We start from the raw sequence: 144179 nt of genomic DNA, 5'->3' as shown, positions 1-144179 counted from the left end.
ACCACCAGGGTTTCATTACGGATTGCCTTTCTTTTTTCCCCCATCGAAAAGCTGCCGCTGAGGGCGGAATTATATCGCGCCTCCTGGAACATAGAAGTCGAGGGCCCTAACCGCTGCTGCAACGCGGCGGGCGATTAACTTTAAGCTGTTTAAGCAAAGTTACAGGAAACTGAACACAACTGACAGATCACTTCAGCGACTTGGAGAAATTGAGAAACACACAAGCAAAAAAGAACCAGCAATTTTTGTACCATGGCGTACTGGAAAGAAAAGTGATACATTTTTAATTATCAAGGTTTCACACATGACCAAATAAAGAAGGCTTTGTTTCGAAGAAATAAAATATAGTTCGAAACTTTTGATATTCGTCATATACTCATTTTTTCACAATTCATGGAGAGGCTTAACTTTAAATTGCACATTCAAATTCAATGAAACAATTGTTACAGGTAAGCGTAGGTAAATAAACGGGTAGACAATACAGCAATATTTACAGTACATCTGGTAACATATGTTTGATGCAAGAAAAAAATGTGGTAGAACTCCAGCGCTACAGGGGAACTCACTGGAATATAAAACCTTTATTTGAACGTAAATATAAATTGACTAAAACAAGCAGTATGGCAAGAAGAAAACAAAAGAACACGGGAAGACCCGTATTGGCACACTCTCGACAGCAAAAAAATGAAATTGGTTGAAGTGCACCTTGTAAATCCTTAGAAGAAAGTTATCACAGCTGAAAAAAAAAAAATTATCAGGTAAAATAAAGGGAACGAGAAAAATAGACCCAAAGACAAGAAGAGAACTTTGTTTACTTGCACAGCTTCGAATGTCGGCTACTGTATTTCTGTCGCTTCTCATCACACTGAAGACTTCAAGCTATACGAGCATACGAACACTAGCTTCTCTATGCACCTTGAACCTATTGCTGCTGTTGGTAGGGACACATATAACAATTTCGTCAGTTTATCTTACACACGGGAGTAGAGACCACAACACATATTGCAGCAACCGTCTGGAAGCATGAAATCGTCGCTCATATCTTTTTCTAATCAAGTAAAAATGGCGCACTCAACGCACGAGCCGCCAGAAGAGAAAACAAGAGTGCGGTTTTAATGAAGCTGCACATATTTATTGAAATAAATAGCTAACGTTTTAAAATTTCAGTTTTTTTCCTGGTTTTTTCCATCTGAAATTTTGCGGAAGTGTTACATCCCTCTACTCTTGAAGGGGCAACATTGGCAGCTTGAGCCTGCCTGATGTTCGCTTGAGTCGTTCCTCCAGGAGAGACTTGTCCTTCCTTGACAGCTGACCGATATACTTGAATACGCATTCGTCCTCGCGGAAGTAGGCCTGCACCACACAGTTCAGTGCCGCATTCCTGACTGTACTGTCCCGATCAGAAATGTGCCTGGCGACCTCCTTGAGAAGGACCGCTGGCGTGGGTTCCGACACTGGGACACCGATATCTTCGAAGAGGAAGCGCAGTTCTTCCAAGCACTCTGCACGCTGGCCGGCATTCTTAGATGACAAACCCTGCATGAGGTAGCTAAACACCTTGTATCCTGGGAAGGTCTTGTATATATTTCGGAAGATGTCATGCACTCTCTTTCGCACGGTGACCTTGGGATCGCCGGCCTTGAGGATGAGGTACGGCAAGAAGGAAGACGCCTCGATGTCGTGCACCGTGTAGCCTGCGTCAGATAGTGCTGGGAAGAGCGCTTGCGAATACTCCAGCGCTCTCAGCAGCAAACTCGTACTTGTGTCGAAGAAGCGTAGTGTGAGCCACTTCAGCACGAGATCAACGTTGGCAACGGTAGCTTCCACGCCTCCGGGTTTGCTGAGAAACGCGAGAAGCGTGTTGATAGCCTTGATGTGCATTTTTAAGTCCCCGCTGAAGCAGTTGGCCACAAGTGACGGGGTCCATTTGGCAGCCACCTTCTGCTCCTTCAGCTGCTGGTAAAATTCCTCGCGTGGGGAACTAAAGTTCCACTTGAGCAGCTTCAGAGCCTTCTCGTAGGCTATTCGCTGTTCCTTCAGGTTATTGGCAGACAGCAGGGGTGTTGTATCTACTTGCCTCTTTCGGAACGACTTGCTGAAGCTCCCAGGTTTGAGAGACATCTTGCTCCTTGAACTGCTCTTTAGCAGACACCTTCCGCCGCTGCCATCGACGGCTGCCTCATTTCCACCGGGCGGTGTTGCATCCGAATGGTTGCTTGGAAGCGGTGGAGACGCCGTGGGTTTTTGCGCCTGTGCAGAAACATTTGAGGCTGCTTCTGTTGCTGCTGAAGACTTGCATGTGGCCTTTTCAGGTAGGGCAGCAATCACTTCGGCCTTTTGACAGCACTCTCTAACCTTTTCCAATTTTCGATTGTCCAGGTCACCTAAGAATAGCATGATCGCTCGCTCCCCAACTACTTTCATCGCAGTCCCCAGGGCCATGCTCGCAGCTTCTTTTACAGCTGGGTCAGCGTCATTCAGTGTCTTCAGTAGTGATGTCACCTAGGCCTTCAGGAGCTTTTTGTTAAGAACAGTAGGAGTCGACTTTGAAAAAACGCTTACCAGAAATTGTGTTGTTTATCCTTTTATTTTGGGGTTCTTGTTGGCAAGAGCTGCTGTGACATCTTCCAAGATAGCTTCCAGGTTAGTAGCCTGAAAAGCAGAGTCCAGTGCTTCCCTGAGCGCGGTGACGACGTTCTCATTCATCTCCTTAAACTTCTCAAAGTATGTACGTATACAAGAATTGGCATAAGGGCGAAACTTCTGCCTTAAGCCAGCTGCTAGCACAGCCAGACACTTTGTAGCCAGTGCGATGACTATGACATTATTGTCTTTGGCCACCATCCTCTTCAGCACTTTGACGAGATCGGCATAATCGCGAGCTTCAATCTTGTAGTTGCTCACCAGTTCATGCAATTTTTCAAGCACATCTTTTTTATCCCGCCACTTTTTAGCCTCACATTGCTCGTAGGAGTTGTCGGGAAGCTTGGAGAGGATGTCAGCTTCCTCCAGCAACTCGTGTGTATCCACAGAGTCTCCGGCATCGCCGTCACGCCGTTTACCCCCTTCACCGACGTCCTTTTCATCTGAGTGAGCCTCATCTTTCTGAACTCTTTTCAGCTGGCGCTCAGAACGAATGTAGCGCTCTGGGGTCGCCGTTCCCTTCTCCACTTTGGCGAATTCGTATCAAGCTCTGACCTTTGAACCGGCTTCAGTGACTGCAGAAGGGGTTTCAGTGAATCACCTATCCAGTGGTATAGTTCAACGGTGGCGAGTTTACTTTCTTCCCGCACATACTTGTCCCTGTCCTGAAGTAGCTTGCGAAGAACCTTCAAGAGTGTCTTAACCGCAATGACACGAGTGCCAAAAAGACGCAAGCACTCTCTTATTGTGGCCATGCTTCTGGACACTATCTTGGGGTTTTTTTCGTCGAGGCCTTTCAGAAGCTCTGCCAAAACTATTTTCTGTTTTTCGATTTCGACAAACAGTACAATTATCTCTTCTGCCAGCTCCCGTGTCTTTTGTTTTGGTGCTGCAATGCACTTGGAGACAAGCCCAGCAATGACATCTCCGCAGACACAATCAGCAAGGTAGGCATTATCTACAAATGACCGGACAGCCTCCAGGCCCTTCACCTGGCACACTGCATTACCGTCGGTGACAAAGTTATTGATGAGAAGCAGAAACTTCTTCAACTCCGGGCTTTTGGGATCAGTGACTGACGCAAACAGCTTCTTAGCATCTTCGTATCCGCTTAAACGCGCCTTCCACAACTTGTTTTGGCAACGACCTTCTATAGATAACTTCAAGTACTCCTCATCAGCCATTCTCTTTCATCAGAAGCCAAACAAAAACCATAAAATAGGTCTCTTTGCAAACTCACCGAGGCAATCAATTACCGGGCACAAGGAATCGTTCTTTATCTTTCATAGCTCAAGGCACATACCCATGAGCGGCGATCAGGATTCCTGCCTTCTTCTTCTCGCCTCTGTATGCATGGTGCACACCCACAGTGGGGGCTTGGTGAGTGGTCAGTGCAGCCCAGGAATTAAATACATGATACCCACTTAAGCTGTGTAAGGATATCTTGTGAATTTAAGATATACAGTTGGTTAAAAAATCCTTGAAATCATTTTGAGGCCAAAGGGATAGTAATCAATAAATGAAGAGAGAGATAAACTTCTAATGAGAACATACATGGTATATGCTCCTCGGGTAGGCAGCCTATACTCAGTCCTGGAATAATGGTCCCGAGCCATCTCCCTAGCCCGGTGACGAGATCCAGGCTGGGGCTTGACAGCTGGGTCTCCCACAGCTCCTCCGTTAGGTTCCTCGTGGTTAAGGTAGCGGAAATCAAGAGGAAATAATAAAATAATAAATAGATCTTGTAAGCAAAGTCAAGACTCGGAAGAACTAACAAATCTTCCTGTTCCAATATTGTATCTATGACGTGAATCACATACCGGTTTTACGACGCCCACATGACAATGAAGAGCTCTGCTTACCATTACTCGCGGACAAAATTTCGCCTCGGTTGAGATGAGAGCAGGGGTTGATTATGGGATCAAAGGTAAGCGCACACCACCTATAGACGGAAAAGGAAGCGTGATGATCATGGAAATGATGGTGTAAATTTCAGGTCTAGTCTTCTCAGTTCAGTTCAGTTCAGTCGTTCAATCGTGTCCGACTCTTCGTGACCCTATGGACCATATCACGCCATGCTTTCCGATCTCTCACTATCTTCCTAACATCACATAACTTCATCTGCAGCGCCTCGAGGATGCCATCTAACCATCGCGTTCACTGCCTACCCCTTCTCTGGTGACACTCAACCTTTCCCAACGTCAAATCTTTCTCCAGCGACGTCCTCTCTTCTCATCAGATGACCAAAGTAGCTGAGCTTTAACTTTAGAATTTGACCCTCCAATGAGCAGTCAAGGTTTATGGTCGACAATATCGACTGATTTGATCTTCTCGCCCTCCATGGAACTCTCAAGAGTCTCCGCCAGCACTACAATTCAAACGCGTCAATTCTTCGGCGGTCAGCTTTCTTCACAGTCCAACTCTCGCATCCATACATCACAACTGGAAAGACCATAGCACGAGTTATACGGATCTTGGTTGGCAGACTAATGTCTCTGCTCTTTACTAGGCGGTCAAGGCTAGCCATAGCCACCTAATTACGCTACTGGAAAATTGAAATGTACATCGTCGATAAACACGCCTCTAGTCGAGCTGGGCATCTCACATACCCCGCATGCTTTGCATTCACCCGCCGTCGACGTGGAGTTGCTCGTACGACTCCACTGACATTTGTGCAGTGCTGTAAGGCTTTCGACTTTACTAGAACCAATAACTCTCTCCTGAGAAACACATGCAAACCAATAGAGCAACAAAACAGCCAAAACATTCAAATGGCAATGACCGGAGCGATGATATGGCCTGCCAAATCCCAGTATCAGCCCCACTACTTTGACCTGTACACGTGCCCCTCTTACAGAACGAGATCAACAACAACCAACCCCAGACCCTTTCAATGTTGCCTTTTGCAACAGCTCGTCTCCTACGCGTTCACACCGCGCTCCTCATCACTTAACCGCAACGGTTGATTATGCTAAATTGGCGTTGTCGTTTCGACGCATCCTTCCCATACTTCTTCGCGCCCTGCACCGCGATAAATGACCGCCAGTGACCTTCGCCGTCACCAGTACGTTATTGTTACCGTAACGACAAGCCACGGACCCCTGCCAAACAGGTGCATCTCTCTTTTGCCATACATGGGCTTTGTTGCCGTTGCAACCTCGGCTCACCAGTCGTTAAACAATATCAGCTATGCTTTTCTCCGGGCTCCGTAGATGCTGTTCAACTCAGTTCAGTTCTGGCGTTCAGTCGTGTCCGACTCTTCGTGACCGTATGGACCATGTCACGACCCGTTTTCCGGTCTCTCACTATCTTCATGACATCACATAACTTCATCTGCAGCGCCTAAAGGATGCCATCTAACCATCGCGTTTGCTGCCTACCCCTTCCCCTCAACCTTTCCCAACATCAAGTCTTTCTCCAGCGACTCCTCTCTTCTCATCAGATGACCAAAGTAGCTGAGCTTTAACTTTCGAATTAGACCCGCCAATGGGGGTTTATGGTTGACAATATCGACTGATTTGATCTTCTAGCAGTCCAAGGAACTTGCTGTTCAACTAGCACCACGCAAATACCGCGCTGTCGACAAGCCCCTTTGTATATATACGCGCAAGGAATGATATTGCTAGCGCTGGCTGATGTTTTGACAGTGTCCGCCATGTTGCCGTGTATCTACAGCGACCCTTACACGCCATCTTAAGGAGGGAAGGGTTACAAATCCAGGCATGAATAAATCTAATCCAAGGAAGGTGTATACGCTAAGGAGCCAGATGCCAACGCTCCAAACATAAGCTCCTTTACCTCAGCTGGTTGTTGGCGGCTTGGTTACATCCCCCTCCAAGACTGTGCAAGGCGCCCAAATGGCGCTTTGTGCCACAGGAACAAACGATCGATGCTCGTTGGGAGTTCTTGTAAAGGATGGTGGGTCCAGTCCTCTTAACCACTTTTGCAACATCACGCATGTACTCAAACAAAACATTGCTGCGAAAAAAAGAACATACAAAAACCTACCATGCTGAAGTACAAATATATTGTGAATGCACGATGGGCGTCTTGACCGGAGTCCAAGTTCGTAGTTGTTATCAGTTCGCACTTCCACGGATATAGACGTATTGCTCGCGAACAAACACACATACACACAAAACTATGACGTCCATTTGTACTCGCTTGAGCGTCCAGATGAGCCACATCAGTCGCACTCTGCGCCCTGCCCGTGTTCGAGCAACACGTTCTGAATGGACACAACTAGCGCCCTAATGGTGGATAATGCCATTAGGCCGCTCCCACTACATGGCTAAAACTCGGTATCTTTTGAAATCCAAGATCAAGGACGTCCTGAGTACCGAAAGTGCGGAACACCTGACCATAGAGCTCTCCATATTGAGGGTAGACAAGGAGCCCTCTTTTGTGCTCGTGGCAATAAGCATGCAGTATATAAACCAGCCGGTGCGGCCGCGTTTGTTGCACCTCGTTTGGCGTACCGGGCAGCAGGTGGCACAGTTGCCTGTGTGGGGCCCTGCGCCACTTATCTGTAGGGCCCGTGGAGCGCCGCGCATTCGAAGGCCGCGCCACTTCCCAATGCTCCCTGCGCGCTGCCTGTTTCCCTCTCCCCGCTCGTTCGGGGATAACCGGTCCCGCGCGAGGCGGCTATAAAGGAAGGCACGCGCCGCCGTCTCGTCCTCTCCGTTCCTGCTCTTCGCGCCTGCTCTTCGCTCCTGGACGCGCTGGCTGTTCGCTGCCTGCCCTCCCGGACGACGACCCTGCACGACCCCTGCTGACGTGCGATTAAAGATGTTTGTTTCACGGCCAGCTGTGTAATTGTCACGCGCATCCCTCGGGCAGAGGAATCGCCCACAACTGGCGCCCAACGTGGGGTCCGAACCCACGACCCTGAGATTAAGAGTCTCATTCTCCTCCGACTGGGTGATGCGCGCCCTTTGAGATGTAACCCGCGGCCGTTAAGCGCGCATAAGAGACAGCTTCTCGACAGCGCCCTTGACGAGATGATTGACACTGGCGCGGTGAGACCTTCACAAAGTCCCTGGGCGTCCCCAGTGGTTCTAGCGCCAAAGAAAGATGGTTCGGTCAGGCTGTGTGTTGATTATCGAAAGCTCAACTCACTGACGCCTACGGTTGCGTACCCTTTCCAGTCGATCGAGGCTGTGATGCATGCGTTAGGGAACGCAAGGTTCTTCACAGTCCCGGATGCAAGCAGAGGGTACTTGGAGATTGAGGTGGCGGAAGGTGACATTCAGAAAATCGCATTCACCTGTCACCGCGCGCTTTTCGAAAGTACTCGACTCCCGTTTGGTTTGTCTAATGCACCGAGCACGTTCATGCGATTCATGGACATCGTGTTGGGCGATGCAAGGTTCATCTACGCGATGGCGTACCTCGACGACGTCGTGATATTCTCACAGTCATTCGAAGAGCATCTCATTTGCCTGAATTCTGTTCTTGAAAGAATGAGACGAGTGGGTATAACGATCAACCCAAAGAAAGTGCAATTGGCATCAAAGAGAGTGAACCTCTTGGGATTTGTGGTTGATGATGGCACTTTGAGACCGAACGATGACAAAGTGCAGGCAATTCTGAACTACCCCTGCCCGACGGGCGTGAAAAGCTCGCAGAGGTTTTGGGAATGGTTGCTTTCTACAGATAATTCATCCCTTGTTGTTCAAAGCTCTCTAGGCCGTTGAACCAGCTGTTGCGTAAAGACTCGAAGTGGATCTGGGGCAAGGAACAGAACCTCGCTTTTGCTGCCTTGGCTCGCGCGATAGCGAATACCGCTAGTTTGCGCCTCCCCGACCTGAACAAGCAGTTTGTCTTGCAGACAGGTGCTAGTGATGCCGCGGTAGGAGCTGTTTTGTTGAAGGAACACGAGGGCAAGCTGCGCCCTGTCACGTTCGCTAGCCGCACACTCACATCGGCGGAGCGGAATTACTCCGTGACCGAAATGGAATGCCTGGCGATAATGTTCGCATTGTCAAGTTCGACATGTACCTAGACAGAGCGGTTTTCACCGTGCAGACAGATCACCAGGCACTTTCGTGGTTAAAAAGGCTGAAAAACCCCGCAGGCAGACTCGCGAGGTGGGCGCTGACGTTGCAACGTTACGGGTACGCCATTGAGTACCGCCGCGGAAGCATGAATAAGGTGGCCAATGCTTTATCGCGCGCACCGTGGAAGGCTGGCAGAAGCGTATTAGAGGCGCGAACCAGCATTGCTGAAAGCGGCGTCGCCGCTACTAAAGATGAGGAGAGGGCGGACACGAGAGTCGCGCCCTGCGTAGTTAGAGAAAGGGGGCGGACAGAGTTGTCGCGCTGTGCTGCGAGAGAGAGAAGGCGCAGCAGCTGGTGGTGGCGACTACTACTCGCCAGCCAAGAAACGAGGCAGAGAGAAATCTGTCTTGGGGAGTAGCGGTCAGTAGGGAAGAGCTAATTGAGGCCCAGAAAGCAGATGGTCTATGCCAGCGGGTGCTGACAGAGCTTGCGAGTAGTGCAGCTTGCACCGGGAACGCTGAGGGCAAGTACGACGCGTATCTGCTGGGCGATGACGGCTTACTGCTCCGCTACATCCCCCAGCTTGACAAGGAAGAGGCGATTGCATCCCCTTTCCGTGTCGTGGTCCCGAGGAAGTTGCGGAAACTATTCCTCCAGTACTTCCATGACTCAGCGCTGGCAGGCCATGGCAGCGGCAGTAAGACTTATGACAAGTTATGCCGTGTCGCGACCTGGCCAGGTATGAGAAAGGATATGCTGGGTTACGCCCGTACATGTCCTGTTTGCCAGGTAGCCAAGCCTCGGGCGGGGAAACCCGCTGATGAAGCCGGTAGTTAGCAACTATCCGTGGCAAGTGGTCGCGTGCGATATCATGGGACCCTTCCCTCGCTCCGCGCGCGGACACCAATATATCCTGGTAATAACGAACCACTATTCCAAGTGGGTTGAGGCTTTCCCCCCTTGGAATTTGGGAGATTTGGGAGAAACTGTTGGAGACATTCACTCGTTTCGGTTTCCCTTCCGACCTGATTACAGACAATGCTTCGTATTTCACAAGCAAAGTCTTTGTTGATTCCTGTCGGGCGCTTCAAATCCGCCACAGGAAAACGAGTCCCTACCACGCTCAGAGCAACATAACCGAAAGAGTGAATCGGAATGTTAAGAGTATGCTGGTCGCGACGACCGAGCAGCACAGAGATTGGGACGCACGGCTGTCCGAACTGGCTTTCGCCACTAGAACGAAAATGAACAGGTCGGTGGGTATGACACCTGCTTACTTGAATTTTGGGAAAGAGATCGCTTTTCCGCTAGAGAACGCCCTACTTGACGCGGCGGGGCCCGCGCCCCCTCCGCTTACACTGTACGCGGCAAAGCTCCGCGAGCGCCGAGGCAGCGCAGCGCGCGGCTCGTGAAAACCTCGATGTCGCGCGCATGGAGCAAGCGGATCAGTACAACAAAGGTCATCGTCACGTCGTTTTCAACACGGGTGACTTGGTACTGAAAAGAACGCACCCGCTTAGTAACGCAGAACTTGGTTTCGCCGCCTCGCTAGCGCACAAGTGGGTTGGACCGTTCGAAGTTACGGCACGGACTACGCCACTCACCTACCAGCTGCGGTTGTTGGCGAGCGGTGAAACCGCTGGTCCGGTGCACGTCGCAGACTTGAAAGCTTAGCACCTTCGCAAGGACGATAACTGCGAAGCGGGGGAAGCTCAAAGCGAAAAGTGATCTCCCCCAAAGTAAGGCGTACAGGTAGCAACCCCGTTCGCAACCGGCGCTATAACCTAAGGCCAAGGTAGTGCACTACTTTGTCTAACGTCTTTGCTTCTTTGAGAATGCATTCTGATAAGATTTTGCAGCAGCCAGATGAACACCGTCGCTGGGGCGGGAAACCGCACCCAGCGCATGGTTCAAGGAGGGGCCACTTAAACAAGGGGTACCCCCCTAGTTTGTAGTGGTTTGTGGCCCATCATTGTGACCAGCGCGGCCATGCTGGCAGTCTTCAACGAGTCTGGATTGGAGCTCGCTGCCCAGGCCTGGAGTACGGGCCTCAGGCAGCCAGGTGTGTCCGGGGTGGAAACGCCTGCTTCAAAGGGGTCCCGGTGCATCCAGCACGGCACCACGTGGAATGGGGTTGACAGCGATGTAGACTAGCAGTTCAGGGCCGCTGCCAGCAGAGTAGCAGTTCAGGGCCACATCCTCGGGGTCACAGGTGTGCTGTGACCCCGAGGATGTGGCCGCTGCCGGAGAGGGACCAGCCGGAACAGTCCCGCCATGCCTGCTGCTTCTCCCATCACATGGACCAGCTGAGATGGCATCCCGCCAGAGCCAGGCGACAAGCCTTCATATTTTACGCCGACCCGGGCTCGGACATGGCCCGGCTGTTTGCGGAGCCCGGGTCGGACGCTGAGGGGGGGGGGGGGGGAGATGTGGGGCTCTGCGCCACATATCTGTAGGGCCCGTGACGCGCCGCGCATTCGAAGGCCGCGCCACTTCCCAATGCTACCTGCGCGCTGCCTGTTTCCCTCTCCCCGCTCGTTCGGGGATAACCGGTCCCGCGCGAGGGGGCTATAAAGGAAGGCACGCGCCGCCGTATCGCCCTCTCTTCGTTCCTGCTCTTCGCGCCTGCTCTTCGCTCCCGGACGCGCTGGCCGTTCGCTGCCTGCCCTTCCGGACGACGACCCTGCACGAACCCCTGCTGACGTGAGATTAAAGATGTTTGTTACACGGCCCGCTGTGTATTTGTCGTGCGCATCCCTCGGGCAGAGGAATCGCCCACACCTGTACCAAGCTTCCAGGCGTGACCCGCACAACGGTCTTGTCAGTTCTCTCGCTTGGAGTGATTTGCCCCTTTCGGGACCATGCAAACCATTGGATTTCTGCGCATTGCTCGATACAGGCTTGTGAGCTCTATCGCATCATCTAAACCTGAGCCTACATTGCAGCAGTTTTAGTCGGATTTGTCTATGGGCATAGTCCTGCCCTCGAACATCGCAGTCGGACTCCCCTTCGAACATTTGGCGGCACTCTCCGCTTTCGGTGTGACGGGACAATATTCGTTATTCACCGCCTCAGCTGAGGAGCTCTGGCTGTTGTGGGCACTACAAGAAACTTCAGTCTCTCTACAGGCTTTTTCAGTCCACTCTCGCAAAAACAGTAAATATTCGCTTTCTGAATTGCCTCGATCATCTGATGATTTTTCAAGCAGTTACGAGACCCGTTGGTCTCATTTCACTTCAGATCCTCAGTACTGGGCGATTCGTTTGTACTACCACCATAAGAGTGTGCGCGCTTCGCACACTGCTTTAATTTTTCCTTCACTACCTATCACTTCCGCCACGTCCACTTTATGAGTTCGTGCTAATTCCACGCCTGCAACGCCTGAATTATTCACTGTGTCTCTGCTCAAACTATGTCCTTAGTAGCTTCTCATGATAGATAAGGGATATACCGTCGCCTCACGAGACGCTTACAGTCATCTGAGGTCTAAGCTGTTGAGCATTGCTAGGTCTGAGTAAGCTGTTGTTTGCTAGTGCTGGCGCTCTGTCTTCAGGGCAGTTTGCCTGCATTAACTCGCCGACCGTTCAGAATTTTTCAGGCGTAGCATCCTCCTGCTCTAACTTCTGGGTTCCCCCTACCGCCATCTTGTCTTTACGATGCCTTTCATCATAAAATCCAAATAACGAGATCTTTCCTTGCCGAGAAGAACTTCATTATTAATTTTGAACTGTTTCGCCAGAAGCTGCTTCTACCATGCCGTCACTGCTTCGAGTTCGAGCTACATATCTTCTATTGATCGGCAACGCCAGCCTTCCATTTCGCTTCGTGCACGAAATACAACTCTCCTATCTACTCGAACACACTCACGCAAAGAGGCGCGAACAATGCGCCTGAGGAAACACGGTTTCGCTGAGTCGCTCCACAATATCGTCCGTGCGGTTGCATTCTCCAGCTTCGTCATAGGTGTTGATCAGGATCTCGATGCCGGCAACCGGTCGTTCTGAGGCGCCGCTGCGCGCTCCGACTCGGGATCATATTTCAGCTGCCGGTCCTTTAGACACGCAGCTTCTGCTCCAATTTCAGATCTGTCTGCAGATGGCCCTTATGACACTCGGCTGCAAACTCCACCCAAGGATCTTGGTTTCAGCAGGACGTCCTTTTGACATGCTGCTGCTCACCCCTGCGGTACTTTTCTAGCTGGCGCTTTCCTTGTTGCTTCTTTCCTTGCTTTATCTCTGGAACAGCTGCTTTCCTCCTGCGTCTTCGCTGTAAGAACGCCATCCCTCCTCTGCTTTCCGTCTTCTTCATGTGCTGTCCTCCTCCAGCGGAAGCATCCTGTCTACTGCGCCAGTAAATTTATATCTCGTGCTTCCGTGACGGTGAGGGGGAGCGACGATGAGTGACGAAATACGGATAGCGACACTTGAAGACAGCAGAGTCTAACTAGAGTTTATACTAAAAACTACAATATATAAAACTAAGTGAGGTAATATATGGATCAGGCTAACTCGGCGTAGCCGAAGATAAAGAGAAGATATAGCACAGACCAGTCGAGACGGCTCTCGGGTTAAATTTTAATGCCTCAAAGCCTAGCTCACACTCGATTCGTAGTCAACTGCAGCAAGCATCACCATGATTATTTGCTTGCTGCTTACCACACCACTTCCGACTTTACTAGAACTAATAACCCTCTCCCGAGACACATATTCAAGCTAAAGAGCAGCAGGAAAGTACAAACATACAAATGGCAGCAATCCGAGCGACAATTTTGGCCTGCCTAATCCCAGTCTCTGCCCTAAAACCTTAACCTGCGCACAGTCCCCTCTCTTACAGAGAGAGAGAACAACAAACAACGAAACACCGGACGCTGTCAGCGTTTACTTTCGTAGCCCTGTGTCGCCTACTCGTTCACACCGCGCACCTGGTCATTTCAACGCCATGGTTGACAATGCTAATTTGACAATGTCGATTTGACGCACCCTTCCCGTACTTCGCGTCCTGCACCGCGATAAATGATTGTCACTGACCTTCGCCCTCGCGAGCATGTTATTATTACCGACATGACTCGCCGGGAACCCCTCCCAAGCAGATGCATCTCCCTTTTGTCATACGGGGGCTACGTCATCGTTGAAACCTCTACTCACCAGTCGTTAGACGCAGTTACGCCTGGTTGTGCCGGTGGGGTTATCACACAGTAGCCCACCGTCAACAGGGTTGTGCCAAGGAGTTGTTGCGTAGCGCTCGTCACCCATTTCGTGAACGAGGGCTCTCAGCTCCCTGAGCTGTAGCGATGAATCCGAGTCGGCGCTGGTGAGATGAAGAAAAAGTTTTATACACTATTTACAGGCATTTACACAACGAGATAGGCTCTGGGGCCGAAAGCTAACATAGCCATACGCGATTGTTCTCGCGCAGCGACGGCCGGGGAGATTACGACGCGTCCGCTCTCTCACGGGGCGAACTGCTCCCGATGGACGCTAGTGACGAACTCACACTCGGAGTCTCGAACGGAAGCACTTGAGTCTTCGTAAACCAAGAAACCGTTGACGGTCAAATGGTCCAATCCGATGGCAGCACTTTCGCAGGGCCAATGGGAGAGCTTGCTGCGCTCTTGCTTCAAATATGCCGCGGGGCGAGGTGTCCACTGCCAGGGCCACGGCGCGGAGCTGTCTGGATGCTCAGCTCATGTACAAACACGCCGCTTCTCTCCCCTTGGCACGGCTCGCCTCCAGTGCACCGGTGCTTTGTCGAGAAGTATCCGGATTTTGTGAAGGAGGCATTTGCCGGAAAAGTTTGGCGTCCGGCTAAATTTCTGGGCGGCTTTGGCCGGGCACAACAGCCTGTGATACCAACGGCCTCCATAAATGCTGTTCACCTAGCACCACGCGAATATATTGCTGTCGACAAGCTCCTCTGTGCTATGTACGCACAAACAACCACTGCTACCGAGGGCTGACGCTTGACAGTGTCCGCCACATTGCCGCGTATCTACTCAGATCCTTACAGGCTTTTCGACACAGTAATGCGGTAAACAGCTCCTCCCTTGCTAACGGTGCAGAAGTCGTGAAGAGATTGACACCACACTTGGACAATACATAATTCGAACGGGCAGAGGGCCAGTCACGTGGACATTTTGCGCTCCATTCCTATAGTTTATCATACCGTAAAACACTGGGTCTGCATCACACTGCCAACAAGACCAGCACTTTTAAAAGCGATTACACATGTTTGAGAAGGCCAAATGAGACATATATTGCACTACTTGAGCGGATATACATTATGGAGGTTTACTGGGGAGACGAGAACTGAGAGTATGGTTCGTTGTCAATAAAGATACCTATAGCTATATTCGAATTTTATAAAATTAATTAGAGGGTGGCAGTTATCGTAATTAACCTGAATAAGCAGTATAAACTGAAGGGGTGGCAGGTCTACGCGCCTACATTTAGAGATGATGACTAGGCAGTCGAAAGCTTCTACGAAGAAGTAGAATTGCAATGGGGAAAGTAAAGAGATAGTGTACTGTAGTAATAACGAGTGACGTAAATGCCGAGGTAGAAAAAACATGCTGGAGACCTGGCAGTGGGTTATATGGCATTGGTCCTAGAAATACCAAGGAGGACGTACTAGTTCAGTTTAAAGAGCCAAATAAATTACGAATCATGAATATATTCTTCAGCAAACGGAAGCAATGCAGGTGGACATGGAAAAGCCTCAACGGGGAGACCAAAAATGAATTCGATTTCATACTTTGTACGCACCTCGTCATTGCGCAGGATGTAGAGGTAATGGGAAAAGTGCGATGCAGTGACCATAGAATGGTAAGGTCATGAATTAGTCTAGATCTGAAGTGGGAGCGAAACAGATTAGTGATAAAGAAGTCCATCAAAGAATTAGCTTTTGAGGGGGAGGGTAGAATTCAAGATCTCGCTACAGAATAGGTTCTTAGCTATAACGGAGGATGACGACCCTTGCGTAGAAGAGATGAACAATAAATTCAGATATATCATTACTGATTGCGCGGTAGAAGTAGATGGTAGGAAAGTTAGAGAGGATACCACAAACTATCTAAAGAGACGAAAGATTTGATTATGAAACGACAAAGTATCAAGAATTACCAGCTAACAGACAAGATAGAACTTGCAGAGATATCAAAGCGAATCAATAAACGTAAAATGGACGATATAAGTAAGCATAACACGGAGAAAATTGTGAATGCTTAAAGAACGGAGGCAGCTTTAAAGCAGCGAAGCGGAAATTGGGCATAGGCAAACAAGCAGATATATGCGCTAAGGGACAGGGCGGGCAATGCCATCACGAATATGGCCAAGATATTCAAAGTACCGTAGGAGTTATATAGTGATCTATACAGTCGTGAAGTCGTCATGACAATAATGCGATTAGCAGTAGTGAAAAGTGTCAGACATTCTGAAAGTGACGAAGGACGAGGTTAAGAAAGTGTTAGAAACTGTGACAAGGGGTAAGCAGTTGTGGAGGAGCAGGTAAGTACAGATTTTTTGAAGGACGGGGGATGTCGTGCTAGGAAATCTGGCCATGCTGTATACGCAACGCCTGGTCTCATCAACGGTATCGGAAACATGAAAGAACGCTAACACTGTATTATTTTGTAAGAAAGGGGACGCTAAGGACTTGAAAAGTTACAAACCATTATTAGGTCCTGGTCGAGCGCCTGTGGTATCGCACCGCTGCCAGCAGTTATTACGTTTGAGGCTCGCGTGCTCAGCCCACCGCTGACGCCAGTTATTACATGCGGCGCGCGGCCCCTCGGTAGCGTTGGCCTGGCGGCTCCGTGGCTCGGCGGACGGCAGCAACGGTCCCGGCAAAGACGAGGCGTTTTCAAACGAAACAACCTGTACTACATCATGAAGAAACGGGCAGAGAAGCTGACCCGGAGAGAATACAGACACTCTCACACAGCTGGTGTCTAGCGTCGTGTCAACGGCGCGTCAAAGTAGCCTCTGTCTCAGCGGAGTCTGCCGCTGCTTTTTATATGCATGCTAGTTCACAGGGAAAGGGGGAAGCCCTCACAGGGAAGGGAGAGCCGAACACGTTTGGACAAGACGGGATGATTCAATCGCAGGTGGTCCGACCTAAAACCCCTCAATAAACTAAAAGTAGCGCCATCTCCTCTCTCCTCCTCCGGTGGCGCCGCTGCTCCTCTCGCATTTCGACCGTGGCTCCACCTACGGGGTGCGCGACTAACGCGCGCTCTCCGGAGCAGGCGCAGGTAAAAGCGCTGGCGCCGGGTCTCACTAGAGCATTTCAGCTTGCATTTTGTCGCAATGTGTACAGGTTAAAATATTATTCACTGCTGAAACATATTTACCGAATGTTGACAGGGATTTCCCGCCAAAATAGTTTCAGCTGTGAGTGTCTTACACCACATGTACGCGATTTCGGCGTTGGTTCAACTTGCCGTCATCTCCGTGTGTCTGTATTTCGTCACCCTTGGCCAAACTCAGCGACATGCTTTAAAAAAATTGTAACTAGGTGGCGGAGAGGAAAAATTTAGCAACAGTACGTGTATGGTTACTTTGCAGCGTTGACTATTTTGCGAGCTGCCGGTAAACTTGAGAACTGTGGCAGCAGTTGTCTTCCATGTATTTTCAACATCAGCTGCAGATCAGAATTAACTAGGCGGCGGAAGCTCCAGTCTGTGTGGTGTCTTTGCAGCTTTAACCGACTTGTGAGCTACCGGTAAACTTGGGAAGGGTGGTAGCAGTTATTTTTTTATATATTTTGCGCTGAGACGGTGCCGTTTTCAGCTGTCATGGTGTGTCACCATACGTACACGATTTCGGCGTCGGTTTAACTCGCCTTCACCTCCTTGAGTCCGTCAGCCGTTGATAAATGCGCAACATGTTTGAAAAAAATTTAAGTAGGCGGCGGAAGCTGCAATCTGTGTGGTTTCTTTGCAGGTTTGACTGAATTGTAAACTACCGTTAAACTTGAGAAGCGTGGTAGCAGTTTTTTTTTTATATTTTGCGCTAAAACGATTCCGTTTTGAACTGTCAGTGTGTGACACCATTCGTACGCGATGTCTGCGTTGGTTGAACTCGCCTTCACCTCCGTGCTTCTATCAGCCGCCGGCTAAAGAGCGCAACATGCTTGAAAAAAAAAAAATTAACTAGCCGGCGGAGGAGAACAATTTAGCAGCAGTCCGCGTGGTTTCTTTGCAACTTTGACTGACTTGTGAGCTACCAGTAAACTTGAGAAGCGTGATAGTTTAATAACGTTGTTTATTGCCTCAGTGCATAAAAGAATATGTAAAAAATAAAATAAAAGAGGTATGAAACATCAATTAAGAGCAAAAACCATATTGCTTTACTTTGTGTAAATATATGGTGGAAAACAAAAAGCAGGACCCATAAAATACTATAAGTATACATTTATACAGACTTGTTCAAGATGAAACAAACTAGACACGGCATAAATAAGATTAAAACATGCTCTGTACAGCATGAAATAATACGGAAGAGGCATACCTGTAGAACATAGGATAAAAAATATTGCCAACACATATACAGTAGGATACAACTTAATAAAACAACTTAATGAAGCCAGACCTTCCTCCGAGCAGCATTTCGATTCCCGGACGGTATTCTAAATAACCTCTTGCGATCACGCTCAGTTGTGCAGCACCCGAATGCGCAGCAAGCCGGCATTTGAAACAAAGGACTTCAAAGAGCAGCGACAAAGAGGTGCGAACCGCAGCAAAACATATGGCGATATGTGCCGCGCGCGCGCCGCCAGCACCGCTGGAAAGGAGGAAACGTGCAAAAAAAAAAAAGCGCGCGCAAGCACGTGACGGCGCTCGGCCAATGAGAGGGTCGAACGACGAAGGAGAGCGCCGGAGAGGAGGCGGGCGGCAAACTTCACATGTTGGCGCTACTTTTAGTATATTGAGGGGTTTTAGGTCCGACCGCATCTCCTCCACCTCCTGCAGACGGGCGAGGGCGACGCACTCTCCTTCGAGCTCCAGGCTTGGCCGGCGTTTGCACACACACGCACACACACATATTTGGCGCGTGGCAGGATCACGTGGAGACTTGCCCGCGGGAGGAAGCGTTGAGCGGCCGATGAACGGCGCGGTTCTGCCTGTTGCTATGCGGTTGCCGCGTCAGCTGGCCCGCTTGTCGGTGGAGAAACGTAACACCACAAAGGTTACTATCTGTTACGTATAAGCAGTTTACTTAGGTAATCGGTAACACAGTCAGGACAACCTTAGTTTTTTATCAAGCAAAAGATCAAGCAAGTTTCGGAAAGGCTACTCTGCTATCGATCATATCCATACCATTACCCACGTGGTTGAAAAATGCTGGGAATATAACCAGCCCTTGTATATAGCATTTATTTTTTGCCAAAAAACGTTTGACTCAGTAGAATTCTCGTCACTCAATGCAGGCACTGCGAAATCAGGGTGGAGAGGAGCCGAATGGAAAAGTATTGGAATATATCTGTAGTGGCTTCACAGCAATTATAATTACGCATAAGAACGTAACCAAATTCATATAAAGAAAGCTGTTAGGCAAGAAGGCACGATCTCCTCAGTACTATTCACAGCTTGCTTTGAGGAAGTATTCAGAGACTTGGAATGGGAGCAGTTATTGATGGATAAAACATCACTAATCTGCGATTCTCTGATGACATTGCCTTGCTAAGTAACTCAGAGCATGAACTGCAAAGAATTTTTGATGAGTTAGACAGGAAAAAGTAGAAAGGTAGGCTTGAAAACCAATACTTGCTGCAAATTTCCTTAGGTCAGATAGGGTTGCACTGATAACATTTGAATAATTACAAAATGAACCAAAAGTAGAAAAAGAAAATCGATATGAACAGGTCCGAAAAATCTAGGAAAAAGCGAACGCAAAAACATCGCCGATACTACTTGCCGTCTCATTTATTCAATAAAATATTCTATTTTTGGGCTGCAGTTTATAGATTTCAGCGTCCCAAACTTACTCAGGCTATGAGAGACATCGCAGTGCAGGGCTCCAGAAATTTCGACCACCAGGGTTTCATTACGGAGTGGCTTTCTTTTTTTCCCTCATCGAAAAGCTGCTGCTGCGGGCGGAATTAGATTGCGCCTCCTGGAACATAGAAGTCGAGGGCCCTAACCACTGCAGCAACGCGGCGGGCGATTAACTTTAAGCTGTTTAAGCAAAGTTACAGGAAACTGAACACAACTGACAGTTCACTGCGAAACTGAGAAACACACAAGCAAAAAAGAACCAGCAATTTTTGTACCATGGCGTACTGGAAACAAAAGATATACATTTTTAATTATCAAGCTTTCACACATGACCAAATAAAGAAGGCTTGGTATCGAAGAAATAAAATATAGTTCGAAAATCTTGACATTCGTCATATACTGAATTTTTTCACAATTGATTTAGAGGCTTAACTCTAAATTACACATTCAAATACAATGAAAAAAATTGTTGCAAGTAAGCGTAGGTAAATAAACAGGTAGACAATACAGCAATACTTCAGTACATTTGGTAACACATGTTTGATGCAAGAAAAAAATGTGGTAGAACTTCAGCGCTACAGGAGAACTCACTGGAATATAAAAACAGTTTTTGAACATAAATATAAATTGACTAAAACAAGCAATATGACAAGAAGAAAACAAGAAAACACGGGAAGACCCGTATTGGCACACTCTCGACTGCAAAAAAATGAAATTGATTGAAGTGCGCCTAGCAATTCCTTAGAAGAAACTTATCACAGCTGAAAAAAAAAATTATCAGGTAAAATAAAGGGAACGAGAAAAATAGACACCAAGACAAGAACAGAACTTTGTTCACTTGCACTGCTTCGAATATCTGCTGCTGTATTTCTGTCGCTGCTCATCAAACTGGAGACTTCATGCTCTAAGAGCTTACAAACACCAGCTTCTCTAGTCTATGCACCTTGAACCTATTGCTGCTGTTGGTAGGGACACATACAACAATTTCGCGAGTTTATCTTACACACGGGAATAGAGACCGCAACACATATTACAGCAAACTTCTGGAAGCATGAAATTGTCACTTATATCTTTTTATAATCAATTAAAAATGGCGCAACCAGCGAACGCGCCGCTAGAAGAGAAAACAAGAGTGCGGTTTGAACGAAGCTACACATATTTATTAATATAAATAACTGATGTTTTCAAATTTTCGTTTTTTCTCTGGTTTTTTTCATTGAAAATTTTCGAAAATGTTACTTATGTCCGGCGCCGGAGAGGAAGGCTTGTTTATCCACCACCTCAAGCTCAATTAGCTACTGCAACGCCTCCTGTATCAGCCAGCGTGTCACGAAGCGTTTTCTATCAACCAGGCAAAAGCGCCAGCGAACACTGTAGGGGCTTTATTTCGGATAATTGGCAACTTCACGGTTGGGCTGTGTGAAGGGAAGCACCAGCCTCTTTCGGGGGCTTTCTAAGAAGGGCATCCAAAAAACGAATTCCAGTCATTTTTTTTTTCTCAAATGTACGCAACTCACAAGTGTTACAGCCGTATATCGGTCCGACTTGTATAATGCAAAATGGTTCAGATTGCTTCGATTTCAATCATCCATGAGCGAGGATATACACACCTTCTTTTTACAACCTTGTTTCCTTCACGGAGCCAACAGGTGCCAACCCCCGTCCTCATAACAGCCTGAAAAAAAAAAAAAAAAAAGAAAAATAAAAGTAGTTGCCAAATGTGGTTTCACCGCACTTCCCCTTCGGCCCCATGTGATTTTCATCGTTGCGCTTTACCGATTAAGGTTTCTTAACGACGAAAACGTCACTCACATCACGAGAGAGAGAGAGAGAAAACATTTATTGCTCTAAAAAGTTTCTGGTTTTAGCGGCGGGCCGATGTTTTCATATCTTCGGCCTCTTCACAAGGTCGGCGCCCCTATTCCAGGGCACCGCTGAGTCTTGCTGCTTCGCAGGCGTGCCCCACCAGTGCCCTTTGGGCCGTGAGCTCGCTGCTGGTCAGCAGACCCTCCCATTGTTCCGCACTCGGGTTATTTAGTTTGTGGAAGGCTCTGTTTCGTTCGCATTCCCATGTGATGTGGTATAGTGTGGGGGTTGCCCCGCACCACGGACATGTGTTCCTGTATTGTGTAGGGAACATCTTGTGTAGTATGTATAGATTGTGGAATGTCCCTGCTTGCAGTCTCCGCCAGCAGACCGCCTCGTGCTGTGTTAATGATCTGTGGGGTGGTGGGTATTTGAACCTCCGCCCTCTGTGGCAGTTTAGTATTTCTGTATACGTTGGTTCCACCGTTATGGGGTCCTCCAGGGCTTCTGACTGCCCTGCTCGGTTCGTGATCTCGCGAACTAGGCTGTCTACCCTCGAGTTACCCTCTATCCCGGTGTGTGCCGGTATCCAGAAAATCCTGTGTCTTAAGGTCTTATTTGGAAGCCTTGCTTCGAGGAGGATGCTCAGCGCTTCCTTGCTTATTTTGCCCCGTGTGTAGTTCCTGCATGCTGCTTTGGAGTCTGTTAGGATTATGAGAGACTTGTTCCTACGGTAACCTTCGGCCGCCGCTAGAGCTACGGCAGCCTCCTCCCCCTCCGTTACCGTACAGTTTCTTAACGTCGCACTGCTGATTGGTTCCCCCATGTGGTCTACCACTGCTGCCGCGACTCTGAACTTTCTGGTCCTGCGGTCCCATGGGTATAGGGCCGCGTCTGTGTATACTGTATTTTCCATTGTGGCTAGGTTCCGCTGCACATAGTCTGCCCTGGCCTGCCTTCTAGCGGCGTGGACGTTGGGATCCATGTTTCTCGGCAGGGGGCTGACATCCAGTGTTTGACGGACCTCGTCTGGAATGGTGGCTGTTCTATCTACGATCCCTTCTATGTCGTGTCCTAATCTCTCTAGGAGCTTGCGGCCGGTGACTGTCTGTTGGAGCCTGACTATTTGCGCACTTAGCTGGGCGTCCGTTAGTTCTTTGAATGTGTTGTTTAGGCCCATTTGTAGCAGCTTTTCATTTTATGTGTTTTTTGGTAGGTGGAGTGCCGTCTTGTACGCTATTCTTAGCAGCGCCTCCGTCTGTTCTTTGTCTTTCTTGGTCATGCGGTGGTATGGCAACGAGTACGTGACTTTTCTGACTATCAGGCTTTTGACGAGCTTGATCGTGTCGCTTTCCTTCATCCCGCTTCTATTCTGCGATACCCTCTTTATCATGCGGCTTACTTGTTCTGTTGACGTCTTGAGTAGACTGATTGTGTGGGTACATCTTCTGCTTCCTTGGATCCACATGCCTAGGATGCGTATCATGTCCCTTTCCGGTATATTTTGGCCTTCTAACCTTACTGTCAGGTCCACCTTGGTGGGGTTGGACCCTACCCTAAGAAGTTCCGACTTCTCCGTGGCACAGGTTAGGCCCCTTTCTCTCACGTGCTCTTCTACACATGTTGCTGCTTCCTGCAGTCTCTCTTGCTTTTGTCCTAGCGAGCCTCGATTCGTCCAGACGGTAATGTCGTCGGCGTACATTGCGTGTTGAATGCCATCGATCTTGCTGAGTTTTCTGGCCAGTCCGATCATCGCAATGTTGAAGAGCACTGGTGAGATTACGGATCCTTGCGGCGTGCCCTTTCGTGGGGTGGTGAAGGTGTCGCTTCGCAGGCCTCCCAACCCCCCTGTCGCTGTGCGTTCTGATAGGAAGGATCTTACGTAGTCGTGAGTCCTCCTTCCGCAATTGGCGTTGTTTAGGCCTTCCATGACGGGCTTCGTGGCTAACATTGTCGAAGGCCCCTTTGATCTCCAGGGCCATGATAATGTTTTCGCCAGTTCTGGGTGCCGTGTCTATGATTTCTTCCTTGATCTGCAGTAGGACGTCTTGCGTTGACAGGTTCGCCCGGAAGCCGAACATGCTGTGCGGGTACTGCTCCTCGGCCTCTAGATATTGTTGGATTCGCCTGGTGACGATTCTCTCGTACAATTTGCCAAGGCACGACGTGAGGCGAATGGGTCTCAGGTTCTCTATCTGAAGTTTCTTGCCGGGCTTGGGTATCATAACCACGACAGCGTGCTTCCACTCCTTCGGGACCATCCCTTCTGCCCACGAAAACACGGCTGTACCAGAAGGAAAAATTATGCTACAAAGGAGGCATGCCCTTGTTCCCCATAAAGCCGCAAAGAAGAACGACTTGACCGCGATCGCTTTGAAAATTATTACAGGTCCGGCAGATGTGCAGCTGTACCCTTATTGAAAATCAAAACAATGAATAAACAATGCACAAAACACAACAACGAAGGACATAACTTTCTGGATAACCCTCGTAGTTATTTCCTTGAATTTCAGTCCATTTTCTGTTCGGTCATTCATATTTCATGGTTCAAAGTTCTTTAAGAGGACATGTTAGTGGAATACTTCCTTTTTGTTTTAAATGTTATTGCTAGGTGAAAGAAAACTGTGCCACTTATCTTTGCAAATGTGTTTTAGTGCTGCGAAGTTTTCCTGTCCTAAATGCCACGCATTAGCGAAAAAGAGTGCATGCTTCTGCAGCTGTTGAATATGGCAGTACGCATGATAGAACAGTGCCAAATTGTATTTTTTAACTCTAACATTCCACTGTGTACAATTAGGCAAATTAATGTTGTTGCCTTCGCAATGCATTATCTTGATACAATTTTATATCTGGTGCGTCGTTTTCAGTGGCTGGTGTTTGGATATTGAAAACATTTTTGAGTAAAAAATATTATTGATTGCATTAAAACACGGACCGTTGCGATTATTAATGGAGAATAAAGATTATGCGTGCTAAATTTGGCTTTCATATTGTCACGACTGAAGTCAGAGGGAGCCGTGAAAGTACACGTAGCCGAGGACCCGAGAATAAGGTCGGCTTGTAGTTCCGAACACAGAGTCACAGAGTCCAGCACCAGCGCGCCGCTCGTGCCAACCACCGCTTCGTCGTCGTCGGCACCAAACACGGCTGTCGCGCGGCGCTAGGCACGTGGCAATATGACTAAATAAGTACATGTGTTATGCACCGGTCGCATTTGGCCAGAAATAGGAAGTTGAGAAAGTTGAGAGTGAAAGAGCACGGTTCTGGTGATGAAAGTCTTGTTATTACTATTGATTCCTGGGAGTGTGGTACGGCTAAGTCTGCCTTTTGAAGAATATGCATAGGCCTACCGGCTTGCGCAAGTGTTATCGCGGGGAACGCCGTAATTTCAAGCATCGTGCGCTTGGAAAAGGGTCTGATCTGCCCGTTGCAATAGCAGCCGGGAGTGCTTCAAGTGAGCTTTTTTTTTTCTTTTATCAATACCCGATCATTTCTGGGTCTGGTTTTTATTTTATATAGAATTGAAGAGGAATGAACAAGTGAAAGATCTCAAGCCTCAAATGTTAAAAAAAAAAAAATGTCGTTTTTCGGCGTGCGTGTCCCCTTGAACTTCGACATGGACAGTTTTTCTCTTGTGTGTGTGTGTGTGTGTGTGTGTGTGTGTGTGTGTGTGTGTGTGTGTGTGTGTGTGTGTGTGTGTGTGTGTGTGTGTGTGTGTGTGTGTGTGTGTGTGTGTGTGCGCGCGCGTGTGCGTGCGTGCGTGCGTGCGTGCGTGTGTGTGTGTGTGTGTGTGTGTGTGTGTGTGTGTGTGTGTGTGTGTGTTTTGATTATTAGCAACTGGTATTTTAATCATTTTTACGCCTGAAAGATTGATTAAAATAGCAGACAACCTGTATCGTCAATGGGATGACGTCCGGTCCCCTGCCAACTGAGCTAAGGCGACAGGTCCACCCTTCTATCTGCCGAGGAATTTGTGTCGTGTACATCGTGAGTGTTCACCAAAGCCACCCTCTTCCATAGTGGTGGTCAGCGAACCTCCTGCAACACCATGAGCTCCACGTGAAGCGTACTCAAACGGTGAAAGGAAACCGTGCGAGAATCCTTTTAGCTGCCTGCGGAATTAAGACTGCCGTGGCCTAGTGGTTAGAGCGCCCGTCTCGGCTGCGGGAGGTGGTCAGTTCGAAACCCACCGCCGGACACCCACCGGTAAAAATGGGTACAAGCGTCCCCCGGCCTGGTGCTCGGCTTTTACAGGGGTGTGCGTTTGGGAGAAGCTCCGTAAACCCCGCTGCGCGCCCCTCCTCCGCAGTGGGCCCAAACCCAGTTTCGAACCTCGCAGCCTCGCAGCCCGTCTCGGCTGCGGGAGGTGGTCAGTTCGAAACCCGCCGCCGGACACCCACCGGTAAAATTGGGTACAAGCGTCCCCCGGCCCGGCGCCCGGCTCCTTTAGGGGTGTGCGTTTGGAAGAGGCTCTGCTAACCCTGCTGTGCCCCTTCGGGGGCTTAGTTTCGAACAACCATGGCCTGCAAAGGCCGTGCCGAATAACAAAACCCCGGGCTGCGTGACAAAAAAAAAAAAACCAGAAAATCCTCGCAGTCCAGAGCAGGTCGGCTCCGGCTGCAACAAAAAAAAAAAAAAGGGCCACATAATGGGCTGTTGCCGCGCAAGGCGGACTTATTGTTGTCCGATGGCGGAACGAATCACTGCCACATCGGCGCAACTACCCATTTTTACCGGTGGGTGTCCGGCGGTGGGTTTCGAACTGACCACCTCCCGCAGCCGAGACGGGCGCTCTAACCACTAGGCAGCGGGGTTTACGGAGCTTCTCCCAAACGCACACCCCTGTAAAAGCCGAGCACCAGGCCGGGGGACGCTTGTACCCATTTTTACCGGTGGGTGTCCGGCGGTGGGTTTCGAACTGACCACCTCCCGCAGCCGAGACGGGCGCTCTAACCACTTTGCAAGTACCTTTGCAAGACAAACAGAACCACCTTTGCAGGCTGCGAGGTTCGAAACTGGGTTTGGGCCCACTGCGGAGGAGGGGCGCGCAGCGGGGTTTACGGAGCTTCTCCCAAACGCACACCCCTGTAAAAGCCGAGCACCAGGCCGGGGGACGCTTGTACCCATTTTTACCGGTGGGTGTCCGGCGGTGGGTTTCGAACTGACCACCTCGTAAAGCTATTAACTGTACAATGGAGGGAATATGAGGGGCCCGTTATGACGAAGACATAACTATATTACGCAGTGAATATCATTACCCTAATCTTTTCTTGGTTTCGGCGACTGACTTATTTCATATGCGCGTACGTCAAAACAAGTCCGTCAATTCCCTGCATTTCTGTGCTCAAATAGCTTTACCTGGGAGGAGCTGCTCCCTCTTTCGCACGGCGATGGAAGTGGGGACTCATGGGACTCCTTTGGAACCCGGTGGGTCGGCAGCGGCCGCCTAGAGGAAGCGCCTCTACCACGCGAGTGACGCAAGCAGCGAGGCAACAGTGCTGTACTCGGATGCTATTGATGACTTTTCAACCGACAACGATGGGTTCGTGCTGGTACTTAGCAAGAAAGCCAAGCGAAGAGAATACTCGTCATCGTTAAGCTCGTCCACGGCCATCACGACGCAATGTGCCCCGACACGCATCGTCTCGTTTGTGCCAGAGATGCAGCAGACAATTTCAACCTATTCAATAAGTAAGCCACGTATGTGTTCCTCGAAGGCCTCGGCCCTAGAATGATTGAAGATGTCAGAGTGAACACTGACGAAAATATAATCACCATTGATGTCATGGAGCGGAACGCATATTGGCGAGATTGACCGCCATCAACATACTCGGCGACATCAGTATGCACTCCCATATTCTCTAGGACAGCGGCACTACAGCCGGTGTCATTCACACTGTCGATGTGGCCATCTCTGATGCCGATTTACCTGTAATAATCAAGCCAGCGCCAAAGAGCATCTCCGCAAGTTCAGCGCCCCAGGAGATGTAAATGAACCAAGCTCACTTTCAAGGGCGTCTACATATCCTCGCATGTGAAGGTTGGGCATTTTCGACACCCGATACGACCTTTCGTGCCCAAGTCATTTCAATGCCGGAAGTGCATAAAGGTCGGGCAGGTGAGTGGTGGATTCAAAAATTTCATCGTGTGCCCTAGATGCTCTGAAGTATATAGCGGCAACATTTGTCGCGCGACTGTCCTGAAGTGCGCCAACTGTCGTGGCCCTCATAATTCCTCCTGTAAGGACTGCCCCCGCCTAAAGACCTAATGGGCAGTGCTGAAGCAAATAATGCGTGATCACTCTACAGAGGCCGCTGCTAAGGTGCGACGACGTCGTTCGCGTCGCCAAAGACCGTCTAAGAAAGCAGTTACTTTTGATAGCGAGGCCTCGAACACTCTTGCCTCATGTCCTAATCCGACACCTGCTGTACTAAATCAAGGGACCTCGACTGGCGCCGGGCGTGCTGTCTCAGACGTTAATTTGCCACCGCTACCAACACCTTCCCAATTCACTGAGCCAGGAAACTTGCCGCGAACCCATTGTTTTGCACGTACTACCGAACCAAACAAAGCTCAGGATGTAGGACATGGCTGATACCTATAGGTCATTGCCATTCTCACGTTCATGTATAATGCCATGCGCGGTCTGCTATCCAGCTGGCGCACGCCAGCAGCACAGAATGCGCTACAGGTACTGAACGCGCTAACACCAGTTCTCGCGGTTCTACAGTAGCAGGCGCAATGGCTACCCAAGAATTACCATTTGGAGAAAAACTCAAGGACACTTCTATTTTTCAATGGAATGCCCGTGGGCTCCAGTCCTGAATTGCAGATATTCGGCAATATGTTAATGTGAATCATATCGCCATCCTTGTTATTTGTGAATCGAATGTACCAAAACTCTTGCGACTGTCAGGCTACGAGGTATTTACATCTCCCACGCACCAGGAAAATAGCAAAGTCATCGTCTACACTCAACGTGAACTCACGTATGTACTCCCTCCGGTTTCTCGCAATAGCGATAACCAGTACGCTTACCTGACAGTAAAGAGGCGCAATCTCACGTTTACGCTTTGCATGTATTTCGCCATCAATTCGTTTTGACGCCACACGATTGAACGACTTGATGGCGATTACACCTGGCCCTTGGATCATCATAGGAGACTTTAACGCTCACCACATCATGTGGGGAGGCGTTCGAATCAACCTTAAGGGTAGAAAGCTTACGTCCTTCGCCTCTGACCATGACCCTCAGCGTCTTATGACGGTCATCATCATCATCATCATCAGCCTGATTATACCCACTGCAGGGCGAAGGCCTCTCCCATATTTCTCCACTTAACCCGGTTCTGTGCTAGCTGCATCCACTTGACCCCTGCGAACTTCTTAATCTCATCCGCCCACCTAACTTTCTGCCGCCCCCTGCTACGCCTTCCTTCCCTTGGAATCCAGTTTGTTACCCTCAGCGACCATCGGTTATCCTCTCTTCGCCCTACATGTCCTGCCCATGTCCATTTCTTCTTCTTAGTTTCTACTAGAATGTCGGTAACTTGAGTTATTTCTCTGACCCACTCTGCACGCTTTCTATCTCTTAATGTTACCCCTACCATTTTTCGTTCCATAGCCCTAATGACGGTATCCAGGCCTATCTTTATGGTGTCTACAAGGGGGCAGTGTGACGGGCGACGTATCCGCGCCTTGTGAGAGGGAGGCGCGATCCGCGATGAAATTTCCCGGCGCCGCAAGGGGCGCTGCCACTCTCCTCCACGCCGCGCTTTCCTCCTCGATTCTCCTCGCGCGGCGGCGGCGAGCGCTGCGCACGACACGCTTTTTCCCCCTGACGCCCGCCGGCCGGCCGCAGCAGTGAGTGAAGCGCAAGCTTTTGGGCCAGGTCTGCGCTCCAGGAGTGCACAAAATTTTTGAAAAATTGCGAGAAAAGCATTGAGAATGCCTATAGTAAAGTTCATGAATTGATTGCTTTCTTCTTAGAACTGTTTGAATGGGGAATACTGATAAACAAAGCTTTCAGGCGAGTTCTGTGCTACAGACACTTTTTAAGTCTCATGATAAGGTTTTACTTTGTGCACTTAATCTAGTACTGCCTCTGACTTTGTGTTTGTTTTTTTTTAGAGCTTGAAATCTGTCACCGCGGTAAAACTTCAGAAAACGATCCAGGCTGGTGCTTTGAGCTTCAAGATTAGAGAAGGTTAAAGCAGGACTTAGTCTATTTCGCTACTGTCAAGCTATCTCTCTAAGCATAGTATATGTCACGTGATCAACCATGAGATTGCATTATTGGTTAATTGTACATGTATTTCAATCAATTATTGGGCCAAATTAATGGATAGTTAGTAAATTGCAATTAAAATCTAAATTTTAGCTGCAACACCGAACCGTATACCGTTGGAAAGCTTAGGCCAAGTGTAATGGCACTGTGCTAGTTAGCGATCCGCGATAATCTGCGTTCATTAGTTAATTTTGTATAAAATCAAATTTTGAGCTGTTCCTTGCTGCTTCGAGGCAAGGAACAGGTTTGCCACGGCAGTCTTGATATGATGCTGATGGCGGAATTATATAATTTTATAAGTACGTGGCCCCTCACTGACTTCGCGGGTGGTTAAAAGACAGCAGGGTACACTGGGAGAAGTGGTGGGCCCTATTGCCGATACACTGAAGTTCTGGGGCAAGCATGCTGTGGTCTCATGCGCTGTGTAAAAGAGCTTGATTTCATTGAACGCAACAATCAAATAAAAAAATTACAAGGTGCACATAGGTCTTCAACGTGCGGAAATGAGAAAGCATATAACTGCCAATTCATTAACTATCGCTATCCTATCTATCACTATATCTACTAATGCCAGAGACCTATCGTAACTGTCACTATCCGCAACGAACACTATCACCTCACTATCCGGGCCTATTACTATAATTTACTATTATTATCCGTAACAGTCACCATCATTACCTATCACTATTCATAACCATCACTATTTAATCTGATGCCGTCCCATGACCCATTGATATACTTCAATTTTCATTGACTTACGTTGTCAGTCATATCTCTATTATCTCATAATATCTGACGAGACAACTATACATTGACTTTTAATTCTTATACTTTCTTGTTTTCTCATAAATGGAGGTGGGAAAAGAGCAAGCCACAGAAATAACTGACTACTATCAGCGCGAGGTTCATGTCTCTGTCGAGGAGGCTTCCTTTACTTCAGGACAGGTCGGTGAGAGAAAATTGATGGAACTGCGTTTGGTCTGTTTTTTTTTTTCGAGTTCGTGTAATATTGGCGGCTCAAACTGGTCTTCAGTGAAATGTAGCTAGAACATAGAGCGATGAGATAATTACTCAGGCTAGGTGAAAAAAAAAATCTTGCATACAATTGAAATGAGTAATATGTTACAGTGTTAAGAATTGTTGCTCGCAAAATGTTCCCCTATTTTTACATAATAACTATGATCATCATTGATTGTTTAAGTTTCGTAAATACAGAAAATTGATGCAATGATTCCGGCTGATTTGACATCGATGGGATAACTTTTCTCGCAATAAATGAATACGCGGAATCGCGCTTTTAGAGCTCCAGCTTTCAAAGCGAAGGTAACCTGCCAACGCCTTGTAGTCATGGTCAAAGTGAAGCGTGTGTGATCATATGAACACCTCCTGCACATTGGCCGTATCCCTGATAAAACGAACGCATATTTTTTAACCCACGCGTGCGTCGAAGCATGACAAGACACATTCAAGAATTGAAAAAAAAAAAAAAAAATGCCATACGACCTAACTAGTGAAGATTACCCGCAATACCTCGGGTTTACTTGCCAAAGAGTTTTTCAGGGCCAGCATTCAATGCTCCCGAGTAACCGACGCACACTACAAGTAAAAGCTGGAAAGGCTAGCTCCTCTACAAGCCCGAATTTTGATTTTTAGTGAAGGAGGCCAGGGATCCTAGCATAATCGCGACAAATGCAATCGAGAGACTGTAATTTTCCAGTTATTTCTGACAGCAAAAAACAGATTATAGCGCCCTGTTTCTCACTGTACAGAAGTCGAAGCGTGTTAAATGATGGAGCCTTGGAGCCTCGCAGAATATTCAGCATGCTGCAGAGGACAACCTTATTTTTATACAATGAACATGCTGCCGCCGCAAAAATATTGAGCAGCAAGCAGGAATAAAAAACGCAGCGTCAGGTGACGCGTTATTACGGGGAGTGAGAAAGGCACTCGACGTCGCAAACAACTCTGTTGTTTCTAGGAATAAACGTCTTTCGACTAATCTTGTGAATCCATTGACTTGTGCGCAAGCCGTCACGCTTGCCTTGAGATATCATGAATACCGCATAACCATCTTCAGGTCGCTTGCTGCAGTTGTACGCGCAACAGCACGGCATAGAGCTTGCACGCTGCAATAAAAGCACAGCGCGCAATATTCGCTCGCCGAGACTAGGGGAAAAATGGCGCGAAGTAAAAAGAAAACACAAGGAAAACGCTGGACGCGCGTCGGTTTCCAATGGCAACGGCAGGGAGACCAATCGTCGCTCAGGAAATCGGGCGGAGAGCCGGCCTTCAGCGAAGGGGCGCGCAAGGGGCGAGGAGGAGGCGAGGAGGTAGCGCGGCGGCGGCAAAGTTCAATCGTTGGCGTAACTTTCAAAGTATCAAGGGGTTTTAGTGGAGTCGAGTCACGAGGGGACATGCAGGCTGGCACGCTCCATTCAGAGGAAAAAAAATTATCAGAAGACAAACTAGCGAGGCAACGAAGAAATAAATTTTTCCCACAAATCCTCGCCCCCAAACGTTTGTTCCTGGCTGTAGCATATATAAAACTATGCTGGCCGGCGTTAGTAGGGGACGCATTCACATTGTTTGTTAAAAAAAGAAAACGTTTTATGCTTTCAGTGTGCATGATTTCGCGCAGTTTCTCAGTAGTCTAACAAACTCCACCAAGTGGGATTCGCGATGTTCATCGTAAAGAGGTTACTGCAAAATATTTCCAGTTTGTGGTGCTAACTATAGATTCATTTTTTTTTTTACTCTTTGAATAAAGGACAAGGCTCTTCAAAATGAGCGCCATAAACATTTGAAGTTATTAACAGAGTGATTTCGAAGCAGAGCCATTAATTTGTTGTTCGGTTGCTCTGACGTCTGCATTTGTATATAACAAGCATCATTTATGCTTTTGTGGACATTTTGTGCAAATGATTTCTTTGCCTTAATTGTAATGAAGTGTTTCCTTTGGTCTTGTGGATTTGTCCAGCAAAAGCAGTGATTGAAAATATTTAGTGCATGATATGAGATGCGCCAGAACATCCACAAACGCACCTATTATTTATGAGCTACAGCTTCCAAGTAACGTAGCCATAAACGGCATGTTGCTGGCGCATGCAGCCCGACGAACAGACAGCGCTCTGTTCGTCGTCCTGTCTTTTTTACGTTTGTCTACTTGTTAGCGTGTCGTAGCGCGCTGAGAACTAATTTGCTAGTGCGTCCTTTTTTTTTTTTTCTGTGGCCACTCATTATATTTGCCGCGGCTGCAGCCGAACTCCAAAGCTCCCAGTCAGAGTTCCGAATTGTCCATGTTCACTTGTGCTACCAAGCTTTTAGTGAAAACTTAACGCGTACAGAGCTAATATGAGTGGACACGGCGACAGTGGACACGGCGACAGTACTTGCAATCTGGCACTGAATCGCTCCCACTTTGCTATGCAGGCCCTGCTTGCATTCCTTCTGCCGTGGTTATCGGCCACTTCGTGGAACCCGATATGCCAGTCTCCGACGCCGACACTGGGTTGCTACCACGCCTGCTTTGAACAGAAGCGTTTTGAACAAGTATAACTATCTAACATCAGCTATCGACACTTGTTCTTCTAAAATAATCGCCTTAACAGAAACATTGTTCACTGCGCATATTCACGACAGTGAAATCTTTTTAAACGCTGAACATTTTTCATTTTTCCGGTGTGATCGTGGCACGCAGCGAGGCGGCGGAGTGCTCCTAGCTATTTCCATTGACATTCCTTCATCATGCATACACATCCAGACTAACCTGGAAATAGTTTGGTCCGCGATCCCCCTTAATCACCAGCGAGTAGTGATAGGGGTTTGCTACCGTCCACCTTCCTCGTTGCCTACGTTTAGTGAAGAACTTTATGATGCTATTAATATGGTCACTACACGTTTTCCTTCATGTCCGCTTTTCTTATTTGGTGATTTTAATTTTCCGAACATAACATGGATCTCGGACCCCCCTTCAATGTCCCCGTTCTCTTCTCAAGGTCGCGAGTTCATAGATGTATGCACAACATTCTCTTTAGTACAATTGTGCACACAAGCAACTAGAATAACAGCAAACGCAGCGAATATACTAGATTTAGTCTTAACAAATCGATCTGACATAGTATCACTTATAACATACCTTCCGGGCATCAGCGACCACTTGCTGCTGCACCTTGACATTAACCTATCTCCTACGAATAACCTTAAAAAGAAAAACGTTATACGTGGCTACAACAGAGCAAACTTTGAGGCGATAAATTACGAGCTATCTTCTTTTATCAGTGTTTTCCTTGATAACTTTGACAACCGTAGTGTGCAAACTAACTGGAGCGTGTTCACAGCTATAGTGACCCAACTAACTGAACAGTTCATTCCCCTTCGCACGGTAACCGATCACTCAAACGCTCCCTGGTATAATAATCACAACAAGCGTCTAACAAAAAGAAACGCCTCTACCGTATTGCGAAGCTTTCCCCAACTAGCGAGCGATGGGCTTCATATACAGTTGCGTCCCATACGTACCGTCTTTGCCAAAAGTAACCAGGCTGCTGCGAAGGCTGGCGGAGCAAGTGCGCGGCCGTGTGGCGGCATTGCGCTCCCTGTTGCTTATCGGTGCTCGTCAGCTCCGAGGGTACAACAGCTGGCGTAACTTCGCACCCTCATTCTCGCTCGTTGGATGATAAAAACTAGGCGCGTATGATGTGCGGGCTGCGGTTTCAGGTGTGCGAAGCTTGGTTATGCCAGCGAGGGCGCTCAGTATAGCGACGGGGCTATTCGCTCTCCTCGGCAACTGCCCTGAAGCAGATGTCGCGTTTCTCGCTATATAATTATACGTGCTTGTATTCTGCAACCCGCTACTGAAACACACCAGCAGAATTGCGCTCTCCTGCCTGTTTGATGCGCCTGTACATAAAGAATGATAACGCACCTTGAAATTTCAACATGCTTTCTCCGAGGTGCCTTGCGTACTGCAATTTTACGGACCGTAACTCCGGTACAAAGTTATGGGAAAGCTTGTGAACCCTTCCAAGCCACCTTATTTCTCTTTTAGGCTTGAAAATTGTGCTAGTCCCTTGGGGAGGCTGTGTATAAATAAGATCAATGTTTGATTCTAACAAATTCTTGCATTTGCTTGTAGGCAAGTTTTGGTATAGGTAACAAACGATAAGGAATGCTTCCTCACATTTAGCTATTATATGCACATGACTGCTTTCTCGTTCGCGGAACCCTTGTTCCAGAGCAGCATTGTCTGGCAAATCTAGCACATATTCGTCCTAGAAACGAACAACAGCTCACCGTGTCTACTATCACCTGCTGTTTTGTTTTCCGCAGTTGCCGAGAAGAGATAATAGCCCCGTCGCTATACTGAGCGCCCTCGCTGGGCACAACCAGGCTTCGCACGCGTGAAACCGCAGCCCACACATCATACGCGCCTAGTTTTTATCATCCAACGGGCGAGAGTGAGGGTGCGAAGTTACGTCAGCTGTTGTACCCTCGAGCTGACGAGCACCGATAAGCCACAGCGAGCGCAACGCCGCCACACGGCAACGCGCTTGCTCCCGCAGCCTTCGGAGCAGCGTTACTTTTGGCAAAGACGGTACGTACGTGCATGCGCTCAAAGAAGATAAAATGAAAATTTACTCTCGTGTACTGCCCTCTATGCTAACCACAAGTGTGAAAAAATTCTGGCGTGTCATTAATCCTTCCACTGATGATAGCATCGCCCTAACTTACCCATCAGGTGACCCCGTTCCCTTCCGACGTTTGTGCTACGATTCTGAACCGCGCATTTACTGACAACTTTACAACCATATCTGATGTACGTATGCCAACAATACACTATTCAAACTATTTTATCATGCCCCCAATAACCATTGATATGCCAGGTGTCAACAAGCTTATTGATGGTCTCAGTTTTCACTCTGCTCCGGGATATGACTGTATTAATTCAAAGTTCTTAAAAAACACTTCGGCTTATTCTTCTATAATGTTATCAAAACTTTTCCAGCAATCACTTGATCATTCAACACTTCCTAATGAGTGGAAAATCGGAAAAGTGGTTCCAGTCTACAAATCCGGCAGTAAAGCATCCCCTAGTAATTATCGTCCAATATCCCTTACTATAGTACCTGTTGCAAAATGCTCGAACATATAATATTCACTAACCTTGTTAATTTCCTCGAATCGAACTCGTTTTTTACATCAGCGCAACATGGTTTTCAGAAATCTTACTCGTGTGAAACACAGTTAATATCATTTACACATGCTCTGCATCACATTCTAGACATCTCATCACTAGCTGACTGCATATTCTTAGATTTTTCTAAAGCGTTCGACAAGGTCTGTCACAAACTACTACTTCACAAACTATCAAATTTGAACATTGACTGTAACTTATTGAAATGGATTGAATGTTTTTTACTTAATCGCTCACAATTTGTCTCTGCTAATGGTTATAACTCTAGCCTTACAGAGGTGTGTTCTGGAGTTCCACAAGGTTACGTTCTTGGTCCTCTTTTGTTTCTGATTTACATTAGCGATCTTGCCTCTCTTGTCAATTCTCATATTCACCTCTTCGCCGATGATTGTGTCATTTATAGAGAAATAACCAATGCTAACGACATTACCTTACTTCAGTCAGACCTTTCTGCTATTGGTAAATGGTGCAAGGATTGGCTAATTAAGCTAAATATTAACAAATGCAAAGTCATGCGCGTATCTAGAAAAACTTCTTCTCCACCCCACTACTACCTCGATAACATTTCCTTGGAATCAGTTCCGTCATACAAATACCTCGGCATCCACATTACTAGTAACCTCGACTGGTCCCTCCATACCGAGAACATAATTAAAAATGCTAATCGCATGCTAGGCTACTTACGTCGCAACTTTTATAATGTTCCTTCTCACTTGAAACTGTTACTATACAAAACATTAATAAGATCCAAACTCGAGTATGCTTCACCGGTATGGGACCCTACTCATGTGAACTTAATTACTGATCCCGAGATGGTCCAAAATACCTCTGTACGTTTTATTCTTGCTAACTACGACCGAACAGCCAGTATAACAGCCATGAAGACTAATTTGTGCCTCCCTCTACTGACATCGCGCAGAAAAGTTTTCCGAATAACCCTGTTCCACAAGTTGTACCATCATCCCGGTATTCGTGATCGCCTCATTCCCTGTCCAATTTATGTATCCCATCGCATTGACCATCAACACAAAGTTGGAATTTTATGATGTAACACGAAATGCTTCTCGCAATCTTTCTTGCCGCGAACCTCACGAGACTGGAACCACCTTCCCGCAGAAATTGTTGGCATTACTATGAGCAGTTCCGCGTAGCTCTAGCTAACATTGTATACTCAGGTGCTATTTGACATTCATGTACATACTGTACTCTCTTCATTTTTGTGTATTTACCACTCCCCCTCTGTAATGCCTCTGGCCCTGAGGGGTAATGTAAATAAATAAATAAATAAATAAATAAATAAATAAATAAATAAATAAATAAATAAATAAATAAATAAATAAATATTCTGATATGCGTTCTATTAAAGCTTGCTTTTCCTGAACTGCGTCGCTAAACTCCATTTGCGCGCACTGATGAAGAAAACAATGCATCTTTTCATCTCTGATCTGCAAACATTTCGTCATGTTGGCATCGCACCAGAATAAAAATTCAAACGCGACGCAAAATTCACGCGACACGCGTGCCTGGTGCCCTGTGCAGGCCCCTCCAACCGCCGCGACGGCTGCACACCAGCTGCAAGTAACGCCATCTATAGCTTTCATCGCTCCCCTGTGCGCCTCGCCGCTCCCGCCCGTCACACTGCCCCCTTCTAGACACCATTCTATCTTCGTGGGGCGACCTACAGCAGCTGTCTTGACTTGGCTTTCGTGTCTCGATGCGCCTTACCAGCAGCGTCTGATGGTTCGCGGATATAAAAACGCACGGAAGCGACCACATCCCTACATATCTGATCATTAATGGCCTTTCCACATTCACCTCTACCACACATATGCGCCGCATCCATCGGTCAGCGTTTCAAGCACTTATGGAAGATGCTCGCAGAGCAGGCCCGTCCGCAGATTTTGAGGACAAAATTAATGATGCCATGGTAAACTCGACGTCTTTATTCACCCCAATGCCTAACTATACAGAGTTTGATATTGACCTACAGCGTCTGCGATCACTGTGGCGGAGGGCAGAGCGTAGATATATACTGACGCACAAAGTCGCGCCTCGACCTCACAGATGTGAGGCGTATGCAAAAGAAAAGAAAATTCAACGCAGAATTCAAGCCCTCCAGGTTACACTTGGAGGTCATTCTGTGAAACGCTTGACCCACGGAAGCCTTTATCACGCATCTGGAATGTCGTTCGTGGCCTTCGAACATTCCCTCAGCACCTCTACCTATTCAAATCTCTCGCACTCTACCAAAGACGTGGTAAGGTCGAGATAGCTGAAGATTTCTGCGCTAGGGTAGCAGGCCAACGGACCCCAATGGCAACGCTACATTTCAACGATGTTCCCGCTTCTCGGGATTCACGAATGGACGCTCCCTTCTCCATTAAGGAACTTCACACTGCGCTGACTTGCTCCAGGTCATTATCGCCGGTTCCCGACGGTGTGACATATTCCGTGCTTGGATACATCGGACAAGAAATTAGACGCGTTCTTTTGGAATATTACAACAAATCATGGAGTGAGGGTACAGTTCCAGACGAGTGCAAGTGCATTCGTTTAGTTCCGTTTCTGAAACCAGGTAAATCGCCTCTGGACTTGACATCATACCGTCCAATTCCACTGGCTAGCCGCGTCGGCAAAGTACTGTAAAATACCTGGAGTGCTACCGTATATATCCGGATATAATTTCCGGGTTTCGACGGGGACTCTCTTCATTTGACAACGTGGTGGACCTGGCATCACCTGTACAGCGTCAAAATGTTTGAAACGCTTGCCCGGAGCGGTGTTCCTGGCTATAAAGGGTGCATATGGCAACGTCACTCACCGGGCCATTTTGGACACTCTGGCAGCTGCCAAACTTGGCAGTCGCGTATTCTGCTGGATACGGAGTTATCTATCCAATAGGTCTCTATTTGTGCGTACTGAGGTTGGCCCAACATCCCATTTCACATCCCGTGGACTCCCACGGGGTGGAGTACTAAGCCTAACGCTTTTCAATCTTACACTTGTCGGGCTTGTCGACTTAATACAACAGTCGGCGCAACTCTCAGTCTATGCAGATGACATCTGTATCTGGCAATCAGGAGTTACGCGCCCCACATGTTCGAGCGAGGCTTCAAAAGACGGCAAGTATAGTTGAGTCCTGCCACCACCTTCAAGGTCTGCAGATTTCAACCGAAAAGTGTCCGCTCGTTGCGTTTACACGGAAGAACATGTCTCCTTACACCATAAGCATAAATGGTAGAACAATGCCCTACGAAAGCAGCCATCGCATTCTAGTAGTGATCATCAACCAAAATCTTTCTTGGATTCCCCATATTTAATTCATGAAAAAGAGGCTGTAAGCGATTGTTCACGTCATCGCCTTTCTTGAGGGAAAGTCGTGGGGAGCGTCAGTACAGTCGATGCTCCAGCTGTACAATGCAGTATTCATGGGATTCCTTCGGTACAGCCTACCTGCACTTGGAAACATCAGAAAAGCAACATACGAAGTCTACAGAGCGTTCAAGTTCGAGCTTTGCGAACCTGACTAGGATTGCCGAAATGTGTCTCTACGGCCGCTATCGTATTATTGCCCAGAAGCATCCCATCCCTGCCTTACCTAAGAGTTGATGAACTGAGGTCACATTTCCGATACATTTCCCGGGTTCCGTCTCACCGCTTGGGCAGTCTTACTATTACCAGGCCGCGTACATCATTTGCAGAGACCATTGATGCACATTACGCTATTCTTCCGTCCCAGTTTAGACCAGTCTCTACACCGTGCTCTCCACTATGGAGCCTTAATCAACCCTTCATCAACCCTATTCATATGCGCGTCTACATAGACGGGTCAGTGAACACTGTGCTTTCTTTAGGCTCCATGATTATCCCCGCAAGGACTACAGAGATCAAATTAGGACAACTCACCAGTCTTCTTTGATGGGTGCAGAGCTAACCGCCCTTTGTGTCGCAGTTCGGCACATCAGTCAGCATAGCCCCCAGCAGTGGCCTATTTTCACAGACTCCAAAGGAGCCCTGCAAGCTTTACAAGCTGCTCTTCACCATGGAGCCCATGAGCACCTCGTTCCGAAAATACGAGAATTTCATCACTATGTCATCAATAAAGGACATGACATCATCTTCCAATGGCTTCCAGGACACAATGGTACAGCGAGCAATCTTCGCGAGGACGAGGTAGCACGAACCGCCCACCAAGACGGCGATTGTGTGTCGATTCCTTTTTCCTGAGCTGACGCAGTGGGCAGGCTTCGTGCCCTTGCGTGGGAGCTCACGCTCGCCTTTGTTAGGATCGGGCCCCTACACGCGTTTCGCGCGGCTTCTGCAGCGACCGACTGCTGGAATCGAGCGGGTGCGGGTGAGCGCCTGACGCCCATTTACAAGCCCCGGTGCTGTTCCGCATGATATCTTCGCATTGAGGAGAAGCCCCGGCATCGCGCATGCCTGGGCACGTTGGCCAACTCCATGGCGCCTCAACGACCACTGACGCTATTGAGGCGCGCCCTCCTCTCCCCCCTCGCGCCGCGACAGATACGCGACAGGAGACCAGTGCGCTCGCTGTTGGGTCTCTTCGCCCGTCGCCAACTGCTACATTCGTATTACAGTTCAAATGCCAACGGCTTTCTGGTCCATAAAAGAACGCACTCGGCCGGTTCCCGAAAGAGACCGCCGTGAGCGTCCATTGTGTGTTGTGCTCCTCGCCGGAAGGGACATGGCGGATTCTCCCTGGCTGGCGTTGTGCGATAACAATCGCGTGCAGCCAGTAGCTTTCGACCCCCGTGCCGATGTTGCTTTTTCCTGTACCCAGGGCCGGATTAACGGTGATGAGAGCCCGGTTCAAAAAGATTAAGAGGGCCCTTATAACCCTTTTTATGCTACCCCGCTCTCTGTTGTCATGTTTCAGACTTGATGCGTTTTAGAATTTTCTACGGAGAACGCAGGAAGCTACAAGGGGGTCGCGCAATCCACCGGCAGCCATAACTGACCATCTACTGCACAGGTGGTCCCACCATTCCCCTTCGCCAGTGCAGAGTAGCCAACCGGAATTCATTCTTTGTGGTTAACATCCCTGCCTTCCGCCTTCTTTTTAGAGCGCAGCGCTTTGGCGCCAGTTCCTGAGTTTCGCGGCGGTGTCGGCGTCGTCGACCAGTTCCACCCCCCTTTCAGCTCCCCAGTTCGAGCCGGCGCTTCAGTAACCGGAGCCTTGCAGGAAGAAGGTGGGGGGGGGGGGGGGGGGGGGAGACGGAGGCAGCGCTAGCAGCGACCTGATGCTAGCGAGTTAAGACGACGTGCTGCGTAGAACACCGTAGCCATTGTGCAGAAACAGGAGGAGGGGCTCCCTCCCTCCCCATCTTCATGCGTGGCGGCAAGGGTGCTCTGCGGCACGGCCGGTCTCAAGGGAGAGCGCGCTTCTCTTCTGTTACGGCCTCTCCAATGGGGTCTGTCTCCACCGCCCGCCGCGCCTCGGTGGGGTCGCCACCGCCCCACTGCTGCTGCTGCGCCTCTGCTACCGCCGTTTCCCGCGCAAGGGAAACACGCGCTCGCTCTTCGCTCCGCCCCCGTCAGTTGCAACCGGCAGGTCCTGAAATTTCACCCCTTATGGTTTATACAAGGACGCCGTAATCAGCGTCTAAGATTTATCGTGTACGAGGAATAAAATATAGTCAACACCGCATCACGCGCGCGCGCGCCTTCGTCAGTGCGGCCGAGCACGGTCGAATGAAGCTGGTACACTTCAATACTTTTTGCCTCTAAATTTTGTACAGAAATAAATTTATCAGGCCATGCAGTGTTCCTTCGAAAGCTGTAAGCAGGTGCAGCGCGACTTGACGTGAGTGTATGGCAAACTGTTGGCTGGAGATTCTGTCAACCGCTTCTGTTTTCGTTTAGAGCAAAAGAGGCACCGGCGAAAATTCATGGCGCGTCTCAGATTCAGAGTAAGGAACAAAATTTACGCATATAGTTAAAATTGCAGTTGTCTAGTGAAGTGAGCTGTTCTATCTTCGTTCAAAACAAATCAGTCAGTTGAAAGACAGAATATGTATATGTAGTCTCGCGACTGATGCACGTACGTGTATAACAGACGTAGTCGGTTTAATACGTATATAAACAACAACTTTCAATCAACAAAATGGGCATGGACAGTTATGCATAATTGAAAAGAGCGGCAAACAATAAAAAAATTGTCCTTCAAAGTTATACATTGTGCTACATATTTATCAATTCATCGAAACGTGACCTGCGGCTAGAAAATTCAGTCTCAATGGCCGGTTTGTTTATATAGGGAGCTGACCTGTAATTCCTGTCTGTCACTTTCTTGGCATAATTGACAAGAAGGATTCTGATAAACTTTTCAGATATCAAAGAAGCGGACCTTATAGGCTGTTGTTAATTCCTTCAGGGCAACTCAGCAATGGTGAATTCTCAATTGTGCTGCTTGAATCAACATTTGAAGTACTTCGAGAGCATTTGTGTGTGGTAGATGCACGAGTTTTCTTTTTTTTTTTTTGTTAAGAAAACCTTGTTCAATAGGGCAATGAACTCTGTTTTCGGATAATGCAGTCCCCTAGAATTCTTGTCCTCGTAGAAGAGTGTAGATGGGGCTGCTTCTTTCGCTAGTTACAAGAAAGATAGCGCAGCGTCACACCCGAGGTTATTGATTAACTTATCAAAGTATCCATCGATGTAAGCTAAACCGGAATATGTGACAGTAATGGGATGACAGGAGATGCCACCGCAATTCCTTCATTTCCTCGGTTACTGATTGTGGTCGAGCAGAAATGATTTCTCCGGCATCGACGAAAACTGCCTTGATTTTGCTCCAAGATGAAACGTTCGTCTTGACAACGTGGTCAAGTGCCGCTGTTACGGCCCTCGCATCTAGCACGTCGTTCTCTCCGCACATTAGCCTTACTTTCCCTAAGAGAGCCCCAATGGGGCCACTAGTTTCCTGGTGAGGACGGAGCCGACACCTTACCCCAGGAGGTATACCACCACTTGCACAATAGACTCGTGATGAACAGCTAGCATTTCTCGAAATGTATTTCAGTGACAGTTTCCTTCTTTAATGCTTTAGAATTTTCTTGATGCTTTCGATGTAGCAAGTAAACTCGTTGTCAGCCATTGCAATCGAGTATCACCAGCTGCGTCACTTATTAGCCTTTTTTTACCGCTTCCAGCACAAGTGGTGTCATGAATATCAAAAACCATTTCTTTATTGTTTTCATAATAAGCATAATATCATGTAAAAATTTCATTAAAGCAACGTTTATTTGCAAAATAAAATAATGTTTAAATACAACACATTTGCTAATATATAAATTATAATAACTTTGAAAACTCAACCTTACAGTCTTTACTTTGACTGTTATACTAATACTTTATATCATGCAAGCAATGCAACTTACGCCCTCGTATGCCATATCAACAGGGTCCTTCCGGATGCTTAATCCTTTTTTTTAAATCATTTTCGTGGCTCTGGACTAAGGGCCCACCTACTTTACCTTTGTTTTTGTCTTAATTCAATAAAGTTTTTTCACTCACTCACTCACATAACATTTTTCTGAAATTATTTTCATCTTCGGTGCTATATATGGATGGTTTCGCATCTAGCGCTGAAAGACGATTTTGCTGCTGCAGACGAGTTGCTGTAATGTTAGCATTGCAGAAGCTTCGAAGTGCTCATTCCGTTTTTTTTTTTTTTTTGGTTATTCTTGTACAGGCTTCGGAAAAATTAGGGTTAAAACGGACAAATGTAGCTATCATGCTGCAATGCATGTCCTATGCTTGTCGAACGTTTGCTGAGCGACAGTGTTTTTATATAAAGACTCAGTTCATGTGTGTAGTATGCTACGACATGCTGCTGCATTATCTACCTTCCGTGTTCTTTCATTTCGGGGCTGCACTCACCACGAAACAAGCGAGCGACAGCGCGAAACCAGGCAAAAGCCACCCGCCGCGGCTGAAGCAGATGCGGAGCGAACAGTGAGCAGGCCGCGCCTCTTGCGGCGGCGGAGAGTGTAACTCAAGGAGAAAAGTTCCCATTGCTCCCGCGGCGATTGAAAAGGCGGTAAGAAAGAGCGCGCGTTCTCCCTCGAGACCGGCCGTGTCTGCGGTTGCCGAAACGCCGCGGTTCACTATCAGCGGATCCCGCTCTCACTCGCTTCACTCGCTAGCGGTAGCGCCATGGTAGCGGCGTCAGCGGCATCAGTCAGTCGCTGCTATCTGTTCGTCGCACAAGGTTCCTATGGGCCCACGCGCTGCCTCCCGCAACCTCCCGATAACTCAATTGCTCTCTTCATTGCTCCGACCACAAAGCTTCTTTCATGACAGCCAAGAACTGTTAGAGGAGTGTTTCTTGAAGGAATACGTGTGAAAAATTCAAAAAAAAAAGTGTTCTGTAATTGTACATACGTGTCTTGCTCGAAATCTTTGCCTCAATTTATCGAAAAGGTGAAACAGCTGAAGAGCTGCGCTCAAATTTCTCATTAGGAAGTAACTTAATCGTGGGCATTGTTCTTCCTCCTACTCCTCTACAGAGAACATACGCCATATTTACTTGAGTCTACGGACTGTTTATGAACATCGCTTGAGCATATATTTTTTCGTAGAGCACATCTTCCAGGAAATGACAGGACACCCCCACAACATCCTCCCTTAAAATCAGAACGCGCCGATTCGTGAAAAAGATATTTCCCGCATAGATATTTTATTGGCTAACTCGACAGCGCAGGGCGATTGCCTGCGTTTGAGAATAGACGAAGTAGAGGTGAGTCTTGTCCATAAGCTATAGTTCGCAAATTCTTGCCGTAAATACGCGACCAATCACCTAAGTGTTCTCTGAATTATTGCAGCAAGACAAACTGTGCTCGTCTTAAGGCAGAGTTTCCACAGAAACTGCGACATTATGTTCTGTATGTCGCCCTAATGCACAGCAAAGTGTTTATTACTTGAAACGTTGTCATGATTCGGGGAGGTAAAGCTTTTCGAAAAGGTGGCGCCTGTAGAAAATGACAACTTTACTTAAATGCCACAAAATTACAGTTTTACCACGCTGAGTTATTCAGTAATATATAATTACATGTGTACAGATTGTCCACATTACATTTCCTTTTGCACATAATTTCCGCTCTTAAAACAGAAGCAAGCACTTATGCATGTATTACGCTCGTTTTCTGCGATACATTTTACAATCTAGCGTATGCAGCTCGTTCTACCGAGAATAGGGTGAACACTTCAACCGCGCTATTGCGTCTGCAAAGCGAAGCTCGTTCTACCGAGAATAGGGTGAACACTTCAACCGCGCTATTGCGTCTGCAAGGCGAAGCTTAAGCGTCCTCCTAATTTTTTCTATAAACATTGCTTGTTTACGAATATTTCCCAGGATTTTAACTTCAAAATGGAGAGCGTATTTTTATAACATCTCGTTTTTTTCCCTCCACTTTTAAGGAAGTGAAGTCTCGCGTTTTATAAGCGTTTCTATAAGGCAGTGATCCCTTTCATGGATCACTGCCTTGTCGTGGCGGAGGGGCTTGCGAAACTCGATGAAGTCGTGAGCTCTGCTGTGTAGGGCCACCCAAGATAGACAGGTCACGGCAGATAGTTCTGACAAAATCTGATTCACTGGAGAAGGTAATGGCAACCCACTCCAGTATTTCCTGCCAAGAAAACCCTATGACCAGTCACAATAGCATTAATGATATGGCGCCGGAAGATGAGCCTCCCAGGTTGGAAGGCGTCCCACATGTTACTGGGGATGAACAAAGGGCGATTCCTAGTAGCTCTAGGACGAATGAAGCGGCTGGGCTAAAGCCAAAAGGACGCTCAGTTGTGGATGTGTCGGGAAGCGACCGGAAAGTCCAATGTTACAAAGAGATTTATCACAGAGCAACATGAAATGTAAGATCTATGACGCAAGGTAAACTGGATATCGTCAAGCGAGAAATGGACAGATTGAACATTGATATCTTGGGTATCAGCGTGCTCAAGTGGACCGGAATGGGAGAATTTAACTCCGGCGACCATTATGTCTTTTATTGTGGGCACGAATCCAAGAGAAGGAATGGGGTCGCTCTCATAGTAAACAGAAGAATGGGCAAAGCAGTGCTAGGGTACAACCCCAAAAACGACCGAATGATTTCACTTCGGATCCAAGGTCACCCTTTCAACATAACAGTTATCCAAGTCTATGCACCGACCACTGCTGCTGAAGAAGCTAACGTTGAGAGATTTTATGCGGACCTACAATGCCTTTTAGACCGCACCCCATCATCAGACGTCGTTTTTCTCATAGGAGACTGGAATGCTAAGGTCGGGAGTGATGAAATATCCGGAATTACAGGCAAGTTCGGTCTTGGTGAGCCAAATGAAGCTGGGCAGAGGCTAGTGGAGTTCTGTCAAGAAAACAACCTGACCATAGCGAATACTCATTTTCAACAGCACAAGTGGCGCCTGTACGCATGGATTTCACCGGACGGTCTGTACAGGAATCAGATCGATTATATTATTTGCCGGCAGAGATGGAGAAGCGCTATACAAGCAGTAAAAACAAGGCCTGGGGCCGATTGTGGCACCGATCATCAGCTTCTTGTTGCCAAAATTAAGCTTCGATTGAGGAAAACGCAGAAAACTAGAAGGCCTTTCAGGTATGATCTGGATCAGATTCCATTAGAATATGCTGTGGAAGTGAGCAATCGATTTCAAGAATTAGATCTAGAAGACAAAGAGCCCGAAGAGATGTGGACTGATGTTCGTGATATAATACAAGAAGTTGCTACTAAGGTAGTTCCAAAGCAAAAGAAATGCAAGAAAGCAAACTGGTTATCTGAAGAGGCTTTGCAAATAGCTGAGGAAAGGAGGATGGCAAAAGGTATGGGGGAAAGAGAAAGATACAAGGTTCTCAATGCGGATTTTCAGAAAATAGCAAGGAGAGATAAGAATGACTTCTTGAACATACAGTGTCAAGCAGTTGAGGACAACAGCCAATTAAGGAACACAAGAGCTCTGTATAAGACAATCAAAGATATCAAAGGAAGCTTCTGTGCTAAGCTGGGCGTGATAAAGGACAAACGAGGCAAGGACCTCACTGAAGCCTCAGAGATAAAGAAGAGGTGGCAGGAATACACAGAAGAACTGTACAAGAAGGACCCGGATGTGCAAACCCAACATAGGACGGTTGTGATTACTGATCTCGAGCCGGGCATCCTGAAGAGTGAAGTTGAATGGGCCTTAGCCAGCCTTGCTAAGAACAAAGCTAGCGGAATTGATGGTATTCCAGCTGAGTTGCTTCAAAACCTCAACCACGACGCTGTTAACACACTGCATACATTATGTCAAAAGATTTGGACAACCCTGCAGTGGCCACAGGATTGGAGGAGGTCAGTTTACATCCCCATTCCAAAGAAAGGCAGTGCCAAAGATTGTTCCAACTACCGCACGATCGCGCTTATTTCGCATGCTAGCAAGGTGATGTTAAAAATCCTGCAAGGTAGGCTGCAGCAGTATGTGGATCGGGAGCTTCCGGACGTGCAAGCTGGGTTTCGCAAGGGCAGAGGAACTAGAGACCAAATTGCCAACCTTCGCTGGATCATGGAAAAAGCAAGAGAGTTCCAGAAACCCATTTACTTCTGCTTTATTGATTATGCGAAAGCGTTTGACTGTGTAGATCACAGCAGATTGTGGCAAGCTCTCCAAGAGATGGGAGTTCCAATTCACCTCATCTGTCTCCTCAGGAACCTTTATGAAGGGCAAGAGGCCACAGTCAGAACTGGGCATGGTCTTACTGATTGGTTTCCGATTGAGAAAGGGGTGAGGCAAGGCTGCATACTGTCGCCCTGCCTATTTAACCTATATTCAGAGTGCATCATGAGGAAGGCCGGTCTGGACGAGTCTTCAGCTGGAGTGAAGATCGCTGGAAAACGCATCAACAACCTTAGATATGCGGATGATACCACTTTAATGGCAGAAAGTGAAGTGGATCTCAAGAGATTTCTGATGCGCGTACAAGAAGAGAGTGAGAAGTTTGGGCTTAAACTGAACATTAAAAAGACGAAGATCATGGCGTCTTGCCCTATCAAGTCCTGGAGCATCAATGGACAAGAAGTGGAAGCTGTGACAGATTTTCTGTTCTTGGGCGCCAAGATTACCTCGGAAGGAGACTGCAGCCATGAAATTAGGAGACGCCTGCTTCTGGGAAAGAGCAATGGTTAGCCTTGACCGCCTAGTAAAGAGCAGAGACATTAGTCTGCCAACCAAGATCCGCATAACCCGTGCTATGGTCTTTCCAGTTGTGATGTATGGATGCGAGAGTTGGACTGTGAAAAAGGCTGACCGCCGAAGAATTGACGCGTTTGAATTGTGGTGCTGGCGAAGACTCTTAAGAGTTCCTTGGACTGCCAAAAGATCAAATCAGTCGATATTGTCGACCATAAACCCTGACTGCTCATTGGAGGGTCAAATTCTAAAGTTAAAGCTCAGCTACTTTGGTCATCTGATGAGAAGAGAGGAGTCGCTGGAGAAAGATTTGATGTTGGGAAAGGTTGAGGGTCGCCGGAGAAGGGGTAGGCAGCGAACGCGATGGTTAGATGGCATTCTCGAGGCATTGCAGATGAAGCTATGTGATGTTAAGAAGATAGTGAGAGACCGGAAAGCGTGGCGTGACATGGTCCATAGGGTCACGAAGAGTCGGACACGACTGAACGCCTGAACTGAACATGAAATGTAAGATCTGTGACGCAAGGTAAACTGGATGTCGTCAAGCGAGAAATGGACAGATTGAACATTGATATCTTGGGTATCGGCGAGCTCAGGTGGACTGGAATGGGAGAATATAATTCCGGCGACCATTATGTCTTTTATTGTGGGCACGAATCCAGGAGAAGGAATGAGGTCGCTCTCATAGTAAACAGAAGAATGGGCGAAGCAGTGCCAGGGTACAACCCCAAAAACGACCGAATGATTTCACTTCGGATCCAAGGTCAGCCTTTCAACATAAAAGTTATCCAAGTCTATGCACCAACCACTACTGCTGAAGAAGCTGACGTTGAGAGATTTTATGCTGACCTGCAATGCCTTTTAGACCGCACTCCCTCATCAGGCGCCCTTTTTCTCATTGGAGACTGGAATGCTAAGGTGGGGAGTGAAGAAATATCCGGAATTACAGGCAAGTTCGGTCTCGGTGAGGCAAATGAAGCTGGGCAGAGGCTAGTAGAGGTTTGTCAAGAAAATAACCTGACCATAGCGAATACTCATTTTCAACAGCACAAGAGGCGCCTGTACACATGGACTTCACCGGACGGTCTGTACAGGAATCAGATTGATTATATTCTTTGCCGGCAGAGATGGAGAAGCGCTATACAAGCAGTAAAAACAAGGCTTGGGGACGATTGTGGCACCGATCATCAGCTTCTTGTTGCCAAATTTAGGCTTCGATTGAGGAAAACGCAGAAAACTAGAAGGCCTTTCAGGTATGATCTGGATCAAATTCCATCAGAATATGCTGTTGAAGTGAGGAATCGATTTCAAGAATTAGATCTAGAAGACAGAGAGCCTGAAGAGATGTGGACTGATGTGCGTGATATAATACAATAAGTTGCTACTAACGTAGTTCCAAAGGAAAATAAATGCAAGAAAGCAAACTGGTTATCTGAAGAGGCTTTGCAAATAGCTGAGGAAAGGAGGATGGCAAAAGTTATGGGGTAAAAAGAAAGATACAAGGCTCTCCATGCAGATTTTCAGAAAATCGCAAGAAGAGATAAAAATGCCTTCCTGAACATACAGTGCCAAGCAGTTGAGGACAACAGCCAATTGAGGAACACAAGAGCTCTGTATAAGACAATCAAAAATATCAAAGGAAGCTTCTGTGCTAAGCTGGGCGTGATAAAGGACAAACGAGGCAGGGACCTCACGGAAGCCTCAGAGATAAAGAAGAGGTGGCAGGAATACACAAAAGAACTGTACAAGAAGGACCCGGATGTGCAAACCCAACATAAGACGGCTGTGATTACTGATCTCGAGCCGGGCATCCTGAAGAGAGAAGTTGAATGGGCCTTAGCCAGCCTTGCTAAGAACAAAGCTAGCGGAATTGATGGCATTCCAGCTGAGTTGCTTCAAAACCTCAACCATGACGACGCTGTTAACGTTCTGTATACATTATGTCAGCAAATTTGGACATCCCTGCAGTGGCCACAGGATTGGAGGAGGTCAGTTTACATCCCTATTCCAAAGAAAGACAGTGCCAAATATTGTTCCAACTACCGCACGATCGCGCTTATTTCGCATGCTAGCAAGATGATGTTGAAAATCCTCCAAGGTAGGCTGCAGAAGTATGTGGATCGGAAACTTCCGGACGTGCAAGCAGAGGAACTAGAGACCAGATTGCCAACCTTCGCTGGATCATGGAAAAAGCAAGAGAGTTCCAGAAACCCACCTTCTTCTGCTTTATTGATTATGCGAAAACTAAAACAGACGCTTGGGCAAGTTGGTAATCCATTGAGGGTAAACAGCGCAAAAAAAGACGAGGACGAACGAAATACACAAACGATCGAGCGCTGACTTTCAGCGCTCGTTTGTGTACTTCGTTCGTCCTCGTCTTTCTTTTTTTTTGCGCTGTTTACCCTCTATGCGAAAGCGTTTGACTGCGTAGATCACAGCAGATTGTGGCGAGCTCTCCAAGAGATCGGAGTTCCAATTCACCTCATCTGACTCCTCAGGAACCTTTATGAAGGACAAGAGGCCACAGTCAGAATTGGGCATGGTCTTACTGATTGGTTTCCGATTGAGAAAGGAGTGAGCCAAGGCTGCATACTGTCGCTCTACCTATGTAACCTATATGCAGAGTGCATCATGAGGAAGGCCGGTCTGGACAAGTCTTCAGCTGGAGTGAAGATTGCTGGAAAACGTATCAACAACCTTAGATATGAGGATGATACCACTTTAATTGCAGAAAGTGAAGTGGAACTCAAGAGACTTCTGATGCGCGTACAAGAAGAGAGTGAGAAGTCTGGGCTTAAACTGAACATTTAAAAGACAAATATCATGGCGGCTTGCCCTATCAAGTCCTGGAGCAACAAGGGACAAGAAGTGGAAACTGTGACAGATTTTCTCTTCACTTGGGCTCCAAGATTATCCCGGAAGAAGACTGCAGCCATGAAATTAGGAGACGCCTGCTTCTGGGAAAGGGAGCCATGGTTAGCCTTGACCGGCTAGTAAAGAGCAGAGACATTAGTCTGCCAAACGAGATCCGTATAACTCGTGCTATGGTTGTGATGTATGGATGCGAGAGTTGGACTGTGAAGAAGGCTGACCGCCGAAGAATTGACGCGTTTGAATTGTAGTGCTGGCGGAGACTCTTGAGAGTTCCATGGAGGGCGAGAAGATCAAATCAGTCGATATTGTCGACCATAAACCCTGACTGCTCATTGGAGGGTCAAATTCTAAAGTTAAAGCTCAGCTACTTTGGTCATCTGATGAGAAGAGAGGACGTCGCTGGAGAAAGATTTGACGTTGGGAAAGGTTGAGTGTCACCAGAGAAGGGGTAGGCAGTGAACGCGATGGTTAGATGGCATCCTCGAGGCGCTGCAGATGAAGTTATGTGATTTTAGGAAGATAGTGAGGGACCGAAAAGCGTGGCGTGATATGGTCCATAGGGTCACGAAGAGTCGGACACGACTGAACTGAACTGAAGCTCTCTCGAGCCTTTTACAGCGAGAACTTCTTGATGAGATCTTCATCATTAACTCGCCTGAGAATATCCGTCTCCACTCTCGACAGCGGCGAACTTCTGAGATGCCTGTCAGCTATGAGCCATCATAACTTCCAACTAAGAACGTATTGCTTTTGTTACAGCTTTCACTACTTACATTTGGAACAATACAATACACAACTGTCCTCAACAGCAGTAATAAATGACTGATGTCGTTTGGTTTACCAGCTGGGGTGCGCTAACTCCCTACTGAAAGCCAGCTAGAGCCCATTCATTTCACTTGATCACTAACTAGGACCAGCTAATTTCCAGAGAGTAGGCATCTGGAACAATTTAATCCTAGTTGAGTACTAGTTAGGACCAGCTGAAATCAAATGAATCAAATGTAAACCAGATAAAACATTTTGATTTTTTTTTTAATCTATTTGGCCAAGCACAAAATTTTGTGCTTTGACTGGCGAACTGTGAGGTTGGCTTTGGGATTAAGCGTACGACGCAATGAACAACTTTTAATGCATTCGGCATTGCAATATATAACTTTTAATTTTAATCGTGGGAAATAAGGAAAATATGATTTGACTATTTTTCGGACCAAACCTCAAAATCTGCCAATTTTTTCCAGCTCTCGGGGGGCCCCTGGGAACAGATGGCCCGGGTCATTTGAACCCTTTGAACCCATGGATGATACCTTGCCTGTAAATAATGTATAAAGTCACCTTTCGTTCAGCTCGTCTCGTGAACTCGGAGCCTAGATATACGAATTAGAATAGTGACCATGATGTTCTCGCTCCGGTTTGGTTGGACGTCGTCTTGGAAGACGATGATCCAAGCTGCATCGGCTCCTGACATTTAACTGGTGGGATCGCAGCGATGGGATCGTGAAGCGGCTTGACTCCTTGTCCCCTTCCAACACCTTGTAAAATTCTGGCTAGTTTGCGAATTCTCGCTTAAAATCCCCGGACACTGAACTGAAGCTCCGGCTTCCATCCGGCCTACCCCGATATGAATCAACTTTGCTGTGCCGATTGCGGGTCGATGTAGCGGTCACCAACTGTTATTCCTTTTTGATAGGTATGATTAATAGCCCTGTATGTGCATCTTGCGTGTGCGATGAAACTTAGCCCATATTCTTTGTGAATGTCCCACATACAGTGCCGAAATACAGTCTGTTTGGCGGTCGATGGAGCGCCTAGATGGACGCCCGTTGACAGAAATGAAGATTCTAGGCCACTGGTCGCACCGACCTTCGGCGGTGAAGGCATACTAAGCACTGATTTGCTTCTTGAGAACCACGGGCCTACATGATAGGCTGTGATTATACTGCACGCTGCTATACTGACTTGATATTCATGCAACTGCCGTTTATGATTCAACTTTATATCCATTCACCCCCCTCGCCCAGTGCAGGGCAGCAAACCGGCTTATTTTTTCAGTTAACCTCCCTGCCATTCATCCTCTTACTCCTCCTCGCAGAACTCCCTCCTGCACCGCTCGATGGTGTTCCACTTGATACACTGTGATGCATACGTGTGTACTACGTCCACTACTATGGATGAAGGAGACGCTGGTGAAAACTCTCAAAGATAGAAATTCACCCAACATAAATACCCCGAAAAACAGAACATTGAATAGCCGTCGCCGTACCTCAGTTGCCAGGGCACTATTCGCGAAATTCAGAGGCCGTGGGTTCGGATCATTAAGGTGATATGGGGTTGTTTTTTATTCTACTTTCTGATTATCTTTCAGCTATAAAGTGGTAACACGTACTATTCATTTAAACTTGTCTACAACATCAAAACTGCATTGGAGGAATGGGAAATCATTAGCGTTGGCTCGACGGTGTGGCTCCTAGTCGACGCCTTTCTACATCTACTTACGGGAATCCGGAAACTTCAGAGTTCCGCACACTGGGCCTTGCTTTTCTTAAGCCTCGTTGCATTCTTCCTCTAACGACGCTCTTCCTCAGTTAAACGTTGCAAATCGTCCCACTGGCACTAGAGACATCAGACGACAGTCCGTCTAATGACACAGAGCCTCCGTCCATGCCCCAAGTCGCGCGACAAGGGCCGCACAACCAAGCGCTGATTGAGTTACGCTGTTTGGCAACGTGGAGACAGACGTGAGATCTCATCGAATGCTGGGGATCGACTGGCCCTAAATCGGAAGACGCCTTCTATTACACCGGATGCCACGTGACTATAGTATATGACACATAGCATGTCTCAGCACTTTTTGGAAAATGTGGTGATAAGCGCAGAAATCCATGCGGACAAAGACGCATGCCTTTTATGCGTATTGTTATGCGTGTTTCGGAAGGTTGTTCTGTGCAATGGTTGCACTGAGGCTTGTCTCGTACTTCGTTTTTCAGTATAGAGAGCGGTATTACGGCAGAGGAACACGGTAACGAACTTCTGCAGAACCAAAAACTGGGCCAGTTGGTGAACGTTTAGACTGTTGAACAGGGCGAAAAACAAGGACTGAGCCAGACACACACACAAACGAAGCTCTTCGTTTGTGTATGTGTTTTTACTCTACTAACTAATACTAACTGGTTCACAGGAAGGGAAAGGCGCAGTATCTGTCACACTAGCTCTGTGGACACCTGAACCGCGCCGTAAAGGAAGGGATGAAGGTGGGAGTGAAAGTGGAAAGAGAGAAAGGGGAGCCGTAGTGGAGGGCTACGAAGTAATTACGACCACCTGGGGATCTTGAACGTGCGCTGACATCGCACAGCACACGGACACCACTTCGTTTCGCCTCCATCGAAACGCAGCCGCCGTGGTCGGGTTCGCACCCGGGAACTCCGGATAGTAGTCGGGCGTCTTACCACTGCACCACCCCGGCGGGGCACAGACTTCGTTTTTTGCGCTGTTCAAAATGCTAAAAACGCTTCAAAGTTAGAGAGGTATTTTCGTGTAAATGAGTTGTGCTTAATGACAGTTGCCGTTATGTTTGACGGTACCGACAAGAGGTGACGAAAGTACTCCATACAAACGACCAAACTCCGAATTATGTTTCGAATAGGCTTTCAGGTAAGATCTTTGACGTTGTTATTATTCGCGTAAGAAACGGCAAAAAAGAGAACTCGCTTTGCCTAATTACGAAGCTGCTATAGAGGAGAGAATTTTGTGGAAAAGGCAAAAGTACACTTTGACACGGAGTGGGATTTGGTGCAAGCGCATCAGATTTGGAAATTTGTCTTTTGAGTCATTCACTTATGTTTATATTTGCTTTGAACACTGAGCGACCATATGCATCTGCTGTTTAGCACAGGCAAGCTGTGCAAGGCGCTGATAAACGTGATCCAGCTTAGATCTTGCTCAAACCAATAGGGGGCATTGGCTTGCTTCGGTTGAAACTGCAGCCGATATCTCCGGCTTAAGTACATGAACAAGGCTCGGTAACAGCAAGCCAAAGCGAAGCATTGATACTGCTCACCGTATGCAAGAATCTGGGCTGAAATAAAAAGTAATGTCAATAAACGAATCGGAGGCAGCATCTGCCTTACCGGTGTTACGTGTGCAATTAGACAATATGCTGACACAGTACAGTCCTGGTGGTAACAAAAGTTCAGGACAATGAGGTTTTCAACGATGCCAACGCGATAGCAGCTGCATCGGACGAAGTGACGTGATGCTGGTCGCGTACAGCGCTACATAAAATGACAGCGGAGTCGTGCGCAAAACTCCACGTCGACGGCGAGCGAATGCAAAGCATGCAGGTTATCGTGAGATGCCTAAATCGACCGGGGGCATGCTTATACAGATGCACATTTCAGATTAACAGACACCATAATTTCCACGTGCATCACGCTTCATTTTCCGTCTACGGGTGATGCGCGCTCACTGTGATTCCATGATCACACCCTGCACGCATCTCAACCGAGGCGAAAGTTTGTCCGCGAGCAATGGTGAGCAGAGCTCTTCATCGCTATCAGGCGACCGTCTCGTGCACGTCGTAAAACCGGCGTGTGATTTACTTCATAGATATATTGCGACAGGAAAATTTGTTAGCTCTTCTGTGTTTTGATTTTAATTAAAAGATTTGTTTAACTTTTTTTTATTTCCCCTTGACCAGCGCCACAGTAAACACGAGGGACCTAAAGGAGGCGCAGTGCGCGACCCAGCTGTGAAGCCCGCAGTCTCGATCTCGTTGACCGGACTACGGAGATAGCTCGGGTCCATGCTTCCAGGACCGAGTAGGCTGCCTATATATGAGGAGCATATTCCACGCATGTTCTCATTACAAGTTTATCTCCCACCACAGATTACAGGAAGTGGAAAAGATGAGGGTCCTTGGTCTAAACATAAATATGTCGGGCAAAGGAACTCAATGGCTCCATAATGCAAAAAAAGGCAGCAGCGACTACGCTACGTACATTTGACCAAACGAATCGCGTCTAGAGGAAGAAGGGCCTGAACAAGATATAGCTAGATGTTTTGTGCGTTCACTACTTCCACCTAGGGTAGTGTACCAAGCTCAGTTCCATAGAGTAACGAAACAACAGTGGACGGAGCTAGAAATGATAAAGAGAAATGCAATGCGCACCATCATGGGTTTGCCAAAACTTACGCCCATCCCTACACTTCAGGAATATATACAGTTGAACACTTTGACGGAAATTATTCAACAAAGAGAAGAAACGAGAAATTTAGAGAGAAAGTATGTTGAGCCTGTTTCAGCTGTATACAATGAAGTGACAGCACGGACACCAAAAATAATAGACCCCCCCCCCCTCCCTGGGCGTACACAACAATTACCACTAACAAGACTACGAAGCTCCATCATAAAGCACAGCCGACAACACGTCCAGCGGTTGACATAAGGCCCGGAATATGTAAGCATCAGTAATTCAAAGTGATGGAAGAACGGCAACTACCAGCCCCACACATGCACAGCTATTCACACATAGGGAGTACGTCACGGACCACTCGGACTAACTTGTATTGGAGCTGTATGCTATCTGCGATGCGATGGAGGCTATAAATGCCACACTGTCTATAATCGAAGCTCACATTTACACCCAGGATATACATGCTCTAAATAATAAAATAACAAAAAAGTGTCCAGATACATTGGATACAAGAAGACAGTAATAACATAGATTATAAAAAACAGATACGCACACACAGCCTCTAACACGAGTGCCTCACCCAAAAGCCTCCCTTTGATCCTTGCTCCGCTTTCACAATTTTGGTATCTGTTGTAAGGAAATGTGCACGTGCCCTTATTCCCCCGTGCATTTACCCCCTCCCTCATAACCTAACGAGAATGGAGGAGGTGTCCCTTACAAGGATTGGGGCTGGGGCGGCCCTTACCCAGTCGGTGACGTGCCGATGGGGCTCTGAAGACGATGCAGTGCAGAGCACATGTCTTACGTGTCCAAAGCCAGCTGCCGAGGTAGGTCTTCGTCACCTTTTATGAACATGCCCAAGAATGCAGTCGCCGAGAATAAAACGACTACAAGAAGTTGGACTGTCGGCTACGAAGGGGAACATTTACACTTGTGGCTAATGAGCAATATTAAGAGCCGAAGTTTGCTCCGGTTCCTTGAAGAAAATAGACTGCATGACTTCCTTTAAGTTAAAAGACAGCCTCATTCTATGCCACATGGCGAGCCTGCGAATAAAAAAAGTTTAGCTTTTTCTTCCTTTATTGATTTATCCCTACCACCTCAAAAAGTTTTCTCGGATTTTTTTACCAATAGTAATTCTTAAATTCACAAGATATTCTTACACAGCTTAAGTCAGGATCATGCATTCAATCGCCTGCACTGATTCCTGACCAAAACCCACTGTGGGTGTGCGCCATGTGTACAAAGGCGGGAAGAAGACAGCAGGAAGACTAATCGTCGCTCGTCGGTATGCGCCCTGTGCTAAGGAAGAAGAAGAACGCTTCCTTGTGCCCCAGTAATTCATTGTCTTAGTTCGGAGGCGGCCATATTGTAGTGTTCATAGGCAACACTAGGTGCCCTTAGTAAAGTGTTGTCAATACCCATCAACAGATGGCGCTAAGACTTTGTATGTAAACTGCTGCACACTTGAATAAAGACAGTCTCGTGTGGCATGAGCTGAATGATCTTTTCCCGCGGTCGTGCGCCGGCCAACACGACAACCTGGCGACGAGGTAATTGGATACCACGCAAGGATGGCTTCAGCCGCGCTTTCGCCGCCGCCGCCTTTTCTCGCCACCCCGGGCACTCCTGCCATACCATGGCACCGGGATACGCCTATTCGAAAATTTTCTTTTCGCGTCCGAAGCTGCCGAGCTGCCTGCAACCCGCCGTCGAGCCCTGTTGCTGCACTGCTTGGGACCAGAAGGACAACGCATTTTCGATGCGCTTCCACCGCCAGTGACGCCCCAGTTGCCGCCGTCCAAGCAAGTGACCTCCGGAACAACTGCAACCGCCGAAGACGCCGTAGCGACGCGTCTCCCGGACGAATACGACGTGGCCCGCGACACTCTGGCACGACATTTCGCCGAGACGCACAACGTTCGACTAGAACGCCACCAATTCCGCGAACGCCGTCAGTTACACGGTGAGTCCATATCCGACTTTGTACTCGCACTTCGAGAACTGGCAGCGTCTTGCAATTTCGGAAATCAAGCAAACGAAAACATGTGCGAGCAGTTCATTACTGGAGTAGCATCTCCACAGTTAAGAGAACGCCTGCTCTTAGAAGGCGACGCGCTTGCGTTCGACCGTGCTGTTGAAATTGCGCTAGTTCGTGAGCGAGCTCAACTCGAGTCTGAAGCTTTCGCTAACCCCGTTCAACGCATCGTACAGCAGCAGCCACGCCGGCATAACGCAGTCGGATGGAACGCGCAAGATAACCGGCGTTTCAGCAATAACGACGGACACTCCGGTAACCAGAACAGGCCCAGTTTATCACGCGTTCGTTCTTCTGACCAGCATACTTCAGACACGGACGCCGCCTTTGTTACGTTCAGCGGAAGCCGGAAGAAATGCGGTAATTGCGGTACTACTGGTCGCGATCCGTCAGTTTGTCCCGCTCGCGGTAAAACCTGCTTCGCATGCGGCCGCCGTGGCCATGCACTTCATGCAAGTCTGCCGTAATCCCCGCAGCGCACAAGGACGACGCCCAGCTCAGGTCCGCGAAGTGATACCTGAACAAGATGCACCAGGACTCGTAAGCATTCTCACTGTTCACGGAAACAAGAGCATTGGTGTTTGTATTGACGTGACAGTCGCGCCAATCACTTCCAGTTCGCAACCGCGCGCTGTGAATTTTTTAGTCAACACTGGATCAGCTGTGTCAATTATGGGAGAGGAAGAATTTCAAAGCATGTTCGAAGATAAAATACCCTTGACTAGCTCAAAACTTACGTTGCTGGACTTCCAACGCAGGAAGATTCCTGTACTGGGCCAGTTTAGGGCTAGCGTGTCTTTCAAGAAAAAAACAGCTTTCATAACAATTCATGTCACACCCGGGCGGACTTCCCTTCTTGGTCTGGACGCTGTGCAAGCTTTAGGACTTTGTATTCTGGGCACGCAGCTACGTTGCCTGCACATGGCTGCCGAAGAAGGTTCAGAATGTTCAGGATCAGCAATGAGATGGCAGGCCCTCCAAAATTCGGTATGCCAGCTCTGTTATGGTCAAAGTTTTATCATTTGTTCTCACCAGGCCTTGGACTGGCCAAGGGCGTTCAACACGAAGTCAAAATGAAGTCTTCTGTCCCTCCAGTTGTGCAGAAGCTCATACATTTGCCACTTTTTCTGCGCAAACCTGTTAGCGACAAGCTTGAGCGCCTTCTTTCTGACGATGTCATCGAAAGGGTTAATGCCTCTGAGTGGATCTCTCCTATCGTTGTAGTCCGCAAGAAAGACGGCAGCATCCGCCTTTGCGTTGACTTGAGGGAGACAAACAAAGCTATTGTTGTCGACAGCTTTCCGCTGCCTCATATGGAAGAGCTATTACACTCGCTGAATGGAGCACGCTACTTCTAGAAGCTCGATTTGGCCTCTGCCTATCATCAAGTCTTACTTCACCCCAACAGCAGAGACCTCACTGCATTTATAACGCACGATGGCCTTTTTCGTTTTAAAAGGGTGTGCTTCGGACTAGCATCGGCTCCAGCTGCGTTTCAGAAACTCATGACGACGATCCTGCAAGGATGCAAAGGTGTCCTCTGCTATCTAGACGATATCATCGTTTTTGGCATAACTGAGGCAGAACACTTGAGGAACCTGGAGCAAGTTCTCCAGCGTATATCTGAAGCTGGAATGAAACTTAATGAAAAGTGCATCTTTAATGCATCTGAGCTACCGTTCCTTGGGCATCGAATCTGTGCGGAAGGAATAACATCCCTACAAGATAAAGTAGACGCAATCGTCCACACTGCCACCCCCACAGATGCAGGCATGCTGCGTTCGTTCTTGGGTCTGATAGAGTACTATGCCAAGTTTATCCCTCTCCTGGCTGAAGAGGTAGAACCTATGCGTAGGCTACTTCGCAAGAACATTCGTTTTGAATGGGATAACGCTGCCGAAAAGAGTTTTAAGAAAATAAAGAAGCTTCTTGCTTCACACAAAGTTCTGCGAATGTTCGACCCGACGTTCCCAGTTATTGTGGCTACAGATGCGTCTGCGTATGGCTTGGGGGCAGTACTACAGCAAGCTGACGGCCCACATGTTCGGACTGTTGCTTTCGCATCCCGAACGCTCACAGAGACAGAGCGGAAGTACTCGGCAGGAGAGCGGGAGGCCTTGGCCTGTCTGTGGGCGTGTGAGAAATGGCATATTTATCTGTGGGGACGACCATTCACTTTAGTAACGGATCATCAAGCACTAGTGTCTTTGCTTTCGACACAAAGCACAGGACAGCGACCACTTCGCATCATAAGGTGGACCACTCGTTTGCTACGTTACAACTTCACTGTTCAGTACAGACGTGGGCAACACAACACGATAGCGGATGCCTTGTCCCGGTTACCTGTTGCAGACACAGAAAATGGCGTTCAAATTGAAGAGGAAATCGTGTCCCTCGTAACATCCTTGATTCACAAAAATGACCTTCAACTTGCTACAACCGAGGATTGCGAGCTACAAGAAGTTGCTCATTTTGTCCAGACATCATGGCCACCCAAGAAAAGATTGACAACAGAGTTGTCTCCTTATTACGAGGTTCGTGAGGAACTCTCCATCGTCGACGGCCTCCTCATGCGCTCGGAACGCATTGTAGTTTCAGCGAAGCTCAGAGCTACGCTTGTTCAGCTGGCCCATGAATCGCACCCGGGAATAGTGAAGACAAAACGTCTTCGGGAAAAGTACTGGTGGCCAGGCCTAGACAAACAGGTTGAGACTGCTATCCGCAGCTGCATGATCTGCCAAGCCGCAGACAAAAGTGTCAAAACGTATTCTGCTCCACTGCAACCAGTGCCCCTTCAGACAGACCATGGAGCAGGATAGCAATTGACATTGTTGGCCCATTTGAGCGTGCACGAGCAGACTGTCGATTTGTAATATCTTTAGTTGATTACTTTTCTAAATGGGCAGAAGTTGCTTTCTGCAGGGATGTGACCTCCCGTACAGTAATGGATTTTCTCCTATCGATATTTGCCCGGGAAGGATACCCTGATGAGTTGGTCTCAGATCATGGACCACAGTTTACATCCCGAGAATTTGAGTCATTTCTTCAAGACAGAGAAATCAAGCACATATTTTCTGCTGTGTATCACCCGCAAGCAAATGGCCAGGTGGAAAGGTTTAACCGTGTGCTCAAATCATATGTCCAGGTTGCCATATTGGAACAGCAACCAGTAAAAACAACTGTCACACAGTACTTGGGCATCTATATAGTCACCCCTCATAGTGCCACTGGAGTCTATCCTGCTGCGCTTCTGCATGGCCGGCACATGAGGACATCCTTGGACGTGATTGTACATCCCACTCCGACTTTCTTCGCAGACCCCGCTCAGGAAATGTGCGCGCTTCGGAAGAGGTTAAAGGAGTACCAGCTCAAAAATAAGGTGTATGCTGACCGAAGAAGAGGGGCCCGAGTACCAAAGTTCCAAGTCGGAAAGTATGTGAGAGTTAAGAAACCGGTCCCCGGCCCGAAAGGATCTCCAAGTTTTGGACCACCGCTGAAAATCCTCAAGCGAATAGGACGTTGGTCCGAGTATAGTGCCTAGAATATACTGATTCTAGGCACTATAGTCCGAGGATGGGCACACCTGGAACGCCTCGCAGTTGACCGCAGTACCAATGGAGGCATCGCCACAGCATGCGGTGCTAGACGAGGCCCACAGTGACCGAACTGCACAGACATCTGTCGAAACATCACTGCCGTTCGAGCCATGTCAGTCAACATCACCAGGTCAACTACAACAGAGTTCACAACACACGCGACATGTTTCAAGTGATGGTGATAGTGGTGATAGTGGTGATAGTGCTGGTGGTGATGGTGATAGTGCTGGTGCTGATGGTGAGAGTGGCGATAGTGCTGGTAGGGACAGTGCTTGTAATGAACCTGATGCCGAGCTACCAACACTCCGTCGGTCTTCAAGAAATCGGAGGCCACCCGCAAGATTTCAAGACTATGTGCAGTGACATTTACTGCTTGTACATATCTGTATATGCTTGGCACCTCCTTTAATACTTGTATATATATCTGTTTCTTTTTAGGGAGGAATAGATGTGTTCATGGGCAACACTAGGTGCCCTTAGTTAAGTGTTGTCAATACCCATCAACAGATGGCGCTAAGAGGTGCAGCGGTGGCGTAGCGGTAGAACATCCGCCTCGCGTGCAAGAGGACCGGGGTTCAAATCCCGGTGCCCCGCAATTCTCCACCGGATGAAAAAAAAAGAAAAAGAAAAAAAAATCCGTTTGTAGATGGAATTGCATACACAGGTGTGGGGTGCGACCTCATGCCGGTGAACACCTCCGGCAACGCACTCCCTCACCAGAACAGGAGTTGGCCACCCTGGTGCAGTAATTGGCCACAACCTCCTATGATAAGCTCCATAAAACCCCGGCCCTCAGTCACCAGCGGCTGCGGAACAACTGACCACGGCGGCGGTCAGACCTGTGACGCAGCAGGGGGTGCTAAGAAAGCCTGGCTCCGCTGGACAGGCCGCCATTGGAAACTGACCCTGGCAACGTTTAATGCTAGAACTCTAGCTAGTGAAGCTAGTTTAGCAGTGCTGTTAGAGGAACTAGAGGGCATGAAATGGGATGTCATAGGGCTTAGAGGCATATACTGTCCTGAAGGATGGGCATGTACTGTGTTATCGAGGTTTACCAGAAAGGCGACAGTAGGTTTCCTTGTCAATAAGTATATAGCGGGTAATATAGATGAATTCTATAGTATTAATGAGAGGGTTGCAGGCATCGTAATTAGGCTTAATAAGCGGTATAAACTGAAGGTTGTACAGGCCTATGCACCTACATGTAGTTATGATGACCAGACAGTTGAAAGCTTCTATGAAGATGTAGAATCGGCAATGCGAAAAGTAAAGACGCAGTATACTGTACTAATGGGCGACTTCAATGCCAAGGTAGGGAAAAAAACAGGCAGGAGACAAGGCAGTAGGTGACTATGGCATTGGTTCTAGGAATAGTAGGGGGGAGTTACTAGTTGAGTTTGCAGAGCGCAATAACTTACGAATCATGAATACCTTCTTCAGCAAACGGAAGAACCGGAAATGGACATGGAAAAGTCCTAACGGAGAGACTAAAAATGAAATCGACTTCATAATGTGTTCAACCCCCGCCATTGTGCAGGATGTAGAGGTAATCGGGAAAGTGCGATGCAGTGACCACAGGATGGTGAGGTCCCAAATTAGCCTAAATCTGAGGAAGGAACGCAATAGATCAGTAAGAAAGAAACCCATCAACGAATTAGCGGTGAGGGGGAGGGCAGAAGAGTTCAGGATCTCGCTACAGAATAGGTATTCAGCTCTAACTGAGGATGGCGACATTACCCTAGAGGCAAGGAACAATAATTTCAGAGATATCATTACTGAGTGCGGGGTAGAAGTAGGCGGTAGGATAGTTAGAGAGGATACCGGTAAGCTGTCTAAGGAGACGAAAGATTTGATTAAGAAACGCCAGAGTATGAAAGCTTCCAATCCAACAGACCAGATTGAATTGGCCGAGATATCAAAGCTAATCAATCAGCGCAAGGTGGCCGATATAAGGAAGTATAACATGGAGAAAATTGAGCATGCTGTAAAGAACGGGGGAAGCCTTAAAGCGGTAAAGAAGAAATTGGGCATAGGCAAAAACCAGATGTATGCGATATGGGACAAGGCGGGCAACGTCATCACTAATATGGACAAGATAGTCAAAGTAGCCGAGGAGTTCTACACAGATCTCTACAGTAGCCAAAGTAGTCAGGACCGTAATGAGATTGGCGGTAGGGAAAAATAGTCAGACGTTCCACCAGTGACGAAGGACGAGGTCAAGAAAGCACTAGAAACTATGAAAAGGGGGAAATCAGCTGGAGAGGATCAGATAACTACAGATTTGCTGAAGGACGGGGGGGATATCGTGCTAGAAAAACTGGCCACTCTGTATACGCAGTGCCTGGTGTCATCGGCGGTACCGGAACCATGGAAGAATGCAAACATTATCCTCATTCACAAGAAAGGGGACTCTAAGGACCCTAAAAATTACAGACCAATCAGCTTACTGTCTGTTACGTATAAGGTATTTACTAAGGTAATCGCTAATAGAATCAGGACAACCTTAGACTGCAATCAAGCAAAGGATCAAGCAGGGTTTCGGAAACGATACTCTACTATCGATCATATCCATACCATCAATCAGGTGATTGAAAAATGCTCGGAATATAACCAGCCCTTATACATAGCATTCATTGATTACGAAAAAGCATTTGACTCAGTTGAAACCTCGGCGGTAATGCAGGCATTGCGAAATCAGGGGGTAGACGAGTCGTACGTGAAAGTGCTGGAAGATATATATAGTGGCTGCACAGCAACCATAGTTCTACATAAAGAAAGCAACAAAATTCCCATAAAGAAAGGTGTTAGGCAAGGATACACAATCTCCCCAGTACTATTCACAGCTTGTTTAGAGGAAGTATTCAGACACTTGGAATGGGAGCAGTTAGGGATAAGGGTGGATGGAGAATACCTCAGTAATCTGCGATTTGCTGATGACATTGCCTTGCTAAGCAACTCGGGGGATGAACTGCAAATAATGATTGATGTCCTAGACAGAAAAAGTAGAAAGGTAGGCTTGAGAATCAATATGCAGAAGACTAAGGTAATGTTCAACAGCCTCGGGAAAGAACAGCAGTTTACGTTAGGTAGCGAAATACTGGAAGTAGTAGGCGAATATGTGTACTTAGGACAGGTAGTAACCGCAGATCCGGACCATGAAAAGGAAATAACAAGAAGAATAAGATTGGGATGGAGCGCATTTGGCAAGCACTCGCAGCTTACCGGTATCGCTCAAGAGGAAAGTATACAACAGTTGCATCTTGCCTGTACTCACCTATGGGGCTGAAACGTGGAGGCTAACCAAGAGAGTTCTACTTAAGTTGAGGACAACCCAGAGGGCTATGGAACGAAAAATGGTAGGGGCAACGTTAAGAGATAGCGTGCAGAGTGGGTCAGAGAAATAACTCAAGTTACCGACATTCTAGTGGAAATTAAGGAGAAGAAATGGGCATGGGCAGGACATGTCGAAAAATGGTAGGGGCAACGTTAAGAGATAGAAAGCGTGCAGAGTGGGTCAGAGAAATAACTCAAGTTACCGACATTCTAGTGGAAATTAAGGAGAAGAAATGGGCATGGGCAGGACATGTAGTGCGAAGAGAGGATAACCGATGGTCGCTGAGGGTAACAAACTGGATTCCAAGGGAAGGAAAGCGTAGTAGGGGGCGGCAGAAAGTTAGGTGGGCGGATGAGATTAAGAAGTTCGCAGGGGTCAAGTGGATGCAGCTAGCGCAGAACCGGGTTAAGTGGAGAAATATGGGAGAGGCCTTCGCCCTGCAGTGGGTATAATCAGGCTGATGATGATGATGATGATGACACTTGAATAAAGACAGTCTCGTGTGGCATGAGCTGAGGGATCTATTCCCGCGGTCGTGCGCCGGCCAACACGACACATATGTTGCAGCAGGGTTTTGACAAATTTATATTTGTGAATCGGTGAGTTTGCAGAGACCTAGTTTTTTTGTTTGTTTCGCTTCTGGCGAAAGAGAATGACTGAAGACATAGAGTACCTGAAGTTACTTGTAGAAGATCGTTGCCAACACAAGTTGTGGAAGGTTCGTTTGAGAGGATACGAAGATGCTAAAAAACTGTTTCGCTCAGTCACTGATCCTAGAAGCCCGGAATTCAGGAAGTTTTTGCCTCTCATCAAGAACTTTGTCACTGAAAGCAATGCAGCATGCCAGGTGAAGGGCCTATAGAGGCTGTCCATTAATTTGTCGAAAATGCTCAGCTTGCTGATCGCGTCTGCGATGAGAGAGTACTTGCGTCTCTTTGGCGCTCGCGTCATTGCTGTTGAGCCTCTCTTCAAGACCATTCACAAGTTGCTTGAGGACAGGGACAATTATGTGCAGAAAGAAAGTAAACTCGCCACCGTTAAACTGCACCGCTAGATAGGCGATTCACTGAAGCCGCTACATCACTGACGCCGGTTCAAAAGTCTGAGCTTGAAGCAGAGTTCGTCAAAGTGGAGAAGGGAACCGCGTCCCCAGAGCGCTACATGCGTTCTAAGCACCAGCTGAACAGAGTGCAGGTAGATGAAGCTGGCTCAAATGCAGTGGACGTCGGTGAAGTGGGAGAAGAGTGTGACGGCTATTCTGAAAACCCTGCGGTGCATACGAGCTGCTGGAAGCTGTAGGCCTCCTTTCCAAGCTTCCCGAGGGCTTCTATGAAACATTTGCTGCTAAAATTTGGCGGCAAAGAAAAGAACCGCTTGAAAAACTGCATGAGCTTGTGAGCAACCACAAGCTTGAAGCTGACGATTATGCCGATCTCGTCAAAGTGCTGAAAAGGATGGTAGCCAAAGAAATTAATGTGATAGTCGTGGTGCTGTCTGCCAAGTGCCTGTGCTGGCCGCTGGCTTAAAATAAGGCATACGTTTCGCCCTTACGTCAATTCCTGCATACATGCATACATAGAGAAGTTTAAGGAGAGAAAGGAGAACGTCGTCACCGCACTGAAAGGAGCACTGGACACTGCTTTTCGGAAGCCATCTTGGAAGATGTCATGGCCACCCTTGCCAATAAAAAAACCCCAAAATAAAAGGGGAAACAACTCTGTTTCTGGTACGCCTGTTTTCAAAGTCAACTCCTACTGTTCTTAACAAAAAGCTCCTGAAGACCCTGGTGACATCACTACTGAAGACACTGAATGACTCTGACCCAGCAGTAAGAGAAGGTTCGAGCATGGCCTTGGGGACTGCGATGAAAGTGGTTTGGGAGCAAGCGATCCTGCTGTTCCTAGGAGACCTGGACAATCGCAAAAGGGAAAAGGTTAAAGGGTGCAGTTAAAAAGCCGAAATGATTGCTGCCCTACCAGAAAAAGCGCCACACGCAAGCCTGTATCAGCAACAGAATTAAGCAGCCTCAACTGTTGCTGCACAGGAGTAAAATCAACCGGCACCTCCACCGCCACCAAACATCCATGCGGATGCAACGCCTCCTGGTGAAAATGAGGGAGCTATCGATGGCAGCCGCGGAAGGTGTCTGCTAAAGAGCAGTTCAAGCAGAAAGATGTTTGTCAAACCTGGAAGCTGCAGCAAGTCGTCCCTAAAGGAGGAGAAAGTAAATATAACTCCCCTGCTGTCTGCCAATAACCTAAAGGAACAGCGAATAGCGTACGAGAAGATTCTGAAGCTGTTCAAGTGGGACTTAAGTTCCCCACGCGAGGAATTATACCAGCAGCTGAAGGTGCAGGCGGTGGCTGCCAAATAGGCCCCGTCACTTGTGGCCAACTGCTTCAGTGCGGACTCAAAGATGCACATCGTCTATCAACACGCATCTCGAGCTTCTCAGCAGCCCCGCAGGCGTGCAAGCTACCTCTGCAAACTTTGACCTGGTGCTCAAGTGGCTCACACTACGCTTCTTCGACACCAACCCGAATTTGCTGCTGAGTGCGCTGGGTGTATTTGCAATCACTCTTCCCAGCACTCTCTGACGCGGACTACCGAGTGTACGACATCGAAGCGTCTTCCAATTCTTGTCATATCTCATCCTCAAGGCCGGCAATCCCAAGGTCACCTTGCGGAAGAGAGTGCATCACATCTTCCGGCGTATATACAAGGTCTTCCCAGGATACAATGTGTTTAGCTACCTCATGCAGGGATTGTCATCCAAGAATGATCGCCAGCGTGCAGAGTGCTTGGATGGACTGCGCTTCCTCTTCATAGATATCGGTTTCCCAGAGTCGGAACACTCGCCGGCGGTTCTTCTGAAGGAGGTCGCCAGGCACATTTCCGATCGGGGCAGCACAGTCAGGAACGCAGCACCGAACTGTGTGGTGCAGGTCAACTTCCGCAAGGAGGAACTTGTGTTCAAGTATATGGGTCAGCTCTCAGGAAAGGACAAAAAGTTTCTCCTGGAGGAACGTATCAAGGGAGGATCAGGCATGCGCTAGGTGCCAATGTTGCCCCTTCAAGGTTAAAAGAATGTAACATTTCCGCAAGTTTTCAAAGGTGGTAAAACCAGTGAAAGAACGAAAATATTCATATTAATAAACACATATATTTACTGGCTCATGCGGTGGTTGCGCCACTTCTATTGATTATGAATACATAACAATGTCATGCTGCGAGAAGGTTGCTGTCATATAAGCTGCGGCCTCTACTCCCGCATGTGAGAGAAACTAGTGAAATCTCTAGACAACGCGGGTCAGGGCCGAGTTAGCGAGTGTGCGCAGCCCATTGCGCGCATGCGCGAGAGCTTCCAAATTCGAAGCGATCAACCAGAAGTCTCATTCCCAATCACTGTTGAATTAATACTTCAGATATAAATTAATAAGCCTCTTTTTCGACCTGGGAATCGAACCTCCATCCTTTGGATCACCACTCCAGCGCCTTACCACAGCGCCACGCCCCGAATCGTGAAACGCTCTTCATAATTCCCCTTGTCTACAGTGAGAATGATAGCGGGATTCAGCGAGCGACAGCTAGATACTGCGCCTTTCCTTTCCTGTAGACGAATTATAGAAAGCCGGTGAAAAGCTTTGATGCGTTCAATGATGTGTTGGTTGACCCCACACATTGAAGCTTAAAATTAATAGCATCTTTTATTGAATCAATGAGATGGCAAGCAGTATTGGCGATGTTTTTGCGTTCGCTTTTTCCTAGATTATTGTGACCTGTTCATATTGATTTTTTTTTTACTTTTAGTTCATTTTGTATCAATTCAAATTTTATCAGCATAACCCTATCTGACCTGAGGGAATTCACAGATCTGAAAATTGAGAGCATGATTTGAATATTTTTTTAATGTATAATTCCTCCTAAAATTATTCGTAGCAGTCGTATGAACTTATTATTGTCCAACAGCGAAATAAACGTTCTTCAAAACGGGCCCGTTTGTTGTTGGGCACAGCTGCTTTTTGTCCTTTTCATAGTTCTAAAGCTGTCTTAACCTCGCTCTTCGTTACTGGCGGAAAGCTGGCGCTTTTCAGAACTGCCGGTCTCGTCATTGTCCTGACTAGTTTGGTTAGTGTATAGTGTAGAACTTCTAGGCTATCTTTTACAATCTGGTTTATATTTGTGATGACATTGGCGTTTCGCAATCAATTCTTTCATCTCTTTTGATGGTTTACCACAGTATCCTCTCCAAGTATCATACCGCCTACTTCTACCGCGCTACCCAAACACACATACGTCCAAGGGACAACCCAGGGATTCCGATTATGGGAGATTCGGATGTCCTAGGGAAGTCCGGAAAGTCCCACAAAAATCCCGAAAACATCCCAAATGAAACAAGAAGTGACTTCCTCAGGACGTCCCAAACAATACCGAGGTGGGACATGTTTGGGGTACTTTAGGAGCTTATTGGGACTTTGTTTAGGAGATTTTCCTCTGCTTGTTATTCTAGGCCCTGTCGCAGAGGCCTCGTAAGAAGCATGCAATTATATGAATCTCAGCTCATGTTGGTGTTATGAGCAGACAAGTTGCCATCTTTAATTTGTATTGGGACAGTTAGGGCAGGAATGATTTGGGAAGAATTGGAGGCAGAGTTGAATTCCAATGGAAAAGACCACTATGCTGTAGGTGACCATTCTTAAATTTGTTATAATTATTTTGTGTTGAACTAACGATTCAAAACATATAGAATAATATTTGGCTAAAAAACATTTCACTTGATGAACGCCCATGTGCAAAGCAATACTCGGGGGCGTTTAACACTGCATGCTCCAACCTGTACTATACACGTTTTCTGCGTTTGCCTATATACTGGGTATCGCTCTATGCATAATAAACACACAGCGGAAACTTTGCGGTCCTTGAGAAATTACACACACAGAACTTATGTGCATACTCACATTTAGCAAATAACAGAGGAGTCACAATTTTGAGATTACCACATGTCTCAAGCACTTCTATATATACTCCACAACAAGGGTGTCCTGATATGTGAAAGACACTGCATATGTGCAAAGCTATATAAAATAATCCCTTGGATAGTACTATATATTTTGTTAGCAGTACAACAAGGTCCCATGCCACATTCTGTTAATTGAGCCACTTCATTTCTTTGTCGACAATAAAAATAAAGCCATTAGTTAGAGCTGGTCTGTGTTCTTTGGAAAAGTTGGGCACCATGTGCTAGTTGGGCTCCACGTCTTTTTGCGAACATGATTCATATTGAACATTACCTCTCATATAATGGTAGGCTGCATGTAAGGTCGCATATTTCGTCACCGCCTTTTATATATTTTCCAAAGGAACCAATTCTCATGCATCAGCTAATGTACTTATGAGCTTACATTCGCTGTTCATATGCTCCTGAAAAGCCACAGTGTACAATCAGTGGCAACCACCCAACATAGACTCTTGGAAAAGCGCAACTGAAATTTATTTAGCAACTGTTGAGTATCGTAGCAGGGACGGCGCCAATTTCTATAGTGATGATGCCTTTTGTTTTTGACATTTCAAGTGAATTTGTGTGGTTCTTGTTCACTCACTTTCGTGCGACAGGGTGCATGATCCCTTACAACTGCTCTGGAATATATAAGCGTGGTCTTATAAAAGGACAAGTAAATGGGACGTCCCACGAAGATCCTTCTTTGGAGGTCCGAACATAGCCCAGAAGGGAGCTCGCAGGGTCGTCCTGCGGATTACCCTGTTAGGATGTGGGAGGTAGGGATTTAAACGGGACGTCCCTGGGAGTTGGTGTGTTGTCTGGGTAAGTAATGATACTGTTACGAACGAGGAAGAAGCGGGCAGTGGCGCGGGCAGAGGCCAAAATTCATTAAAGCTTTCTCGGTTCTCTTTCTCCTCTGTTCACCAGCTTGCCGCACACATTTCGTGGAGGTGCTGGGTATTTCATCCTTCATCATCCTGGCCCGGAGCTTCGGTGCACTGCGTCTGCTTCTGCTGTCGAAAGCGGGTCGGCGTTGCGCCGGGCTCACGAGGGATGCTATCGCTGAAACGATTGCCATCAGGTGGTTGATGCCGCGGGCATCGCTGTCCCGCGCTCCTAGCTTTGTCTATATCCCTTCATCACCCAGGCGAGTTAAGGCCGAACCACATGGCAGCGTTTCTTCGGCGCCTTGGAATTCTGGCCCTTGAAGCGAGGCGACGCTGAAAGACGCAGGTATCTGGCAGTGCCAGATCTCAGCGTCGACGCCGGAAATGATTCGCAGGAGGGGACCAATTACAAGCCACGAATGGGCAGGTGCAGCACCCACCGCCACAGGCGCAAATCGTTTTCGCGGAAGCGAGAGCTCCTCTTTTGTCTGCTCGCATTCCTGCGCTTTTACCTGCACTAAACTGCAGGTCTTAATTACCTTTATTAGTTGTGATCAAAAATTTGAACTGTTTACTATAGGACAAACCATTTATTGTTTAATAGCTCATATTGAGTATGATTACACGAGGTATTAATTACTGTTAATTTGGTAACTGCAATTATAAAAATTTACACTATGACCAGTCATATAGTACCATTGAAAAGGCCTTGGCAAATAGAACCCCAAAACAAATGCTAAATGATGCTCAGTAATTTGCGATTTGCTGATGACATTGCCTTGCTAAGTAACTCGGAAGATGAACTGCAAAGAATGATTGATAACCTAGACAGGAAAAGTAGAAAGGTAGGCTTGAAAACCAATATGCAGAAGACTAAGGTAATGTTCAACAGCCTCGGGAAGGAACAGCAGTTTACGTTAGGTAGCGAAGCACTGGAAGTAGTAGGCGAATATGTCTACTTAGGACAGGTAGTAACCGCAGATCCGGACCATGAAAAGAAAATAATAAGATTGGGATGGAGCGCATTTGGCAAGCACTCGCAGATTATGACTAGCAGCTCACCGGTATCGCTCAAGAGGAAAGTATACAACAGTTGCATCTTACCTGTACTCACCTATGGGGCTGAAACGTGGAGGCTAACCAAGAGGGTTCTACTTAAGTTGAGGACAACGCAGAGGGCTATGGAAGGAAAAATTGTAGAGGTAACACTAAGAGATAGGAAGCGTGCAGAGTGGGTCAAAGAAATAACTCCAGAACCATGTAAAGCTAAGCTAATGCTTGTATTAGTTCAGCAATACTTAAACTGCTCCCAATTACTTTCACATAAAGGAGTGAATACAGGAGTGAATACTAACAGGCATAGGCTGTGGTGCAGGGCACAGTATCGACATAGTATGTTAAGAAAGTAGCAGAAGGAACACTCTGCTTAGCAGGTGTCCAGTAATGGGATTAGTTCCCCTCTGGCTGAAGCAGTTGGCTCCAATAGAAGCCAAGCAGGTGTGTTTGGCTTTTTCATACAGAGCGGAGGGGTATAGGCCATTGCCTAGTTTAGCCAATGTTTTAATCTGATAATGTTTAAACTGTTGTTGAGGCAAATACCTTGCGTTGTGACGTCAAGGTCACATGGTGGCATTAAATTTGAAAATGTGCCAAGGAGCCTCCCAAAAGGTAGGCGGACCTCAGAAACCTATTGGTTGGCCTGACCAGCCAAAGTCGGTCTGCAACAAAACGTTTCACTTGACACACCAAGTGGGTTGTACGATTAAAAAATTTGTGGATTAAGGCAGATTATAGTGGGTGGATTAAGGAACTGGTTTATAATTATGCAGTTAAAGCAGAAACCAAAAGGGCTTCATTAACTCACAGGGTTAATATTGCATGCCAAATTCAAATAAGACACACACAGCAATTACATATGTACACTTTATTTATATATGCATTTCCATTTAGCCGGTGTGGGAAACATGTCTGCGTAATATGCCAATACATATTCTAAAAGAAACAAATACTCTGTTCCCTTTAACAATGATCCCCGAGAGTACAAAATGGTCATTACACTTCATTCTCATGCCTTTTAAGCAGGCAAGAAATAACAAACAGTAAAGTGCATTGTAGAAACCAGGCTGTCGCACTTCCTTGCCAGGACTTATGAAATGCCCAAGGCTGAAAACATTGGCGATGCTTGGGCAAGTTTTGGCATCCACCAGCCAATTCATGTTGTACACATTACATAAGAAAATGTACCAAGTTTTACAGTGCAGTAAAATGCACTCTCACAGCATTCAGGCACAAGGCCTTAGGTCAAAAGGCAGTGAGTACTGTAGGGTATGGACAACAGATGGTCAGGTCGCATTGATCCTGATTGTTCATCTTTTGAGGACGGGAATGATGTGCCCAACAGCAATGGCAAGGAGACTGGCTGCCTATGCTACCAGGTGCAAAAAGTACCCATTTTGACAAAACCATGGAGAAAAAGGTAGATAAAATAATGCAGCATTCACTGAGAATATAATGTGGTCCACATCAATGCCTTCCAGACAATTTCTTTGGAAAAGAGACCCATACAACAGACATTTGCATCAATACCACAAGTAAGGGAGTTCCCAGCTCAGGATTTGCTGTAACAGTACTCACACTTGCAACTTTAACATATTTAATACTTCCATCTTTCTATGTCTTGTCAAATTAGTCAACACAATGAACTGCCAAGCAACAACGTCAGGCAACTTTCCTGACAACTGAATTGCAAAGGTCTATTTACATCTAACAGGCCTACTTTTTGCAATGTACATTACATCTGATCACAAGAATTCACAGCTAGATGCATATAGCAGCTCAGGTATGTGAACAGAAATGCAGCTGTATTGAGCAATTCACACAAACAGACAATTTGGAGAAATTGTATACAGAAGGTTTTTGCACCTAGAAATGACAGTAAAATACAGGTTAAAGTCACACGGGTTGTCTCACAACAGTAGGCATCCAAACCTATGTACCACTTAGCATCCACTTCTGCCCATGGGCTATAGTCAAAGAATATTATATTTGATACATTTTTGTAACTGAAGTCACCAGAGTGGAAGTTTTTTGCCGGGCTTTCAATATTTTCCCCAGCTAAGTACAGTAAGGTTTAGATTGCTTACCATACAAAAGTGAAGTTAGAGCTAATATCAGCAGCTGCTGGAAATGTTAACAAAACAGCTTTTAGGCAAGGAAGTTAACTATGTCAATGAATAAGCAATATACTACTCCATTCAAAAATTTGTCTCAAGAATGCCTGTTTCTGCCTGTACGTTGGGCAACCAAAGAGTACAACATTCTATATGCTCAAAATCGGTTTGCTTTTTTGAAAACTACGACTTTATCATACTTCAAATAAATGTTGCCACGCATATCAGTCTGTTTCTGTGAAACAAAGGAAGGTTGCGGTTGCTCACATCATTATCATATATTACCTGGCAATGGCCGCCATCCCTGGGGCAGAAGCTTCGTCATACACAGCACACCTCCAATTGCCATAAGAACATTGCAAATGGAATGGTGTAATGCTGGCACATGGATGTATGCACATACAATACAGACAGATTTATGGAACAAAAGTCAAGAGCAGTAGCCACAGGGAGCACAACAAAAATACAGGGTGACGAAATAAAGGACAGCTAGACAAAGACAGCTAACGGCACTCCTCAGCAGAGCCCTCACGTGAGGAGTCCCTGTCCTCATCCTCCACAATGCTGGTGACTGGGTGGTGGGACTCTGCCTTTGCCACAAAAGTGGTCCACTCGTTGGTGCGGCCATCCAGAAACTCAACTGTGTTGAGGAAGGCCTTGCCATTAAAGCCACCTACAGCAAAGAGTCGGCCGGCTACCACCGCCACGCCAACGTTGGCACGGCAGCTGGTGAGAGGAGGCCCAGGACTCCAGCTGTTGGTCTGTGCATCATAAACCTCGACGCTGCACAGCGAGCGCACTCCGTCATGGCCGCCAACAGCATAGAGCTTGCCTGTATGCCAAGAAACAGTTTGTAGCAAGTCTGCAGGGGGTCACATTTCAATCAATTTGCAAATGATTGGCTCTGGTGCACTTTAAGAATTTTTTAAATAGCCAGCTTTTAATATGGACAGCCAATGGCCTTGGTGACATTAAAAGAACGCATTGAGTGAAGAAACCAGTACAGTTATTAATGTGCCTTTCTAGCATACCTATCCCTTCCTTCCATGAAAGTAAAACCGGAGAGGAAACAAAGTAAGAAGGGTAAAAAAACAACAAAGATATGAAGCACTCTTTACTATAGCAACTGAGTCAACACAATGCGAGATGCAAATGAAAAACAAAAGAGAGCGCTGTCCCATCCACTTGACTTCTGTCTCACCTTGTGCAGGCTGGTTAAGTTGTGCTACCAACTTGCCAAGTCTGCCATTTCACTTCAATAGGCCTGAAGTATTGTTATAATTAAACTATAAGCCACTGGTAATTTTTTCGCCTGGGACATCATTTTGGTACGACAGCCATACAGGTTTAAAGCCACACACACACCTGGTATTGGTATGAAGGGTTTAACGTAAACCAGCGACTAAGGCTATGCATATGCAGGATGCTCCAGTAGATTGTTGGTTTGTGGGGTTTAACGTCCCAAAGCAAGTTAGGTTATGAGAGACTTCACAGTGAAGGGCTCTGGAAATTTCGGCCACCCGGGGTTTTAATGTGCACCGACATCATACAGCACACGGGCACCTTGCATTTCCCCTCCACACCTTGTGCCCCTTACCTCCCCCACTCTCACCAGTAAGCTCCCCTCGTCGTTGAATAAGACGATTTTAGCAGTGGACAGGGGACAATTGTTCGATCTTTCAGGGTTCCCCCATGCCTGGGCTTGCAGACGCCAGTTCGTACGCCGTCATGTGTTTGGTTGCCCTCTCCGTGCAGCGCGCGCTGAGCGACGACGCTCATGACGACGCTGACGCGGCGCCGAAGAAACGCTGCCATGTGGTTTGGCCTTACGCAAGTGCCCGGCGAAAGTAGCTCAGCAGATTCCATTTGGGGGATGTCCACCAAAAAGCGGCAACAGTAGATGTTGCAGTAGATGGCTGCCAACTAATTTTGACCATATGAGAATCTTTAATATGCACTGACATCATAGAGCATAGGTGCTTTAAGCGCTACACCTCCACTGAAGCATGGCCATCATGACCAGGCTCAACACAAGTACTCTGGCTCAGTAATTGAACGCCCTAACCAATGGGCCACCCAGCAGGTTAGAGCAACACACCTGTCAAGACGACTGCTGAAATCCTTTACCTCATCGTGCAGGAAAAGTTGAAAATTTCCTCTTATTCAGTAAACAGCATGACTATACTGCTCACATACCACCTAGTCCCTCTCTTTTAACTGAAAAATGTGCAACTGGCCAACATGCAGTAATCAAGCTTTGAAGCAGTACTCTACACACAACCCTCCTTTGCCCCAAAGAGAAGGGCACAAAAATCCTTCATACCATTGTATTCCACTACTCCGCAGCCCCTCCTGGCATTCTGCAAGGGTGCCACCTCCATCCATGTGTTTGTTATTGGGTTGTACTTTTCCACAGAGGCCACACATGTCCACGAGTCGCAACCGCCGACAGCATACACTTCTCTGTTCAAGCAGGACACTCCTGCCTGGTACCGGCCTGAAAACATGCAAGGCATAAATGCAATAATTGCTGGGATTGCCAGACATGCTAAAGGCGTCAAGGGTGCACCAAATATGGCACTGTCTTGGCTGGAAAGCTCTTCAAAGTAAATACTGTAGACCTAACACAGCAGTCCTGAACATGTATGTACGTCTTTTAAAACCATCTCAAATATTGCATCACAAGTAGGATGAAGCTTTCCTGTCTGTCATTACTTCCGAAAAAAAAAAAAAAAAAAAAAAGGACTGGATTTGAAACAGGCTCTTTTTTCTTCGAATGCTGTAAATGGTACCTGATCTCACCACTGCACTTGAAACAGAAGTACAGTATTTTGCACTGTTCTGAATATCTTTGACATTGCTCTGTATTTTATCTACATATCACCTAATCACTAATCTTGTTAGCTAAGAATCACTCGGGTAATATGCATTATTAAAGCAAAGTTTTGTTCCATAGGTGTGCCTAAGCTCATTATGAGAACAATACTAGCGTGCTATCAACCAAACAAAACTTTTGTAACATTATCTCCAAATTAATTGAACTGAAATCTACTGAAATGAGTATAGATTAGTTATACTAATTCATTAATTTTTATATGCAGCTACACCTGGGCTATGATTTGCTCTATAGTGAGGTTTCCAGCATAACTTCTACAATGGGGGTTCTTTGAATACTCAGGAGAAAATCAATGGAAATAAGAATTTATATTAAATTTGCAAATAACAATTTGGTAAACTATAAACTATTGGCTTTTTTTTTTCATATGCAGAAAGGCAAGTGCTGCTGAGAAAATCAGAAATGATTATGATTGATCATTATTCGCTGGTTGCATATGCAGTAACAAACTGGCTTTGAAAGCTGCTGTCGAATGTTCCCTGCCATGACATAGCCCTCTGAAAAAGCGAAGCATGGAAGCTCACCAAGCAACATTGGAGCTGCACTGCTCCAGGTTTTGGAGAGAGGGTCGAAGACGTCACAGCATGACAGCCCACGCTTGCCATTCCAGCCGCCCACCACAAACACCTTGTTGTCCAGGTGACAGACACCTGCACAGACGAGGGTAGCTAAGTCACTTCATGGGGATTCTGGCACTGACAATCAGTGCAAACAAAGCAAGCAGCGAGATGACCTCGCCTGCCATCACGCTCACTGTTGGGGACCATCGCTGCTGGTTTCCCACTCACACATCCTCATTCACACCTGGAAACGCTGCTTTCCCGCTGGCAACATGCAGGAGAAAATAGGGAATGCTCTCAATAAACCTATACATACAGGCTGCATACCTGGGCATTCCAAAAGAAAAAAAAAAAGAAAAAGTATAAAGGCCAGCCATGGATGAACACCGTGGCGAGTAAAGAAACCAAAATAATTTCAGCAGAGTGCATGACATATGCACACTAGAACAGAGAAAGCACTCAAGGTTGTGTGCATGGTGCCATTAAATAGCCAACTGCAAAGATTCTAGTGAATTATAAAAGCAGTGAAACGGAGGTTCACTATGGCTAGCAAATATTTCAAAGCAAAGCATGCAGAGAAGTGCAACAAATAAAAAAAATTATCTGCAAAGGAAGGCAACAAAACAGATTAACTTGAGTGTGAGGGTACAGATAACAGAATGTGCAACACAATCAGCAGCACATAAGCAGGCAGCAAAACAAGACCATTAAAAGCATCCCTATGCTGTGAGCAGCTGCACCATGTCCTTGTATGGTGGATGTAAGCAGTGGCTGTAGGCACTTAAGGGGCACAGCAGTATTGCCCAACAAAAGGAGGAAGCCTAGTCTCCAGCTAAGCTGAAACAAATTCTGCATACTTTCATTATGAAAAAAAAAGAAAGAAAGAAAAAAAATAAGCAAGGAGAAAAACAGCCCGGTGGGGAGCAGAAAACCTGAAGGAAAGTGGGGGATCCTCCTTACAAACTCTTGGATAAGAAAAAAGGAAAGGCTGTAGACAAGATAAGGGGAGCACAGGAAGGGCCGAAGCTGGTGTCGCAGTTGCTGCCTTGAAGGATAGCAGTTTGGCTCTTGTTTGCGGCAGATGAACAGTGACTCAGGAGAGAAGCCTGCAACTGCAATCCAATGACCTAGGGAAGGCAAAACGATGCTCGCCACTTGCTGGATGTCCCTACATGCTTCTTTTTTGCTTGGTACCCTGGATGCCCACGTCGTCAGCTTCACAAGTCCTCACCTGCACTGCTTCTATTTTGACTGCACTGTTTTGACGTGCAGAATGTTTGCACAGCTGTGTTTTACACTTTCGTGTTCTCTTGCTGCGCCGGGGGGCAGAACTAGGAGTGTGGATGGCGTTCGCTGATTCAACCTGAAAGCACAGCAAAAACGGAAACGGAGCATTACGTGCTTTTTACTGCACTGACCCGCAGGGCCCAAAAGTTTGCTCTTGGCTGGCACTCTTCTGCCCTCCAACTGAGATGCAAAGACATGCACACACACACACACGCTCACACACACACACACTTTTACAGACAATGCGAGAACTACACGACACACCCTTAGACCATCACCCACGAAAATTCCACAGGAAACAGAGCAATGTACAAAGACAAAGCACACAGATTAAAGCTACGCTTGAACAAGTACAGTGAAGTGATGAGGCTATTGCCATGACGTGTGATGTCTGTTGTGGCCCTGCAAAAAGAGATCCCCAAAATGACAGGCGGAACAAGTTTCAGCAAGCAAAACTGGAGAACACTGGAAAATGCAAAACAGCATTATTTTTTAGTCTAAAAAGTAAATGAAATAAAATATGATAGACAATGCGTGAGCAAAACTCATGAGACCATTGTATGTATGTCCTGAACTGTATCTGCATGCTATTAGCATTATAGCACCAGGTTTCAAGACCTGCACAGAGCTGGCCTTGACATCAGGGGTGAAAGCAGGCTCTAGCATATTGGAGCAGGCATGGAAGCAGCAAGTCTTATTTCAGAACAGCTTTGGCATAGCAGAATTTCGATTTCGGAGCATGTTTCGAGCAATTTATAGGCTATTTTGGAGCAGGCTAGCGGTGTTAAATGCTACTAAGCGTATTTTTCTGTTTACAGCTGCATTAACTTTTATATGATTTGGCCTCCAATCTGCAGTTCCATTCATCAAATGTACTCCAAAAAATTGCCACAAACAGCTTGCATAACAAAACGGTTGCTTGGCGGGCTAGTTGGTTCATATCTAACTTGTATTACAGTTGATTTTGCTTTTCCTGCTCTTTCCTGCTGAAGCTTCAAATGTGTATAAATGCGTGGCATATCAGAATAATAAACAGTTGGAAGTCAGCGCTCTTTTTACTCTGTCTGTCGTCGTCCCTTCTTGTGGTTCGCGCTGTAATACAAGTTGCATAACAATGTAGGTGAAAAAAGTAATTTTTCCCTGTTTCAGCAAGCACTTTGCTCTGTGCACAGTCAGGAAGGTTCAAGGATTGCTCTAAAACCATAAGAGCCTCCATGGCCTTTCGCAGAGCTACTCAGCAGTATTGATGCCTTCACATAAAACGGCGCTGTTGGGTTTTAAGGAAGCTGCACCACACAGCTGCACAGTGAAGCATTGCGGCGAAGCTTGCAGTGCAGTGAAACCACACGTGACCAGCTGTTAGCAGAGTGTGTTGTGCGTATGCATTAGAACAATGTGATGCCATCCCAAAACAAAATAAAAATAGTGATGCCCCAATAGCATCCGATGCACACGTCGAATCACAGTCACCAGATGGCATGAAATAAAAGCGAATCTAAAAATATGTGATAGAATTTTATTTCGGGAATGGCGAATTTTGATCATCATCATACCTGCAAAAGCACGCACAATGTGCACAGGAACAGCTGTTACGTGCAATTCAGGTTTGGGGAGGCCTGTTCCTGTTTCGGTGACCGCTGGCGTAACGTGTTGTACCTCAATGTATTGCCGGATGCCGGTGCGTTTGCTGCATGCAGCCCGTCGTTGACTTATCTACTCTGCTGCACACAGGCGAAAAGCTATGTGCTCCAATAATGCATCCAAGATAAATAAATTAGGAATTGGCACAGACACTAAGACCACTTACGTGTATGAATGAGAAGGCATAATAGTCCCAAGGGTGAAATAATCTAGAGGGACAGTTGGGACATGTATGAAAGTTCTTTCTGCTAGTGTTATATTCGAAGTGTGCGTTTACCCATTCGACTGCCATGTTTCAGGAGGCTTCTGGGAGCCGTAATTGCTGTAGCCTCGGTTTTTGAAGGCATACAATTTGAGGAATGCATGTTACTGGTTCCAATCCCTGCCATGAACAAGCCTGCATCTTTATTAGCAGATTTATGACATGTGGAACGAAAAATCATAACACCACCCTGAACGGCGCAGGATTAACAGTTGTGACTCTACAGAACAACATGTATAGGGTTGTTTGAAGTGGCGATGGCCTTAGTTGCGGATGGGTGCGGATGCAAGCAAAATGTGTGGCGGGTACCAACTGAAAAAAAAAAAAAAAAAAAAAAAAAAAAAGGCGTAAAAGCAACAAAAAAAAAACTGCTTTATGAAAGGATTAAGACAGATATTGGAATAATAATCTCTAAAAAAAAAACTGCATTCTCTTGAGAAGATTCAATGCCCCTGAAAAACTGATTGTGAGGCAACATTAGGGTGGCTAGAATAAAGAGACGTGAAAACCGGCTGCTGAAGCTTGACCCCACAGTGCGCCGATGCCACGTGACGGCGCTATAATGGTAGAGGCGCGGTAAGGTGTGCAGCCGAAATGGGCACGTCGCGTCGGCTGCACTGATACATTCGAAGAGAAAATGTGCACGTTTTGAGATTACTCACTTTTTTTTACGTCTCGAAGAATGTATTTTTATCATAAAACAATGTTTCATTAGCCCCACATCAGTATTTCTGAAAAATACACTGCCTTACAGGCCCCAGCCCGCAAGAACTAGCTGGATCCAAGATTGTTTTACGAGAGCCCTATTCGTGAAACAGTTCAGGATCGAAGGGATGCCGAAGGGGAGAGCTTCGGAATAATTTCGACCACGAGGAGTTCCTTAGCGCACGCCCACATCGCTGAGTACACAGGCGCCTTGCGGTTTGGCGGCATTGAAACGAAGCCACTGAGCCACCACGACGGAAAGAGCAGGTTCTAATACCATCATGACGCATATTTCTATGATTGCAGACAGTAAAGAAACATATTGATGAGGGCACCGATTTTACACCGCTCAGCGTCTTCTTCTCAGAGTCTGTTGCACTTCTTCATCCTCATCACGTCTTACCTCCATCTTACCTCCGACCGCCCAGACCCATCCCTCGCCTTATTTGTGCTCCATGACAACACCCTATACCGACGTAATATGCGACCAGATGGCACAGACCTTTTGCTTGTCGTTCCCAAACACCTGCGTTCCACCATCCTTGAACAGTTCCATGATGCTCCCACGGCTGGCCACTTGGGTGTCTCTCGCACATACGACAGCCTGCGCCGACGTTTCTACTGGCCGGGGCTCTACCGCTCTGTCCAGCAGTACATTGCCGCATGTGAACTGTGTCAGCGTCGGAAGAAGCCCACAATTTTGCCTTCAGGTCATATGCAGCCGATACTCATACCAACTGACCCGTTTTCCCGTATAGGTGTTGACCTCCTTGGCCCCTTTCCAGTTTCCACCTCGGGAAACAAATGGATCGCCGTCGCCACCGATTACGCTACTCGGTACGCTATTACCCGGGCCATCCCGACCAGCTGCGCCACAGACGTCGCTGACTTCCTTCTAGAAAACGTAATTCTTCATCATGGTGCTCCTCGTGAACTACTAACTGACCGTGGCTGCTGTTTCCTGTTGCGAGTGGTTGACGAAATGCTCCGTTCGTGCTCCGTCCGCCACAAATTCACCACCGCATATCACCCCCAGACCAACGGCCTCACGGAACATCTAAACCGTACCCTCACAGACATGCCGGTCATGTATGTGTCTGACGACCATCATGTATGTGTCTGAAGGGGGGGGGGGGGGGGTAGTGTTACTTAGCTGTATTTGCTGTTCGTGATGAGGACGAAGAAGTGCAACAGACTCAGAGAAGACGACGACGCTGAGCGGTGTGAAATCGGTGCCCTCATCAACATTAGTTGTGCGGACAGCTTTGGGACTGTAAATCTTCCACGTAACAATATATTATCCAGTCATGGAATATTTTGCTTACAAGTCAGATAAATGGGGAAAAAAAAATTGATCTGCAATAGCCAGGTTTTAGTATTTTCCGTTTTTTTTTGCTGTCCTCTCGATTGATGCCCTTAAGAGGGATGCGGGGCTGAAATAATTTTCACCCCCTCCCTCCAAAAAAAAAAAAGTTTTGTTTTTATATTTTGATGCTTGGATTATTCATGTATTAAATAAAATTGTAAACCAAGTTTGGTTATCACCTGTGTCGTGGAAAAATTAAAATTAATATTTTTGCAGGATGGGGTGCACTCGCCACTGAAAGCATCTATGAACGCTGATTTAAGGATACAGCCGCATAGTGGGCAAGAAGCTGAACGCAGATTGTATCGCCAAGTTAGGATGCTTAATTTTCGCATTTTATAGCAAAAAAAAAAAAAAAAAAAAAAGACCTGCTATCGAGGGTGCAGCAGGTAGCTAAAGAAAAAAAACAAAAGGCAAATTTTGTGCCGTGGCAACATTTGTTTGATAAACCGAAATGGAAGGTGGAAGGTTTTTTTTTTTTTTTTTTTCTTTACTAAAATGAAGCACGTAACCCTTAAACACTAATCTTGCATCACTCAGAGCCTGGCTAACAAAAGTACTTGACAAGCTGGAGATAGAATAAGGAGCCTAGACGAAGATGCACGCCCGGCAACAACCAAGCAAAGAATTTCACGAGCGCAGACAAGGGCACTGGACAGCTGTTAGCTAATAACAAAAATGCAACTTGAAGCAATTGCCACAGAGTAGTAAAGTATGCACCAGCCAGGCCACTTTGATATATTAATTTAGGCTCTAAACTTGATTAGTGCTCTTAAATCTTTGAACTCATTTTTCTCAGTTTGAACTTTTTGCAAGAGCACTTTAGTCAGGAAAACTACCATATCAAAATTATTCCGCTAAAGGCTGCTTTAGAGGTGGTTTCTGAAGTAAAATTTTGTTGGGAAGATGACAAGGTACTTTCTGGATTCCTAATTATTCAGTAAGAAAAAAAAAATATGAGACATGCAATCACAACAGAAAAAATGAAGTTCATTTATAAAGCGCTCAGATTTTTACAAGAATGTCGTAAAGAGCCCGCAATTTGTTTTATTCTGCACAATGAACTACATAAAAGTTATCTAAGCACGAATGGTTAGTACATCCTCATGATTTTTGAAATTTTAGTTTTCCTAAACTGACACACTTCATTATTATCATGACAGCTAAAACTTCTTTTCTCTTTGCGCTATGGTGATAAACTAATCTGTGGCACATCGCCAACTGACTGCAGAATCTCTGCCACAACTTTTGCATGCAAGCGCAGAAGACAGAATGCATGAGTTTACTTTCAAGGGCCTTGGCCATGTAAAACAATACCGATTGATATAAAAGGCCCCCAAAATCCCACTCCTTGGATGTCCGCTGAAGGCATCCAAAGAGTGCATATTGTTCTCTCAAGGAAAAACACTGCAATAAACACTTCGAAACAAGCAAAAAAACCAACGAAACAAAATGCAGCCGCAGAGCGACTGACAACTACTACGGCGCGGCCAAGGCCAGACGCATGTACCGACGCGGCTGAAGCTTACCGCGCCTCTAGCAACAGCGCCACATTTCCCCTAGCGGCATTGGTGTGCAAGGGGGTCATGTACAACAAAAGAAAAGCGCCACGGTCTTCACACCTCCCTATTCTAGCCACCCTAGCAACATCCTACAACCCTGATTACTGGGCCTGGGATTTTTTTAAGTTCTCTCCTCCTCTGCCTGATCTGTGAAATTATATATTACGTACCACACAACCCCCTAGCAGAAAAACTGACCAACACTATTTTTAAAACAACATAAATTTTTGGCGTAGCGTCTAGGTAAGGAAATATTGAATAAAAATTAAATAATGTAAACAATTTCATTCAATAAACCCTTTAAAAATTATGTTTGAAATTGAAAATACTCTTAAAACAATTTAGCATTTGTCTCATTCGTGACGAAGGCTCAAGAATAAAGCCTGAATATTTTTCTGTTGAACTAGAGCGTGCCTGAACGTGCTAAACGATAGTGAAATACCACATGAACCAACTTTTGCAAGCTTTAATAAATTTCAGCACATCAAGTTTCAGTTCAATGAACAAGTGGAAAGATTAAACAGAGCATTGATTTAGTATCAGAATGCGTCAAAAGCATGCATGCACCAAGTTTTGCTCATGAGACTTTATTTAGATGCTGAGATACGAAGCTGGCTTTTAAGTTGAGCAGCAGCTGAAGTTATAGACGAATGATGTTACACTGTCAGTTACGGAAGCAAAGGAAGAGCCTGTTTTCAAATAAAATGACATCACAATTTCAGCAAGGCGCTCATCTGCATACACAAGATAAAGCCTTTGTTATTTAGCATGCTTTTGTATCAGAAACGGTGCATGAAAGCAAAGATGAACTCATCCAAGTCAGAATGCTGGCGATAATGAATACAAAAATTCAGGTAAAGATTACTGCATTTTATCTAAAGTGCCAGGTAGAAAATAAATGCATAATGTTTTCATTACTGTGGAATATGTGCCTATTGGAACCATTTTAATGCTAACTTCCATTCATCATAATGAGCGGCAGCATGCTCATTCGCATCAAGTGAACGTCCAGCTGAAAGAACATTTCTTTTAGCTCCCTTGAAGTCATGGCAAAGATGCGTGGCAATAGCTACGTGGATAAATCAACTTCCATTAAATGCTATGAATAATGAAAATCGCGTGTTACAAACAATACCTTTGAGCAAAAATGAAAATTAGCACAGATATTTGAAAATAAGGAGAAAAATGTTTCACAAAATACAGCTATAAAAAAGAGAGATCGCAAAAAAAAAAAAATCTTTTTACCAGCCTCAGTATAATTTGTTATACCTGTAAGGCCTACTGGAATTAAATAAAAATGCAGGAATCATGTAGTAATACAATGTTTACCATTATTTTGCAATGATTGCGACAAGGCAAGGCACTCAATTACAAGACTGCCTGCGAAACACCAGAAGAGCAGCAACTTGAGCAGCAATTCTAGTAGGACCATTTCTTGCGTGTCCCTCGTGATACCAATTGCAAAATGCCGCCCGAAACACTCAGCGAGAGGTGCTCACTTCTTGGAAGAACCCACAAGCCTCAGTCTACCACTGCCCAGAGAAACATGCTCTCTCCTTGTCTCGTGCGGCATATGTTGGGTGGCGTACATTTTGGCGCACTAGCACAGAGTTGGTTCTTGCACAGCTCACAGCATGCCCTGCAGCTGTGTTGCAAATTACAGTCCTGGTGATGCATGCTATGTGGGCATGATGAAAGCATGACTATGACTCATTTACAAGCTAACAATGATTTTGTATGCAGAAGATGGGAAATGACAAAATTCACAATTTTAACTGTTTGTTTACTTTAACCATTTGCCTACTTTGCCAACAGTCCCTTTAAAGGGCAACCATCACAAATTTTTGAACATTTCGGGCCGATTATTGCATTACATTTCCTGCAAACCCCCTCCCTGTCTTGTACATAGTCTTTGGAATAACGAGAAAAAATTAAACTATCGGAAACCAGGAACCAAAGCCATGTTTTGACAAAAAGACGACATCACAGATGCTGTAGCAAAACCTCTTGTATTTCATTAGTTGGTCAAAACTGAAAAATGCTTTACCGTGAAACAAAATGAAACTCCCGTTGCAAAATCTGGCACACAGACAAGGGACCAGGACATTCCAGGATTAAATTTAAATTAATTAAAAATAGCATTACGTTTCTGCTAGGGGGTTGTGTGGTGTTATACTAAAATTCGGCATCTTATTTGCTTGCTCTCTGCAAGTAGGTCGCTGAATTTTCCATTTACAAGACCACTGGCAATCACAGCCTGCTTACGCTTCTATGTTGAACTGCATGGCATATTTGCTACGGTGGGAATTTAGCTATGTATTTTTTTTAGAAACATACATCAGATGCTATTTGCCATAAAATACATTCAAATCAAAATTTTGCATTATTTATTTATTTAATTTGTTGAGAGCTGTATCCTGAAACAGTAACCATGTTCCCAGTGTGCAGTGTCATAACGGACCTATAATCAGGTAATGGCACTAGATCACTGTACCTCCAAGCTGCCTGTTTTTTTTATATTATTAAGAAGTGGCAGCATGGTTAGCTGGTTTTTCTGTTATGTGCAACACTGGATGTAGAACAAGGGAGACTGAATGGACATGACACAGTCACTTGAATGGTCCTGTCCTCTTGTGCTTTTAGACGCACTGACATGCTGAAGTAAAATTCATCTTTCAAAAGAAGTTGTCCCCCAGAACCGTAAAAGAAACTGAATAGCAACCTGAATGCCACAACATGAAGCCTGTAATAATAAAAATGCTTGAAAACCTTTAGCAGTTTTGAAAGCACTAACTATGGTGGAGAACTGTACAACATACAATATTTGCAAGATTTTAGGCTTCCAATAGGTAGTTCCTTTTCATTGCTAAGCCCAGCTGTTTCAGACATGCAGCTGTCAATAGTGCCATGCAGCAAGAACCAAGAAATTATATGAAGTTGTCTACCAAAAGAAAAGAGTAGGCCTTTTTCTGCCCTAAAGATAGTGCACTTGAATGACAAGGTGGCTAACAATGCATTGTATGTGTTTTGCAAGGTAACACCTAAACTCAACATTATGCACATACAGAGGACAATATTGAGGAAAAGAAAGTAGAATATTACGACTCAAACTAAGAAATATTTGTATATGCTTTAAGTTGATTCACGCATAGTTGTTCACCTGCTGGGTAAATGCAATGACAACATTTTTCTTCTCCCCATGCACAGGAAGGTTTTAAATTAAATGCGTGCTCAGCTATAGTGTGAATGTGTGCATAAGCAAAATATTTCAAAGATTAAATTCACAGACAACACATAGAAATAGGACGAAGAAAAAAAAGCGCACTGTATCAAAGGTATTTTCAGAGGACCTTACCTACTATACCAAAAACTCCCACCGCATTCGTGCTAGGGGCGTGCGAATAGCACTTTCACAAAACTGAATAGAGTATGAACCAAATATTTCCACGATTATTTGCCACTTGTGTAAATATTCATACAAAATGAATATCTGTGCGAAACAACGAAGCACGAGCATCAGCATTAAAACTAATAAAACTAAGGCTGCAGCTGTTAGATGCAATACTGATCTCCACTAGAGTTCATGGAGCACCAAGTACGGCCATCATGTCATACACATAAAGTAAGCTTTTGCTACAAATGAGAATATGAAGACCAGCTCCAAGTCTTATTTCATGAGAAGGGCGAGAGTTGCGCCCTATAAGCCACGGCCTAGAAGATAAGCCATGAAGGCAAGGCTCCCTAAACTTGGCTGAACCTTGCTGCGTTGGCCACCTTTGCGGGGAATATGTATAAAATTAGGAATGCCGTCACAGCAATGGCGCATGTCTGAGTGCTAAACACTGCTTTCGCATAGGCTGATACAGTGTTATGTTGTCAGGCATCAGAGCGGGCTACACTTTTAACCTTTTCCAACTTTATGCCCATCATTTGGAACCTATCTGAAAACTTGAGTGTAGTTGATTTGCAGCTGCATGCCTAATCTCAAAATGAATAAAATAATAGCTGTATTTTCATCTGACCAATATAAGCGACTCAACACAGTGACTATTAGAGAAACAGCTGCACCGTGGTTGACCCACAATGCCACTGCACCTACCGGCATTGGAGCGCGCAACGGCCATTGGCGGCAAGGCGTTCCAAGCTGAGCCGTTGAACACCTCAGCGGATGCCAATTCCTTGGAGCCATCGCTGCCCCCTATCACATAGACGAGGCCATTCAAAACGGTGGCGTCGACACGACCCCGTGGGGTCTGCATGGGTGCCAAGGAGGTCCAGCGATTTGTGGCCAGGTTGTAGGCCTCCACTGTGCGCAAGCACTCGCCCCGATCATAGCCACCTGCACACAAGCAACCAAGGATGCATAGGTTTTGAACAAAAAGCTTCACTAGGCTCGTCAACACCGTGCTTCGTGTGAGCCGAAGCCCCAGATTTGCCACTTCTGTGCATGCGCGAAACCTAGTGACGTCATGCATGGTGCAGGTGGCCGCCGTTGCTGACTCCGTCGCCTGACTTTTCGCCGCCGCCACGCGCTACTGCGCATGTGCGCCGCCGCTTCTCCTCCTCGATAAGGCGCGCTTGCTCATAGAACAGGCGCAGACACTCGCCATGGAAGGAGAAGATGCAGCAGTCGGACGGCGCGGAAACACCGATCCAGAAGTGGTAGCTTGAGACTTGGCTAAAAAGCAGCGAAGATCTGAAAAGCACAAGGCTAGGCGAGCGGCTGAAACGCCAGAAGTACGAGAAGAATGCTTTTTGCTTCAAGATATCCAGGCTTAACCTTAGCTAAGCCACAGCAAATTTTTTCATGTGCCATGCATTGACATCATTTAATAACAACAGCAGCTACCTTGCGAGCTGGATTAATGAACTAAGCCACAGCAGTGAAACAAATCTCACTCTTGTACAAAAGTACAATGGTATGCATGGTTTTCCCATTCCAAAGCTGCATGTGGACTATGTGGGATACAGTAGTGGAGGGTTCTCAAAACTACCCGGATTTCTTTCTCATGCACTAACACTGCAGAGGACATAAGGTCAGTTCAATTTGCCTGCACTATGTGAACTGGTTGATGCCATGCTGCACTTTGCTATCCATTTCAGTGATGCAACATGGCACCCTCTGCACGACACCGTTCATTTAAAAAAATGCAGACATCCCCCGCCTATGTGCACTTCGTGCCAGCTGCCACAATGGTGCACATGCGTTGAGGCTGGTTTGTGTCAACGCTTCACTGCGATGTGTTATTTGAAAATTCATCATCTTATTCGGCATTTTGGCGCACGGTTTATGTGAGCGGCAATATGCACAGCCTTTAATTACTACTTGTGCACCGTATTCATGAATGAATCTTAATGGCTGAGGATAGACCTCCTGCATATTTACAAACAAGCAAGGCAATCGAGGTGGCGCTGCAGTCTGCGATTCCATGGTTGGCAAAGAGCAAAGAAGCGGAAGCTGCGCATTATGGCGAAGCTTGTCAAGAGCATGCAAGAGCATGTTATTGTAATGTCTAGGTGCGTTTTTGACAGACGAAATAACCATGTGCTATAACCAAGTGTAGATGACCTCGACAGAATGCGTGTAGAGTATACCATTAAAAAAAAAGAGAGAGTTTTAAATGGGAAATGAGTCACCGGTTTACCATCTCCCTCTGCGTTTTGCTTTTCCCAGGTCTGAAAGGGGATCTGACTACTTTTGTCAGGTTCATGTAAGCCCCCTGTATTTGAGTATTTCACGAGCCTCAGTGGTGAGGACAAAAAAGATGCATGCAAAAACTCGAAGTACATGGCGTGCAGTATCCGGGCGCGCACGCTGTACCAGACGGAGAGTGGGTTCCAGGAGCACAAACGAAGTGTCGCTGCTCGCCAGGAAAATGAGCAAGGTTGTTATCTATTTGTGGTTTTCGGTCAGAAAGCGTTGAGAATTAAAGCTTCAGATGCTTACAAGTACTTTCAATCCAGTAAGTAGGCGATGATTTTTCTCGCCCGTAAAAGCGTGTGAAAAATACGTACGAAGCATTCCGCTCGAAACATAACTGGACTATCAGATGATTCTTCACACCGAGTGGCAAATGGGCGTTGTTAGAAAACCCGAAGCCCCTCGCTAGCGTCTAGCGGCTGCATGGTTCAAGGGTGGTTTTAAGTCTGCATAGTAGCATGCCACGCCACCGCACGGATTTGCTTATACTTGCGTTATTCGTTGGAATTACCTCACAGCACTCCTGTTGTGTCTGCTCTGTTTGTGGACAACTGTTAACGTTCGCAATTTCATCAAAGGTATTTGCGTTTTTAGGTTTCATTACAATTACAAGCTGAAGCGGCCACGGTGGTTGTGTACGGTTAGGGCGACACTGTTTATTGCCCTCCACCCTGGCCACGTTTACATTTAGGATAAACTCAGAATGGGACACAGTGTCATGCAGAGCGTAGTCGATGTCAAAATCCTCGGAGAGTCTGAATCATGAGCCCATATGTCGCTCGGTGATCATCAGCCCCACTACCCTCATTCACAATTAGCTGCTGTGAAAAAAACTAAATCCGCTCGGCATGAAAACAATGCAGCTACAATTGAGAAACTCAACGGCTGTCAACGCGCATGGGCAGCCTTCATCCCCAAATATATTCAATATACTCAAATGTTCCGAGGTGAACACGGCGAAAGTTAGCCATGCAACATAACTGCGAAGGAGTGCAACACAGATCCCTCACGCAGCAGCACACTATGCATACAAACAATTACCAAAGTGAAAAAAAAAATGTGTTTGAGGAATATTTTACATAGGTAAAGACATCTATACGCATACTGCAACAACGAAAAACAGGCCTACCCCTTATAATATACTCGCTTCCTCGTCTACATATGTTACGTGAGAAGTCGCACCCACTCCAAAACGGTGCCAAGATCCCATTACGTGTCCTAAAGAAGTCCAAATTCAAGTTATTCGTGACCTTTGAGCAGGTAGACTGCTCTTGCGTAATGCTCCAACGACAGTGTCGCATATTCTATGAGCCGGCGTCAATGTGCAGCCTTTGCACTTCACCACGACAGTTCACTTCGTCGGCATCAAACCTGTGCAAACTTGCTAAACTTCCCTTTCTGCGCCTTTGGGCACATGCCATGGCGACGCAACTAGTCAGTAGGGTGCTTGTTCTTATTTCCGACAGCAGCGAACCACCTCGCAATCACGGTAGGCAAAAGAAACTGAATTTGTTTTGCCTACCGCGCAAAAGTCACTAACGACGACAGCACCACCACACCTTCGTGACGTAGCCAGAGTGAAGGAGGTCTATATGCCGCTCAGATCAATGGCTCTAATCAGCCCAAACATAAAAATTTTCAAATAGCACATCGCAATTTTAAGTATGTACGTGTTGTGCAAATGCATATATATGCACCTTAATTGCGGAGCGAGCGATCGTAACGCACATGGTCATGAGTGAAGTATATACCGTATTTGCACGATTCTAACGCGCACCTTTTGTTCCGAAAATAAGCATTCAAAAATACATGCGCGTTACAATCGGACTCAAAACGAAAAAAAAAAAAAAACAAATTCCAAACCAAAACCTACGTCTCAAAAACTGGAACGAAGCAGCTGAATGAACGATAGCCAGCCGCAATGCCATCGATATCAGCAAGCCGTTTTGAGCCGGATCCATCCATGAGCGGATCCAGCGTTTCGATCGCCATTTTTCCCAAACGTTCCGTTTCGCTGGTGTACCCGGAAGCTGCGTTGGATTAGTGCATTCACCCACAGCACAGTGACAAGACGGAAAGGTTACGACGCTTTCATTACAAGGCGTCGTTTAAGTGGAAAGTAATCCTGTTAGCAGAAAAAGAGGGGAACCGGGCAGCGTCCCGCGCATTAGATGTCCTGGAGACATGCGTTCGCGATGACAATTTGTGGTTGATGGACAGTGAAAAAGAGCTGTCTTCCGACTTTGACGGCGAGTAGACTATAATGTTCCCATCTCGTGGTTGTATTCAAGTGTTCCGATTTGTGTCCTTGAGTTTGATTAAATGTTAAGCAACTTTCAGACGCTTGCTGACTGCGTCATTCAGTGTGCGCGGTAGAATCGGCGCCAAGTTATTTTTGTGGTTTCCGGACCTTAAATGTTACTGTGCGTTACTGTTACTGTTAAATGTTACTGTTACAATCGGGGACACGTTCGAATCGTGCAAATACGGTAATCGGCATGCATCACACTGCATGCCTGTGTTTACTTGCGAGTACGCATAGCCGTTTCCTTGGCGAATTTTATCGTGTTCTCGTTGACAACTTGAATAATTAACTCTGGCCTTCTCGGCGTTTATACAAAGCACAAGCCAAAAGCATCGTGGGTGGTTAATGGTGAAACTTCATTGTCATGTGGTATTTGTAAATTCATCAAATTAATCAGGACATTGGCGTCGGTCGACGCGAGTTGCACACAACCAACTGCAGCTTTTTGGTGATGCCAAGACTAGCAGACAGCATGGCCTGTACTCTACCATTCATTTCGGAAGCACCGGTGCCAATGGTGCACCTTAACTGTTGAAACTGGCGCTGCACGCTTGCGGCACCGCCGCAGAAATTTATGGAACTGGTGCAGAGAGTGCAGTTGAAACGAATGGACCTATAGATGTCATTACATTCTGTCTCCATTAAAAGTGGTTGGCATGGCTGGCATTTGATGCCGTCAAAACCAGCTAAGCTGGCGCAAAAAAAAGCAGTAAGCTGACAACTGAATCGGTAATTTTGTAGTACACTTCGTGCAACTAATAACACCTCTCTCAGTTCTATGTGAGTCATATGTTGCCATCAAATATAGCAGCTCCACCAAGCTACGGTAAAACAGTCAAACTCAATGTAGTAATGTATGCAAAAAAAAAAAAAGAATACATACTGTTATTTTGCCCATTAGCAAAGCCACTTGCTGCTACTTTACCAAGATTATTGTAGTGCACTTGACAATTGAACACACTTCTCTCCCTCGGAGTTACAAAAAGTAAAATGATCAAGCTATTGCAACAAGAAAACTTCTGATTGCAAAGCAGGAGGACTAATGCCAAAGAGGCCCCTCCACTTACCGCAGACAAGCAGCTTGCCCTGGAACTCTGCCGTGCCCATGCTACAGCGGGAACTCATCATGGGAGGCATTGTGGTGTATCCCAGTGTTGTGTTGCACACTTCAGGTGAGCTGTCCCCAGTGCTGGCTGGACCATTGAGCCTTTGTACCACCGAGAGCACAATCATGGTGCCCGATACAACTGCCAGGCCCATAGTACTGTGGGCTGCACAGCAAAGATCATGCTCTTTTTGGGAAACCAACTTTCACAAAACGGTTTGTTGAAGTGAAGTCTAGCTGTAAGAAAGATGAGGCTTGAAAGAACATTTAATTAATGGCTGCCTAATGCATTTTCTGAATAAACGCTGAACTACACCACATCCTAATTATCTGATGTACATATATAATGCCAGCAGCACCCCCCCCCCCACTATGGCATGAATAGAATCAAAGCAGCTAAAAGGTCAGAACACGCGCCGTTATCATAGCATGCTGAAAAATTAACTCAGACTCCAAATATGCATGCCTGGATAACAAGCTAAACTTAGAAACAGCAAGAAAAATTATGGCAAAATGAACAAGAAATACCATACTTGCAAGCTCTCTTAACGTAAGACCCAAGACAATGGGTACTGCTACCTATACATGCCGTTTCGAGGTCAGATATAAGGTCTTAGTAAAACAAGTTAAATGCTCCACTGTGCAGTCTGACTTTACCTTATAAAACTGTTGGGAGCAAAAACAGGATAGTATACCACTCAAGCTTGGGCTGTGCTGTATTCTAGCAAAACCTGCTGCTTGGACAGGAAAGAAGGTGACCATCTTTATCTAGAGGCATATTAGGTAGCTCGTTTTGCTCCGTGGTGCTCCAGCTTGACTAAAAGGATGAAAGAATGTAAAAGCAGAGACAGCATGTGATATGCACAACTTCTGCTCCTGACAGCACAGCTATTTCTTGCACACTTGCAAGAAAGAGTGTCCTATAATATAATACTACACTGAGAGCCATTGTTAGCCATTCAGCACTAGCTACAATACTCCGCAGTATAATTCAGCTCGAAAATTTTCCCAGAACATTCCTGAAATGTGTCCTGTAATAATGTACACAAACATGCTTTGTTCAAAAAGTCATCTGGCTTACCTCCTGTTGATGTAGTTGCAATAATCTTCCAATCACGATCTTCCTCATCCGACGAAGATGATCCACTAGAATCAGAACGGGTGTAAAGAAACTGCCGTGGTTTTGCAGGTGTTGTCACAGTAATTCCAGGACGCCCTTTGGTCTTGCTGCCCTTTGGCTGAGACAGCCGGCGGGAGAGACGCTTGTAGTCTTGGATCATTTCCGTGTCCTTAGCATCACCAGTTTCAATGTCATTACAGTCATGCAGAGTGCGATCAAGGTTCAGGTACAGCATGTGCACCTGAAAAAGAGGGCCCAAACTTGGTTACAAGATGTAGTGCAAGGCTATAGCATAAACAATAAGCATTGCTGCTGCCGTTGAGAAATTTTCAACAGGAGAGGTCAGAAGACCATATATTAGTTTCCTATCTCCTCCCAAATACTTGCTTCGTGAAACACCTTCATGCATTAAATAAAAAACAATTCTGATTACTCATATCGCTGCATATCAGCTGAAAATTTTTACCTAAAAACGAACATACAAAACTGAGGGCCAAGGAAAAGGGGAAGTCAACATTCCTACAGGTAGTAGAACCTTGCTATAGTAAACTCAGATATAGTAAAGTGAAACATAAGTCCCAGTTCATCTTCCACAGACGACTGTACATTTTCCCTCTTTACAGCAATGACATTTTTTAGCAAAAATTGGTTACAGTAAACAGCGTTTGACTGCCGCGACGATTTCCCACAAAATGACATCGCCGCACGCGTGCTACCTAGAATCAGAACAAAACCGAGTGATGGCTTTACCATCAGGAGAAGAAGAGAAGCCTACTTTACTTTGGCCTTAGAGCTGTGAGGAAAAGCATGCAGCTCGTAGGAAAAAAAAAAGAAGTAAAGCTGTCTGCAAACATTGAAAGAAGGCAGCGCGGTCCATTCTCTAAGTAAAAAATAAAAGTACAGCAAAAAATAGGGAAGAGAAGAAACGGCCGAAGATTCACAGCACTGCGCAGCACGAAGCACGAGGCAGCAGTGGAGAGAACTGGAGGTGCAGTGTGTGCGGTTTGCAGGGCTTGACTGCTGCGCCCATTTCTCATCTATTGCCTTTTAGAAGACAGAAACAGTGGAAGATGACGCCGTGTTCATGCAGCGCTTTGGTTTTCCCATGAAATTAAACTCTATTGTATTCGTAGCCACGGTGTCCTTATGCTTACTGGGTACTTCTAAAAGATGTAAACAAAAAACCTTATAACTGAAAAAATGGCATGAACAAACGATAAGAGAGAGGTGGCAGGTATTACAGTGTTTTCTTTCAAGACATGTTCAGTAAGTAGCCATTTGATTACCACGCCGCATCTTCAGGACCATGTCATCACCTACAACTATAATACAGCAAAGATCCCGATATAGGTAGCAAAGATTTTTGCCGGTCCCAGTGAGCTTTTCTCTTGAAACCCATATCAGCTATGAAATAAAAAATGTGTAAAACATAAGACTTCCTTGAATGGGAATTCAAAAGAACAGCAAATATGCCTTCTTGGTGTTAGTGAAACTGCTACAGAAAGAAATACTATGTCATTTGCTGAGTGCCTGGTTGTCTTGGAAAAATATACTATCTGGAATCCTTTTGGGTACAATAAAAGCATCCAGTGAAGTTGATCTCGGTAATGGCTAGTTCTGCAAGCTGTGCAAAACTAGTCCTTTTAGCTGTTATAAATCGTGACCTGTTGTGAAGTTACATGTACAGAGTCGTCCGCTCTTATTGTGAACAAGTGAGCATGTGGCCGCTCTTTAGGAGCGCAACAGCATCTAACCTGGCAGTGCATCGATGCGGAGTGACAGGCCATGCGAAGCACCACCTCTAGATACCTTGATGCCTGCTATTGGCCTAACATGCGACTGCGTCAGACGCAATAACTATTTGAAGAGATCGACCACCTGCTGAAGTGTTCACCTCATGCGTGGACAACTCTGCACCTCAAAATGACGAAGTGCATCAGCTGCTGCTATGCAACACTTTTCTTCACGTGACACTTATCCTTGAAGATGTTTGTTTTGTGAGGTTTAACGTCCCAAAGCGACTCAGGCTATGAGAGACGCACTTATCCTTGAAGAAAGGAAAAACAGAGAGAGCATGAAATAAGAATGTCCCTGTTTACCTGCAACATTTAATAAAGAAAAAGAAATGAATGCAATATTAACATGGTATTCATAGTTCCAACCAAATAGCAGAATGGACAGTATACTGACTCTGCTCTCGACTTGTGAAGTAATGTACTATCTCCATTTACCACCTTAGTGACCTCATTTCAGTCTTAAATATAAAAGACTTTCAGTTAATTAGTATTAATCTGCATGCCCATATGGCCACCTTTGTAACATGGCATATTTTGAAAAAATCATTTTATGTCGCATCTAGAAGCTCTCACTAGTGTGCCTGGGTTTTAGGGCACAAAAGCAACATAATGCCATGTGTCAACTGCAAGGTTAAAGAACTAAAACGATTTTAAAGTATCAGTTTTCTTTTAGAAGCTTTGGTTTTTTGATAAACATAAAGACACAGATGCGCATTCATCCTAGGTTTGGTTCGGTTTTATGGGGTTCAGGGGACTCAGGCTATGAAAGATACCGAAGTGGACGGCTGCGAAAATTGCAACAATCTGATGTTCTTTAATGTGCAATGACATCGCACAGCACATGGCTGCCTTGCTTTTCACCACCATCAAAACTGGGATTCAATCCTGCATCCTAACCACTGCACCACACTGGTGGGGCCATTTCATCCTAGGTGCAAGTGAGGGTGAGAAGAGATATGTGTCCTAAATGCTTTTTCCTCTGTCTGAGCAAGTAAGTGCATGAGAATAAAATACTGCTTATGATGACCAATTCTCCGTACAGTTTACAAGTAGGTTTCTCTTGTTTTGCGAGAACAAAGCCATTGGTAAGGCATACGCAGTGCAAAGAAAAGGCAATATCACTTTGTCGAACCTTTCGGTAGTTGACACACTGTTTTCCAATACATGTGCCACTTTTAATGACACCACTTCATGCTAAGAATTTGGACAAATGTATGCTTATCATATACATATATTGAAATTACTGATTGTCCCTAAACAATTCCAAACCTTCCCCATGACTAGTCAGAAAGGGGCTGGTGACTGCAACCAAGGCGAAAAATTACAGGGGTACACTGAGGTCTCCTTACGTGCGGAAATGTGAAAGCATTGAGAGTTCTGGGCCTAGTTCTGTTAAGAGCTCATTCAGTGTTTCGCTGCTTCTCTGACGTATGCAACTTTACTTGTACTTACTTTACCTTTCCTAATAGTGTTTTAATTTTTTTTCTCGTATTTATTGGATACATTTATTTATTTTTAGATTTCATTTTATTTTTGCTTCTCTTCCCTTATTTTCATGTTTTTTCTTTAACTTTTTACATACATACTTTTCTTTTATTACAAGTTTTATCTTTTTCTGTTTTCCCTTAACACCCTCCAGCATCCTCACACTTGACAAGGAGAATTATAGACATGTTCGCAGAAAGTCAGCACGGAGTAGTAAGTGTGCTTGACTGGGACACTAAAGGATGGCAGCTCGAGTCCTGGTGTGGACACTATTGACAGCTCACTGTGACAGTGTCTGCAGCTCGTGGTCACATCACCCATGAGGCAACAAATGCTTGCGCATTAAAATGTTAAAAAGCCTGTGAATGCAGTGAAAAATTTTCCTGATCCCAAGTGACATACAAGCTATGGGGGTTCACTGATGCTTCTTAATGAAATGAATGCAGAAAATAACACTCAACAGAGACAAACTAAGGGTACAGGAAAAAATAGAGCAGCAGCAGCAGCAGCACCTTCTCAGTGAGGGTCTCCATGAGGACTCCTTCTTGGTCAAAGGAGGAGCGCATCCAGTCCAACACCATGTGGCACAGATGCTTGTTGTTGGTTGCATCCATCTCTAAGTTGCTGTGCTGCACCAGCTCCACTTGGATGTGTGGCAGGCTCTGCAACTCCTTGCTCTTCACCACTTCAGCAATGTTCTCACGAATGTATGTGTCGACTTCGGCGACTAGTTCCTGGTCCATGGACTCCACAAGGATGGCTCGCACCCCTGTACATATGCCCCAAAAAAAGAACTATGTCCTTCCATGGCACACATGCAGCTCTTGAACCAAATGTTGCAAATGTGGGGGTGCTGCACAACTTTTGCCTCCTGGACTAAACAACTAAATTTTCTATCTAATAGAAAAACATTGCTGCCAAATGAAAGTTTGTACTACCTTCCTTTCCTGGTGCACTTCCACCACTCGATGCGCTAATCTCTGCATGTCATCACATAAGAATGATCGAGGGCAGCTGTCTTGCCTGCACCCACCTTACAGCCTAAACCCCATTGCCATTGGGTCTCTGGCAGTTCCGCAAGATGAAAAAACAGTTAAAGAGCATGTGCACTCACTTCATTTCCAATGAATAGTTCCCCAATGAGGTAATCAATGGCTTCGTAACAACAAGTCTTTATTAGTGCATATTAGCACGCAGAGGTTAGACCACTGGTGGGGACTATCAAAGAAATATGTGTGCCCGGGAAAGAAGACATTCCAAATTTTCAACTAGCTAGGTACCTTGATGTAGCACCCTTTACCCTAATGCAGAGAGTATACCAAGTATCTTTGCTGCCACGACAATAAATCTATACTAACCATACATCAGGCTTGTGTAACATTTCAGCAGCCAACTTTTCATGACATGCTCCTGATAGTGGAGGGTCAAGATTCTGGTGCCTGTGAGCCACACTACAGCACCAATAGCAAGCACGGCTCGGGCAGCATACAAAAACAAGTTAGCGAATTTCTCAACTCTTACTTTTGCGGCTAGATGTACACATCTTGTGTTTATTACTGGCATTCCACTAAGCATGTGTGACACAATGCCACTTTCAAATTGTGCTCACAACAGCTGAGGTTTCTTTATATATATATACATATAACTAAAACAGCTGTGATTAGTGAAGCACCACACATAATGGTTCTTAACAGGTCTGACGCAGAGTTCAGTTCCAGTAAGAAAAGGAAGCAACTATGGGCAACTTTACCTCTGGTTGGTTGGTTGGTTTGTGGGGTTTAACGTCCCAAAGCAACTCAGGCTATGAGAGACGCCGTAGTGGAGGACTCCGGAAATTTCGACCACCTGGGGTTCTTTAATGTGCACTGACATCGCACAGCACACGGACGCCTTGCTTTTCGCCTCCACCGAAAAGCTGCCGCCGAGGCCGGGATTCGATCCCGCGTCCTTGGGAACAGTAGTCGAGCGTCGTAACCACTGCGCCACCCCGGCGGGGTGCAACTTTACCTCTAATTGACATGCAAAATAATGGTACTGGGCTATTGCTTAATTAAGCACCATTAATCATGTCTGTTGCAATGCTTTGGGCAGTGACAACACAGCTGACAGGCCATTTCAACATGTACTTGAGAATCACTTCACTACCATGCAAGTTTGAAATTTGCCTTCCAGCAATGAAAAGTAGAACGGTCATCTTACCTGTGCAGTTTTCTGGGGTCAAATGCTCCACAAGGTACTTCCCACAATATTTGGTTACAGGATGAACCTTGAGCTTTGCAGCCGCTAGGTACATGGCCTTCATTTTGGACTTGGGCACTTCCAGCCTGCCAGCAGGTAGAGAAAAAATCAACCGAGGCACTCACAACATGTACACAGTAGGACAAAAGTGTGGAAAAAAAGTTGCTTCTAATGACTATCAGTGATATGGTAGAACTATATATAAGGGAGTAATTACTCATTGACATCAACCCAAGCGCAGCTATACAGCTAGAAATATATGTGCACACCGTATCAAATAAATAATGACACCTGCTATAGATACTGTTTATTACTAACTAAGCCTATTTAACCATTCTTCAGACTGGCTGCCAAGACTAAAACTGAAAGCAGCAATAAAATATATAAAAACAGGCTTTGGGCACTGTTTTTACTCCAAGCTGCTGAACAAGTACACTTGTTGTATTCACTTATTCTTTTGACTAAACTGTTTTCTGGAACTTTTCAAATGCTTTCCGAAGTTTCACCTACTCACTTATTATGAAAGCTCAATGTATAAGTACTGACTCTCAGTTAAGAGTGGAAGGTTTAGGGATCTAGAGGCGGATAGCATGCAACTTTCATTGCGAAATTCTTCTAAAGACTAAATGCGTTATATAAACCAAACCACACACTGCAGAAGCCTTTATAAGACATATTTATAAACATAATGGGAACACTACCAGGAGTCTTAGCTTTAATCACAGCTAACTAAAAACAAAGCATCACACCATAACTGCCTGTAATACCACCTCTGGCTTGCAACTCCTAATAAAGACCTAGAAATGATAACTACTTTTTATTTTGGGAATGACAATTAGTTCTTTTTATCTTAAAAGTCTAGCTGCATCCTTAATTAATATTCGTTTGATAACACAAACTGCAGGTCGGGCAGCCATAAAAGTAGATTAAACTCTGTAGAAGCCAGTCTCTGGTTAATTTAGAACCTATGCCGGCACCAAGCTAGTACGTCACTTGTATGTCACTAACATATCAAATGACAAGTCAGTCTCAGTCTGAATTCCCTACAGTCCATCCAATGTCAGAAATCATGCCAGAAGAAACATACCTGGAAGTGTAAGCGTAGTCCACAAGGCGTTCAAATGCACTGATGTCAAAGTTCCCATTAATCTTGCACTGGTTCTGCAATGTGCCCTTGGTCTTCTGAGCCAGCAGCTCGAACAGGTAGGGGCTCACGCTGGCCACTACAGCACGGTGTGCATAGATCTCATGCACATCCTGACCAGAACCAACCTTAAGAGAAACCAGAAAATCCTTTTGTTTGAGCTGAACCCAGTCCCCAATAATTAAAGCATTTAACACATGGTGGAGATTTGCATACAAATGTCAGTGAGGCAGGAATTGCAATGATGTGTCCTAGGCTATAACTATGTGGCCACAAGAGCATGAACAATACATTACTAGAAAAAAAAAGAAAGCCATCTCTGTGTAGTGTACACACATATCCATAAAGAAGTAATTAATCATTAGCATCCACACCAGGGCAACAGTTTAGCTATAGAGGAAAGCATATTTCAAATCTAAACCTTGGGGATCTCCTGTTTTAATACATATACAAACACTAATCTCACTTCAAGATCAATTTGGACTCTCTCTGTCCTCTGCTAGCTGTCCTGGTTAACTTAGTTGATAGAGTGACTGTGGTGAAAGATGAATTGCCAAACCCCAATGAATGTCTTCAACAATGATGCATTTATAAAATCTGCATAGTCTTCTTTTGCAGCTATGCTGCCGAAGATGCATATGCTAAGTAAATGTTCCCTTATTTCAAATTTGCATTTTAGGGGATTCCCTAAAGCACACTGGACAATATATGTTTATCCTAGCATGATTAACCTGCACCTACTACATACCACCTGCCAACTTAAACATACCACTCAATTGTTTTGGTTTTATTTAGCACACTAGTGAGAAAATCTCTAATTAGTCTGCTACTGCAAAAAATATATATATTAACATGATACTACATAAGCTTTTTCAAGCCTAAATTGTGCCCACACTGGAAGTACAGATGTGCATCTTAGCTTTTTTGGCAGCTAACTGGCGCAGTTGAAGATTTAAAGAAATCTTTTTGTGTTGTGTTGCGTTTAGTGGTGCATAAGCAACTGAGGCTATCATGTACCAACCACAAGGTTAAGTATTACATCTATGGAATGTAGCGATTCAAACCCACATTTTGTTTAACATATTTGCTTCTCTTAAAAACCTAAAAATACAGGACAAATGAAAGCAATGCTGGGTGAAGAGGCATGTGTTCTTTGTAAAACTGTGAAAAATGTTTCCTTTTTGGTGTTTCAAGTTGTCTGCATGTGGATAACTATTAGTTCATGTTCACATGCACCACAAAGGGGCTTGCCTTATTTTGTTAGAACAAAGTTCTGCTTTAAATGTGTGTGTCCTATACGGAGATGGCATACAGCCATTTCCTTAGAACGTTCCTGGCGGGTACTTGATTTCCACACCTCTATCACAGTGTAGTTTGTTATTCACTTCAGTGTTCCAAGGTGATTGCCATTTTTGCATCAATTTATTATGTACTTAAGAACTTTTTGTGGAAACAAATGAAAGGGAAGGAAGGCTAAGATACTTCTAGTTATGCCAAAACAAGGTTGGAAACTATCTAGAAAGTATTGCCATAAAAGTGATGTACCGAGATAGCACCCCCCCCCCTCCCCCTCCCTCTTTATTTTAGTGATAATTTAGGCTTGCGTGAGGAGGGTGGCGGCTTGCTCGGAATTTTAGAGTAATTCTTAAAATGCGATAATTCATGCAAGAAACAAAAGAAGTCCCTGTTTGGCACACGAACTGGAGCGTCCTTAATGAAAAGCTCTTATTCTATATTTTTTTATATGATCTAAACACTGAACAATTTATAAGAAATAACCTAGCCAGAATGCTTACATGTAAGACAACATCACAAAACTGCTTATTCTTTCGCAGCTTGTTTAAGTTCATGAGAACTTTGTTGAGATGGGCAGAATCATCGAAGATGAGCATTTCCGCTGGCTTTGCTGGCTTCTGCTCTTCTTCATCAAGGGTGCTGATCACAACAGTCGGATCCATTGTTCCCGATTTAGTCCCGCTGAAGGCACTGTCGCTACTAAGAGATTCCACGACTGGAGGCTGAAGACCAGAGTCCTGCACCAAGGTGTAAATAGGAAGAGTCATTGCACAAGACACACACACACACACACACACACACACACACACACACACACACACACACACACACACACACACACACACACACACACACACACACACACACACACACACACACACACACACACACGCACGCACGCGCACGCGCACGCACAAAAAACAGACAGGATATTAGCAAGATTTCAATAATATAACAGCATTGAGCAAGCTTCACAAACTCTCGTTGACATTGAGGGCACGTGACAATATTTGAAGAGGTTACAAGAAGTGCAGGTGCCCCCCATTAACATAGTTTCCTTGGCTGCAAGTTGAAGGTGTTTTGCCTTAAAGTGTTAATTTCACTCGGGAGACCCCAGATTGCCTCAAAAGATCACGAGACGGAAGCACGAAAAGCAGCCGATATACCGCAAGGCAGTGTAGATTCTCTTCACATAACAAGATTGTGTGTGGTAAGAGGCGGTCCGTGTCTGAGCAGCCTCGTTAAGTGCGCCCCAGCAGACGGCGCCGACAACAGGCGCTATCACCAGCAGCAGCAAGCAAGTAGAACCCACACTATCTGTGAGCGCCGTCTGCGCCTCAAACACGTGAGGTCCACTAGCTGCTCGGGACAGCGATTAGATAACTGCAGAAGAACGGGCATGAGCCGGGTCATCGCCGACGCACACGGCTCCATTTATCAAAACAATGCAACCACGAGATGTGGTTTCCCCGCAGGGCGACAGCGCTTTCTCAGCTGTCGCCACGAAACAGGACACCGCGACCGGAAAACGCATAACGCGCTCGCACACCTTTGTGGCGCCGATTCTGAGAAAATAGAAAAACTGCACTGCAACGTGCTTGAAAGGGGTGCGCGTGCGAAAGGAGTGCGAAAAGAAACGCGATGCGGTGACCTATGTAGGAGACGACGCAGGAATTTATGACAGCTATCGCGCTCGCCAACTCCCGACAATTGGTGCGCACGCTCAACGCTGCATATGACCGAGTCGCCAAGAGCTTTACCGGCATTCCGCGATCGCCTTGATCACGCGGGTCCCGTCACTTGGCAGCAGGTAGCTCCCGAAGCAGATCAAAAGTCGTCTGTGCAAGAGACGCGCAAATGGGCCGGAGCCACGGGGCACCCACAAATGGACCTTCGACTCCGACAGAGGATGCCGCGGCTTCGCTCGGAGAGGTTCAGTTATAGGACCGCCGCAGCACCCAGTGTAGCAAGAAAGCAGTGAATCTACGCGGAAAATTCCGACGACGACTCTTATCGGGTGCGTTCGAGATGAACCTCAAAACGAATCATAGCCCGGAGATGCCGATCGGCGCGCAGATGCGCACGTGCCGAGCTCGGCGATAACGAAACAAGTGCGCGTAAAATAGGCCAAACATTCGAGGGCCGCATGTGTGCAGAGCACGCACGCGGCCGCCGGCACCCGCCACTGCGATGGGGCCCCTGCTATACAGACAAAAGGTCGTGGAGTACGTCACAACAGGCTGGCCCTAGAAAACTACCCTGACACCTGAAATCCTCCCTAAAGTACGTGCGAGAGAAATTTTTCATGTGGATGGCTCGTTAATCGATTAACGAGCCATCCACGTGAAAAAGAACGCAAACCTCGTTGTGCTGAAAGCTGCGCTTGTCAGATTCCCACAGGGAAGCCCAACCTGGCATTGTTCGCACTAAAGAAAGGCTGCGCGGCCTAGCTCTATTCGTGGCCCCTAATGGAGAAACAAGTTGAAGAAGTCATAATTGGCAGTAACACTTGATAAATCTGCTAAACCATTGTTCGCGCCTTCGGCAACTTCCGACATAAAAAAAAAAAGAAAAAAAAAAGTAATGGCACCAACAGAGCACGTCGCATTTACAGTACCGTTGTACGGACGAGAGCGGAACGGACAATGGAGCCGCAGTTCAAGCTCCAAATGTTAGAGGAATTCTCAAGTGATAGAAGCCTATCAGACATCGTCACTCTGCGATGCAGTAACGGCAGCAATATCGAACAGGGTACTGAAACACGATACAAATAGCGACATCAGAAAAACACACTTTGCTGACTTCCTTGGTCGACTACCTCGACAGCTGGCGTACCTGCAAGGCTCTTAACATGGTCGTCAACACACAGAACACATGCCCTGAGGAGGCGACATGCAGTCCACGGCTATGCTGAAACCAGTTCTATAGTTGTGTACAAATGGTAGTCCATTGACTTTGCACAAGTAGCTGCTAGGTCCAATTGGCCTATCCAATTGGAACCAACTGAACTATGCATTTGGAATGCGACTTCCAGATGGAACGTGAATCCCAACTGAAACCCATTGGAGAGTTCAGTTGGAAGATGAAACGGGCGGGTACTGATTGGGAAATCACGAAGATGGGAGGGTAAGCAGGGAGTCGAACATCCCGGGAACCATATGGATCTAGAATCAGCCTCCTACGCCAAGGCCACGCAGTCGCGTTCGCATATAAGGCTTGGTTAAAGCGGGGATCTATATTAATGTCGGGTGGTCCTTCATGCAATGTGATAGTTTACGACTGTATGCCAAGGTGAAATACCAGAGGCAAAAATCAACAAATTGAAAAGTGAGCAACAAGTGCATGCGTGCGGAAGAGGAACGGGAGCCAGAAGGCAGCTCCGACATTTCTTCAAATTCCTCGGTTCCAGAAGTTGGTCGCATCCCAGCCCAAAATGTGTGGAGATTGATAAATAGGTGGGACTGCGGCCCTCTGCAACTTGCTGTCGCACGTTTTTCACGTTGTGGACGTTTTTCGATACACGCACTTCGACATACGTGCGCGAAAAGCGGTGATGCCCAGCGTCCTCTGCCGATATCTCTGGAACCACTAAGATCCGCTCGCGCGCAGGCGTTTGTGGACAGTGCTCGGACACGCGCGCGAGCGATGCGAACTCGTCGACCGTCTGTACTTTGTAAAAAAATGTATAAAGCTCCCCCTGCTTTTTCTTCCCATCGCTCCCCTCTGTACTTCCCCTCGCTATCCTCTCCCTATCCCCTTTTCCTTCCCGCCGGCCGCCGCTCAAGTGCTTGTTTTTTAGATAGCAGTTGCCGCGGCCGGCAATACTCTTTTCCTTCTTCTTGATTATTTAAAAAAAAAATAAATAAACCACTCCACTACCACCAAAAGAATACCGCAACCTCCGGAAGTGACGACATAACGACATCGCCAATTAGAACTTCTGGAGATCCGACTACGGTCGGCGGACCGAGCTAGAATGGCTAGAGCGCCCCGAGTTGCTCCAAACGACCAGCGGAATACGCGCAGCCTATCTTGGTCAAGAAGCGAAATTCAAGTCGTCATCCCGGAGCAAGAAAACTAAAAACCGGCTCCGGAGCGAACAGTGGAAATCGCCATTAAATTTTCCATTTCATTTCTACAGGAAACCTTGGGTGCGTGACGTCATTAGATCTGCGTTTGCAAGACAAATAGTGAACCCAGATGTCACAGTCGCAGTTTACCGGTTTACCCACAGGCGACAGTTTTGGTGGCTGTCCATGGGATCATGCTGGCCGAAACTGACTTTCGATTTCGGTTTGCTGGCTTTTGCTCTTTTAAAACACTTTACTTTGCATTTTGAGAAACTTTTTTTTTTTATTTCTGTGCCGGAGAGAGAGGATTCTAAGGAATATGATGCGATTAAGAACTCAAAATGTTGAAGAAAATAAAAAAAAAGAAAAACACCGCAGTTGCCTCATGCTGTTGCATCATACCTTTAAAGGCAGAGCATAAGCGTCCCCGTAATTTCAATTCATAATTTTTGGGCTAACTGCACAATTCCTACATCATTTTTTTTTTCATTGATACGCCGTCGTTCGCGGCTACAATTTTTTTTTTTCGGCTACCTGAAACATGTACATCGCTTTAATATGCTCCAACCAGAATATAACCGACTATGTGCCAGAAAGATAATTGCTAAAAATCCATTTTTCCCGAATTCCGCAGTAACTTTCGCCGTGAGAAGGTGCAAGTAAAATAGAAAACAGTCGTTTTGATAGCTAGCGTTACTAAGACAGCTGAACGACTTTAATCAGAAACTTGTTTCTGGCGCGCAAAAAGTTGGAAGTTCAGCTGCCGACAGTCGCTGTTGTCCCGTGTGACCATTGAACTGTGTTCTAATAAACCACGCAACTTAACTTTCATGCACGACAACGCCGGCGGTGTTGGGTCCTTTTCACTGAGGATGTCTAGAGCTTCCGTAACGCCGCGCGTAACTGAAGACGCCCGTCCTATGTCTGCCTGCATACGCGCCTCTGTTCTGCAAGGTATGCGGAAACACCGCCGAGCGCAGGCGCCGCGTTCGCGCCACTGTACTGCAGCAAACCTCGCTGGCGTTGTTCAGCGCAGTACGTTATGTATAATACAAGTTTTCCTATTAGCATTAGAATGAAAAAAAAGAAAAAAATTAAAAAGATGTGAAAGAAAAGTCTGGACACACAAATAAAATACGAAAAAGTACATTGGGTATATTAACAATTAACAGGAGCGTCCATTCCGTGCTGACGCACCGCTCACTCCTATCCTCGCGCACTTCGCACTCCCGGCGTTCCCCCGATCTCTCACCGGATGCGACGCCAGCAAGGTCGGACGTTGCATGCGCGCGTCGAAAGCCAGGCAAGTGCGCCAAAGCGGTGGTCGGGTCGACACACCACAAAGGGTCCAAGGGGCGGACGGCCGCCGCCCAGGGGAAGGAATTGCACAGTAATAAAAATATCCAATACTTACAGTGCGGTCAGGACGCTGCAGCAAAAGTATAGTAGAATACAAATTAAAAAAAAAAAAAAACTATAGTTCACGATACGCGGCGTACGTATTACTCCGCTGAACACAAAACGAGACCAGTTTTTGAAATTTGACCATACCAAACAAGCCAGCGGCATCGAAATTCTTGAGCGTGTAATTTAAGTCCGATGGTTAATTCTTTATTCTTGTAACAAGACGAGCTTTAACAGCGTCGTACTTTCCGTCACGGATGAATTATTCGTGGCGGCAAAACGCTGTCCCCTTGAGGCACTCCTTAAGTATGGAATATCCTCTTCGCTTGATGCCACCATTGATCGCGTAAACACAACACGTGAGGAGCACCGGGGCTGAATGCGCTCTGGGTGGGAAGAAGGCATGAAAGCTTAACCCTTTCAGTTTCGGTCGAAAACACTTTTTCACCTGAACAGTACGTTCAACCCTCAAGAAATGTAAGCTTTACAGCGCTGAACACAGTATTTTTTGTTTGTAACGGGGTGCACAATATTTTGCAGGAAGTGTAACTGACTGAAATAGAAACACTACAATTCCAGGACTTGAAGTAAACAGCTGAAGAAGCATGGAATCAATCTCTGCTTTGAACATGCACATTACGCTTTTAATTGTAAAAAGAAAAAAAAAACGATGTTATTATCAGGAAGTTCCGCCGGGGTCGTGCAGTGGTAAGACGCCCGACAACTGGTGCCGGAGCACCCGGGTTCGATCCCGACCGCGGCGGCTGCGTTTCGATGGACGCGAAACGGAAGAGGCGCCCGTGTGCTGCGCGATGTCAGCGCACGTTAAAGGTCCCCAGGTGGTCCAAATTACTCCGTAGAGCTCCACTACGGCTCCTCTTTCCGTTTTTCCACTTTCACTCCTACCTTCCCTTACGGCGTGGTTCAGGTGTCCCCAGAGAAAGTGTGACAAATACTGCGCCTTTCCTTTCCCGTGAACCAATTATATTATTATCAGGAAATCCCTCGGCATACAAACGAAGGATGACACTCTACCCTGTTGACTGTTTCATATCGTTCATAGAAACCATGTCACTTGTGATATCAATGACGCTAAATTCGCCTAAAACAATGAAGTACTCTTTCCAGGAGTGGAAGCAAGCTCGAGCATTTTGGAGCAGCTTTGGAGCAATGAAACGAGAGTTTGGAGCATCCGAATTATGTTTTGGAGCATGTTTCTAGGGTCAAACGCTTTTAATAATGGCTAGTTTTTGTTTCTAACCTACAAAAATACCAAATTTAATCGCTTTCTATTCAACGTTTAATGCTTTGCTGACTACACCTGCATTTCTGACGAGACAAACAGCCAAGACATGTATAGATATTTAAAATAACACAACCGACCTGGGGACTAGTAGCCAACCAAACGTTTGTTTCTACACATCATAACAAGTCTGACTATTTTGACGTGATAAGATTGAAACGTGGAGTCTACCACTAAGATGTGCTCAAGCACCATCACTAGTTTGAAGTTCACATCGATGATCCTATGTCTATGCTGGAAAAAATCCAGGGTACTGGTCAGAAGTACCTTCAGGAAGAATTGACTGCACTCAATGGTAGCCTTTTCTTCCTCCAGATTTTTTTTTCGCCTAATACCTCCTGTGAGTGGCTCCTGATGTTTTCACCTGACCGACACTAGCGCTTCCTTAATTTAAACATGCTGGAAATAGGCCCTGTATGACTTTCCAACATTCTTGAGAATATGTCTAGTGAATGGTTCCTTTGTGGCGTCACTCCCTTACGTTTCAAGTATGCTATTGTACTAACAGAGGCGTGATGGTGAAGTACCCGTTTGTTTTCACAGCTGAACTTTGAGAACCGCTAGAGTTATTATGTGCTGTCCTAAGGGCTCGAGGTACTCGCCGTGACTGCTTCGCTCACAACTGCTACCGTTGTGTCGCCTTTGTTTAGACTAAAACCGCCCTTAGAGCGAGTACATGAAGCTCGCATCATGTCACTGACACGGTGTGCTTCTCACTGTCAATCAAATTGCATCAAATCACATGTTTGGAGGATATATCATTAATAGCCCCTGTGCAGCAAAAATCCGTATTTTGTTAAATATGATGGCAGAACATGCACATGCCGCTGGTTTGGAGCAATTTTAGAGCAAGATTAAGTTTTTGAGCAAGATGGAGCAGGAAAGGAAGTTCGGAGCACAATGGAGCAGCGCTTCCACCCGCCTTTCAGAAGAAGCTGCGAGTTCGCTTCGTGCAGAAAGTACCCTAAAAGGACGGCGGCAGACAAAGACTGGGCAGCGAAGCCGTCGCGCTGTGCAGTGGTAGCAACTTGCTACACTATAAAATGGGCTATTTTCTGACATTTGCTTGGGCCATATCTCAGGGCGAAATTTAAGCAAAATGCACTTTTTCGTATTTTTTTTTTTTACCAAAAGGTATACCTGTAGCTTGTTATACATAGCGGAGAAAAATCTACATATTTCAAAAAATAAAAAAATGCTAGACGGCAAAATGGCGCGAAATTATAAACCAAACATATATGCAAAACTTAATCGCTGCTATTTTCTTCTTACCACACGGAGGCGGTGCAAGCTTATGAATTTAGAAAACGTGACACGTAAACTCGAAATCTTTCAGGCCGAAAACATTCTAAAACAAACCATAAAGGGCCAAAATGTTTTGCGAAAATCAAATAGGGTACAGCGCAAAATCTGCTGCGTTTGGCATCGGATGAGCCGCTCGGCAAGAGGACGCGCGAGGCCTTACAAAATCGGAGACGCGAAAAAGGGGACAATGGAAAACACGGCCACAATCGCAGGGTACTGCAGATTCGCATAGTTTCAGATTTCACGGCCAGTCTCAAAGCTACGGCTCACCGGGTGAATAGCCGCCACTTGCGCTCCCGCACGGGCCATCCGTGTACGAATGCATACCGATGACTGCCCCCATGTTTTCAAAACAGCTACTACACTAAACAGATACGTCGACCCTATAAACATGCCGCGCCAGTGACGTTTGACTCACCGACGAGTGAAAATTTTGCACAGGCCGCCGACAGACGGTCTCTCTTTCTCTAAAACACACACACACACACACACACACACACACACACACACACACACACACACACACACACACACACACACACACACACACACACACACACACACACACACACACACACACACACACACACACACACACACACACACACACACACACACACACACACTAGCGCACCCTGAAGGCTGACCCTCTGCCGACACATCCACGTTTAAATCGAACGGGGTCACGAAAACTGGCTGCGGCAACAAGATGTTTTTGGCTCTTTCGATGATTGTGCCATCAGCAGCAAACTCCGCAACTGTGGCCGACTGCGGCCGAAGCAGAAGCGGCCTCGTCAGCAGCTGTTCTGCTACAGCGTTGACGAAAGCATGACTTTTTTGACAAACAGGTAACGCTGTACTCGCCGATGAACACTGAAACTGAAACATATAACCAACAACTGTGGACTCCACAAAGACTGACACTCCCCACACTATCAAATGTCCAAATTTAATCACGCGTCTCTCCAAGGTGCGCTGCTTGCGAAGATTGATTGCAGAGCCAAAGCCCTCTCGGCAACTCACTTCAGACAAAAACCTGGCTTTGAACTTATCTGCCATTATGCGGCAATCATCATGCTGCAAGGTATTCAACTTCTCAGCTACGATTTGCGCGGACCAAATGTTGAGCACTCACTCCCCCACGCTGCCGACGCGAGAGGGCTCTTGAGATATACGGGCAGTTACGGCTTACAGGAGAATGCCTTAGCAAGTGCGCTCTTCCATTTCGACCACGGTTTGCCCCTTGCGTCTCAAGACGCTATACCGAACACAAAAATATAATAGTGAGAGGCGGGCTAGTTGGTGACTAATATTAGCACGCATCATGAAACTGCGCAAAAAGACGAGGAATAAACCAACGGGACAAGGTGCGGAACTTCAACTTGTTTATTACAACGGTGCGTCACATTTCATACATTCATCGCATCGCAGTGTTACGTGATGATCGTTTGTTAGGTTATAGTGTGATTGCGATGAATATATAAAATGTGACGAACCGTAGTAATAAACTAGTCGAAGTTCCGCACCTTGTCCTGATTGTTTATTCCTTGTCTTCTTGCGCGGTTTCATGATGCATGCTAATACGAGCACAAAAGACAACGACAAATGTCTGCAGCGTGAGCCAGAGCTCTCCTTTCGGCGCCACTGACAATTACATATACCACTTCACCAGGCCTCCACATCCCCCTACCTGTCCCCACAGGAAGAACTTTCTATCATCTTTCCCACTCTTTGGGAAAGGCATGCAGCCCCAGAATCGTGTACAAATACGCTCAGTGCAACACGTCCCTCCCTTCATCCCACCTCCCTCGATGACTGGCTCTCTCCCGAAAACCAACCTTGCATCACAATGCATTCTTCAGGCTCTAGCCCAGCACGTTGCAAGGTGCTGGTCGAGATCTGGTAGACAACCGCTGTACTGGGTTCAACGCTAATACTATTTTCCCTCCGACGCTCCCAACAGCACACAGCTTAGAGCCCGTAGGAACTTTATATCATGGCTTCAATAACAATCGTGGAAGTCCGATCCATTGGAGAGAAAAATCTACTTGCCCTTAGCAAGTTTGGAAACCTGGGAATGCATTATGAGCCACATGGTATGGCTCAGAAGCAGACCCCCTGGGCTCTAAACTTTTGACAAAGACTGTACGTGCCACCGCCGAGTGAACCTCTCAGTTCTTCCTACGCAACAAACGGGCGTCGGCGCACCCGTGTCGCTCTCGAAGGCAGAAAACGCGCCCCCGACGACCCGGAACAACGCACTCTGCGAGACAACAATGCCCTCCTCACACGCAAGGCTGTGTTAAACCAACGTTAGCCGCCGACCTTCGGGAGAACGAGAGTTTAATTATTCCGCTCTTAAAGGAACACCTCTGTTCATATGATAGTACTCCCTTTTGGGCGCAATCAAATCAAAATAAAAACAAAAAAAAAAGCAATAAAACAAAGTGCACGCACGATGCCACTTGCAGGACAACCGTATTAGCTATAGGGTGCCTAGATATTGCGCCGCGGCACAACACGTAGGCTCCCTACTCCGCGCCACTTGGATCGCGGCGCCCTCGGCCTATTTCGCAGCTGCGTGACGAGTCCGACGCATTGACACACTCGGGCACATCTGGCGCAACGAAGGGTGCAGCTTGCGCATTTAATCGCACAGAATCCCGCCTGGAGCATCCGAGGTGCTGCCTTCGCCGGTTGAACAGGAACACCAGCGAACTACTGCCACTACCGCGCCGAGTGACGCAGGCGGGATTGCGGCGAGAGCAAGATCATCGCAGCAGTAGCAGCCGCGGAGGAGAGGGCGCCTGTTTACTACCGCCACCCGAGCCTCGACAGCCGACACCTTTGCGCACGGGAGCCGATTGATATGAGTCGTCATGTCCGCCTCGCTTTCGCAAACTACGCAGCTGCTCGTCGCGACGCTTCGCCACGCAGGGATTTCTCCGCGCACTCGGCGACGGCACGTGCCGCGTATCGACCGCCGAACTATTTACGTACGACGCAGAGTAGGCTGCGCACGCGCGCCGCTCTTAAAAGTTGACGCGGATGGATTACACTACGGCACCTGAATGAATAGTGGGGTATTCCTTTTCTCAGCAAACACTGATACGACAAAGAATGCGGCACTAGGCTGAATGAACGAAACGATGGTGAAAGCGGTCGCGGCAGCAAATCGTGAGATGCAAGAGACCTGAAATGAATGAACAGTAGTTGCCGAAGTACGCGCCGTCCATGCAGGCTTTGCGAAGAGCGAATGAGGGGTACGTACGAGACAGCTCTGCATGCTAAGAGCTGTACCGCTGATTGATTTGAAACAGTTGCGTGATTTCTGTCACCTTTGCATCACTACAAATTAAAAAAAAAATAAATAAAAATAAAACAACAAGCACGAAACGCAATTAAGTGCCAAACGCAGAAAATGCCGAAAGCAAACTTGCCCACTTAGGAAAGTAGTGACGGCAATATAAGTGGTCGATAATCAACAAGATTCGGTAGTTCTATTCGTGTGAGCTGAGCGTCGCAACTTTCGACTACCGTTTCTCAAAGCTCACGAAACAGTGTCGTACAGCTCAAGACTAACTGGAAAAGCGCACAGAGGGCAAAAACGCTTGTCTAGAACGCGTAAGCTGCGCTCTCTAGACGCTTTCCGAGCTCAACTCGCGGCATCTAGCGAAAACACTCAGATGGTCTGGATGTGGGCGTCATTTCTTGCATTGTTGGTCGGTTCAGCTTTCGTAGCCATTCCGGAGCACTCAACTCGCGCGTCCAAGACAAGTGTTATGCGCTCTGCACAAAACGGAAAGCCGCGCATGTAGCACGGGCAATGCTACATAATGACGAATACTCGGTGCGAATAATGAGCACGGCTAAAAGCTCACGATTCGCTTCAGTGCTGCAGTGAGGCCGGAGTCCAGGAAACCACCGCATGAGACACGGCTGGCTCAAAAGTAAGCAGCATCAACTTTCAACTTAAACAGGACGGGACATTACCTGCAGGGAGAACCAGTCCAAATAATCCGAAACATTGACAGACTTCCAACCGCACGCATTCTGCTGCAAATAAAGCTAAAGCGCTGCTAAACATGATCGACTGGACTGGCCGTTCGATGTCCAAAAACTGACTAAATGCAGAGATCAAACAGTCCTTTTTCTGCCCTACAGACCGCGCTATCATCGAAGGCAGACAATGAGCACAGAATAAGCATGCAGGATTTGCTGAGTAAAGCTGTCAATAGCACCAGCGATTGCTCGCGCCATGCCGACCTCGATATAAGGCGTCGATTCCTCCAAGCGGTCTGGTTGTCCCAAGAGGAGCTGGCCGGAGTGAAAGCTGCTTGCCCGAGTGGTGGCGACAGAGGAGGGGACGCTACTGCACTCGTCGGCCCAGACGGACTCCCGCCGGGGACAGATAGCGGCGAGACGGGGCGGCCTTCCCGATGGCCCCCGCGCTGATAACGCGGCAATCGCAGAAACAAGAGCCGGACTCTCCCCCGTTATACAAGCGGCCCTCGCTGCTCGTCGCGACAAAGGCTGGAAAAGCGACCGCGCACCTGCAGCCACGCGCGGCGGAAATGTCGGTGCACTCACGAACGGCCAAGTCTGTGACGTAATATGTAACCAAGGGGAGATGCTCGCTACCCGCTACGAGTCTTTGAAGAGGAGGCCCTAGGTCGGATTGAAGATCTTGGTAGATTTGAGGAAATCCTCGCAACCATTTGTTTACGGAAAATAAAAGAAGCCTAGAAACAATAGACTATCGCCATGGCCAGCTGCCAATATTACGACTCCATTCCAGTGCAGTTGTCGCCTTTGGCTCGGCATTTTCCCCAAGACCGCACAGTGAAGAAAACGTGGCCCCCCATCGATAAGCAAACAGCTTCGACCGTCGCTGGAACAGCTGCTTCGTGCACACTTGTAGACATTTGCAGCGAAGTCAAGCGGATCTTAAATTCGAAGTGTGGCGTAGAGCCGATAACCTCAAGGTCTACAGAAACTGTCGCATAGACAAGCGTGTTGCATAAGCGTTTCACAAGCGTCTGTTACTCCGCAGTGCGCAGTCGCGTGTCCTCAAGTTCGGCATCTCTCCCCTCGCATCAGTCACTCCTCAGCCTTCACGGACAGCATGACCGCACTAGCCAGAAAGCTCGCATCCATCCCCAATCTGCAGACGTGCAAGCGCGGTGCTCCCTGGACCTCGGCTCCAAGCCGCTCGCCGCGTCGTGAAGCAGCTTGTGCTTACCTCCGCGCCCAAGCAGCGTTACGCACCTATTTCGCATTTGTAACTATGCAAATCGGCCGTATTTTTTTTATCCTTAACGTTCGGTTCGCTTTTATTCTTCAGTTAGCGAAGCGCCACAGGCGAAGCGGACCATCAGCTAGCGCTCCTGTGTCAGTAAAAGTAGTGCACGCAGTAGGCCGCGTAAATCTGTTATTTACCGCTCGTGGTCGTCTGTTCGGTCTTCGCGTAGTTAACGAAAATTGAGTCCAATCAATGCTGTGCACCCGCAGTGCAGCATCGGCAGTCATGTTTAGGCCCTCAATTACCTGCTATCGTGCGGCACCGAAATGCGAGCAGCAAAGCAAATTAACACGGCATTATTTTAAAGCGTCCGAGCTACATCAGGGCTCTGAATCCCGTGGTAGTGGAGGGGCTACGAATTAATTTTGACCACCTCGGAATCATTAAAGTGGACCGCAGTCTATACGCCACGAGCGTTTCGGTTTTTGACTTCCATCAGTAAAACGGCCGCTGAGGCCGGGATCGAGACTGCATCCTTTGGCTCACCAGCACAACGTCCTCGGGCATCTTTAAACACTTAGCGATCAGCAAGTTTCACCAGGGTGCGCTCGTAATCGAGCGTGTTATCGTGATATGGCGTCCTCCGTGCAGTGCGGGCGCGGACAGCTTACGATATATGGTCGTCGGAGCAAAATGAAAACATCGGAACAGAGATCAACGATTGAAGAACAGTGAGAGTCTGACATTTAATAAAGAAAAGAAGGCCCCGAGCACTTCGTCTTCAACGTACATCGTTGTGAATTTCTTCGCTGCCACTGTGCCTCTCAAATTGCATTTTGAACGCATAATACCAATCTGCAAAGTCGATCGGAAATGTGGGCAACATAGAAAGGTCCGCGGATCACTTAACGGACATTTTTTTTAAGCCTTAAAATAAAAGGATCGCGAAACCGAGAAAGCTGTTGATACGTTCTGCAGCAGGCAACCCAGCGACCGCAATCCCCCAACATGGCGCCGCTTGCATGTTTCAGTTTTCCCCCGGAAGATAGCAGCACTTTTGCATAAGGTCAACGAAATCCTTGAATTCATATTTGTACAGAGGTGGGCTTTATGCAGCTAATTTTTGCGCCCTGACTGCGATCATGGCCAATCGGGCTTCGGGGGATGTTTCTTTTTTCGATGCAGTAGTTTTACTGAACCTTACCTCAGCAGACCGCGACCCGCAAAGTTCTTGCTTATGTTAGTCTGCTTTTTCAAACCTATTATAATAGTTCGCTTAAGTGAAAATTTTGTTCGTCTAACACCAATGCCTTCAACGAGAACCTTCCCGCGTTCGGACGAGGCTTCCTTGCTCTGGGGAGATACTGCTTCGCGATGAAGCCAGCACATTTTCCATCTTGTCATCAATCAGCCTTCATCAACTCCAAAAGTGACAATGATCCTTCGGCCGTTGCTCACCAGCGCCAACTGCACAGGCGAAACCTGATTCGCGGAAATGATTGATGCACGCACCAACATTACCACGCTTCTTTGACCACTCACAGCCTGACTAAACCAAATTTCTGCGCGCATAGTTTCAGGATATAAATGGGAGCGTACGCCGGGCTCTGTCGCATGTGTCTGGCGTCGAGGCAGGAAACGGAGCATGACAACAGCTCAAGTAAACTGCAACAACTTGACGACGCAAAATCAAAATGTGTAATGCTGGCATTCATTAGCAAGCAAAACGAGAAAAGTGAAACTTGTAGCTTCTAAGACACACAAATTCAATCAAGCACCTGCACCATCAACAGTAAAAAGAGTCATGTGATGGCACGCGCTCCACTAGGAAATTATCAAGGGACTTTACCTCTAGGTTGATGCTAGCGCCGCTCGCTCCAGCTCCTCCCCGAGCTGATCGCCACTTCGAAAGCAACGGCGCCGTCTCCTTTGGCGAGGCGCACGTGTTCGAAGTGTAAACCATCGTTTAAGGAACCGCCACGCTTGTCGATGCGTGGCGGCTCGCACCAACGTTTTCACAGCGGGCATGGAGCAAGGAAAGAAATAAGGAGAAGCCGTTAGGCGTCACAAATTTTTTGAAGCCAGACGTGCTCTCTCTCGCCTAACTGGCCACGCGCCTGCGGCGTTTCCATGGTTTTATCACGTCCACGCATGCTCAGCTAGCGCCGCGAGCTGCTAAAACCGCTTGCGACGTCATGCTGAGCGAACTAAACGCGCAACAAACGCTCACTGCAGGCCTCCAATACTCTGCACCATCCGCGAATGGCAAATATTGCATGAAAAATAAGAATTTCCAACTCTTCTCGGCCGGCTCTGTCAACAACACAGTTGGTATGGGTGATGCAGACGACGCGTGAGACGAACCATACCTATAGTCCCAGTAACCCTTGCGAAAGCGACTTCCGCCACAAATTTTGCTACGCACCTCGGATTGCAAGGACCTCTCCGAAGCTCTACCGACCTCCTCATCCAATCACCAAAGCCATTAAGCGTCCTCGTTGGTTGATGGACGGTCACGTTGAAAGTGGGGTAACTGCGCAATAAATCAAAGGCAGAAGAACCAGATTTGGACTGCGCGCGTCCTGTCCACTTATGCTTGTCGTTCGTGCTTACCCCGTTTACAAGATGCGCTCGCCCATGCTTCGTCGTCCATACTTCCTTTGCTCGCGGCGTATGCAGATATCGCGGAGCAGAAAAGACGTTTTCTACGTATCCAGCAAAGAAAACATTAAAACGTTTCAGAACAGCATTCTGCACGCCGTTTCGCTGCTTATCATATCCGTATATTTATCCCAGCATGTGCAAGCAAAGAAATGGTGCAGCTTCCAGCCTAGTTGCGCCATCTGGTCTTCAGAAGAAACATTCTGCTTTCGGCCAAGGAACAGCTAATCATCACTCGAAATTCAAAATAAAGGGAATCTAATGCTGTCGGTAAGATGAGGCCAAACGAAAGCCCGATACCCCGTTTATGGCCAGCAAACGTGCTGGAAGAACATAGTACAGCGAGTTCATTCCGAAGCGAGACGTGCTGCTTCGAAGCGCACCGCCATGCTGGCAATGCAATTTTCGCGTACTCGAGAAATAGCACGCCCAAGGTGAACGTACTTACGGCTACACTAGCAATAGTGTTTGGTGAATGTGGAATTCGATGCATTTTATTCCATATGTCCACTTTTTCACTGGAACTACCTTTCGCCGCGTCAAAATGTCGCATCTACACTCATCGCAGCATTGATAGTGCTGCAAGAAATTACCGAGACAGAACGGAGAGCACACCGCTAAAGATCGTTTCCCGTGTGTCAAGCTGCGCCACGTCCCCTGCTTCTCGGACCTGGTCGTGGATATGTCTCTACACAAACTGTCTAGCTGCATTCGAACCATGTTCAAAACTAGCAGTTCGTACATCTCAAGCCTGGGCCGACAGGCGGCGCAAGACCCATATCTATTTGGCAGCCTCACGTTCGAAGCACCCATTTTGTGTTGGTGAACGGTGGACAATGTACGGCAGGTTCGCGTTCGGCGCACGCATTTCGCGTTACTGAATCGGCTGACGACGTACACCGCTCAAGGCCATCTGCTGTCGGGCAAAGCGGAAAGCTTCACAGTGAAATCACAAGCTTCAAAATAGCACTCGAGGGCAGCCTCGTCAGCGACATATCCATGGACCACCTGCGGACCAGCCTTGTGCTGCAGGACCCTGAGGGTCATCCGCGTCGCCGAAGGTGTGTACTGTAGTGTGTCTCCAGGATTGGGGACACCACCAGCTTCCACAGTGCCCTGACGGCCTTGAAACGGTTGAAACACAGCGCCCACGAATCGAGAAATGCTCTGCTCGCTCCAGTGGTTGTGGTGCTTTGCTTAATATTACTGCATACAGGCTGTCTCGGCAGAAGTTCGACATCAAAGTGCCTGTACACCATTGTCCATCATCTCGTCTTTGCTTCCTGCGTGGTCATCAGGAACGCCTATTTTCTGGTGGTAAAATTGAGGATCAACCATTAGCTTTCCTGTGAGCATATATGGAGTAGTGTCAGGGGTCTGCCATCAAGACGACGTCAGTGTAAAGGGCTGAGATGCGTCGAAGCCGGGTGGCCATTTTTTTACGCGAAGCGCATCTTTCGGTCGAAAAGCGTCGGTGTCTGCCAGTAATAAATGCGTTTCCATTTCGTTTCCAATCCATTCCGGAACAAATGAAAGTGCCGTTTTTACTCTTGGCCATGACCACAGTTCTCACTATGCTCAGGCATGTGGCGGTCCTTGATGCTCTGAAATAGCAGTTGTTGTCAGCACCAGCGTGTCCCGAAATATTCGTGCGAAAACATTCTGACTGGTCGACAGTGCCGACCACATGAGCTCGTGCGGGAATTTCAAAAACCCCATATTCAAAATAAAGCTACGAAATATATTGAATGAAATCAATTTGCCGCCACTGGAGTTCGAACCCAGGTCCTCTGCATGCACAGACGGGCACGCAACGTATAGGCCACGAAAGGTTTTTTTTTTTTTTTCTTTATTGCCGACTTTGACATTTGAAAGTGAAATCAGAAATATAGTGCATAAAACGCGTAAGCCAGGCTTCGGCAAACACGGATTAAAATTCTCTCAGCGACACCAAAACATCAAGCAAGGTAATCCATTCTGGTGAATCAGGGAGTGCTCGGTAACACTCTCTTAGTGAAACGACACTTTCAACAAAATGCTCGCGAACAGGACGCACGACAAGATCAGCATGTTCAAATTGCATCCTCGTTTTCCATATTGAGGGCAGGCCCAGAAGCATAATCAAATCATATGGTATATCCTGTGATGTTTCTATCGGCAAGGACCTTATTCCATATGGATCGAGTGGCAACTGTTTCTTAAGCGTGCGCTGTAAAACATCCCAGTGAAATATTGGGTCCCAGCAGTCAAGAAAAACATGCTCTATTGTTTCAGGTTTTTTGCATAAAAACAATTGGTAGTCCAGGGTATGAAAATGCCTTTGCTATGAAGCCATGTCTTAACGGGTAGCGTGTTAGTGTGCAATTTAAAGAAAAACGTTTTGACTGAAGATATTACCGGCATTCTTTTAACTCTTTTAAGGACGTCTTGTCCGAGGCCTCCACCCGGTATGGCAAACGGTACAATGGCTGGAGAAGCATGATGTCAGTGAGGTCTCTATAGTTTCTTCTTGGTGACATTGCACAGATATTCATGAGATGGGTTCTTAAGTGTGCGTTTCTCTTATAGGCCACGAAAGGTCGTTGGTACCAAACGCCTCATAATGGCATCTAGTGAACGCGTCGAAGTGCGTATGGCTCACTAACGTGTGTCTGGGATGTGTACTGATGTTACAGTAATAATAATATTAAAACAAATAATTTAAACAAGAACAATTTAACAAATTAGCGAAATGAAAAGGCGGTGCTAAAGACGCTTCGCGTCTACTCTAAAGGCGAAGCTTAAAGGGACAGAACACTGGCCAAATTATGTATTGAGATTATGGTGGAAATGAAAAGATCCTGCCTCATATAGTACAGTTCGAGCACTACAATACCAAAGAAAAGTGGCTTTACTATTTTAATCGGCCATTGAAAATCGCTTAAAAACAACTAAGGCGCCTTCTTGCGGGGAAACCCTATGACTTCAAGTCTATTTCCTTTCTTACAAAGGAGAAGTCGGGACTAAAAGCTGTGGTGACAGCTTGACTAAAGGTCCCGACTCCTTGAGACAGCGGCAGTACAGAAGGAAGACAACTTTCACATCATGCATACCATCATTAGTAGGGCATACAACGCTACACTTACGCTAAGCGCGAGCACACTTCCAAGAAACAACATAAAAAGAAAAACCATATGTAGCGAAAGCAACTAGAATATACACAGTACAGGTCTCACAGAACAGTCAACAAGAAATTTATATGTCTGCTTCCTTCACATACGGAAATTGTCACGGCAGTAATCACGGATTTTGTGTTTTGAATTTCTGGCAATATCAAAATTATCATGGCTTAATTTGTTTAGCAAGACGGGAAGGTTGCAACTTAAGGACTGATTCATAGAGTAAGTTCTGGGTGTGGGTGCGATCCAAGTTTTTCTGTGTCTCGTGTTACAGCAGATGATGTTTTCTTTGAGTTGTCCAAGTACAGTGAATAGACTATCACGCTGCCGTGAATGGTATTTATAGCATAACATGAACCTGCACAAGTATAATGCAAAGATCGGAAGGATATCGTAGTTTATAAATATATGTATTGTGGCATATATAACCCACGTGACTACATGTCTGCAAAATATCACCGATTATCTCAAGTGCACATTCTTTTTTTTTTGTTTGTTTTAGGAGTACCTGGCATGTTTTATTATATTGTGCGCTCTCTACAGAACGTCCTCAAATAAAAATCATCCTTTAGCACCGCGAGTGGCATGTTTTAAGGTTTTGTCACTAGATGGCACTACACTTTTTTTACTGCCGTGGATGAAGCGGTTAAGCGTCCACAAAAACTTAAGTCAGCGAGGCATGCCGTAATAGTCTTGAGTGTTGAAACTGAAAAAGAGGCTACTCTATATGCTAAAAAAGCCTAATTACTGTCTTGAGAGTGAAATTTATATTTGTTTTTGGTAGGTAGACCGCGATGACGCCAGCCGTCATCGCGGTCGCTGCTCATGGTTTCTAGCATCGGGCTACATAGAAACGGGCGAATGCACTGATCGAAAAATTCTCGGTAAAATTTTTCTACAGCGTTTCTACCAAAAAGAAACGATATGGAATCAAACACACCAGACAGCAATCTCTTCATTGCGCCGAAAAATATTCGATGCCGAAATTTCAGTGTTTTGTCTCTTTAAGCGTCCCCTAATTGCTTCTTTCCCTTTGGACTCATGGTGCAGCGGTGAACCTTTCGTCGAACATACACGGTGCGAGCATGAAACCTTGTCCGACTAGCCGCGTTCTAACAATTACACCGGGGAGATTTTTTTAAGTGTGCGCTCCCGTACTGTTTAGTTAACACCGCAATGAATTAACGAATTGGAAAGATCCTTTTTTTTTTTTTTTCGTGTCTCCCAGCTTGCCAGCCTGGTGTGCCCCGCTTGCTGGACGGATGGCCGCGGGCCTCATGCTACTTGTGTCAGAAGCGGGTCTGACCAATCTCCGGCAAGCAGAGCGATTTTAAAGGCGTTTAGGCGACACAAAGGGTTCTTGCCAGGCCCTTGTATAAGTAGAACCAGAGTGGCTCCAGAGTGGCTCCGTAACTGACAGACCCTGCATTATTTTTTCTCCCCGGTGTGCTGACCCTAACTCCGGAGAAATATCCAATACCCGAAGGAAGCCCCCTTCTCCATTCTCCGCACGACCGCCAACTGAGAATCTCAGACCGAAATGTCAGCTGCGCATACGGTTGTGTCTTCTTGCTGCAAAGCAGGATGATGGAAAGCAAAACTGGTAGCAGTCAACATTTTCTTCAGCAGATCGGTTGTCGGCCACGTTAAAAGAAGAGGTCACACGGTACACTGACCAGAAGGGAGTAGCGGCTCCGCGCCCGGAAGAGCTGCGATCAATCCGCGGAGCGCCGCTCCCCAGGTTCCCCCGACGGGGGCAAAGACACCCGCCCTTCGTCGCGGAAACAGGGCCGCCCAGGGCCTTCCCGGCCGCCAAGCGCCCTCCGCGATGGCGCCGGAGCGATCGATGCGTGAGCGTCGCACACAGTGCCAACTTCGATCGAAAAAGTTTCGCCATCGGGTGAGAAAGCAGTTGGGAAAGCGCGAGCGGCTCTCGACAATGCAATACAGAGGTCACATAGTGCACAAAAATAGCAACAATATAATAACAATTTATTAACCGCGTTCGCCCTGCGCTCAGAGCAATAAGGACTGCCACAGAAAACCGGAAGGGTGTGTCTTTAAATAAATGTGAGGCAACAGTGGAACACTTGTGTAGGATATACTTTTTGAACACATCGATAGAAACGGTCTAAGTGCCCGATGCGTAGCAAAATTTTGTCCTGCGCTCACAAGCAATTAAGACCGCAACAGAAAATCAACGAATGGGGCGCGTTTTCGAAAATCAGCAAAAAGTGTAGAAGCCTACCGATCGAAGATCTGAGCAGATACTGAGTTATCTTGAAGCTACGCAATAATGTGTGAAAAAAAAAACAAAAACAAAAAAAAACAAAAAAAAAACAAAAAAACTTTCAAACCTTGTTTCCCGGAATACGTGCAAAACTGGGTATGAATTCTATACAAGTGCTGCAGAAATAAGAGTAGCCTAAGCCATCTTGTCGCGCGGAACTCCACAGTAAACAACACACGGCAAAATTAGATCACTGTATTCAGAAAACAAAGATGAAAAGAGTAATTCAAAGTGCGAACGGTATACCGTGCAATAAAATAAAAATTTTCATAATGCCACAACACTCCACAATCAGTGTGACATAGTTTATAAGATTTAACGTCCCAACGCAACATGGGATATTTAGATACACCGCAGTTCACATTTTGAGTGGAAAAGAGCGCAAACGGACGCAGAACAGAGGAAGCAAGAAAATCTCACGATGAAATTTTAAACAGCACAAAGCGCTGTGTCTGTGTCCTCTATCTTCGCCTTCGCGGTGTTCAAAAATTTCATCATGACATTTCCTTGTTTCCTCTGTCCTGCGTCCGTTTGCGCTCTTATCCATTCAAAATATGATTTACTATCAACTCGCCCAACTGACCATCCTACAAGAGTAGACACTGTAGTGGGGACCTCCGGAAATTAAGACTACCTGGGGGTTCTTTAACGAGCACTGACATCGCACAGCAACGATGACGTCATGTGTCATGCCTTCATCGAAACGCGGTCGCCGCGGCCGCAATCGAACGTCCCAGGGCGAGAACTCGAGCGCCTAACCACGGAGCCATCGCGGCGGATCCAACGCTATACAATAAGATGTAAAATTCATTTCAGTTTTTACAGATAACACGCGTCAATTCACACGAACTAATTTTCAAAGGGAAATAAATAAATATCTGGAATACGACGTGATCTAAAGTATGGGCTTGCCCAATTTGGAAAGTGCACGAGGAGCGTTTCCACGTTTGACGCAAAGGTGCACAATTCCTGAAAGGACACTTTGAATGTATCGTTAAAGGAATGCTTTAGTATAAGCAAGAAAATTATTGAATTTCGCTCATTTTTTAACAAACACCGGCAGCCACATCAGGCCCCAGACACGCTGGCAAGCGGAAGCGGCCGCTCGTGGCGGCAATCAAATTTCTCCTCCGCCGGTGGCCTTGACCGTGCGCGGTCGTCAGCCGCGACGCATTCCGAGAGGGGCAGCCGGGGATGCCCGCGCCGTTTCCCCGCGAGGGCCTTGCGGCCACGCGGGCCTGCTGCGCGGCTCTGCCAGAGCAAGAAGTGGAATCTCGCGCGCGACCACTCCTGGCGTCGTGCCGCCAGACAAACCAAGAAGCGACAGCGGATAGTCGCACTCCTGCATGGCAATGACCGTCCACTGGCGCTCCCTCTGAGCAGAAAGATGCTTTGGTGGGACGCCGTAGTGGAAGGCTCCGAAAATTTCCACCACCACCTGGGGTTCTTTAGCGTGCACTGACATTGCACAGTAACGGGCGCCTTGCTTTTTGCATCCATCGAAAAGCGGCCACCGCGGCCGGGATTCGATCCCGCGTCCTTGGGCTCAGCAGTCGAGCGCCATAACCACTGAGACACCGCGGCGGGGCGGTATCTCAGTGGTTTCACTTGGTGAGCAAGAAGATCTCGCGGTACAGAGTCGACCATACATGTCTAGTGCGGAGGGAATAAAGCGAAATTGTGAATTAGGTGCTGGATTTAATTGATAATGTTCGCGCTCGCGGGGAGGCTAATAGACCTGTGAACAGCACAGGCAGAAGTTCCTTATCAAGCTCAAAGAATCGTGGGAAATATTTCACTTCATTTGCGCCGAAGCAGACTGCTCGAGCGCTCTAGACATGTGTGATCGACTCTGTACAAAATGCGACAAGAACGCGACGACCAGGCGCAGCGTTTATGGAGGAGAACCCGGGAAAGTCAAAACATTCCTTTCATTCATTTTTCCTTTCCTTGTAGTAAAGGAAAAATATTATTATTATTATTATTATTATTATTATTATTATTATTATTATTATTATTATTATTATTATTATTATTATTATTATTATTATTATTGGGGGAATATCGCCCCTGAAGAAGATATTTCGCAGCGACATAAACTAAATATGTGTCAGGACGCTTTGCAGCAAAGTGCATGTGCGGACATCTCACGTCTAATTGCCCATCACAGCTTTGACCGCTCTCTACTAGGCCTGCGTTGAGTAACTTTCCGCCCTTGACGTCGTTAGGCACCGCGAAACGCATGAGAAGCGGCAAAAACAGCGTTGGCGCGGCCACGTCTTCGCGTGCACGTAACAATTGGACAAACGTGTGAGCGCTGAAGAATGCTACGTCAAACGTTCGGAGGCAGGAAAAGCTCTCAAGCGCATCCGTTTCTCGGCAAAGCAACGCCGAGTAAGCGGCGGCAGCAGTATACGGTAGCCTTGGCGCAATTGCATCCGTCTGCTATAGGGCCAATTTGTTTCCTAGCGGCTACAGCGTGGCGACGCCACTTCGTCGCACTGAGGTCGGATTAGGACATGGTGATAAATAAATTGCAGGCCGGTGCTAACCCGTGCAATCCTCGCGTTCGGCCAGAAGCAGTGAGCAAGCAACTCTCGACAGATGGCACGTCTTTAACTTGTTAACTTTTACACTTCGCTTTAATTGCCGTATTTAAAACCCAATTTCTGAACACTTCTGAACACTCAGAAATAAAGATCTGGCATGTAACGCCACGACTAATTCACGACGCATGGCAAATAGAGTAGCTCAAAGATTTCGCAAACTGCAAACCAAACGTCTACTGCACCACATTTACTACATGACGAGGAACTGGGCGACGGATTACTATGTGTCAAAGGAACACGATAGACGATGAAGCAATCTATAATACAGTAGGCTGGGGAAAATTCGGACCATCTGGAATCCCTTTGGGTACAGGCCTTGTCGCGGAAAGTTGGTGGACTCAATGGGAGGTTGTTTATGCATTTCGCCTTCAACGAAATGCGGCCTCCATGACCGGAATTGAATCTAAACTTTGTGCTCACACACGCGAAGCCTGCAAAACATCGCCTTCACTTCGCGAATATTGCAAATGCACTCGATGACGTTACATGATCATTTCCGACAAAAGCCTATAGACCCATGTTCACCTGTCGCACACACATAAGCCGGGACTGGCTAATCAACCCGACAGTGCACAGGCCGGCGAACGAGATCACGGTGACCGCGCTTCCGGCGTGGCACGCGTCTGACGTCACAGAACACCCGCACAACAACTGGATTCTGGCCAGCGCTTCGAGGAAGTTATAGAGCGCGTGACGCACGCTGGTGTGATGAAAGCGACGGTAGTTCAGACACCGCTGGGCAACGATGCCCAAAGAGCGCGTAAATGTGCGCGCGGAAGCAACGTTTTGTCCCCGGAGGAGGATGGCGTGACCACGCTAGCACGGCCTCAACGGACCAACTTTGGTCCGCCTTGTGATGCCAATCGTAGTATACGATGACCTACTACGGAGAAGTGGGCTCGTAACAGAGCACCATAGCTGTTATAGGCGTTGGTATTCAAAGCGTATCATAAGCGTCGGTCGAAAATGTGGCACGCGTAGCGAAAGTAGCTCAATACGAATCAGCGAAATGCCCCCGTGTACTAGGGAGAATGCGCACTCGATTACACGCAAAAAACCCGAAACGTGAGCATCCAGTACACATCACGAAGCGGGTAGCAGAAATTGTGTGCAGGTATCGACCAACGGACGACAGATTTAGCCTGCTGGAGACGTACTAGTGTAGACGTATACCCGTTTGCAGGACGCCTCCCGCGAAGGCGCAGTGGCCGCGATTGCACCCGTGCGCAGAAGCGGTCCGGCGAACCGGTATACGTCTACGATAGTACGTACGTACAGCACAGCTCCTCAAATCGTAGCTGCCAGTTAAAGATAAAAAAAAAAAAAAGAAAACGATGGTAAGAGGGTGGAGAAGCGCGGGCGGACTGATCTTTGTGTCACCGCTTTTGGGTGCGAAAGGCATGGCGCGTCGTCATGCATGGAACGTCAACCATGGCGGCCGACGACGGTGCCACAACGTAGCGGGGGAGGGCGTGGGGGTGCCAGCGGTTGTCACCACGCAGACCTGTTAGGCTTCACCACGGTTACCACGGCCCGAACGCAGCCCCTAAGCGGTTGTCGTAATCGCTGTTTTGCAACCGGATGCATCTAACTGGTGGAGTTGCATATCTTGAAGCAACACTACGTCTAAAGGCCCTTCTTAAAGCAAAAAAAAAAAAAAAAAAAAAAAAAAAAAAAAGTCCTGCTTTAACTAAGAAGGGCCAGTTCACGTTACAAGCGGCATATGGCGATATTGCGACGTAGTACAAAGCGGACACAGAACAGCCCCCAAATAGCGCAACGGCTGTTTTGCGGAAGCTCCATTCGGGAAGCTCAAATTAGTCCAAATTCGCAGCCCCTCACCGCCAGTCCCCTAACGCATAAGAATTTATTTTTTAAATAGGGCTTTAAGGACAGAACGGTCCAGATTAATAATGAACAAAATGGTTTGGTTCGGTTTATGGGGTTTAACGTCCCAAAGCGACTCAGGCTGCGAGAGACGCCGCAGTGGAGGGTTCCTGGAGTTTCGACCACCACTTGGAGTTTTTTAACGTACACAGACATCGCACAGCACACGGGCGCCTAGTTTTTCGACTCCATCGAAATAGTGAATACATAAAATTCGCTCGTCAGACACCAAAGAGACGTCGCTACATGAAGCTCATACAAATGAAACGTACATTAGACATCTTATTAAGCCAAATAAGCCAGAATTCAACATAGCCGTACCTTATCCACGCGCCTTTTTTCTGCAGAAATGTGCTTTGTGTGCACAACCGAACCTCAAGGCGACCACGGATATCGTCATCTGAAAGGATGGGTCCTCCAGTCGAAGCCTGGAAGGTCTCTTAACTAAAGGGGCAGCGACCTGATGGGAGCGAATGCAGCATTCCGCCATGAGACTTCCGTTCCGGACGACAAAGATTACCAACTCAGTAGCAGACGCCAAGTACGTTCAGCATGCAACCGACCGAAACGGCAACATCACTCGGGAAGTTATATCGCTCCGGCTACAATTACGCCCAAAGCGGAATGACAGAACGCGAGCCATTTGTCTCCCTTAGGCACTGATCCGAACAGCGTCCCAAACAAGATCCGTCCAGCGGAAAAAGAAAACGTTGCAGTGCATAACACGGACTTGTAGATGCTTTACTGACCGTCCACATTATACGACCCAGCAATCGGGGTTAGGCGGAACTGCGGAGACCCAACGAATGATTCCGGAATGAGGCGTCTCAAGCAAAAGATCGGATTCAAGGTGACCGCAAAAAAGCAAGGTCGCAGCTACGTTCAGCGGACCGATGCGGCAAGAAGGTGCAGCGGCGTTATGCAAGTTGGCTCGGCAAAAAACAGTCGCCGCACGACCTCGAATCGCGCACGGGATCGCACCGGTTCGGTCGAGCTACATATGCGTCCTGATGACTCCAGACGACGCTAGCACACGAGGCGGACGTCCGGTCAAGAGAGGAGCTCGCAGGTGGAGAGGTCGAGGGTTCGATTTAAAGTCAGCCGAGTGGTGAGCGCAGGCTGCAAGCAACTGGCGCTAAGTCGAAAGGACATCAGCCGCCGTCTCTCCGAGGAAACGAGTCTTCAATCCCGTGGGAGTCGGACTATTACGCCCGCAGACAGTTGTGCCCCGAGGCGCACAGATGCGAGCCGGTCAGCGCTGGTTCCCGCCGACCCAGATGTCACTCGGAGCCGGTTCAAGCGTAGGGGAAGCACGCACAAATGAGCAGTGCAGCGCAGAGCACGGAGGAAATATGAGAGAGGGAGGAAAGCAAAATACAGCGCGCTATCTACCACACGTGGAATTAAGGCGCTGCAGCGCCTTAGGGCTGCGCCTCCCGACCGTTTTTCCTCGAAGAAAAAAGAAAGCGCAGAAGCGACAGCCACGAAGTCGCTGTGTCCGCTATGCCTGACAGAAGCCGTGCAGCGGCGACGAAATTGACATTGATAACGTCGCAGAAGCAAACGCAGAAAAAAAAAAAAAAAAAGAATAGCGCTCTGCCTACAGCGGCGAATGAGTTTCCCGGAGACTATTGAGCAGCGTTGTAGTAGTCCCCGGTCACAGACAGGGACAATGAGTACGGGTTCGGTCGCCAAAGCCAGCGTCAAGAAAGAACGGAGCTACGCAAGCATACGCTCCTGCGGCGCTGGTGTACGCAGCCGCGGAATGCACGGCCAACGAGATTAATGGCAATGATAAAATAACGGCCAAGTAAATAACAAGCAGTCTCGGGTCGAAACCTATAAAAGCAAAACTGGCACGTCTCATTTTGTCCGTTTTGAACAGTCTGCAATGGAATAAAGGCTAAATTAAGCTGTTCCAAGGTCACGTCTCGGCCCGAGGCCTTGGGCGGCGGACGCTATCCAGCCGTGAGCTCCATAGCTACGCCATGCCAGTGGACACTGCTAGTGCTGCGACCTAGACGGGATTCGCGGAAGAGACGCAAAAATGCCGAAGCCGAAGAGTGAGCCTGCCTCTAGAAATGAGTCTGGGGGGAGCGAAGGAAGCCGCGGCCGAATAAGGCGGTCGGCGCGGGGTCCCAGTGCCCGCATTACCGGTTTCGGCTGCACGTCCTCTAACCTCCCGCTGGGCGCCCTAACGAGACTAGCGCTCCCAGGCTTCTTCGAATTCGTCCACGACAGCGTCCCCGCCGAGAGCCCTTCGGCGGCCTTGCATGGGTTCCCCGAACAACGCAAAGGTGCTTCGATACGCGCGCCCAACAGGGCGATGTTCGAACCTGGGCCAGACTTGGGCGCCCACCAAGTCGAAAATACGAACAAAACGGAGCGACACGACAGTCCGGCTCTAAATATAACCGGGGCTGGCAGACAGCGTTCATTCATGTCTGCCAACGTTACTTTTCTTTTGTCTCGTTCTTGATGTGATGCACAGCTGGAAAGCTGCCCCACGGTAGAGTGCGTGACGTCACCGACGCACGGCACGAAACGCGAGATGCGCTCAACATGTGCCAGAGCAGCGGGACTCGAGGGGGCACCATCGATGAACGGCAGCAGGTGGTCTCTGGCCACGGTTCGGACACTTCTCGGAGCAGTGGGCCACGCAGCGATAGTATATGATTGTGCTCGTACGACCGCCGTAGGCGACCGGAGCACTACAATGTGGTGCGCGCCACCCTAATCAATGGTAAAGGTCGCTCTCATCTATAGTAGTGCTGCAAACAGCTTGGGAAATGGAAAATTTTCTGAGACTGCACCACAAGTAGCTTAGTCAGGAGGGCACATCATTGGAATACGTCGACCAACAGCAAGGAACATAACGGGTGGATAAAAAGCCACCTACCCGGAGATTCAGCACCGTGCTGTTTCCCCGCGCCGAATTGAGAGAATCTATCCGGGGCACTCTCCTCGAGGCGGTACCCTACTTCGCCTGGCGTTAGAAAGGACGCCAACAATAAAGACGGCACTCGTTCCCCGATCAGACGCCTGTCCGAAGCTAGCCGCCAACTAAACAGGTCTGTTTTCGCCTCACAATGCGCGCAGAGGCTTCGCGTTCTTGGCGTTCACCATCGGCCACCTGCTTGTTCTCAAAAGCGGGTTTACGCCTCCGTTGGCTGCTCCCGGAGCCCGAATTTAGATGGCTGGAGACCCCAACCGCTTGCCGCGAGGCAACTGCATATAAACACCGACCAGCGCGATGAGGCCGAGAACCTTTCAGCCGGCTCCTTGCGCCGTGCACCGAAGCGCGTTTTCAAGCTGAAACCTGCACATTTCAGTTGCCTGGCCACTGAACTGGGCACAACAGTCGTTCGCAGGCCAAACTGAGGCCACATTAGGACCCTCTCAAGTAGACTAGCTCCGCTACCAATAAACACGCGCGCTATTCTCGAGCTTGGTGTGGCCGCGGGCAGACGCATCGGAACGAGTTGCCCGCCCGGCGACCTCTGCCACACAAGGCCTCCGGGCTTCGGTCTTGCCAGGGAGCACCCAAGAGCAGAAATAGAGCCTACGTGAAGCGGCGTGACTGGCGTCGGGTCACACGGCACGCACCCCTCCTAAACTTTGTAAGAGGCTGGCCCTTAAGGCCTGCCTCCCACCTTTTTTTTTCTTCTCTTTCTCATGTAAATATTATCTAATAAATGTTTTTCACCACCCTCACTTCGCGTACTCCTGATCTGTAAAGGATGATGGTTCGGGCTAGCGGATAATTTACTTAAACTTCAATAGCGCAATTAACAAACAGCCGGCGGTCGTGTCTTGTTAAGTTGTGGAACATCATGTATACTCACGGTCGCAATTGCAGGAGCACATCCGTGCAAAAAGCATCGAAGCTTCTAGTGTGCAGCCATTTGCACGCTGCTTTTCGCGAGTCCAGCCCTAGCGTCTGGCGATGTTGTTCCGCGTCATACTCCGACTTCGAAATAACGTGCGCACGTTTGATTCCAGCTCACATTCAGTGAACTGCGCAGGAATTACCTATGCGAAAGGTTTTCGATACGGGAAGAAGAACGAACCCGCAGAGTGCGACCAAAAGGAGGAAATTCCACACCACGTTAAGAAAAACAAAACAGCATTCAGTAGAGAAGGCCCAAAGAAAATGGAATACATAGGAAGTAACGCCTAAGCTTGAGATTCGCACAACACGAGCGCCTCTGTTGTGTGCGCTATGGAACCTCAGCTACTAGCCCGAACCCTTCTAATTTAGCATAACGCAAAAGGAAGAACGTCTCACCCCGCATGAGCGACTTTTCTCGCACCCAACGAAAGCACTAGATCGCCTACGGAATACACGAAAACTGTCCAACGCTTTTCTGAAACAACTATTTTTGTTGCCTCGTCCTTGACTTCTCTATGCTTTCCGCGCAGATGGAAAATCGAAACCGCGCTCTGCGTCAAATTGGTGAGCTTTGATCGAAGTTTGGACGTCATCCGCACGGAATCAGGCGACGCTTAAGGATTTTATAAATGATAATCCTACAAACGCCTAAGGTCCACTTAGCAACCCTGTTCTGCTACGGGCTCATTTAATCGGTTCTGCTGCTTATAGCACTGTTTGCAATGGCATTCTACAGTCTCTACAAAGAAGGGCTGGTGTGCGCAGCAGCGTCTCATTCGTCGCGCAAAGCAGCTCAAGCGGCGGTCAGAATACTCGGTAGGCGTGCGTGGCATACAACATAGGCACTGGTTGACGCGGGATACCCATTGGAAAGTCGAAAGAGGGAACTAGTGATTGCCTCAAGGTCGCCCGCGGGGAAGCAGTAGAGCAGGAAAACATCGCCGTGGGTGGAAATCGCGAAAAAATACCGGCCCTCATTCTTCCTTTCAGCCAGCAAGGCGACACCCTCTTTCAACCAACTTCCCACGCCATACAGACCCGATTGCTTCTGAGCAAAGTGCAGCGCAAATGATTCAAAACAGGATGGCTCTGAAGAAAGGTTTAAACGAAACGTCATTAGTGCGCACGTACGCCCCAGAATAGAAACTTAACATGAGAAAAGCACCAGCTTTCATCGTGTACCAATAACGTTTTGCACATCTTGCCTCTCAAACACACCGTGAATTGCAAATTTCAGACAACCACTATTTGAGCATGTTAATACACTGTCACGTGGCGGTGACGTCACGCTGCCGCAGGTGATAAACGAGCCGACTGGACGAAATGAACTTTTGGGGTTTGCGGGCTGACTTGCGCCCACAAAGAATTGAGCAACACGGCGGGGGCGATAGCAGAGAACGCGCTCGATGGTAATCGAACTAAAGAACGTCCGCTGCTCTCGGCAGCGCTTAATGTAAAGCCGCCCAAGGGAACTAGATGGACCCGGGCCATCGGAAGCAGGCATGCGTGGCTACAATCACTCGAGATCGCATTTTGAGCCACAAATAATGCGATAAAGCCATGCCCAGTGGCATCGAGCGTGAATATAAAAACAGAACAAGGCTTCGCAGTATCTGTCGCCCCTCGAAGGTGCATCGAACCGACGCCGAACGAAAAATAAACTCTGAAAATGCAGAAACAGCGTCCATCAACGCTGCGCACGTGCACAGCTTACAGTCGCGCGCATGGCCGTTGGTTTAGTTTATGAGGCTTAAACGTCCAAAAGCGCGACTCAGGCTCTGAGAGACGCCGTGGTGGAGGGCACCGGATATTTCGACCACCTGGGGTGCTTTAACGCGCACTGGTATCGCACAGCACACGGGCCTCTTGCTTTTCGCCTTGATCGGAAAGCGGCTAGGATTCGATTCTGCATTCTTGGGCACAGCAGTCGAGCGCCCTAATCACTGCGGCGAGGTCGTCACCGCTGGTATGTAGGGAAGACTTCATATGCAACAAGCTCCTGCCGCGGTGGCGCAGTGGCTATGGCGCTCTACTGCTGTGACCAAGGATGCGCGCGATCGAATACCGGCCGCTTTTGGATGGATGCGAAATGCAGTTACGTGACCAAGAGGATGTTTGCCTTTGGGTGACGTAACTACAAGTGCAACTGCGCGCAAAACTTCGTGCAACGCACGCGGTGCTTCAGAGCAGGGGCGTAGGCCAGGGAGCGACGGTGTTTTGGTGTCAGAGCACAAGTTTATTAAAGCTGAAAAATGATATTGTTTAGGCGCATGCTCTCTTATTTTTACCGACGGTGTATAATACCCCATGAAAAATATTTTTGGCTACGTCAGTGCTCCCGAGTAAGTACGACTGACACTGAGTTCAATTTTAATGAAGTTATTTTGGTTGGCTTTAACACGCTCATTTCCAACTGCTTAAAGAATTGGCCCTCGGTACGCCGCGGAACATATTTTCAGGTAGCTCTTTGGCAGAGGAATCTAGAAATCTAAAGACATTTGGGGATCTCCAAACATGAAAGATCGAAGTGGCCAATTTTAGACAAAAGTGCGTGTGATGTGGATGTGAAGCTACCGATTGCCATTATAGCATGCCCATCCATGTAGCACCATAACACTTTACAACAATGTAACTGTTTAGGTCAAATAATAATAATTTCCTTTAATATATACTTTTTTTCTATGTCTCTTAAACATTACAAATAAACATTGGAATGACCTTGCCCTAATGTTAAACATTAAAACAATATGAATACAAGTTCATCTAAAATAATAAAGTAACCCTGCAAGAGCATCCAGGTCCAAAGGTACACAATGAGGGTGACACTGTAGGGCGACAATATACCACATCTAATACATGCAACTCACTCACCCTCAAACTAACCCTATAGAGACAAGTGTATCTGACCATTATTGAAGACTGTCCCATAAGTGATACCAGCTGTGAACGGGTAATAAGCAATTTTCTCACAAAATTATGAACTTATGTATGTTATCTAGTGCAGACACAATGTAACAGAGTTATTGCAAAGTACAATTAGCGGAAGAACATCCTTATCACAATAGCGGGAAACGTTATGGGGAACACTGCTTGAATTACATTTGTAATGTGTTATAGTTATGATAAAGATTTTATAGCAACATGTACAAGGTAGGTGTAGTCTGAATGTTAAATTATGCCTATGATAGAACACAACATTTTTCTTCATTTTTAATGTTCCAAAGTAACACATATGCTGCGTTACTGCAACTTGCACGAAGATTTTAATACATTATTTTAAAGTGGTGCTACCTGGGACACTGCGCCGCCAAATTTTCATTAGGAAAAAGTCATTAGGGTATGAAGGCCATACAATAATACATTTACATCTCTCCGCACCTCTACAGCTATATATATATATATATATATATATATATATATATATATATATATAAATAAAGCCGACTGCGAAAGGAGACTCGACTCAGGCAGACGCAACGATCCCAAAAACCAATGTTTCCAGGTTATGCCAAGATAGCCAATTGTCCCGACTCGCTAGCAAAAAAAAAATCGGTGGAGATAGTACTGCCTGTGACGTCGCACTGCGTGTAGTCAGACCCGAAAAGCAAACAGCCAACGAGCAAGCACAACAAACCTTGATGGAGGATGGCTTGTCGTGGAGCAGCCGTCATAAGAACACGTGCATGCCTTGCAGCGAAGTAGCTCGGTAGGGGGTGTCCGGAAATGGTGGCAGCTGAACGGGACCGCCAACTGATCCTAGGCCTCCGAGCTGCCAAAGAGCAACAGGAACACTCATGCCGCACGGTGTAAAACGAAGCGGTTGTCGAAAACAAAAGCGCCTATTTCCAGACTATTCCTGAAGAGAGACGAACACATGAACCGGTGTTAAACCTAACCTAGCGAGCGTGCCAAGGGCTGCATAGGGTAGTACAAGTCTCACGCCGCACACGAGCATTTTCCGAGCGTATGCAGGCACTAAGTGTTACTGCTGACTCGCGATCACAAAAAATAGTAATTAAAAAACGGTGAAAATAAACTGTGTTGCATCGGTACCTCAAAACGTCATTCAAGATGGTACAAACCGCTGTCGACTGAGCGCACGCCTCGGAACAAGCAGAAGCGCGAAAATAGTAGCGCACTCACCTCTAGCAAAGACCACGCTCCTTGAGCGGATGGCTTCAGAAGCTTATTAGAAAAATGACAAATCTCAATTCCAAAGCTAATACTGCTCAAAACAGAGACGCAGTAACCTGCGATCACAGCAGAAACTCTCTAACTAATGGGCCTATTTGGTCAGCAACAGCAGCGGCACAGAAATGCCGCGAAACGCATACAGACGGAGGCGGATCGCGCATGCACAGGAGCTTATCCTAACAACACCATGACGTCATATAGCAACCAATCAGAGGCTGCCCTCCGCGAGGTGCCGTCGCGAGTCGCGGATTCATCTGCTGGATCTGCTGCTTATGGCTTTGCGTCGCCAGATGATCTAATAGATGCAGTTCAACTGGCGAAGCCACGACGTTTAAGCTATTATGCACTCACTTGGTAGCTGGCGAAATTGGCCGGTAATGCAGCACCTGTTCTGCGTCTATCTATCAAAGCTCATAACCAAAGGCTGAATGTATATAGAATATCTAGCGACATCTATGTGAAAAGCTTAGTACTTTGACGCATACGAACATGGCCGCCTCGATCGTCGCGCGCGCGCGGGGAGCGCGCGGCGGGGTTTGCCGTGCGCGCGCTGATCGAGGCGGCCGTGCATACGAAAGACCCCTCAACCTCAACCTGCTTCCCCTCCAGGCCTCAGGCATCCTGATGAATAAAGATTTATGAATGAGTGATCCCCAGCGCTGTACGAATACCAGCTGGTGACAAACTTTATTAAACTCCTTTTCAAAAAGTGCCTACTCAGGGCCATACCAGCCATACCCTTCGAAACGGGTCGGCACCAGAACTAGTGCGCAAACCAAAAGTGGCAAAAAAAAGCAAAAAAAAAAAAAAAAGCAAACAAACAAGCAAAAGAAAGAGGACTGGGTAAAAAGAAGCACGAACACGGCCGGTCTCGGGGAGAAGCGCGCTCTCCCTCGAGACCGGCCGTGGCACGAACAACATGTTGACGCCACACCTTCCCAGGTGGAGTTCGGGTTGGTTCTACACTACTGCCACTGGACTTGAACTGCTTCCTGCGGTATACCTGCGGTGGCGAAGGTGGGCGCCGTGCGCCGGCAAAAACCCAGCGACTGCGGTAAAGTGGCGTTCTCCAGCGGCAACGTTGGGAGGCTCGTGCACTGCTGCACGGCCGGTCTCCAGGAAGAGCGTGCGCTCCCTCGAGACCGGCCGTGACTGTTGCACGATATGCGCCATCGTTTCACGTTCCTTGCCGCATACCCTAGACAACACGCATAGCATTGACGGGTCGTACTTGCTGCGGTACTCCAGAGCATAGAACTAATACAAAAACTCCAGAGTCCGGAGAGTCCCGTGCCTCAGGATACTCAGGGTGCGTTCCAATTCTTAGACGTCTAGCAAGACTGCTTCGTAGACGTCTACGTAGACGTCTACAGGTTCGCGTATTGGAACGCGTCTACCTCTTTACGCCTAGCGTCACCTCGCGGCATAAAGGTTGAACTAAACCGTTTTAACAACTATTATAACGCTGTTTTCTTTAAAGATTTACGACAATACAGGTGAAAATCACGTTTTTAACGGTTCGCCGATTTTTTGCAGCAACAATATTGCATGTGTAATCGCCACAACGTAGATAGACTGTTAATAGGTTAACTTGTAGCAGACAGACTTCTCACGCAGTGAGCCCTATCACGAATTGACGGAAGAGAACGTTAGTCCGTTTTTCCTTTTTTATTACTGACGCTGAAGTGTACATGCTTCTCAGATGTCTCATTCACACGGCTGTAAGAATGAAAACATGCAAAATACTGTAAACTTGAGGGGATTACGGACGAAAGGTGATAACCGGCTACAGCAAACGAAAAACTGTGCCGTTACACCTGTTATCTGTAGTCACTAGACGAGGAAACCAAAGACAACTCGTTTTAATAATCTACAGGCACAAAAAAAATCAATGCGCAACAAGTCGGCATCGTCAGGCGAGTTCGTTCTTCCGAGATTAACTGAAAATCCGCGGAAGAGTTTGCCACGGCTACTGCAGCAAGATAGAAACACACACGTGCGCCGTACAGCAGCCGTTCTGACTCCCGGCGAGGTGCCCAGAAAGCGACGAGTTCGTCGATAACATCACGACTGAAGAAACTCGTCGTTAAAAAAGAACACCAACAGCATCCAACGCACGCTTTCCTCCTAAGCGCGGTAAAAGAATCTGCAGTGCTATGAATCTCACGATCATAAAGACAGCTAAATTAGCCTCTAGCTAGCGCATACATTGACGTAACAACTCACGTTTGAAAGATCGTTCATATGCATATATTCCGGCGTTCGCAAAGAGCACGACCCTTGGCACGACCACCGTACTACTGCAACAACCGCACGCACGACTCGCTCAGCGCGAAACGCGCTCTGTCCGCCATGTTTAGACAGCAAAGTAGTCTGCATCGATGTTGACTTCGGCGAAGCCGTCTTCGCGAGACGGCTTCGCGAGAATTGGAACGCGTCCCAAGATGGCGGCTGCTCGCGTAGCCGTCTAAGTAGACGTCTACGAGGGGGTATTGGAACGCACCCTCAGGCTACAGTGTACAGGCTACAGGCTGCTGCCGACAGTGTTGCCGCATAGAGAAACAGATTGGTTGCCATGCCACCCGATAGAGGTGATGACGATGACTGCTTATGAGTTGTCGCGCCGTCTAGAAGCGGTCGATAGAAGCTTGCTGTTATTGCCGTCATTGCCTTTTGGAAATCACTTTTTTCTTTCTTCGTTTTCACCTTAGTTAACTCTACGGAGTTATTTCTAAGAATTTTCGCTGCTACTAATCTCCAACTATTTTTCTTTTTTTTTAATTTCCAGGTGGTTGCGCCTTTGTCAAAATCTGAAAGTTTCCAACTTGACGCAGTTTTTTTTTAACCATGGAGGAAGGAAAACAGCCACGAGCGCCGCCACAATTTGTATACACCCATGATACACCAGAATACACCGAAAAGTGACCAATCAAAATCGCCATTTTTGATACATGGGCTTTATGGGAAGTTTTGCTATAGTTTCGCCATGGTTTCGCTTCGCCATTTCGCAAGTAGTATTGACGAGCTATGTGAATAAGGTTACAACTTAAATCTATGTTATATAAAGTAAATATTTTAGTAATTTTGATACACTAGAAAATCAATACAAGTTTCATCGCCAAATATTCATTCTTTATTTTTCTGAACGCAAATACAAATACCTGACCGCGTATGCGAGCGTGTGCTGCCATCTAGCAGTAATCTAGACAGATTATCGCTGCTGCATCTGCAAACAGCAGCCCCTAGATGGCAGCAGCTTGACATATGAGCAATGCGAACCTTTATAATATAACGCGGTGTGAAAACGGTTATTGCTCACTAAGCAACAGAACTTGCGCTATACATATACATACAAAAACTTTCTGGAGCCAAAATTCAACACATCAAACAAAACACTCGGTTCTCTAAGCAGTACCTACCGCGCAACTCTTCGGACTTGTTCAATATATTAGAGAAGACAAATGCAAAAAACATGGCTTGAAGAATGTTTTACTGAATATAACACCGTTATTGAAACAGTTTCGAAGACAGCCAAGAAGCGCGATATGACATCTTAAACAATTTTGTAATCGGGCATATTTTACAGCTCGCAAAGTGCGGCATCACAACACAGCTGATTTACTCGTATGCCCAGCATTTCACTTGCAAGGCAGGAAGAGTCACAAAACACTGCTCATAAAGTCGCAGTTGTTGCAGAGGCACACTAAGGCGGGTTCATAAGTTTTGATAAAGGAAAACGACAGAAAAGAACGGCACCGCAGCGAGTGAGCCTCAACGACACGCTCAATAGACACGCGAAACTCTTTCAACGACAGTGCAGTAGGTATCGCCAGCCCACAAGCGCAAATTATGTTCTCTCCTTCCTTCTCCAAGTCATTTTTGAGGCACACAGGACATGCTACCAGTTCACTGCTCCACATATGCACCGCCGCAGCAACTTCCTGGTTTTGCAGCGCGATCATGTCTTCATACTGCTGCCAAACAATCAATTCTTCCTCTATCAACGCAGCAAGAGTTTCTTCCATCAGTTCTTCGTTAACTTGTGCTTCATCCCATGGTGCTTCTGGAACAGTATTTTCTGCATTTGTTGTTATTAAGGATGCCGACGGGGGAGATGACGAAAAGGAAAATTTGTCAAGCTCCTCGCGAACGACTTTCGTAACGGAACATCGTAGCTGTTGTTCATTGTGACACGCCTCTCCGCTACTACGGAAAGATTCGAACAACGCTTGCCTTTCTTTTCGAAGCCTCTCCCTACACCGGTTTCGATACGTTTCTTTCCAGGGTGGTGTCTTCGACTTGTAAAGCAACTGGTGGCGCGAAATTTCTTGCCCGAGTGAATACGCCATGCTCCCAAATGCGTGCACGAACAGCGACTCCGCTTGGCTCGGTGCTCGGCTCGGCTGTAGCTATAAAGAATAGTCATTGCCGAGATTCAATGGTTGCAACGATGCAAATGTTGCAAAACTGCCCTCGACACCATAAGTATTAAAATAAAAACGGCGATTCAAATTCGTCAAAATTGGACGTGTACTGACTGTGTCGGCATGCAGGCCTTGACAAGGCTTTGTCATGGCAGACCTTGGCTTTGTGGCTTTGTCTTTGTCACGTCGTTTTTGCGGTTTGGTTTCTGCTGACATTGGGTGCGTTCCAATTAGAGTCCCTAGAAGTATTTGCTAGCCTGCCGTCCGAGCAGGGTTCCCTATGGAACCGGTTGGCCGCTTCCCGGATGAAAGCGCAGGGGGCGCTGCACGCATTCGGAGCGTGGTCGCATTGGTCGCATTGTGTACGTGGTGCTGTGGCGGTTGTGCCGTACTGGCCGTACTGCGAGTCTGCGCCGCGCTGATCCGTTGGTGCCGTGGCAAGGCTCGTGCACCACGTGCACTTCTTTTCGCTCGCGAGCCGGAATGCGCGCAAATTAGCTAGCATGTGTGCAAGTGTGCCTTTTTTATGGATGTGTGATCGCGTCATGTCCAGAAAACGGGGTAAGCGTGATAGCACGTGTTTCTTGCCCGGGTGCAAGAGCGGGTAGCGCTCGTGCAAGCTGAAATGCTCTCTCTTCAGGACACCGAAAGACGCAGGGAAGAGGCAAGAGTGGGAGCGCAACATCAAGCGCGACAGCAAAGCCAATAACATTGTTTATTGCCTCAGCTAGGGCATAAAGGAATATGTAAAACGAAAATTAAAAGGCGTAATAAATGGAAGAAAATAGGTTGGCTGTGTTCTAATAAAGTTCAAGAGAGAACGATGATAAGGCCCTGCCGATATTGTCGGCTTCAGTGGTGGGCAAACCCACAAGGGGTGAATATCTTCCTCATTATTTGTGAGTTGCAGACAGGAAATCCTGGACGTTGATATAAATATCGGTATATATAAACATCGGAGGATCGGGGTTGCCCTCACATTACTGTAACACGAACAACCTATAGTGTCGACGTTTGTGAGCGACACCTCAAACCCTGCTTTATTAAGCGAAGTTTTAAGACAGGTAAAGGTAATTGAGATCCCCCGGGATGTTACGCAACTCACGAAGGATACCATCTCAATGCTGTTTCCTGACACTCCAAAATACTTGTTGAAACCCCTGCCTCTCAAGAGAAAGGATCACTTGTATATGCAAAAACAGTCAACAGGGAGACCTGCAGAGAAAGAAAAAAAAGCGCACTGATCCTGAAGCATCAGTGGAGCCAGTTGAAGAATACAGCGGTGGTGGATCGTGTGACGCGAGCCTGCCCCAGGAATGCAGAAAGCTGCATGCCACCGCCACTGGGGACAAATGTCGATATTTCTGATGTTGAGCAATTAACATTCGCATAGTGCCACTCAAGCGAGGACGAATCTCCGGAGGCGCAATCTACGCAAATCGGCGAGTTCTGTTCCATCGAAGTGATACAGGTGAAGCTGCCATGAATGCTGCTGTGTGCATTCGAGGAAACAAAGTCAAGGAGATAGCTGTAAAGTCGACAGAAGAGGTAATTAATTTTCTGCAGGACATTGCGAAACTCAGCTTGTGTCTTGGCAGCGGATTGAAGCCTATTACCAAGACCTTTCCCTCCTACAATGGGCGTTACTTAATTTGCGACGAACTGTACCAATATTTTTGATGCAGCTTGCATATAGCCTGCAAATACTTGCGAAAGTTAACTCATAACGCCCTGTCAAGAAGAAGAAAAAAATTAACAAACTTCTAAGTCTCGAGCAGTTTGTCGTACGAAGGACAAGGTATCAAAGCTGGTAAAAGCTCTAGTAAAATGAAAAATGAAAAGGAACACCTTTCAAGGACAGAGTTTGAAAGAAATGTTAGTGCCCTTCCTCTCAACTAACAACAGACTGTTAAAATATGTTTCAGAGGTTGCAAAACACAAGTCAACAAAAGTGATGGCATACTCTGATGAGTGGCTACTAGGCTTCCTAAGCACCAAAGAATGCCTATCAGCAGTTTGCCTGAAGCGCGGTGCGAGTTGAAGGGCTCGGGTTCCCATCTTGCGTGCTTTAATTGTGCATGCATCTGAAAGTTTCTAGTTCTACATACGTGTTATAACTTAGCTAAACGTCCGAAGAAGTTAAGATGAAACTACAGCGTGAATGAAAACGCCGGCGACAGCGCTCTATTGCTTGCACACATGGTCCTTGGAGCCTAGAATGTGCGTTTAGTACAGTCCTCCATGCAAGCGCAAACGTTTGCACAAAATCCTCAGAAGTCTTCATTACAATACAGCACGGCGGTAGCTTCAGCAGGCTAATAGGGTATAAAAAGCAGCTTCGTTTCTACATCGGCTCAGGGGCATGCGCGCAAAACTTCGCTCACGAAAAAAAAAAAAATCGTATCCTTGGTTATGCCAACAACTCGGCTGCGAATTCAATATTACGACTAAACTGAAATCAAAGACTAAAGAGCGGCATCGCATGTACAAGGCACCTGACAATGAGCATATGCAGCGAATGCATTACGAAGCGCACGGGCGCGCGCGTCGTCTGCTCCGCCGGCAGTGGCACTCCGCTTCACCGCAGCGCCACCGCAGCGATCATTCAGCGGCAGCCCCCGCCGCGGCCGGCGGACGACAGACTAGCAATATTTCTAGGGACCCTAGTTCCAATTCTTAGACGTCTAGCAAGACTGCTTCGTAGACGTCTACAGGTTCGCGTATTGGAACGCGTCTACCTGTTTACGCCTAGCGTCACCTCGCGGCATAAAGGTTGAACTAAACCGTTTTAACAACTATTATAACGCTGTTTTCTTTATAGATTTAAGACAATACAGGTGAAAATCACGTTTTTAGCGGTTCGCGGTTCGCCGAATGTTTGCAGCAACAATATTAGATGTGTAATCGCCACAACGTAGATAGACTATTAATAGGTTAGCTTGTAGCAGACAGACTTCTCACGCAATGAGCCCTATCACGAATTGACGGAAGAGAACGTTAGTCCGTTTTTCCTTTATTACTGATGCTGAAGTGTACATGCTTCTCAGATGTCTCAT

At 46.9% G+C, this 144179-nt stretch overlaps 2 protein-coding genes, 1 long non-coding RNA gene and 2 pseudogenes across 8 annotated transcripts; 1 reads left to right on the top strand and 4 right to left on the bottom strand.

The window, feature by feature from the left end:
- Positions 1–1218: 1218 nt before the first annotated feature.
- On the bottom strand, positions 1219–3827 carry LOC146204690 (cytoskeleton-associated protein 5-like; annotated as a pseudogene).
- A 14064-nt stretch (positions 3828–17891) lies between these two features.
- On the bottom strand, positions 17892–35141 carry LOC146204689 (uncharacterized). The gene is made up of 4 exons (XR_014702874.1): positions 34247–35141; positions 21246–21310; positions 19626–19753; positions 17892–18795 (listed from the first exon to the last, which is right to left on the bottom strand). It is a non-coding gene; the product is annotated as an uncharacterized LOC146204689 (long non-coding RNA).
- A 30670-nt stretch (positions 35142–65811) lies between these two features.
- Positions 65812–67179, top strand: LOC146204688 (cytoskeleton-associated protein 5 pseudogene; annotated as a pseudogene).
- A 5775-nt stretch (positions 67180–72954) lies between these two features.
- On the bottom strand, positions 72955–136851 carry LOC146204687 (influenza virus NS1A-binding protein homolog). 6 transcript variants are annotated; one of them, XM_084589396.1, is made up of 12 exons: positions 136649–136851; positions 136140–136274; positions 103185–103421; positions 101332–101516; positions 100206–100330; positions 98519–98775; positions 94687–94966; positions 93568–93771; positions 88594–88833; positions 77636–77761; positions 76539–76712; positions 72955–75047 (listed from the first exon to the last, which is right to left on the bottom strand). In XM_084589396.1, exons 3-12 carry the CDS (start codon positions 103344–103346, stop codon positions 74719–74721), a joined length of 2082 nt encoding a protein of 693 aa, XP_084445522.1. In that variant the 5' UTR covers positions 103347–103421; positions 136140–136274; positions 136649–136851; the 3' UTR covers positions 72955–74718. The 6 variants fall into 6 exon arrangements, with proteins under 6 accessions (XP_084445522.1, XP_084445523.1, XP_084445526.1 ...); XM_084589397.1 differs by lacking the exon at positions 136649–136851 and adding an exon at positions 136559–136578; XM_084589400.1 differs by lacking the exons at positions 136140–136274; positions 136649–136851 and adding an exon at positions 118434–118454.
- Positions 136852–140172: 3321 nt separating this feature from the next.
- On the bottom strand, positions 140173–141286 carry LOC146204686 (RPA-interacting protein B-like). The gene has a single exon (XM_084589394.1). The coding sequence runs from the start codon at positions 141046–141048 to the stop codon at positions 140359–140361; it is 690 nt and encodes a 229-aa protein (XP_084445520.1). The 5' UTR covers positions 141049–141286; the 3' UTR covers positions 140173–140358.
- Between the last annotated feature and the right edge of the window lie 2893 nt (positions 141287–144179).

Source organism: Amblyomma maculatum, chromosome 1, assembly GCF_055883805.1.
Source record: "Amblyomma maculatum isolate TAMU_Amacu chromosome 1, ASM5588380v1, whole genome shotgun sequence".
Taxonomy (NCBI): domain Eukaryota; kingdom Metazoa; phylum Arthropoda; class Arachnida; order Ixodida; family Ixodidae; genus Amblyomma; species Amblyomma maculatum.
The sequence above is the reverse complement of the archived record's forward strand: the minus strand, read 5'-3'. Positions and strand labels throughout refer to the sequence as shown.

Excerpts from the sequence above, each read along its gene's own strand:
- LOC146204687 (XM_084589395.1), bottom strand. The coding sequence starts at position 117,971 with ATGGTTTACACTTCGAACACGTGCGCCTCGCCAAAGGAGACGGCGCCG. Across the intron at positions 101,517-103,184 it reads TTTGTGATGTTGTCTTACAT|GTTGGTTCTGGTCAGGATGT; the intron begins GTAAGCATTCTG and ends GTTTCTCTTAAG. Across the intron at positions 98,776-100,205 it reads GACCCCAGAAAACTGCACAG|GGGTGCGAGCCATCCTTGTG; the intron begins GTAAGATGACCG and ends GCATATGTACAG.
- LOC146204686 (XM_084589394.1), bottom strand. The coding sequence starts at position 141,048 with ATGGCGTATTCACTCGGGCAAGAAATTTCGCGCCACCAGTTGCTTTAC.